The sequence below is a fragment of the Vigna umbellata genome, chromosome 8 (assembly GCF_029865625.1).
Source record: "Vigna umbellata cultivar VRB3 chromosome 8, Vumbellata_1.0, whole genome shotgun sequence".
In the NCBI taxonomy this organism is placed as follows: Eukaryota; Viridiplantae; Streptophyta; class Magnoliopsida; order Fabales; family Fabaceae; genus Vigna; species Vigna umbellata.
The window spans coordinates 39,293,709-39,437,887 of record NC_142172.1 but is presented as its reverse complement, the minus strand read 5'-3'; the positions used below and the strand labels follow the sequence as shown (position 1 = coordinate 39,437,887).

Sequence of the window (144,179 nt, the reverse complement as noted above, 5' to 3'; positions counted from 1 at the left end):
ATAAAGAAAAAGAAGCAAAGGCCGTGAAAGGTAAAAATTAGGAAAAAGCAAATATATGAAACAACAGTGCCATTTATAGATTATCAACGTGGACAATCAAATCACATCAAAACTCAGATATATGATTCAATATGGAAAGAAATTAGAAGAAATAGAAGAAGAAAATCTAAGGTTCATTCCAAAACGGATAAAAAAGGACAACCCAATTCAATGTTCATAATAAGCGGAAGCATGCTGCAGAGACATTACTACAAAATATTCTTTTCACTGTATCTCAAATAATTGATTCTTTTATGCTACCCAGTCCACTCATAAAGGCAATCAAAGGTGTAAATAATTAACTTTAGAAAAAAACAACAAAACTATTTTCGCAGCCTTTTTTTTCATCAACCCCACTTAACATCTTTTAATAAAAATATTAAATAAAAGAATTGATAAAAATTGTTGTGGGAAGAGAGTAAAAATTAGGAGGTGTCAAATCCAAACTTTTGAAATTGAAATCCTGGAAATCCACTCTATAGTATTAAAAAACAAGTACGACCACGTGGTACATTATCGAGTACTTATAAAATACAGCACTCCCACACTGCTCCATCTCCATGGTCTCTATATATACCTGCCATTGTTACTCTCTATACTCACTCAGGAAATTCCCACATTGTTTCTTACACACAGTTTCTGTATATCCGACCAGTGTTTTTGAAGATGGAATGTTCAAAGGATAATGGTTACAGCAACAGTGACCCACTTAACTGGGGCATGGCTGCGGATGCTTTGAGAGGTAGCCACCTTGAGGAGGTGAAGCGCATGGTGGAGGAATACCGTAACCCCGTGGTGACGGTAGGTGGGAAGGGCCTCACCGTGTCTCAGGTGGCGGCGGTTGCTATCGGCGACGTAAGGGTGGAGCTGGCGGAGGAAACCCGGCATGGTGTAAATGACAGCAGTGATTGGGTGACTAAAAGTTTGGTGAACGGCGTTGATACGTATGGGATCACCACAGGCTTCGGTGGAACCTCCTACAGGAGAACCAACCAAGGTGTTGCTCTCCAAAACGAACTTATCAGGTCATTCTTTCTTTATCTCTACATAACTTTATTTTAGTCAAACTTTCTGTACAAATTTAACTGACAAAAAATATACAAAATACTTGTTACTGTGACTATCATTATTTAAATACAAGAAATGCAAAAAAAGAGAGGACAAAATGGTCTCTATCAACTATTAATTAGTAGAAGATAAAAGTAATTATTATCATTTATTTATTTATGTAAAAAATTTTATAATTCATTTCAAACTTAGTCATGTGTGAAAAATAAAAAGAGAAAAAAATAAATAAACGGGGAACATGTTTGTGTGTCAATGGCATGTGAAGGTGGTAGCTCTGCATTTTTTAAAGGTATTATTATATAACCTAATGACAGAGTATAAATAACTTTTTATTGTCATATATGGTATAGTACAAAATAGGTCTTTTAAAGTAAGATATTTAGATTAATGATCTCTGTTAAAAGTTTGACGTAAAAGTGAAATACCGTGAATTTATGTTTCATTTAGTAAGGTTAATGCAAATTTTTTTTTAATTTAATTGGTTTTAAATTAAAATTAAAATTTAAGAAAATATCAATATTTATTCACAAATAATATAAATAAAACAATCATAGGAAAAAAATGTTAAAATAAAAAATTTTGAACATGGAAGTATATGAAATATCTAAGATGTAAGAGTTTGACAAATACATTATTTTCTATAAACAGCTTAGTTATATTTGGGGAAGCCTTGGCCCCCTAATATTTTTTACAAATATATAATTTAATACGTAAATAAAAATATTTTCTTTTAATTTTAATATATATTTTATATTTGGTACATTCAAAAGTTTAGTATACTTATTAAAAGATTTTGACACCCAAAAGTATTTTCAAAAGATCAATCACTAGATAAGAAAACATCTAAAAAAAGTTAGAAATTTCTTAAGTATAGGTATGTAAACTAAATGTCTAAAATATAGAAAAATGCATTAAAAGTGTTAAAAAAAAAAACTAAATAGACAAATTTTGGTCCTTTTGGAAATGGTCAACAGATTCCTCACCTTTTCTTGAACAATTTTCATGGGTATTGTATCTCAATCCGAGTCATGTAAAAAAAAGCTATGATTGTTTGATATTTGTCCCTATCAAAACGTGTATCATAAAATCTATGATTATTTTATAAAATGTAAGGACACTACTACAAAACTTGGGTAAAAAATTAATTTTTAACTATTTGTAATGTTTCTGACAAAATTAAATAAATAGTAAAAATACAAATAAAACAAATTCAAGATACGGAAAGTGAAAACAAAAAATAAAATACCAAATTGTAACATAAAACAAAACAACAACAATAATAACAAAAACTAAAAACACAAAAACAAAAACACAAATGGAATATAACAACAAAAATTAGAAACACAATATCAAAAACACAAATGGATCAAGAGTTAATTTTATAATGTGAGAGTAGATTAATAAAATTCTTTTTATACCAATAAAAAATTTCATTTCAGATATTCATGCATTATTACGATTGATATTTCTAAAACAACCATGGTTTCAATTTCGATAATACAATGGATACATAAATCACCAACTTCACTAATTCATTCAAACTAGAAAACCCCATTGTAATTATAATTGGAGAAAAATGTCCACCAAAACAAAACATATACACCAATCAATTCAAATTTGCAAAACAACCTTAAAAAACACTTATGAACCCTATATTTTGATAAAGTTAAGAAAGTAGAAATTTGTGCCTTGAAATCAAGAGGTAAAAGAAAGTTGTGATAAAACTTGATATTTACATTGGACTTACGCAATCCTATATAAATTTTGGGTTTTAAATCAAGTCTCAAACAATTTAATGTACTCATTTACAAAATTGTTACCATGCATTTTTTTCATCATTTTTCTTTTGGTCTAATGTAAACTATGTGAAGTGAAAGACCAATTTTGCACTGATAATTGTTTATACAACTTAGTCAACATATTTTTAGATATATATTCATTACTTATCATGATGGTTATTTTTTTTTTATAAATTTGGCGATGGTGTTTGATAAGTATTTTTTTTGCAATAGATTTTTAAATGCTGGAATTTTTGGCAATGATAAGGAATCTTGTCACACTTTACCTCAATCAACTACAAGAGCATCCATGTTGGTTAGGATCAACACCTTGCTTCAAGGATATTCAGGCATAAGATTTGAAATCATGGAGGCCATAGCCAAGTTTTTGAACCATAACATAACTCCCTGTCTCCCACTACGTGGCTCAATCACTGCATCAGGTGATATAATTCCTTTCTCATATGTTGTTAGTCTCTTGATTGGTAGGACAAACTCCAAGTCTATTGGACCTAATGGAGAAGTTCTTAATGCTAGAGAGGCCTTTCAATTAGCAGGAATTGATGGTGGTTTCTTTGAGTTGCAACCTAAAGAAGGATTAGCATTAGTAAATGGAACCACAGTTGGATCTGGCTTAGCTTCTATAGTTCTTTTTGAAGCAAACTTACTTGTCATCCTCTCAGAAGTCTTGGTTGCAATTTTTGTTGAAGTTATGCATGGAAAACCAGAATTCACAGATCACTTAATTCATAAATTGAAGCACCACCCTGGCCAAATCGAGGCTGCAGCCATAATGGAGCATATATTGGATGGAAGTTCATTTATTAAGGAAGCACAAAAGTTTAATGAAATTGACCCACTTCAAAAGCTTAAACAAGACAGGTATGCTCTCAGAACATCACCTCAATGGCTTGGACCACAAATTGAAGTAATCAGGCATGCAACAAAGATGATTGAAAGGGAGATAAACTCTGTAAATGATAACCCCTTGATTGACGCTTCAAGGAATAAGGCACTTCATTGTGGAAATTTCCAAGGTACCCCAATTGGTGTTTCAATGGATAACACTCGTTTGGCCATAGCATCAATTGGAAAACTGTTGTTTGCCCAATTCACTGAACTTGTGAATGACTTATACAATAATGGTTTACCTTCAAGTTTAGCTGCTAGTCCCAACCCAAGCTTGGATTATGGCCTCAAAGGATCAGAAATTGCAATGGCATCCTATTGTTCAGAACTTCAATACCTGGCAAATCCTGTCACAACTCATGTGCAGAGTACGGAGCAACATAACCAAGGGGTAAACTCGTTAGGCTTAATTTCTGCAAGAAAGACAGCGGAAGCATTAGACATCTTAAAGCTCATGGCTTCCACATTTTTAGTTGCATTATGTCAAGCAATTGATCTACGACATCTAGCGGAAAACTTGAAGAACACTGTGAAGAATATTGTGAGTGAAGTGGCAAAAAAAGTTCTCACAATTGACATTAATCATGAGGACTTGCTTAAAATTGTTGATGGTGAGCATGTGTTTGCTTATATTGATGATCCTTGTAGGACAACACATCCTCTGATGCAAAAGTTGAGGTTAGTCCTAATTGATCATGCATTACAAAATGGTGACAAAGTGACAAGTTCAAGTTCTTCAATCTTTCAAAAGATAAGTGCTTTTGAGGAAGAACTCAAAGTACTTTTGCCAAAGGAGGTGGAAAGTACTAGGATTGAAATTGAGAATGGAAATCCAGTTATTCCTAATCGAATTAGGAAATGTAGATCTTACTCAATGTATAAGTTTGTGAGAGACACTTTGGGCACAACTTTACTAACAGGCGAAAAAGTGACATCACCTGGTGAAGAATGCGATAAGGTATTTATTGCATTGTGTGAAGGAAAATTTATTGATCCTATGTTGAATTGTCTAAAAGAGTGGAATGGAACACCTTTACCAATATGATAAAATGGTGTTACCAAGGTATTTGTTGCATTGTCACTCTCTTTCTTTGTTTTTCTTCCACACACTCTCTTACTTGTTTTTCTTCTCTACTGCACCGTAAAAGAGAGAAACTGAGAGAAAGGTGGTGTATTGTGAGTTTGCATTGTAAGTTTGTGAGTGTACTTGTTTGTTGTGAGAATTTTATTTTCCTCTTGTAATTTAAGAGTGTTTGTTTATTTTTCAATAAAATTACTTTGATACCAACAAATTAACATTTGATCATGCTGTTTAATAAGAGCTTATGCATGTATTAGAAACAAAATTCTTGTACATAAAATTAATAGAAATATACAAACAAGTTTTTTTTTAATACAAATATCCAAACAAAGTTTAAAAATTAAAACAAATAATAAAGATAACTTCCTTGTTTTGTGGTTTATGAAATCATCACCAACGAAATCGATTAAATTATTCTATCGTTAATAAAATATTAAACGTGGTCGATCGAACTTATTCACATACAACATTATTAATGCTAATTTACACCACTTAAGCCTAATAAATAATTGGATAATACAAAAAATAATTATCATGTCATGTTTTTTTTTAATTTTAATGAAAAAGAAAAATAATTGGTCATACAATGTTTTTGACAGATTTTTTTTCTGAAAAATTATAGTTTTTTTACTGATATAATTTGTTGAAAAGTCGAATATTAGGCCAGTAAAAAATAATAGATAAAGAAACCAATACATAAATATTTGAAAAAACAATGTTAATTGTTTGCTTTTATGTATTTTTAGTATGACACAAGAGAAGATAATTGTAAACTTCTTACTTCTAATTCTATTTCTTTGTTAACACTAACAACAACAAAATTCAAAACATAAGATCTTAGATCAATTACTCTAACAAATATGTTCACTATACCAATTGTAATGATAAAATTTATAGCTTTGTTTTCAGATAATAAGCAACTAGAATTGTTTTGAATACAGAGGCTCAAAGAAAAGGATCAAGGGTTAGGTGGCATTTGCATTATATACGTTATGTAGTGGTTTAAAGTCTATTTGGTGCACTTTAAAATAATTTCTATTATAAAAGTTTGATTCTAATTAACCTACCTACACTTTTACTAACGTTTTTCAAAGTCCTAGTAAAAGATTTGGTCTAATCTGAATTTTATTTTATTTTTGATTTGGTTTATAGAGAAATATAGCCAATAAAATAGTACATAAAGGAAAAATAAATAATGTGATAGACATTTTACTCATTTCTAGTAAACATTAAAATCATCAACCTTTGCAACTTTATTAATTAAGACTTTTAGAACTTTTTGCTAGTTCATTATTTTAGGCAAAGAAGCCAATATAATGTGTAAAAGAAAGTAATAATGAAACCTAATTTTTATGATCCTTCTATGTACTGAAATATGATGCGTTTGCATTATATTATTTGAGATTGAAAATGTTATCTCTTTGGTTGCATGGTACAACACAAAGTTCATGGATCCAAAACGTCTGTACTTTGGGAACTGGAAAAAGTTTTTCCGGTCCGATAAACATAAAGAAAAAGTGAACGCAGGTGATTGGTTAAAGTTAGAGAGAAAATAATGAAGGCCGAATTTGGGGAAAAGGAATAGTTGAAACAACCATCTCATTAATCCCTCTGCTTGTCAAACCAATATGGATTACCACACAACAAATCTTAATTTTAACTTTTTATCAAATATATATATTCAAATACTTCACCGACTATCGATTTTATTAATTTATTCTTTCTTTTATTGTAAAATTAGCAAATTATGATTGTAACATAACTTTTTCTCTACAAAGAGGAAAGCCAAGCCTATCCTGGGAGGTGAAAAAATTATCCGAGGCGAACCATTAATTCGTGCACCTATTTTTCCGCATAAAGTTGGCACATCTATTTTCATGCTACACCACATGCATGGTTTTCGCATTCCAATTTTTTTTACTAAGTTTCACTTAATTACTTTTTCTCTTTATTTTCTCACATAATTACAATTTTTTTTTCTTTTCACCAATTTCATTATTCACAGTTTTTTAATTATATAATTATAACTAATCCTTTTGCTTAACATCTAATATTAATAATGTAATTATTCATTTCAATAAATATGAAGAATTTAAATCAAAACATTCAGTGTTTGTATTTTCTTTTATTGTAAGTGTTATACACAATCATTTGTAATATACATATATTCGTTGGTATATCGAATTCTTTTAAATTGATAATCAAAGTAGATTGATTAATGTCAATGAGGTTTAATAAAATTGAGTTGTGATTAAGACGATTCTAATAAAAAAAATATTTAAATACAAATCAAAAATATAAATATTGAAATTTTTATTAAATTTATTTATTATAATATTAATTATTAAACCAATTAAATATTAAATTAACTTAAATATTAAAATAGTTTTAGTCGATGACCCACTCAGTTAAAGTATTCGAAAAACTAAAAAGTGAAAGAAACTACAAGTAAATATTCGACTTCGTACATCCGATACATAATTAATATCTCTTTTACCATTTGCAAATCTGAATTTATAATTTTAAATTCATATTAATTTGATTGAGTGTCTACAATAAAATAAATCCATATATTATCTTAACTATTAATAAATAGTTTAATGAATGATTTATCCATAAACCTCTGGTTCTCTTTTTCCTCTTAATCTCACTTACCTCTCCATTTCCTCAACATTACCAAAATCACCACCAAAAATAACTTGGATCGGACCCACCATTCCAACAGCTATATTACCAAAGTACTCTCACTCACCTCAGCCTTCCACGTGCCACCATCCCAACCCTCCATTCGTCTCCCTCATCCAACGGCCACTCCCCTTTCTCAACTAACCCATCGGCTTACCCACCCACACTCAATGTCACCAACCCATCTATATATACAACCCTTTTTCCTCACTTTCTTCAGCAATCTTTTCTTTCCCATTCCCAAAAACAACAACTTTCCATTTACCATCATCGTGCAATTCCACATTTGTGCATTTTCTTCCTTTCCGATTTCCCATAACTTCCCATCTACCTACATCTTCATCCCACACTTTTAATATTCATACACAAGATCTTCACAAAAACAACAACCTTAATTTGATTCTTTCCACGTATATATCTCCTATCTTTCAGGATGGAATATTCCAATGGAAACCACACCAATGGCAATGCTTCATTCAACCTCTGCAATGGAGCCAGCGACCCACTCAACTGGGGCATGGCTGCAGAAGCTCTGAAAGGTAGCCACCTTGACGAGGTGAAGCGCATGGTGGAGGAGTACCGTAACCCCTTGGTGACGTTAGGTGGGAAGACCCTCGCCGTGTCTCAGGTGGCGGCGGTTGCCAGCTGCCATGACCGCGGCGTGACGGTGGAGCTGGCGGGGGAGAGCCGGCGGGGAGTGAATGCCAGCAGTGATTGGGTGATTGATAGCATGAGCAGAGGCACTGATAGCTACGGGGTAACAACGGGCTTCGGTGCAACCTCACACAGGAGAACCAAGCAAGGTGGTGCCCTCCAAAACGAACTCATCAGGTCATTCATTCGTTTTTTTTTTTTTATCAGCAAAAACAAATTTATTTCCAAAATAAAATTTATGATAAATTGTTTTAAAATTATACGTACAATTATTCTTAGTTCATTAATTAATTATTATTGTGGTGGATTTGGTGTTTTTTTCTACTATTGAATGTTTTGGGGTAGGTGGGTTATCAGTGATGTGCAAGATGCAATTAGGTGGAAGTCGTCATCCATTATTTTCTTTTTCTTTTTCGTGTGGTTTGTAGATTTGACACTGGTGCGTCATTTTTTTTAGGTTTAATTGCTTCCTTTGTTCCCAGTTTGGTTGAATTGTGTCAAATTCATCCTCATTTTTAAAAAAGTTTCATTGTCGTCCTCACGTGGTGTAAAAGTTTCATTGTCGTCCTCACGTGGTGTAAAAGTGTCAATTGAATCCAAACATAGAAAAAATTTGTGTCAAAGTAGTCATTTTTCCTATATCTATGTGTCTTCCTTTCATACAATCAAGTACAGATATTCATTTTACCTTATCCAATTTAAGGCTTTTCATAGCTCCAGAGAAGTGACATATGAAAGGAAGACACAGATATATAGGAAAAATGACTACTTTGACACAAATTTTTTCTATGTTTGGATTCAATTGACACTTTTATACCACGTGAGGACGACAATGAAACTTTTTTAAAAATGAGGATGAATTTGACACAATTCAACCAAACTGAGGACAAAGAAAGCAATTAAACCTTTTTTCCATTGTGTCTAGTTTCGTTTGAAAAAAAAACTCCTATGATGTTTTATTTGAGAAAACTCCTGTGATGTTACGAAATGAAAAATAGAGTAACACAAAAAGCTGTTGAAAACTTATGTGCAGGTTACAAAAAGTCAATAAATACCGGGCTTGGAATATTTTAAATTTATTGAGTAAATTTAGAAACAAGGTTATTTGTCGGTTCATAGTTGAAGCTAGTTTTTGTATCATTGATAAATGAGGTGTTTATTTTAAGCGGCCAACTATTAGAAAATTTTTAAGATGCTTAATATTAAAGATTGTACAGAATTTTATTAAGTTTAAATAGTTATAAAATTATTTTATATTATCAGTAAATGGCTTTATTTTAATAGACGACTTTTTAAATAACAAAAGATTTAAAATAGAAAAAACTACTTGGCAATTACAATTTTCTCTTCCAGCTATTTAATTAAAATATAAATTAAATTATTAAATAGAAAAACACCTTTTCTAGATGATAAAATATTTGAAACTTTAAATTGGATAAAGTTTTATTATTTTATTATAGAAATAATTGAATTAAAAATAACCTTATTATATTTTTAGTATAAAAACTATATACTTCCCTAGTATTAACCTTGCTGTTGAGGGTACGTTTATGTTTATTGACCAGACAATATCTAACAGAATTCAATCCTCTGTGAACCAATATGTCTTAAACTTGAAACATGTCTAATTTTAATTAATATGGTTGGTTTTTGAGTTTGATTTTTTTATTTTTAATTAAAATGATTTAATTTAAAATTAAAAAAACAGCCTATACTTTTATTTTTAGAATAAATGACCGTGGAAGAATATTTTTATAAATTTTTAAAATAAAATTATATTTTACATTACTCAAAAACATTAGTTGTGAAATAAAAGTATAAAAAATGCATGTTTTCTACGAATCATTGGTCACCTTTTTCCAAGTAACAATTTTCTGTTTCTTATTTTAGACGGTGACTCTAGCACAAGGTGAGTGGTCTCCGTTCCACGATGTGTTTGGATTACATGTTTGATTTTATAGATACAACAATTAGGAATCCATACAAAGGAAAAATTTGTCCCTTTAAACAAAAATTATAAATAAGTATAATTAAGAAAACCATGTTTACAGTAATATTTATCTCCAATGAACATGTTACTAAATGAGCAAATAAGTCATTATATAAGTGTTGAATATTGTTTACTATTATTATCGTTGTTTTATTAATGCAAGAAAATATAAAATAAGGCGAGTTTTGGAGACACTAGTCTATTAACTCTGGAAAATAAATCAAAAAGTCCTAGTCACAGATAACGAAGAGATGACTTGTCATTTCTTAATTTTTCTTCTGTCGTTTGTCTTTGAGCTGATATATAATCCAATTAAAAGTCAAATCATGGTCACGAAATTTGTAGATAAAGACTATTATACTGTACGAATAAATATTAAAGAAATAAACGAGAATTAGAAGAAGACAATATTAGACCGCATGTGAAGTTCTCTGAAAAGTTTGTGATCTTTGTAAATAAATAAATATAAATAAAACTATAAACTTTTTTAGGTATAAAGTGTTATCATGGGTGGCCAAAAAATTGGGTGCTGATATATATAGCTGGAATGTCAACATTAATTAGTAACCGATTTTACGGTTCTTCGTTAGAGCCATGTACGTGGAAAACACCATAACCATTCATCCCACAACCTTATTCTACATTTAATGTTCTATTTGCATTTTCTTTCCTTTACTGTTTTATAGTCATGTAAAAAGGAAAAGAAGAATAAAACTCTAATGCATGTTTCAACCAGTTGTTATATTAAATGACTATGTCGGAGTTATCTATGGATTCTTAGAGATTGAGTGGCTTTAAATGATTGGGATTGTTATTTTAATGAACTTGGACTTTTATGAACACAATTATTTGACTGGGTATGAAACATTTGGAAAAAGACCACTTTATTGTGTTAGCCGTTCACCGAACGTGTTTACTATTGGCTCATAGTATGTTAAGTATTTATGCAGTTTCTGTCATTTTGTTGTTATTTTAGTTTATAGTTCACACTCACATGATATATTAATATTGGTTTTGTTTAAGCAGATTTTTGAATGCCGGCATTTTTGGTAATGGTACAGAGGCTTCTCATACATTACCTTATTCATCTACAAGGGCAGCTATGTTGGTTAGGGTTAACACTTTGCTTCAAGGATATTCAGGCATTAGATTCGAAATTATGGAAGCTATAACCAAGTTTTTAAATCACAACATAACTCCATGTCTTCCACTACGTGGTACAATCACTGCATCAGGTGACTTGGTTCCTTTATCCTATGTTGCCGGTCTTTTAATTGGAAGATCAAACTCCAAGTCAATTGGACCCAATGGAGAAGTACTCAATGCTAAAGATGCCTTTAAATTAGCTGGAATTGATGGAGGTTTCTTTGAGTTGCAACCTAAAGAGGGTTTGGCACTTGTCAATGGTACAGCAGTGGGATCTGGCTTGGCTTCCATGGTTCTTTTTGAGGCAAACTTACTTGTTGTTCTTTCTGAAGTTATGTCTGCAATCTTTGCTGAAGTTATGCAAGGAAAACCAGAATTCACAGACCACTTGACTCATAAATTGAAGCACCACCCTGGTCAAATCGAGGCTGCTGCTATAATGGAACACATACTAGATGGAAGCTCGTACATTAAGGAAGCCCAAAAGTTACATGAGATTGATCCACTTCAAAAGCCAAAACAAGATAGGTATGCTCTCAGAACGTCTCCTCAATGGCTTGGACCACAAATTGAAGTAATCAGACATGCGACTAAGATGATTGAAAGGGAGATAAACTCTGTTAATGATAACCCCTTGATCGATGTTTCAAGGAACAAGGCACTTCATGGGGGCAATTTCCAAGGTACTCCAATTGGTGTTTCAATGGATAACACCCGTTTGGCCATTGCATCGATCGGGAAGCTCATGTTTGCCCAATTCTCTGAACTTGTGAATGACTTGTACAATAATGGTTTACCTTCAAATCTAACAGCCGGTCGCAATCCAAGCTTAGATTATGGATTCAAAGGTGCTGAAATAGCAATGGCATCGTACTGTTCAGAACTTCAGTATCTGGCCAACCCTGTGACTAATCATGTGCAGAGTGCTGAGCAACATAACCAAGATGTCAATTCCTTAGGCTTGGTTTCCTCAAGAAAGACTGCTGAAGCTGTAGAAATATTAAAGCTCATGTCTTCCACTTACTTAGTTGCATTGTGTCAAGCCATTGACTTGAGACATTTGGAAGAAAACATGAAGAACGCAGTTAAGAATGCTGTGAGTCAAGTGGCCAAAAGAGTTCTCACAACTGGGATCAATGGTGAGTTACATCCTTCTAGATTCTGTGAGAAGGACTTGCTTAAAGTTGTTGATCATGAATATGTCTTTGCTTACATTGATGACCCCTGTAGTATAACCTACCCTTTGATGCAAAAGTTGAGATCAGTTCTGGTTGATCATGCATTGCAAAACGGTGAGAAAGAGGGAAATTCAAGTAGCTCGATTTTCCATAAGATAAGAGGCTTTGAGGAAGAACTGATAGCCCTTTTGCCGAAGGAGGTAGAAAATGCAAGGATTGAAGCTGAGAATGGAAATTCAAGTATTCCTAACAGAATTAAAGAATGCAGATCTTACCCATTATATAAGTTTGTGAGAGAAAGCTTGGGTACAAGTTTGCTAACAGGGGAGAAGGTGAAGTCACCTGGTGAGGAATGTGACAAGGTTTTTACTGCATTATGTGAAGGAAAGTTTATTGATCCTATGCTCGATTGTCTAAAGAACTGGAATGGTTCTCCTCTACCAATATGCTAAGATTCCTCTACCCACTTATAAATATACAAACTTTCATTTTTCATTCACTGTAATCTATCTTATTGTAATCATAGTAAATGTAATATATTTCAAACTCTCATCACAAAAATTCTATCTGCACCTTCTTTCTCTATAAACAACTTCACTATTGTTTTTTTTAGTATATTTGTTCATAATTAATATATTTTAGATTTTAAAATATCCAAATTAAACATGCAAAACCAAATTGCTGAAATGATTGGTTTGCCGGATTGAAATGTGAATGATGGCTCAAATTGTTCCAGCAATATACTTTTGGAGTTCTGGATGAAATAGGACGGACAAGGATGAGCACTTCACTTAAATAATATTTTATAAATATAAAATATATAATTTTTGTAAGAGTTATATATTTCTTAATAATATATTTTATTTGGATTGTTTAATACATTAGTTCAAGAAAATATTAAATTATGTATATATTGTTTCTAACAAAGTAGTGCCCTTTATCTCTGTGATGGGGAAAACATAAGTATAGTGGCATATGTGTTTTTGCATTTTCGTTATACTATTTTATTTTAATAAGTTAAAATATATTATTTATATCAATTTTAATTTTAGATACATTAAATCAATATATATTATTTTTTTATGAAATGCATATATCTGTAACAATATATAATTTATATTAAAATATATTAAAGTGTTCTATGGTTTGTTAATTTAACTTGTAACAACGTATAATATGTCTAGTTGCAGCAGTAGAAGATAAATAAATTGATGTATACCATTATTTTCTAAAGATGATTATTCTCTCATCATTACCATTTACATCAATTTTGTGTTATGATTTTAAAATATCAAAAGTAAAATAGAAAAAAATTTGTGTACATCAATTTTTTTTTTATATTGACAGAAATGCAGATGTGATAGCACTTGTATGTATGTTGTATCACACTAGTTTATCTTAATGATTTAAAATATATATTGTTTTATTTTTTATTTTTTGTTAAAAATACTAATTGTTGATAGAACTAATATTGACGTCCTTAAATTAATTGTGGTTTTTTATATTCTTGTTTTTCAAACATATGTTTCATAAAACCTTATTTTTTGAATTTTGCCAACTTTGTTATTTATATATGACGTTACCTTTTTTATTATCTAAGTATAGTTGTATGAGTTTTTTTTTCCTTATTTTACGAAAGAAGAAAGGCATTTTCTTCTTACATCTCTAGATGTCTCTTCCTGTATTTACATATAAAAGGATTTTCATATTTGTCGAAAATTAAAAGAGAATTTCGAATTATATTATCTAAAAGTCATTTTTTAATAACTTTTAAATTATATAATTTAAAAGTCATTTGACTTCTAAACTTTAGAAGTCAACAAATAACTTTCTGTAATCTAAAAAAAGAAAAATGAGAAATTTTTTTATATCGAAATGCAGGAAGAAGTTTATGGAAGTGGAAGAAACTAATAATTACACAGATGAATAAGGGCTTTTCTTTTTGTACCCTCACAATTTCAACATGTATCCTCCTCATAAATTTAGAAATTCTAAATTTACCTTATAATTTATGATTTTCGATTTTGAATTGTATAATTCAGAGACATTTTAGATTATATAATTAAAAAATATATATCAATATTATTTTATTTTGGAATATACAATTCTAAGCACAAATTTATATTTTGAATTATACACTTTAAAATACAACATAAAAATATATATTTTACATGTATTTTTGTATCTTAAACAAAAATGAATATAAATTTATAGTACGGTTGTGCATTTAGAATATGTAACATCCTTATTACTTATTTTTTCTAGACAATAAATTATATTAATTTTCATTAGATTATAAGTACAATTTCCTAACAAAAATTAACTTAATGATTCAATTTATAAACAAATTTTCTGTAATATCCAACGTTAATTAGTCATTAAACATATTATATATTACTAGTAATTTTAAAATGTTATTATTATATTTCTATAAGAAAATTAATATAATCACAATACAATATACTGATGGGAGTGAAAGTGATAAGATAGTAAAGTTAATAATAATAAGGTTCTCAAAACTATTAGGGACGAGTCATCAGAAAATGTTAAGAGTGTCGATCTAACTCCCTTAAATAGGTAAAATAAATTTTATACAGATGTGACACCAAAATCAATATAAATAAAAAACAAATTAGAAAAAAAATAGATAATAAAGTAAAATAACTTGCATGCACATATGGTTAAAAAAAATTATAAATAAAATATAAATTAAAAATATCAAATAAAAAAAATAATTTTTAAACCAGTTGCCAACAAAATAAAATGGATAATAAGTTAAAATTGCTAGTATATTTTCTTATATTCTAATAGATTACTAATGTGAACACAGGTTTTACAGCGCACGTGTACGTGATTTTAAATATCTATAAATTATTTAAATTTTAAAAGTAGTAATTAAAATTGTAAAATTAAAAAAAAATGTTTATAATTATAGATATAGTTATTGATAAAATGAATTTTAGTTATTAAAATAAAAAATATTATAAGTGATATTGTGTAAATAGTTTTTTATTATAAATAATTATTTAAATTTGAAAAGTAGTAATTAAGATAATAAAATTAGAAATAAAAAAGAACACGTATAATATTGTGTAAATATTTTTTTTATTATGAATAATTATTTTAAAATTTAAAAAAGTAGTTACTAAAATGATAAAAACGTAAATAAGTTTTTTAAAACGAGTAATTATTTGAATTAAAAAAAATAGATACTAAAATATAAAACCGAAAATAGTTTTTTATTGTGAATAATTATTTAAATTTAAAAAATAATAATTAAGAGGGTAAAATTGAAAAAGTAAAAGAGCATACCAAAAAAGTATATCTTCTTTATATATAGTTATAGATATAGAGTATCACATTAATAATTTTATTTTTCTGTCATAATAAATAAATAAATCATATATTTATATAATTAAAGTTTAATATACAAATTTATTATTATAAATAAATTAGAAGTAAAATACAATTAATTTGTAAAACAACTTTATAAAGAAACAAATTAAAACTGGGGACAAATATGAGATTGGGATTTGAGGTCGCGATAGGTTAATAACCAGATATGGACTACAACCAATAAACTTTTATGTTTTATTAGATGTACTCAATGTATCCGTTAGTCTCTTCACGTGTCATGTTGTCAAAATCAAATAACAACATAATAACACGAAAGCTGCTTCACTTTATGTACACTGAACTAAACAAGAACAAAGACTACATTTTTTTCTGCTAGAAGAACAGAGACGAATCCCCCAAACATTGATTAAGGATTTGTAAGCTATATAGCTCTGAAATTCTCTGATATATATTCAGGCTCATGAAAGTAAATTATTGACCTTAAGCTGTTTGTATAAACGTTCTCTAAATATATTATAGAAGGCTATGCCAAATCTACCTAATACACTTGAATGATGATGATATTTTTCTTTTACAAACCGTTGATGGAGAAAAAGTGTTAATTATAAGAAAATGTACAAATTAAGTTTGCCAGGAAAATCATGAGAATATCTTCAGATAGCTATGGTGATTTGTGTATATGACTCTGAATGGAAAATAGATAGCATACTAGAAGCAACGGGAGAGCGTTTGATCCTGAGCAATACGAAGAACGTGAAGAAAAATGTTCTCGTTGCAAGGGATATGAAGTTTGGAAGCATTATTGAATCCAAAAACGTCCTCTGCATGGTCCAGCAAGACTTGGAACAGTGGATGGCTGAGTATGGCTACTTTGATCACAAATCTCTTGCAATCCTCACCAACGTAGACAACTAGGTGACCCTTCGGAACATCATTGGGAACGTACGAGTGTGACTTCGTACAACACGAAAGAAACATTCGCATGTGCTCCAGCGTTTCACATTTCGGAAAATTAACTCTCACCTTTCTGAATTTAGAAAATTCCCTTATGCAGCACATGAGATGTTTGTTCTTCATCTTCATCGTAGAGAGAACAGAGAGAGACCCTCACACACTGAAAACTAAAAGTGAGTGAGGTTATTTATACGTGTAGATGTTAGAGAAAGGTATATTAATATTTTAGTGTGGCAAAAGAATGATAATATGTATGGTTTGGATGGTGGGGGGAATATTTTAATTTAGTATAAGAATGGAGTTTTGCATGGATTAAAGGTACGAAACAGGACCTTTTGTTGTTTATGGTGTGGTTGATAAGAAGGTAATGAAGGGAAGTACCCCACGTACATAATGGGAGAATGGGAGTGACAGGAAAAAGGCACACACGAGAGATAAAATAAAAGTTTGCTGGTTGGAAGTTGCACAATTAATATCAAAGTACCAAGTTGTTATCCTCTCTTTCGGACACTTATGGCAAGGGAATCAAGTGTTACAGTTCCCTTCTCCCTTGACAAACTAATTATCGAATCTCTACCAATCAAAAACAATATTATATAACTCAAATAAGATTACTTTTTTAAATAAAATTAAACGTTTTTAGGATTATTCAAAAAATTTCAACATTTTTATATTTATTTAATACGAGATTTAGATTCATATTTTATTTTTAATAACTATATATAATAATAGAATTTATTTTTGTATACTTTAGAGTAACGATGAATTTGTTTGACGATGAGACATTATAGAGAGATGGTGGATGAAGTTGAATGCGTTGATCCTCTGTTGGACACAGAAATCCAAAAAAGACAGCCAACAGATTTATGTTTGGTAATTATGAGGAAGAAGAGACACAGTATTGTGAGAGCCAACAGATTTGTAAAATATATAGATAAGTTAGTGTGAATTATTTTTGGCAGCTAATTGGAGGTTGAGAAGTCCCGATCACATGGCGCATATATGGTAAGATATCTGGCACTTTTTGGAAGGAACTTCCACCAGGTAATGCCCTCATATTCTTTTGCATTAATATATATACTCAACATTTTCCTTCAATTAATTCATTGCAATTTCACCTTTTAATTTAGCAAGTTCTGATTTTCTTTATAAGATCATAAAATAGGTTGGATTGGGCTTATCCATGATTTTTTTAAGAGATATATACACTTCAAAGATTTATTATCTTATATGTATATATTCATATATGATAACTGACATCATTTTAAAAAAGAAAACTTCTTTCTTGATTTACTTTGGCTTCACGTCAATTCTATGAGTTAATGAGTACGAAGATGAGTTTATTTATTGAAATATCTTTTAAATATTTTATTTTTTTAATGACTTTCGAATTTTTATAACCTTTTTTTTTTCTTTTTAGGTTTTAAAATAATCAAAATATTATTTTTATTGTTGTTAATTCATTCTATGAAGTGTATTTTTTTAAAATTCTAATAATAAGAAAACTTGTTTTTAAATCATAGTTAAACCAACTTACCCATGGATTGGGAAGAAGTGCTCCAATAAACTGTTTCACTTATCTTTTTTTTAACTATTTCCATACATTATGTGTTCCCATTTTCTTACTTATCTATTAAGAAAAACTTCAATAGCAAGTGTAATTGAAGTAAATAATTCAATGTTAATTACTTTTTTATGCAAAGGACCAGTCTTCACAAGGAAAACTCTTTTACTAAATATATTGGATGATATAACTAGTTTTAGCTAGACGATAAAATTAATAAAAAAAATGAAAAATATGATATCTTATTTTATGTATTATTTAGTTTTGCCATAACTAAAGCTGTGCATCTACATATTAAGTATTATACACATAATTGATAACTTAATTTAAAGAACAACCATATATGCATGTATCAAAAGTGATTAAATCATATCAACATATAAATATTAACATTAGTAATCATAATTTAAATACATATATTTTGAAATCAACCATTATATCCTTAATTACGTTCAAAATCCAGCACCTTTAAATTTGAAGTAATCTTATGAAACGAACTACATTAATAACATAGATAACAATTTTAAAATGACATATTCTCATTATGTTGTTCAATTGAGTACACTAATACTTCTTTATAACAAAATTTACTTAAGTTAAAAATGTTTAATTTAAAAGATGATAGTTGCATTCAAAAGCAACATTGTACTATATACAAATGCCAGAGGTATTTAATTAAAAAAGAGCTTTTCATCATGTACCTTGGTCTACCCACTCCATATTTGACAAAACATTGAATAACATCATTAAACATTTCTACCTTACCACATGTTTTTTTTTCCAATAAATTTGGAGATAAATGAACTAATAAAAGATTTTGATTCAAGGATTTTTAAGTGTTCTTTTACCCTTGTAAAATAAATTGATATATTTGTGTTGAATAGTCACTATTCTACGAACAAATTATTTAATATAGCTTACACTTTCATTATTTATTGCAACATTCAAAATCATATTTTTTTAAGTAAAGGTTAAAACCTTACTATTCTTTCATATTGTAAAGTAATTACTTAAGATTTAACATATCTAATCCTTTCTAGTAACAAAAAAATCTTATCTGACATGTCCTCCTAAAAAAATTAGTTATCCATCATTAGCTTTTTGACATCTTATAATGTCTTTCATGTATGAATTCAATCTATTCGAAAATTTTAAAATTATTTTTTAATTAACTTAATTGTCAACTTTTACCTACAAAAATAAATTTGTTAAAAAATTTAAACTATCAACAAATTTTATATACGAATATTAAAATTTAAATTATCGATAAATTTTACCAATAGTTTTAACAATAGATAAATTTTTTTGTTAATAAATTTATTAATAATATATATTTTATTTATTAACATTTTTTTCCTTAATAAATTTATTGATAATACATATTTTATATATTTTATTTATTGACATTAAATTGTTTTGATAATTTAAAATATTTATTATCAAAAAGATAAATCTGTTTGTCCAGATAATTTAATTTGGTAAATGAATAAATAGTATAAATTAGAGTGTAAAAATATAATGTTTCATTCTTCAATCTCCTTTTACAAGCAAGGGCTTTCTTTTTGTTACAACCTACAAAAGGGATTTCTTACATCTCCTTTTTAATAATATTTTTATATAATAATAAATAATTGATATACTCGTCAACTTAATCGAAAGATTATGTTTAAAGATAAATTTTAAAAAAAATTATTTTAAGATTTTGAATTATTAATTAACTGTGTTACTTATTAATATACACATTGTGAATTAAATATTACAATTTTTTTTATTACATACCATATTGTTAAAAAATTGTCTTAAAACATAGTTCATGCATCCTGCGTTAATAAAGTGCAATTCATTCTAAACTCGAATTAATTAATTATATTTGATAGTAATCTAACACGATAATATTTTCAAATACAGAAAAGCATTACGTGACATGTCATTTCGTCACATGTATCTGAAACTAGAACTTATTAATTGTAAAAGTTGACGAGAATAATGATACGATCGAGTAGATATGTTCCAATACTGAACCACCGACAATGAGATAATTCTATTCCAAAATACTGTTTACGTTTGGCTTCCACTGAATTTAATATTATCCTCGAAAATGGAAATAAATTATACTTGTGTAAAAAACAACAACAACAATATTTAAAGTTTATCACAACTAATTAATGTTAACAGTAGTTCTAAGATGAATCATGTCATATAAAAAATTTATTGTCATGTGGGGTTCGTATTTAATATACGTATTTTTTACAAATTAAATATATACAAACTAAATCAAAAGATTATATATGTAAAGAGAGAAAGTATTGTATTTATGTCTTCGTGTTTTTTTTCTTTTGAAGAACTATCATTATTAAAATGCGATCAGATTAAAATTACGAAATACAAAAAGAAAACAAATATATATTAAATACTTAATTAACATGATATGTGAATAAACGCTCGGTAATATACTTGGTTTGGTATAATTTCTATCCAACAAATTCTTATAATATGGAATTTTTTAACATGTTTATTTAGATATTAGTAATTCTTCATTTATGATTTTTTTTATGTCAAAAAGTTTTTCTTTCTCTTATTTATACGACTAAATATGTCAGTAGAATTTGGAATTTTATTAAATATTCTAATTTAATATTCGAATAATATTGAAACAACTTAGTGGTACATTATCAATTACTATCTACCATTTACCTAATACATGTATTAATTATAATAATTAGTATATAATATTTTACTTACAAATATTCTTACATTTTTATCTTGTATCCAATGCAAACTTACTTTTAGACATATCATTAATCAACTAAGTGATTACTTCAAATCATCGAAATTGATTTAACGGAAGATCTTTATATATATATATATATATATATATATCATCAATATTAATGTTAGCAACATGCTGACATCAACTAAGATAGTCAACAACGTCTTGATATAAAATGGTGGTAATGATTATAGGGCTATTTAATTTCAACCCGAATTTCACCATAATATTGCTGTACTTGAATAATTTTGGGGATATTTAAAATTATAATAAGACTTAAAAACTTCAAACTTGAATATCTAGTCTTGAAACCTTTCATGATTATGAGAAAACCCTTGATAAATTATGATAATATTTTTGAGTGATTCTTTTTATTATCTTCTTCTTTCTAATGTTTTTCCATTTTCTTTTATAACTGGATTATTGTAATATAACATAATGCATTAAATATAAAACTAGTTCATTTGAATTTTGAGATTAGGGGAAAAACTATGTTTTCCTGTTGTAATTTTCACTTTTATTGAGATTTTATAATTTTTTATATTTAAACTTTTATATATATATATATATATATATATGTGTGTATATATATATATATATATATATATATATATATATATATTAATAATTGATGATTATTTTATAATCGAGTATCTGTCTAACAAGGAAACCAATCCAACCTAAACAAATGCTAAAATATTATTACATTTTTTATATTTGATCAAATTTGTTTTTTAATACAACAACACTTTAATCATTTTGTAAATTTAAATTAATTTTTTACTTATTTTATCATATTAATCTAATATTCAGTGCACTGTTGTTGGCGTACAAAAAAAACTGCACTTTTTAGTCTCTCTTTTTTTTATTTCATTTCAAATATTCATCATTAAGAAATAGAATTACACACACTCTCAATTGCACAGAAAAAAAAAACACTATCATGAAAATAATATTTACTACTTTTTGTTTTAAGATATTATCTTTTATTTTTCAAAGGTTTTGTATTATTAGAGTTCAATCAATTAGAAATGTATTTATTTCACTTAGTTGTTAGTAGAAATTTTTTTTTTATATGTACTATAGGATCACTCGTGACCGCCCTGTTACTAGGGATGGCAAAAAAATCCGCGCCCGCAGATATCCGCGGATAAAATCCGCGACGGATAGTTGATACCCGCGGATATTTACTACCCGCAACCCGCGGGTAGCGGATATTTTAATACCCGCTTATAATCGGGTCGGGTGCGGATATTATATTATCCGTACCCGCGGATACCCGCTACCCGCAAAAAATAAAAATAAAAATTTAATTTATATTTTATTAAGTTAAATTTAATTAAAATTAACATTAATTTATATTTTACAATATTAAATTTAATTAAAATTTATATTTAATTTAATTTATATTATATTTTATATATTTTTTATAATTTTATTTAAATTTTATTTTATTAATTTATTAAAATATATATTTTTTTAATATTTGCGGGTATCCGTGGATATCCGCGGGTTTTAAAATACCCGCGGATATTTTTTAAGCGGATATCCGTGCGGGTAGCGGGTCGGGTAGCGGGTGGATTTTTTTTTGTCGGGTCGGGTTGCGGGTAGGCACTATCCGTGCCCGACCCGACCCGTTGCCATCCCTACCTGTTACTCCTTCATTCGCTCTCTTTCTTCTATTTATCTAACTCGTGTGGGAAAATATCTATCAAAGAGTATCCAACACTTAAGTTAGTGACTTAGATAATAATCTCGTAATAAAAATTCATATCAGAATTAATTACTTGACATTTTTGTCAAACATATATTTATAAATATTAAAATTTTATTATTTATATTAATTTTTAACCAATGATTATTATTCTCATTAATTATAATTGTTATTGTTCATATTCATTATCAATTAATAATTATTCTAGGACCGATGGGTATTTTTTGTTGGATGATCGACCGTCCGTCCTTGATTGACTGAGTGATCCTATAATACAATATACATACATAAAATAGTTGGCAATTTAATTATTTGTATACATTTAGTATTGAATATTTTTATCTCAGTATTACAAACATTCATTATCTTTATTTCCTTTAATTTTTAAAATAAATACCTACCTCTTCTTCTTTAAATATTTTTCTTCTAAAATTTGACATACAAAATGAAGTACTAGAATTCTACATCACAACTTCATGGACAATATCTTTCTCGTTGTTTAAAATAAAGGTTTTATATTCAAAGGCATGAAAATGAAAGATACTTAATTTTCTTCATTTTGCAATGTTCATAAAGAGTTTTTTTTATAAGCTTTCAAACATAACCATCAACTAAGTTAAAGAAAAGTGTTTCATTAACAGCTCATACAATTGTTTTTTAATTATATGTACAGATTTAAAATGTGTTAAGATATTAATAATAATTAAACTAAGTTACTAATCACTAAATCATACTCATGCGAGTTCTTGTATAATGAATGCCATCAATTTAAATTTAAAAACAAGATTGATTTATTTTCTTTATTACAAAGTGATATTAATTTCAATTTAATATTATTCAGTGAACAAAATATTAGAAAAGAAGTTGGCAATATAAAAAATAATTTAACATTTCAATTAAAAATCGTTAAACAATTTTGAAGACTGAAAAAATAATTTAATTATAAATTTTCAATTTTAGCATAATATCAAGGATTCAAAACATCTGATCAATTGTTTAGAGAACCAAGTTTTGTCACTTAAATTAATCACGTCTTGGTCTCTCATACTTTCTTTCTATTTACTTTTATAAAAAAAATGTATATTGTTTTGAAAGATCAATCGATAATTATTCATTATATCTCTAAAATATAATTTATATATTTAAAATATTTGTTATATAAAATAAATGTTTAACTTATATATTTACAGGATATAATAATGAATTAGTATTTATTTAATATTAATAAATAATTAATAATTAGCAAAAATTAATGATTAGAAGTATAAGACATTTTGCCGATAAAGAAAAAGAGATTTTATGATTGGCGAGTTCCTGCGGTGCAAATTAGCCGAGTGAGCCCGGAGATGACTAACATAAGCGGATTGAAAATGTCACTCACCACATAATAAAAAACCAGCGTTCTCTTTCTGTCTCCAAAATTTATACGGTGGGTTTGAACTTTGAAGGCCAAATCATGCACAGTGCCTTGCAGTTACAGGTTCTGCAACTCACTTCTTCCTTCAGCTTTTACTTCGCATTTCGCTATTTCGCTCAACCCACGACCTTATAGTTTTCCCAATTGCTTCAAATTTATGAAACATTTCACCAAATCGCTTACCCTTCCTCTTTAGGGTTTTTGAGAATCTTAACGGAATCTAGTGCTGCACGTGATTGAATAGAATTAGCCCCCTGCTCCAACTTACATTGCTGTTACAAATCTTCAATTTCCCTTTTTGCTTTTTTATTTTTATTTTTATTTTTCATGTAATGGGTAGTGTTGAAATCCCCAATTGGCTGAAAGAGTTGCCACTGGCCCCGGAATTTCGCCCTACGGACACCGAATTTGCTGACCCAATTGCTTACATTTCAAAGATTGAGAAGCAAGCTGCCAACTTCGGGATTTGTAAGATTATCCCACCATTGCCCAAACCTTCAAAAAAATATGTTTTTTCTAATTTGAATAGGTCACTCTTGAAGTGCCCGGATTTGAGTCCAGATAACAGTTCATTAGGTGTTTGTAACTCATTGAAATTCGGTTCTGGGGATGGTAGTAGTGATGGGGTGTCTCGAGCTGTGTTTACTACTAGGCATCAAGAACTAGGCCAGACTCAGAGTGTGAAAAAAGCCAAAGGAACGGTTCAGAATCCACAGTCAGGTGTTCATAAGCAAGTATGGCAAAGCGGGGAGGTTTATACTCTGGAACAGTTTGAGTCTAAATCGAAGTCTTTTGCAAGAAGCTTGCTAGGGTCAGTGAAGGATGTTTCTCCGCTGGTTATAGAGTCTATGTTTTGGAAGGCAACTTTAGAAAAGCCAATATATGTGGAGTATGCGAATGACGTGCCTGGGTCTGCTTTTGAAGAGTCAAAGGGTCAATTTCATTATAGTCATAGAAGGCTAAGAAAAAGGACTTATTATAAGAGTAGGCTAGATAGCTCTGATTGTAAACAAACTGTAATGGGTTGCGGAAGAGATACCCAAATTGATGACACTAAGGGTGCTTCTGTCCAAAGTGACGCTGACAAATGTTTACGGATGACCAAATCAGTTGATACTGTGTCAACATTTTCATCGAATGATGATTCACAATCTTTTAAAGAAAAGAGTTCAGATACCGGCAATGATATGCAAGGGACTGCTGGTTGGAAGCTTTCAAACAGTCCTTGGAACCTGCAAGTTATTGCACGATCGTCTGGCTCATTGACACGTTTTATGCCGGATGATATTCCTGGTGTGACTTCACCTATGGTATACATTGGTATGCTGTTCAGTTGGTTTGCTTGGCACGTAGAGGATCATGAGCTTCACAGCATGAATTTTCTTCACACTGGCTCATCAAAGACATGGTATGCTGTTCCTGGAGATTATGCGTTTGCTTTTGAGGAAGTCATACGCACTGAGGGTTATGGTGGTAATATTGATCATTTAGGTATGTGAATGCTTTGACTATTATCTGTTTACAGAAGATTTGGCACCAGTGGTTGAAGTGACATTAATACTTTCATGCTTTTATTAACATGATTCTGTACCTTCTTTCATACGAATGGATGGAAAAACTTGATTATGGTTGATCTATGTCTTCGGCATGATATATTGATAAAAGTATTTAGTGATTTATAGCGACAGTTTTACTTACATGTGCTGGTCAGTGAAGAGCTGACAACATACTCTCTAAAACACCCTTTCTAACACACTCTTAATTTTTAAAATCTTTTTAAATTTACCAAATCATAATTAGGGTTCACTAAATAAGGAGCGGAACCCACACATTTTGTGATTTTCCAACAAATTTCACTCCATAAAATAGTGCTAGAAGGACTGTTGCTACCATGCCTTGCTAGTAAATGTGTGTCCTGTTTGCGTACGTGTCTGGTAACGCAAAGGTAGTATTTATCGGCCTAGTTACTATTTATCTTATAACAAGGATGATAAAGTGGCTAACACAAAGGTAGTTTTCTTATCTTGATATAGCCTGGTTTTTTTGGCATTTTTATTTTCCTCTATAAAAAGTGTGGTAATTTCTCTCAGTGGTTCATGTAATCAATTTTCTAAATGCTTTAACAAGGTTTTCTTTGTTTTCTCAGTTCTTTCAATTTTTAAAACTTGTGGGTGCGGAAGGCGCCTTAATACTCTAATTTATTTAATATGTTTTCCTTATTCTGACTTTTTGTTCTATTTTGATTTCATCTATACAAACACAAGTAATTTTCAAGGCATATGAAATTGCAGTGTACACAGGACACAACTTGACACGGTTGTGGTGATATAGAAAATCTTCAATAGAAGCTTATGTCTGAAAATTACATAAGCACGTACTTTGTAAGGTAAAATATGTACAGAAAATAGCTAAGAACTCTGTGGCTGTGCTTGCCTCTTAACAGTCTAACTTTACTGTGTAGAAGTGAAGTATAAACACTTGTGTCAAACATGGGCATGGGCAAAACCAATTTTCTTAATTGATATAGCACATTAGGTGTTGTTTGGTTTTTGTGAAAGTGTTTTCTGTTTTCACTTTGTTCGCTGTTTTCTCTAGTTTATATAAGAGAAGGTGAAAGAGATAAAAACAAAAAATTATAAGAAGTTATTTTAATGGTTTCATAGACAATCTTATGAAAGTAAGATTTGTTTTTGTTTGAATTTAAACCTGTTCATCTCATTTTTTTTCCCATTTAGTAGATGCATTTTATTCTTAAGGTAGTTGAATGCTATAACATCTACAGGGAATTTGTAACAAGTACATTTGCTTTTCTTGCCAGCCGCTTTGAAACTTTTGGGTGAAAAAACAACTCTTTTGTCACCTGAGGTAATTGTTGCATCTGGAATTCCTTGTTGCAGGTCAGTTGCTTAACTATTTGACATTCTTTTATTTTGAGAATATCTATGATGTTGAATTATGTACTTAAAAACTATTATCATTTCAAATATGTAGTTCTCTTTATTGAACTTCAAACTTACGTATGCACCGGCTTTTCCTTCTAGGTTGACACAGAACCCTGGTGAATTTGTTGTGACTTTTCCAAGAGCTTATCATGTAGGATTCAGCCATGGTAATTGCTTTGAAGTTTATGTACACCTGATTTTTACAGTAAACTAGTGTCGGAGGCTTTAGCTTATGACTAATGGATGGACTGTAGTGTTCTTTCTTCAATGTGTGCTATATAGAGCTGTTTGGTTAAGTTGCATATTGAAGACTACAGTTTAATTGGTTTCGGTTAGAATATCAATATATACTCAGTAATGTTTGATAAGAAAAATAATGTCCATTTTTGTTTTTTAAACGTGTGGGATATTATTTTGGCAATGTATTCTTAAAAGATATAGTTTTAACTAAGTGCTATTGTTGTGAGCCCAATGTTTTTTTGGTATTTGCAATATACCATTAGGGTGGGAGAGATTGTGAGCGGTGTTTAGGCACAACTTGTGATCATAAAGGGCCTAATAGAAAGTTCTACCCGACAGCTATGTAGGCTCTTAGAGATTCTGGATTGACTATATGGACAAATTATAATATATAAGTAGGTGTAAAGCTCACTTTACATATGTTTCTCTCCATTCTTTACTCTTCATAAGATGGGGTTTGTATAATCTTGTCATATATCTCTTGTTGATGTAGTATTTTCAACAAAAAAATATTTTTTTAGGAATTTAATATCATGAGATAAACTTAAGGAACTGATGTAAGATATATGGGGTGAGAGACATAAGGGGATAATGAAATAAGGTTTTGTGCTTGAAGTTGAGCATTCAGAGGGGTTGATGACTTATTCATTGTGTAAAGATAGTTTGCTTGTTCTGTTTCTCTAGTAGTTTGATTGGTCTGTTTCTCTCCATTCTTTACTCTTCATTATTTTCTGGTGGATTTGTTTTTCTTTATTCCTTTTCATCTTCTTTTCTTGACTTTGAACTTTTTACAAGGAATCATTGGAACCAAATTGTTGTTAGTTTTAAATTTTAATAATGGCATCTATAGTTAAAAAGAAACCTCTTATCTACCCACAGGACTGTAGAAGCACTATTTTTTATCCACCATAATTTTCATTCTCTCAAGTTGTCAATATAATTCTCATTTTGTATGATTTGGTGAAATCAAGGTTTTAACTGTGGGGAAGCTGCTAACTTTGGAACTCCACAATGGCTTAGTGTAGCCAAGGAGGCTGCAGTGCGCAGAGCTGCAATGAACTATCTTCCCATGCTTTCCCATCAGCAACTGCTTTACTTACTGACCATGTCTTTTATTTCAAGGTAAGTGCATCTTCTACCACTGCTTGTATACATAGATATTGCCCTTTGGAGATTATATTTTCATTTCAATAAATGTGTAGCTCTTATTTTGTTTACCAATAATGCCCGTGATAATTGTTGTTAATTATTTGTGATTGCTGTTAGTGATTTTTAAATAATATCCCAGTTGTTTGATGGCACAAAGGGATAGTAATATTACAAGTCCTTTGCCATTACCCTAATGTATTCAAGTTTCAAAATAGAGATGTTCAGGGCTTTACTACGTAAGGATTGTTTGTTACAGATTTTCTTGCAAAAAAGTCATTTTCTTTAAAACAATACTAACTTCTTTTAGTTTTTAGCGTTCTTGTTTAAACTTTTCAAAATAATCAGAAGTTGAAAATTTTCTAAAATCTAATTAAAGGAGATATTTTTAATAGCTTCTCATAAAATTAGCTGTTTTTTGAAGTGATTTTTATGATATAAACAAACATAAATTAGCTTATGTTTTTTTTCTTCTTAAAATCTCTAAAATATATTTAGTCTACTATTTTATATAAAAATCACTTACTTTTAGTCTGTACAACATAAAACCCGGCTGAGATATTTTAAATTTAAAATGTAAATATATTTGGTTCTATTTGATCTTGAAGTGGAATATTTCTGTTGGCTTCTAGATTGTATAGATATAGATGTTGGTATAGATCTGTCTGCTTTCTTGTTTTTCTATCATAAAGATTGTTTTAACATTCAGATGCATTATGCAAGATGTTTTTGGCTTATCTAGGTTTCAAACGAATTGCTTATTTTTTGTTCATCATATGTTTGATTTGATAGCGTTCCAAGGACACTATTACCTGGGGTGCGCAGTTCTCGATTGAGAGACCGTCAGAAAGAAGAGAGGGAGTTTTTAGTAAAACAGGCTTTCATAGAAGACATGCTACAGGAAAACAAACTGCTATCCATTCTTCTTGGAAAGGAAGCTGCTAAAAGAGCCGTTTTATGGAAAGCTGAGTTGCTGCCAGATTCCAGCAAAGGTTTTCAGTTGCCTGATTTAACTTCTACAACTGGAACCTCTGTGGCAAACATGCCAAATATTAGTTCTGCCAAAAAAAGTGGTCATTATCTGCTTGATGATGAGATGAGTTTGTATATGGATTCTTTGACTAATATAGATATTGGTGGCGATGATCTTCCCTATCACTTCGAAACTGATTCCGGAGCATTGGCTTGTGTGGGTTGTGGAATCCTTGGCTTTCCATTTATGGCTGTGATACAACCAACTGAGAAATTGACAATGGAACTTCCTGATAATCATCTAATTCAAGTTTCCTCTTCGGACTCTACTGCTGGTCTTCATAGTTCCATATCACGTAATACCTTCGTTCTTTGTCATACTGTATATATTTATTTTTATCACATTTTCATGTGTAGGTCTTTATGCCTTTTTTTGCAATATCATGGGGTAAAGTTGAACTTGTCAACCATTATGGATGTGGGCAAGGTGGAATGTTTTAACTTCTAGAGTTATTATGATACTGGTTTCTAAAAAATCTTCTAACTTCCTGGATCAGATAGAATACAAATATTATTAGGAAATCAGTTTTGTGGATCTCATCCTGCTAGACACCTTATTAATATCACTGCTGCACCTTTTTTAAGTGGCATTTGATACGTGTCTATAATGTTTATACATTGAATTGGTTCCTCTATGTAATAATGGACCAGAATATCAAATCACGTTAACCAAAATATTATTTTATCCTCTGCAGCATTTACTGGAAATTTGGCATACTCCTTATCTCATGATTATATCAACTAAGTATCATTCTGTGTGCATTTTCCTTTTTTATGATATTATGGAAGCTTACATGATGACCAAGACATATTTGACAGTTGAAGTTGAACCTTTTGAAGTATCCTTTACTTTTTCATTCAGATGACACTTAATACTGAAATGAGTTACTGTATGATCTGTTCTTCAGGGGATCTATCTTTTTCTGAACTTTCATCAGTAAAGGAGATGCCAGATCAATCATTAAATAAGTGCAGTAAGTGTTGGAACACCTCCAGTAAATTTTTTAGGCCTCGGATTTTCTGCCTGGGGCATGCTGTTCAAATAGTAGATATGTTGCAGAGCAAAGGTGGAGCCAATGTGCTTATAATTTGCCATTCAGGTTAGTTTGCAGATTGCCAATCTACCTGCATTATCATTCTGTAAAAGTTGGGTAAAATCAAATGTCAAATTGCAAGAGATGTGTGATTTTCTCTTTTCTTCAGATTTCAACTTCAATATAGTAAGGAAAGCTTGTGGCTCTTGTATATAACAATGTGATCAGTTTCAGCTAAATATGGTTTGTTGAAGTATCCTGGAATACCTTATATATTGGATGATATCTTAGCAGTGGCTTCCAGATTTCATGATTTGTTTTCTCATTTAATTAGGCTCTGATTATGGTTTTATAGCATAAAATAGAGCCTAATCTTTAGTTTGTTGTATCAATTAGTCAAATTAATATCAATTAGTTAGTCTCAATTTTCTTCTTTCTTTCTTTCCCTACCTAAACCCCAACCTTAACCCCTAAACTTTGGAACTCTTTTGTTTGGTGTATTCTGTTTTTCAATTTTCAGCTCTCAGTGTGCTGTTGACCATACAAAAGGTTTTGGTCACACTTTCCCTCTTTTATGTGTTTTACTTCTAATTGCTCCACCACTCTCAATGTTCCACAATAATGTTTTTGGGAATAATTTGCACAATATTGCCATACGCTATTGACTACTGTGAGAAATACATTGAACGAAGTTATTAAAAGGAAGATTTAGTCTTCAACGTAGAGAATAGGGTCCTTTGATCTATGTAGCTGACCTCAAATAGAGGGATTAAGGCTTCTGTTGTTTCCTTATTTTATTAGGATCAAAAGTCTAAATTACCTTTTTTAGTATAAATAAGATTCTATTATTTCTGATAAAAAAAAGTATAAATAAAATATAATGCTATTCTTTTTGCATAGCATGTTGTCATGTTGAATCAATTTCAGATTATTCATTTTCATGTTTCTCTTCTCCATTTCCGGTATAAACCATATGCATAACACAGGGCCTGATAGATATGAAATCTACATGCACAAGTCAGTTGTTAATGGATATATAATTTATGTTGCAATCCAGTGTACACCACTTTGTTATTAGTTAAAAAAATGAAGTTTTATCTTTTAACTGAAGAAGCATGACAAGCATAGATGAGTCTTTTAATTATTTTATGTATTTATCTTATACTTTTCTGCATTTTTGTAGACTATCAGAAAATAAAGGCACATGCCAGCGAAGTTGCGGTAGAGATACATAGTGCTTTTGATTATAATGAGGTTCCATTAGATACGGCATCCCCAGAAAATTTAACCTTGATAGATCTGGCTGTTGATGGTGAAGAGCTTGATGAATGTGAAGACTGGACATCAACACTTGGCATTAACCTACGGAATTGGGTCCATACAAGAAATAATGCTCCTTCTAAACAAGTTCCTTGGACACTTGGGACATTGTTCCATGATAAATGTCCTGCTTCAAATATTTTAGCTTTAAATTGGCAGTCTCGGAGATTCCGGTCGAAAAGGTCAAGCCATTTAGCTCAGACTAAATCCTCTCACAGCATTGAGAGAAAGAAGGATGATCGGTTGGGTGGAAGAATAAATGACTCCACTGCTGACAAGAAGCTAATTCAATATTCAAGAAGGAAGTTCAAGTCAAAGCACACGTGTTTCCCTGTAGCAAACATGGTCTGTGAACTCCAAGAGAAGTCCCAAAAGGTGTCTGCTACTTTAAGTGCGAATCATGATAGTTGTGTTTCTAAAACTCTTCAAGCTGAGGATTTAAGGACAGAGTGTGCATTGCCATGTACTTCTGCTTGTACTGAAATGTCTTCAATGCATCCTGAAATCCAGATTGCTGAAATGCCCATTAGCACGAAAATGATTGCTGATAAGTCACAACCTTCAAATTCCATTCCTGATCATGTTTTAATGATTGAAAAACTTGGAGCAGAGATTGAGAGTCAAACGATGCAGGAATCATATGTAGACAGAAATAATGATTTAACGCTCAGTCATTCTAAGATGCACCACAATACCAATGTCTCAGAAATATGTGGCAAGGAGAGCCAGGATTGTCAGTACAAGAAATGTTCTAGCACACTTTCAAATGCACCAGATGGAAATATTGAAATGATTAAAAAGACTGAAATTGCAGAAGCAGTTATCATTGATAGCCACTGTAATAGGTTAACATTGGATGATCAAGGGCATCAAGAATATCAGTCTAACTACAAAAGCAACAATGAGGAAGCTGCTGTATCAACTGCTTCAATGGTAAATCAATCTACACTTGCTTCTGTGGATGGAAACGTTGAAAGTCCAAATAATAATCATATCTCAGAAAGAATTAGTAGTCCTATTTTCCTAGAAAAGGCAAATGAGGAAGGAATTGATTCTATAAGCGAAATGGACAAGGAACCTCGAATTAATGAAAGCCCAATTAGCAAACATACTCCAAACGAAGTTTGTGAAGTTCGAAGAGAGCTTTATGCTTCTGTAGACTTGCAAAGTAACGGAATCTTGGATGATGAGCAACAAGTAACTCAGGGTGGAAAAAATAGCAAAAGGGAAATAACTCATGTTTCAACTGAACAATGTTGTCCTTCGTCTGGGCAGTGTCAGATTGAAAGTGTAAAAAAAATTAATGAGGACCCTGTTTGCAGTTATGCTGCAAAAGGTGAAAATAAAAGCGTAACTTCAATAGAGTTAGGATGTTCTGAAGTTTCAGTGGAAGCATGTCCTAGCAAAGATTCCTGTATGCAATTTATTCCAGATAAAGAAAAAGAAATGACAAACCAGTCAGTTAATAGAATTGATGAGGAACTTTTCTCTGGATCGGATACATCGACAAAAGACTCTTTCCTATCAGTGCAGGAATGCTCAAAAATTGAGAACGAGATTTATGTTACAGAAAACATAAATGAAATCAAAGCTGATTTGTCACAATATAAAAGGGGGCTGGAGAGTTGTGAGTTAGCTACAGAAGTTCCCAGATTAAATTCTGAGAATAAAAAAAAGAGGAAAGTGGAACGAACAGGGAACCGATCTAATTCTGACAACTTTATTAGAAGTCCATGTGAGGGGCTGAGGCCAAGAGCTGGGAAGTTTGCCGCTGGAAAAAGTGGAGTGGAAATCAACCAAGTTGACAAGGAAAATCAGGTGGCTAAACGGGCAAGGAGATCTTCTGAAGTTTTGGTTCTTCGCAAAAATAAAAAAGATGGTGTTAAAAAGTCCCACAAGTGCGACCTCGATGGTTGCCGAATGAGTTTCAAGACTAAGGCAGAGTTACTGTTGCATAAACGAAACCTTTGCCCACATGAAGGGTGTGGTAAGAAGTTCAGTTCCCACAAATATGCTTTGCTTCACCAGCGAGTTCATGATGATGAGAGGCCCCTTAAGTGTCCATGGAAAGGTTGTTCCATGTCGTTCAAGTGGGCTTGGGCAAGGACAGAGCACATACGCGTACATACTGGGGAGAAGCCTTATCACTGCAAGGTGGAGGGATGCGGCCTTTCATTCAGGTTTGTATCTGATTTTAGCAGACACAGACGGAAAACGGGACACCATGTGAAACCTCCTGCTTGATATATATTCATGTGAACTTTTTGTTGTCGCAAACGTGTGCATATTTGCAGTTAGATTGGTAAGAAATGAGGCATGGAGTCGTGTCTGACCATACATAAGCATTCTGGTTAGCTGTAAAGTTAGGATAGAATGGTTGTTCTGTAGGTGCTCAATATCCAATTCATTTGAAGGCAGTTAGAGTTGGTAACTCCAGAGAGTTTTGATCTTTTTCTATAACTAGAATTCAGGTCTAGCAGCAGCCTCTAAAGGAGGGAAAACCCTCCTTAAGGAAGCTGCATCATGTTGGTTGGTCATGCCTCTGATAGCTTACTTTTGTTGATTCCTGTACTTAAGGTTCTTTTGAAGGAGTTCATAGGTCCTTGATCTTTCTGGATATGTAGTTGTTCATTAGGGCTGTATATTACTTTGGATTAACATCATTTGTTATTAAGGGGACAAGAAAACTGAGAGTAAGAACCAAGATTTGTGCTCTCAAAGATTTTATGTACTTTCCTCCTGGCTAGTAAATTCAGTGGTAAAACATTAAGTTGACACTGCATATTCTTACTGGTTATCTACCATTTCCTGCTGTTTTTTCTAGGTAGTTTGATTTTTAATTTTTCTTTTAAATTTTATCCTTAATACTTATTCGTGTATAAACTCTCATAGGTATATGCTACGATGGCCGGCCCAAAAGAAAGAAAATTAAGTGGTTAAGGGATTTTATTGGATGTAGTTAAAATATTATAATATTGTTTAGTATTAATTTTAAATTTTTAAAATGAGATCATGACACTTGTAGTAAGCTTGATTATTTAGTTATTGCCATGCTTTAGATTATATGCATTCCTCTTTATTCATGATCATCAATGAAGAACATGGATGGTTATCTTTCAGCATTCTTTAGTTCTTTAATGGTAGCTTTGTATTAGTTATTTTTTCTCCAGTAGCATATATGTAAAATGCTTGGCTAGAAATCTTGAATTCTTTTTTGTCCTTTTATCACAATTTTTAAAAAAATAAGTTGGCATATTGGTTCTTGAGTAGATGAATTGCTTTTGCCATTTTATCATATTCAACCTTTAATTGATAAATGGAAAATTCCCAATTGATTTTTCTGGCTGTGTAGATGTAGCAATATGCAACTTTGGAATTGTGTGTTAAAGTGAAACACGTTTCAAATTCCTCAAAAGGACTTTTATTTAACAAAATAAACTTTAACTAGTACACCAAATTTACTTTTGCTACGTTACTCATAACAGATTATTTAATCCTAATTTGAATTGGTTTTCGCAATAATTTTTGTATTTAAATTATGAATATTAATGTGAATTCTTCTTACAATATTGACGGAGGATAATTATCTAATTAATATTGAATTTTGCAATAAAAACTTTTCTCTTCTTAAAGTAGCTTGGTTCCGGTGGAAATAGGTTTTTTAGACAACCAGTTTTTTAGTTTGGGATTTATTTTAAATGTATTAAAAAATTTATTTTAGGTTTTGGTTGGTTTTGTGCTGGTAGAGTGATTCCATGCGTACAAGATACAAGAATCAAAAAGCTTGTTCGTTAATTTTGAATGACTCGAAACTGAGCGAGAACCAGCCACTTTTTTCTTAAGACACATTTTTCATTGGCTCAAAACGGATAATGGTTTAGTTGAATCGTAGGAAACATATGAACCAGTTTAGGTTTATTATTTCAATGCTTGGTTTGGATCGTAATTTTGTTTTATTAAATTAGATTGCCAACAGTACGTTCGCGGAAACAAACACTACCCAAAATCTTATTACAGTAAAACGTATTATCACCACAAAACTTTATTTTGTTTCAAGGAAACCTAAACAAATATATTTTTTAATCAAGAATTAGTACAAAGTTTGTTTTCACTTAATAATCAATATCTAGGATGAATCTTTATTCATATTGAAAACAAATATTCAGAAAAGGCTTTAAGATTCATAATAATCTTATTATAACACTTTTTTGTAAAAATATATCATGTGTAATAAAAAAAAAACTCACTTGCTTACAGAAGAAATTATTATTTTTCTTCTCACATGACTCTGATTAAAGGTGTAAATGAAATAAATCGTACTAAAAGTTTGAATTTAGCTTTTTCAGAAAAATATTTAATTTTAATTTGATTTGTTTAATGCATTTATAACTTAATTAATTTTGTTTTCATGAAAAAAATATTTATTGCTTAATTTTATCAATACAATATTTACAATTATTTTAATACTACAAACAAAAATCATGCATAAATAAACAATTCGTATATTAAAATAGAAGTTAGTCTGTTAAAAATGTAATTCAATATTAGCTAATGGAACCTAAACTTTAAAATTGTAGTATAACATCTCAATAAAACATAAGTATAATATTTTTTATTGTAAACTTTTATATCTATATATGTATGTATAAACAAGCCATTAATTGGTTTTTAATGTTAAGTTTTTAAAGTTTGAGAAAAACTCATTTCATAATCGAACTTAAACAAAAGTTGAAATTTTATTTATTTAACTTAACAAAGGGATCAAATAAATAATTTACAAATCAAATCTAAATAGTTAACGAATTTAAGTATGAGTTAACAGGTTCCTTTAATGTGTTTAAAGTTTTATTAGAAACACATATTTTAATTGGGTTAAATAAATTGAGTTCGTAAAATATTTTTTTTGAAGATCAGTATTCAATTCGTTGTCTTAAATTTATTATCCACGATATCATATTTTGGAGTCCAATTTCGAGATCCAGATATATCATAATCGTTATACTTGTCTTAAAAAACTCAAATTCATTATCCCGAACACTCAAATTATAATAAGTTCAGTTTTCATTCTATTGCTAAATTTTATTAAACTAAAAATATCATGTTATTTGTATTTGTAACGAAATATTTCAAAATTCACAAATTTAAAATTTAAAATATTTGAAATTAAAAGTCAGAGTTTTTTAGCTAGAGTCACTTGCCTAATGATATTGGTAGATAAGTCTATTCATCCCTACAGATGTATTAATTCACTCCTTTAAATCCATAGTTCTAAATTTGGGAATGATAGGGCGAAGCTATAACACTAAGGTCAGAGTTTGACTCTCGTAATGTTTTTGGTTGCTGTGTTGAGATAAAATAAGACAAGATTATATTTTGTCGTTTAATAAATTTGTACAGTTATCTTATATTCATTGTTTTATTTTTCATATTTTTTACAAAATATAAAAGTTTATTTGTTAAATCATCGAGGGTTTTAGAAATGATATTCTAATACATCATTTTTATATTTTAAAAGAAAAAAGAGAATGAAAAAAAATAAGATAATAATATAAAATGAGTGGAAAAAATGGTTGTTGAGGTAAAAATATGATGGTGGAAATGAAGTTATGAACTGAAGGGGAAAATGGGAGTAGCAGCCACGTGTGAGGCATATTTGAACCGAATGTACACCTCACCAGAACATCAGCAAAATAAAGGCGCCGCCCAATCACGAACACAACATCCTACGAAACAGACAGAAGTGTTGGAATTGGAACAGAACACTAACCTTCTAAACTGCGTGTACGTCATTCTCACGCCCACGATCACAGAACCAAACAACAGAGCTAAGCCATGCAATGAGGTTGTTCTCCGGCGCACATTAGCCACCGGCACAATCTCCCTTCGATGTGCAAATCCAGAAAGAGCACCGCTGCGGCACAACCCGAAAGCAGACGAAGCACAAACTCAAATAGAAGCATGACCAATTCCCCTCGTCCTCACCGGACGCAAACCCTGACATCGTCATCGTCCAACTACGATACCTCCACGAGCGAAGTCCCCGTCACAGAATCAAGAAGCTACGTGTTCGAAAACAACAACACCAACACCAACGACTTATTAGAGTGGTCAAAAACCTCTTCTATCTCAAGCCGCGCCTCTCTCTCAAGCCTCAAAGACACGCTCCCTGAAAGCCCTAACATCTACCACTTTTCAGAGATTTCCGCTGCCACCGCCAACTTCTCCGCCCCACGCCTCTCTTCCTCCTCCTGGCGCTGCTTAATCCGCCACCGCGATGTTGTTGTCTCTCGCCGCAATTTCCGCCAACAAATCGACCTCCCGGAGCTCAGCCACCGCCTCGCCATCATCTGCCGGAGTCACCACAGCAGCCTCGTCAAGCTCCTCGGCGCCTCCGTCTCCGGCGGTGTCATCTTTCTCGTTTACGAATTTGTCCCCGGCGCCAGCCTCGCCGACTGCCTCCGTAACCGCCGAAACCCTAGCTACACCGATCTCGTCACGTGGACCTCTAGGATGCAGATCGCCTCCGACATCGCGCATGGCCTCGATTACATCCACAATTTCTCCGGTTCAGACTCCGGTTCGGGATCCGGTTCTGGTTTCATTCATAATCACATCAAGAGTTCCAGCATTGTTATCACGGAGGATAATTTGCGCGCGAAAATATGCCACTTCGGCTCGTCGCATCTGTGCGGCGAGGCGGTCGCCGGAACTGGTGAGGAATCCGGTGCGCGGAGGGTGAGGATCGAGGGGACAAGAGGGTACATGGCGCCGGAATTTCAGGTCAGCGGCGTAGCGACGAAGAAGAGCGACGTGTACGCGTTCGGCGTGGTGGTTTTGGAGCTGCTGAGCGGGGAAGAGGCGGTGAAATTCAAATTCAACGACGACGGCAGTTATCAGAGGACGAGCGTGGTGGATACGGCGAGAGTTGCGGCGGGGGAATACGGCGGTGTAAGGAAGTGGGTGGATAGGAGGCTGAGGGATTCTTTTCCGTTGAGTGTGGCGGAGAGGATGGTTCGGGTCGGATTAGACTGTGTCGGGAATGACCCGAATGAGAGACCGGACATGGGTCGGGTCTCGATTGAGGTGTCAAAGTTGTACCTGGAGTCGAAGGACTGGGATCAGAAAATGGGAACCGATATTGACTTGACGGTCTCGTTGGCCCCACGGTGACAGTTTTTTGGGTCTGTGGGATTTTTCTTTTCATTTTATTTCCATTATTTTTCACTCCACAAAATTTCATTGTAAATAAGAAAGAGATTGATGTATATAATTCACACTTGTATACGATCACGGATTGTGTAGAACGTTGGTGATATTTGAAGAAGGTACTTTTGATTGTTTGTTTGAATAACTCAACAAATTCTGGGTATGAATGGAAATATACTTTGTTTTGTGTTTTGTAGAATTTGGAAATGTTTGACCGCATTCTTTTTATGTGGTTCCCAATGTGATCTGAGGATACCGTCATCAAGTTCAGTGAATATCAGAGTTACCCGTTATTATTCGGATTTTGATATTTTTCAGTCATCATTATTCATAGCATTGGGTTGTTCTAGGATAATAAGTCATGTTGGTACCTTATCATTTTTTGTAGTGCTTGCTTGTAGTAATCATCTCATGATTCTCATATATATTTTACTCAGTAATTGGAAAAGGTAATAATAGGCAACTTAATAATCAATTGGTTGATTAAAAATATCCAACATTTCAAGATATGAATAGAGTAAAAGCAATTATTAATCAAAAGTTTCTCATAAAAAATTCAAGGTATTGACATTTGAACACCATAAGCACTTACGATTCTACTACTTTCCGAAAAATGGAAAAAGCATTTTTTAATATTGATTACTACAACTTTAATATTGATAAGGTTAAGGCTGTTGAAGGAGAAAAGGAAGATAAACGTGAATGAGGAACAAATGTGAAAACTAAAAAGAAAAAGGAGTTTTCACACGTGGAGTTTACGATAACGACAGTTTGAGAAAAAAGAAAGAAAATCAAAGCTAGTACAGGTAATTTGAAGCACAAAAGATGAGAGGGGGAGTGGATTCAACAAGTGGGGGAGTGTAACAGTAAAGGCCTATAAGAAAAGACAGAGCCCAAAATTCATAGAAAATAAGAAGATTTGGGCATTACCCATGGCCTTGGGAGCTATGGCGGCAAGGATGTTGCAGAGGCGATTCATCTCAATCTTCCCGAGACAAACCTATCACCCCATTATTCAAGGCATGTCCCCACCTTTATTTTCCGATTTCTCTCCACAGTTCTGTGTCTCTCTCTCTCTTTGCGTTCTTTTAGATCCTCTCAACTCAATACTAAGCATCTTCCACCCCTTTTTTCTTCTTCAATTTAACCCTTTTTTTCAATGTTAAGTCCTGGTTTTGAAGTTTTGATAACTAAATTTAATAGACTGAAAATTGTAACAGTTACTTGTTTCTGGTTTGCTGAATTGTCTTTAGGATGGACTTTCCAAACTTCTCAAATTTGAATTTTTTAGTTTATTCTATGTTTACTTTGTTAATTTCTTTTGGGAATTATTTTATCCGTAGAGCTTCTTATGACTGGTTCTGAAATTCGTTGCCAATTATGTTTTCAGGGATTTGTTTATTTATTTCTTTGTCGGAACTGAACATGGATACCTAGAGTTTATGACAATTCGCACACGTTATGCAACTAACTGAACCGACCAGACTCTTTAGTTGTTTTGAGGGATTCTTGACTGCTTTGGTTTGATACCTTGATGGTTCTGTCTTTCTTTGTCATAACTTAACACTTTTGGGTCATTGAAATATCTTTTTCATTTAGTTTTAGTTTTACACGAATCTTAATAAAAGTCTTTTAGCATTAATTAAGGAATTAGGAGGGTCAGGAAAATGTCTCATAAGCAATAAAAGACATTTACAGCATCACAAGTTTTTACTTAATCCTAAGATACATCGTTGGGCAATTCTTTTTAACAATAAGTGTTAATATGGAAATTGAAGCGCCAGATGTTGAATAACAAATAGATTAGTGTAATTACCTGTAAATATTCTTTTATATAGGTTATCTATTTATTTTTGAATTAATACACGATCCGAATTAGCTTTCCACTTCTTTGATGTAGTTCAAAGGAATTGAATACGCAATGAAGGTTTATGCTATATATAAATAGATTTTATCTCATGCATCTTCTATAATGCAAAACAGTGTTTTCTGAATAACAGGAAAAAGTGGATGTTGTTAATTTTGATTTGGACTTACTCTGATTAATCTTTATCTGGTGTCTCCCTCTCTGTGGCAGAATATCAGTATGTTTATGCTTAATATTTGTAGTTAAAGTCATTCTTTAATCATTCAGTTAATAGCATAAGTTTATGCTATATAAAAGATGAAGAGCTTCTTTCTATTTCTCTCTCACTTTCTCTTTGTGCATTCCCTTGTCTGTGAAAAGAAAGTTTTTGGTATTAATGTGAATGTTGTTTACTGGCAGAATCTTCTTGGTATTATCCTACTGGTGCAATATTAAACAGATTTGGATTCCATCAAAGGGGGGTCGCTACAACTACAAATCCAATCAAACCTGTTTGTGAAGATGTAGAAAATAGTGAAACTGACACCTTAAAACTAAGTCCAAACCCTGATAATGTTGCTACATCCATTAGTGTTAATGATGCCTCTGTACAGTTTTCTGCCAAGTCAAGTTTGAAGACATCTTCAAGGCATGATCTCGCCATGATTTTCACCTGCAAGGTGTGTGAAACGAGATCCATTAAGACAGTTTGTCGTGAGTCATACGAGAAAGGTGTAGTGGTGGCAAGATGTGGGGGGTGTAATAATCTTCACCTGATTGCAGATCACCTTGGGTGGTTTGGTGAACCAGGAAGCGTTGAAGACTTCTTGGCTTCTCGTGGAGAAGAAGTGAAAAGAGGTTCAGCTGACACACTGAATCTTACGTTGGAAGATTTAGCTGGAAAACAACCTTGAAAGCTACACTCTCACCTAGTATGTGTTCTGCAATAGGGTGTCACAGAATGTTTGGAAGTGCAAGTCAGTGTAACGATAGTTGATAAGAGCAATCTTAGTAAGACACTCTTTTGAGCAAAATATTTTTTATTCGTCAAAATTTCTTATTACTAAATTTTGGAGATCTCGTTTCGTATAGAACAGTTTCATGATTTTTTGTTCTTTCAGATAAAAATTGTGTTCTAAAGTTAAGCTTGGGGTGATGTTAAGGTGTCTTTGACTTTGGGGCATGTGGTACCGAGGAGTGTTCTTTAGCTTGACAATTCTTAATACTGGTTAATAACCATTATGACCCATAAATAATGAAAAAATAAGCTTATGAAATGTGTAAAATCTACTGTTTTGACACTTATTTGATTGATCTATATACAAGGAAAGACTAAAAAATAATCTAAGAAATGAAAATTAGTTCCCACAAATTTATAACTTAACATTGATTTATGTATCAGTTTAAATTTGAATATTTTATAGTTTTAATTAAAATTAACGTGTGAACAAATAGCAAATCTTTATTAGGTTTTATTAAATAAAAGTTAGTTCTATCAAATATCATTATATAAAAATTATAAACAAACATGTAACATAATAGTAATAATAATACTAATTTGTTGTTCATACATATTTTACCGCCTCAAACCACGTAGCATCCTTATATTTTAACTTAAAAAAATGGAAATATTAATATAAATTTTTAACCTCTTAAAATTTTAAAAAATAATATTAGTTTTTATTTTCAAAAATTTCATTCTATTTAAAAAAACAAAAGTAAATAAAATAAAAATATAGAAATTAAATTAACTATAAAACATTTACTTCACATCTTAATCACGAATTAACACACGTAATTATTTAAATTATATTAAAAAATAATAATAAGAAATTAAGATCAAAATGAAAAAAATATATTAGTATTAAATTGAATAAACTAAATGAAAATAGGTTGAAATTAGAATGAAAAAGTCGGGAGTTTAGTTAGGTTTAAAATTCATTTTTTAACATGGTATCTAGAGCCAAGTTCTTTTGAAGAAAAATTTCCTGGTGTCTCTGTCACTGTATCTGTCACTGGCGGCGGTGGGGCCATCTACTACTGCCATGGATGTCGTCGTCTACTGCTATTGTTTACCGCTACCACTATCGGAGTTCAAGTTTCGACCAATTATCACATGGTTTTGATCGTCTCAGTCAGGTAACCACCATGTCATTCAAGTCGCCTTCATTGGAGCTCATACGCGCTAGCTCTCAGAGCCTTTTGATGTTATGAATTTGCTTTCTTTTTCATCGTGCATGGTGGCATGTCTAGTAATGATTCAGAATGTCGACGTCGTTCTTTTCCTCTTTCAGGTTCATCGTGTGTTGTCACATGTCTCATCTTCTCCATACAGTTATTTAAAGTATCGAGGTGCTCTTTTTCCTTTTTTCAGGTGCTTGATTGGATAATCTTGGATCTTTTAAGATTACTATCTCATAATCATCCATGACTTCTTCCGATGTTGTCTCTTCTGACCTTTCTTTTTCTCACCATTGTGTTTGATCCATTCATATATGCTCTTTTCCCATGGAAAATATGATTTTTGTTAGTTTATTTATAGTCGTGGTTGCTCTCCAACAATTACATCTTTACCCATTAATGACATTCCTCAACGACGATTTGCAATAAGAGATCTACATGGAGCAACTTCCCATATTTGTTGCTCAGGAGAGTCTTTTGAGTTGATATTTCATCTTTTATGTCGTCTTGCAAATCATTAGCAATTTGGTGTCACTCGAGTGCAAAAACAAATATTTTCACTAAGTCTTTGTGGATGATATCAGTAACAAGTTTAGTACATACGATTTGCACTAGCTTCAGGGAGAGTGTTAGATATATCATCTTTATTTTATATTTATCTTTAGTTTGTTTGTTATTATTTTTTATTTGTATTTTGGGCTTAGCTCATATTTCTTCTATTATAGATAGGGTCTGTATATTCAACATAAGGAGAGATTAATCTCATACATATTTTTCACTATATTCACCAATAGTAATATAGAACTAAGATGAAAAGTATGAGTTTCACTTTTTTTTTCTATCAAAAACATTTGAAAACTAAATTAATTTCAGAAAATACCCTTGATAAATTTAATATATCAATTGATATAAAAGATAAAAACAAAGATAAAATAAAAAGTGATTGAATTATCCATTATACATCATACACTATGTAATACATCATACAAGGTATAAACATTAATAATCCTAATTTCATTAAAAACAAATATATAAAGAATTAAGTGAAAATAACATATAAGATCATGTTAAGCATATGAAAATGTTAAGTTTGATTTTAAAAATATTTATAATTAGGAATGACCGAAAAATGCGTATAAAATATATGTTTAATGATTAAAAAAAATAATTACACGGCAATAGGTAATATACAAAACCAAAGAAAATAATATATTTTTATAACACAAAAATTAAAAAATCAAATAGTGAAAGAAAAATAAATAATTTATATACCATTTATTTAAAATGTTTTTATAGTTCATAAAATTCTTAAACACGAATGCTGAAGATGTAATTCGGTTAATTTAATGATAAAACAAAGTGACTTCTCAATTGTTTTTGTCATTGTAATGGGTTTTCATTTTTTTTCAATTTCGAAATTTACCCGAAAAGGCTAAAGAAGTTATAATTGAAAAAATAGAAACTAAAAAATTATTTGCAACTTTATAAACTAAACAAATACTAATTAGTTTTTTTCTTTTTATATTTTATCTGTTTATTGGGAGAAAGAAAAAAGAATACCTTGCGGCGAGGGTGGAAGAGACACAGATAGAGTAAACCAAACCAAACCAGAACAACACGAAAGGCAAAGTGAGTCGGAGAAATGGCATGTCGTTCTGTTATTTCATCTTCCCTTCACATGACAAACTCCATGGCCGTTAAGGGTGTCCTCTCCTTCGCACCTAACGCTCCTCTGTTTCATCATCTCCCCAAAGCCGTCACATTTGTTTCCCTTTCTTCTTCCACTAAACCCCCCACGAAGTCATTTCAAGGTTTTCTCATTTTTTCTGTTTTATTTTTACTTTTTTGGGTTTTTGTAATTCAGTTAGCTGTTCTATTTCATGTGCTCATATATGTGGAATTGTCACTTGCTGCTGTTGGGGTATTACTTTGAATGAACTTAATTTTGTTTGGTGTGCCCATGAATTGATGTTATCATTTTCGTTAGTCTAGCTAAGGAGTGTGGATATTGTTATATTTGGGGGGATTGGAGAAGGTAACGAGTTATTAGAAATTTATAATTGCTGACAATGCAAATGGAGGAACGAGGAGAATGAATTTATTTTTGATGATTTTCAGATAATCTTTTTGAGTAGGATTCTCATTTATCTTTATTTTAAATAGATAGGTTCAGTGCCATTTTATGTGACTAGTTTAGAGTTCACCATAATTTGGGTTTAACCTTGTAGTGTATGATGATGATGCTTTTTAGCGGTACCATTATTATTTGCTAATACAAATTATAGTTTGCTTTAAACTTGAGATTGCATGATATGTTACTGCTTTCTCTAAGGTAAGATCCTCAAAAAATGATGCTTTTCTATGGCGAATTTTACTTTTGAGATACACATATGGAGTGTTTGATGACAACTTTTTTGGTTTTATTATTTTTTTTATTTTCAGTGAGATCGGTTGTTGGTACTACAGAAGCTGCATCAGGGTTTGATGAAATGGTTTCTGGGACTAAGAGGAAGTATTACATGCTAGGTGGGAAAGGAGGGGTTGGGAAGACAAGCTGCGCTGCTTCACTTGCTGTTAAATTTGCCAACAATGGACACCCAACCCTTGTGGTTTCCACTGATCCAGCACATTCTTTGAGTGATTCTTTTGCTCAGGTTTATTATATTTTTAACCGTGTAGTTATGATGATACTCATATGCTAGCTGCTTCAAGATCTGCTTGCCTTGCCTAATACAAGTTTTGCAAATTGTACACTAGGATTTGACAGGGGGGGCATTGGTGCCAGTGGAAGGACCTGACTATCCACTTTTTGCCCTTGAAGTAAGCTAACATTTTTGTAGAATGAATTAGCTAATATTTAGTATCCAGTTTACTTGATGGCATAATTGGTATTTTTGTGAGAATATGTGTATACCATTTAATAGATTACCACTCTCCACTTATTTAAGTTTGTAGGTCCTTACTTCCTTTACAGATAAACCCTGAGAAATCTAGGGAAGAGTTTCGAGATGCTGCTAAAAAAAATGGTGGAACTGGGGTCAAAGACTTCATGGATGGTATGGGTCTTGGAATGATTGCAGACCAGGTAAACATTTATTGATACGTTCTCAACATTTCTTACACTGAATTTTGGTATGTGTGTATTTTCAAAGTTACACTGAATTTTCACAGGGTGATGAATTTTCTTATAGCAATTTTTTTATCAGAAGTCTAAACTATAATTCCGTATACTATGAACCTGCCATGATATTAACACTAACGTGTGTCCTCTTAGAAAGTCCAATTAATCTTGAAGGAATGATTAAGTTAAATTTTAGGCACTAAAATATGAATGGAGAAAAGAACAATGTCATATACTGATAAAAGCCTTGATCAGGCTAGTAGGAATGAGTGGATTTTTTCGCTCAAACTTCAAAGAGCACAAGAATGGTTAAGGGAAAGAACCTTGCACCTGTGGAAGGTTTGGTTGGTTTCTTGGTGTGTTTGAATTAGGGTGGAGTCAGTCTTGGCTCTAAGAGGTGTACGAATGTGTTAAATTCAGTCAAGGTGTATGGAAGCTTGGCTCTTGATGGGTTCTTGGAAGAGTTTTAGAAGAAAGCTGTGGTTGTTGGTTGTAGAAGAGGAGATAGAGTTGACTTTGGTCTTGGTTGAAACTTGATGAAATTGGTCGAAACTAAAGAGGGTTAAGTCACAAATCTCTTATGGAAGCTGCTGGTATGAATGCGCAAATTATAAATGAGATTTGGGGTTCAAAACCAAAATGGCCATGAGCTACGTGGTTGGTTTTCTTGGCGGATTTGGCTTTGGTTTCTTGACTTGGTTGGAGGCATGTATAGTTTGGCCGAATAAGCTATGGGTTGGATGAAAGATTCTTAAGGGGTGTAGGTAGGGTTTTGGGCATAAAAAAGTGTTGCTCAATGGTGCTAAGCAACATTCTCAAGAAGAAAGAAGATAGATCAATAAATAATGCATAAAGAAGGGGCAAACTAGAAGAATAGGAATTACCTTTGGTTTCAAGAATTGCTTTAGAAAGTAAATATTAAGTCTAATTCAATTTTACAAAATTGACTTGTAAGTGAGGTTTGCACCCACTTATAAGTTATAATTTTGTCATATTCATAGTCGACATGAGATCTCCAACACACCCACTCACATCTAGGACAAAATATCTTGAGCATGGGACTAGATATTTGTGAGTTTTTCGATAACAATCCAGCCGTGGGTGACACGATAGGCTCAATAGACCGCACTAAAATAGAATCGAATAACATATTAAATGGATTTTAAGTCTAACTCAATCTCTCAAAATTGACTTGTAAGTTAAGGTTTCTACCTACTTATATACTATAATTTGATCATATCTCTAGACAATGTGGTATCTTCAACAAATTGTTCTTTGAGAAAAAGCCATGCCCTACTCCCTTTGGAGATAAGCAAGGCAATGAGGTTCACCACTTGGATATTCTCATCAAAGATAAGAGTTCTTTAAGAAAGAAGAATCGCACTCTTCAAAAAAATTCTCAAATGATCAAAGGTGTTTATAAGTGTACATGATTTCTTTTCTCATACGAAGAGATTGACATGCAAGGGTGTGGCCGAAAACATCTTTTGTCAAGCCTTGCACCCAAACATAGCTATGCGAGAAGAGTATATACACACTAATCAAACTAAACAAGCATAATTAACCCCAAGTAGCTCTAAAGTATGTAGGCAAAGAGGGGTTGCTCCTATCTAAACTAATTTTTTGAATCCTTAAGTTTTGTTGGTTTGATCAAGCTCCTCCTCAAGCTATTTAGCCTTGCTTCTAGTCAGGACACCCCTAGAAGATCTTGTTATGTCTTGGACTCTCTTCTCCCTTTTTTGGTTTTTAGTCATGCTTCTTGCTGTGATTCCTCCTTGTGTTGGTTCCTCTTAGTCCATGATCACATCACACACGGAGGGTTTATGATCTAATAGCATTTTGCATCTAAATCAATCTGAACACAAATGAAAGCTTCTGTTAGAATGAGTAGTTAACAAACACTACTGCTTGATCGAAATAATGCATCATGCTCATGGAGTTCCACATCACCCATGTTTGATTTCTACACAACAAAGTCAGTGGAAACTAACATGCAGTATTCTGTTAAAATAATTAAAAAATTATTTCCACTCAATTGCTTGCCTTTTGCTGTTTAATATTTATATATTTAGGTTAATGTAAGTTAACATTATTTATAACTATGTAATGCACAAAGATAATTAGTTCTACTTCAGAATAAGCTTGCTTCTCTAAGACAGGTTCTTATGTATTTTGGTTGCAATAGTTGGGAGAGCTAAAACTGGGAGAACTTCTGGATTCACCTCCTCCTGGACTGGATGAAGCTATTGCGATCTCCAAGGCATGCATTTTATGTGTTGTGTACATTTATTTCATTGCTAATTATTCATGTAATAATTCCTTTTTGGTTCTGCTAACGAGTAAAAACCTTTTGTCAGGTTATGCAATTTCTTGAATCACAGGAATATAGCATGTTTACTCGAATAGTATTTGACACTGCACCTACGGTAAGCAAAAAGCTGATAGTTATGTATTTCTGATCACCTTTCTGTTTTTTAGCCTTACATTGTAGGATTTACCACGTTCCTGATCAGGGCCATACATTACGATTGTTGTCCTTGCCCGATTTCTTGGATGCATCTATTGGCAAGATACTAAAGGTAAGACTACTGAATTTAATCCTATGAAACTCCTCCCGAATAGAATTGAGTTGTTCACTTGTTTTAGAAGCTAATATTTACAGTAATGAACTTCATAACCCTCCTGAGAACTTGTTCCAACTTTGAAATAAAATGATTATATTCTTTAGGTATAATTATTTGATGCAAATTGCACTGCCACTCAACCAGTCTTGAGTAGTTTATCTGGGAAGATGTCTGGAACCCTCTTTCCTATAATATTCTAAAATATTTAATTTTTGCATACTATACACACACACACACACATCTGTTTTATTATTTAAAGTAGAAAGGAGGGGTTTTATTTATTCACATTACCTTTTTCATTACCCTACCATATTACATTTATATAGCTGGTGAAAACATATTTGTTAAGGGGTTGGTATGAGTAGTGAGAGGAAGGAAAAAGGTAACTATTACATGTCCTTCAAAGATTACTAGTGCATCTAGATTTGTGGAGAAAGTGAAAAATGACACTTTTCTTACTTTCAACGCTGGAAGTAACAACTATGTTTGTATTCCATGTGGTGCTCGGAAATATTGTTGAAATGACTACAATGAACAAATTTGGATAGTTCGGCACGTTCATCTATTTGAATCTGTATTCCCATTTTATTTCGTTTAAGAGACAAGAAAAATTAAGTGAGAACAAATATGATATAAATATATTGAATAATAAAAATTTAAATCAATATATATGTAAGTATATCTCATTCACAATTTGTATTTATTTATTTATTTTTTCTTTGAGAAGCTTTGAATTATCATTGACAATATATATGTACGTATATCTCATTCACGCTTTTTATTTTTTTTTTCTTTGAGATAATTTGAATTATAATTGAAGTGACTAAACTGGATAAATGAGTTTTACCATGGTTAAAAAAATATACAAGATTGTTTCATCTTGCTTAATATTTACTCGTTTAAATCCCTACAGATAAACTTCCAACTAGATATTACTTCAAATTTTTATTTTATTATTATTATTATCATCATTATTTTCTAATTTTATTTTTGTTATTATATTTTTTTGAGTGTATTAAAAATCACCATCATATTAAATTATGATTATCCTAAAATTTTTAGTTAATGATTATAAAATAATTAAATACGATAGACTAGAAGCATCCCACTAATCAATGATAATTATAAAATAAACAAATAATTAAGTATAAGAATGATAAATGTTCTCTTCCTTTTACTTAGTATTTGGCGAATAATAAAAAAATTGATGCAGCCTTACTCAGTTTTATTGCTCACTATTATCGTATAAAGTTCTCTGCTGTTCTTGAAATTTCTCTTTTGCGTTTTTTTGCTTAATTGAAGGGAGGGACCAAGTCCATTTTACGCCAATTGCTCATGGTTGCTTTTGGTTAAAATTAAATTTTTATTTTTGACTTGGTTTTCATTCATACTTGATTTTTTTATCTTATTTGAAAGTCATAAGCTTTGAGAAGGATAAGTTCTGCAGTGCATGTTTGCTGGCTGATCTCTCTCTCTCTTTTCTTTTGTAACTTTATCTTTTGTTAATCAACTTTTATTATGATTCTTTTGTTCTTATATTTATTAAATAGTTTTTTTATGTTCTTTTACCTATATAATATATTTTAGGAATTTCAAAAATATCTATATTACCTAATAATGTGATGTGATTAAAACACTGTATAGGAAAAAGTGTGCTACAAGTTTGGAATGTTGTCAGGTTTAGCTTGGAAATTGTTCCAATTCTACATTTCTCCATCTTCCTCGGTTTTTCCCCTTTCTCGTTCCCAATTTATGTCTATGCAAATGCATCCCTGTATTTGAAGTGTAAATCTCTGTATTCTTTTCATGAAAGATATAGTAATTGATACGCAATTATTCTTCTGCAGCTAAGAGAAAAGATAGCTTCTGCTACATCAGCAATTAAATCTGTGTTTGGGCAAGAAAATACCCGACAGAATGCTGTAAGATTTATTTATACCTGGGATTACTGTTGTGTTCAGTTTCATCTTAATATGCTCACATTTGTTATACTTAATTGTGCAGGCTGACAAATTGGAGAAACTTAGGGAGAGAATGTTAAAAGTGCGCGAGCTTTTTCGTGACACAGATTCGACTGAATTTGTCATTGTTACAATCCCCACGGTATGATTTATAATTTTTTTTTCCACAATTGACCAACATGTGAATAACTGGTGTGTATAACGATATAATGATGAATTGACATATACTGTAGAGGGACCAAGCCTACCAAAAATGTTAAAGGACGACAGCTTTGAGCTATATTTACTATCTGGTGTGGTGGAGGGCTAGGAATGGGCTAGAAGTGTTTGGTAGCTAGTATTAAAAGGGAATGCTATATTTTTGGGAATGCCATATTTGTCAAATTAGAAGGAACGACCCTCTTCCTTCCAGATTATTGTCTTTCTGTGAAATTATTTCCTGTGCACATTGATTATTGCCTTCCCTTCCACCGTCTGTGTGTCCACTAACATTTTCCTATTTAAAGAATTGAAATTTTGAAGTGGAAGGAAGACTGGTGTGTTGGACAAAAGCTTTGGGGTTCATTCAAAAGAATAAGATCGAGGGGTATCAAAATTCTATTAGTAAAGGTCATAAATGTAATGATGATAAATTGTTGGGGTTTGGTTTACCTTTTGACTAGCAATAAAGAACAAGAAGAAAGATAAGTTGAAAAATGGAAGAATGAGTTGGGTATCTATACTGGATACCTTGATCTTCAATTTCCTGTGTGAAAAGGAAGTGGATCTATCTAATCTTATTGCAAGAACTACTTTCACTATAAGAATCAAATATTCAGTTATTAAATAGAAAATGAATCCACTATATCAGTTTGGCTTTTGTATTTTTTTTTCTCTTCTTTTATGGATGTTCATGTGGTGGAAAATGATTGTTGAAGTTTTAGAATGCCAATCTAGTTGGGATGCTAAAGCTTCATAGTGATGTCTAACATGATTTATTAAAAAATAATCAGTTTGCCTTTTGACAACAAAATATCGTTAATTAATTTGTGTAGCCACATTTACTTGGCAAAGGTTTTTGTGGATGTTGTAGTTTACTACCTGAATGTTAGATAGCTTTAATACACATTTCTTAATCGTTGATATTTGTGTCTTTACCCAAAGGTGATGGCAGTTAGCGAGTCATCTAGATTGAGTGCTTCCCTGAAGAAGGAAAATGTTCCTGTGAAGAGACTGGTTGTCAACCAAATTCTTCCACCATCTCCATCTGATTGCAAGTTTTGTGCTATGAAAAGAAAGGTACTTTTAGCCATTTTTTCTTTAGTTTTTGCATGGATTTCATCTGAGTGGTTAGCTACATTTTAATCTGTGTTACTTAAGGCGCTTGCTGTTATGTGGTGAGAGAAGTTAGACTAGATTCCTTAAAAACAGGGATCACCTGGGATAGTTCCATGGAAAAACGTGAGTATCATGGCTGAAACTTAAGGATCAAGGGAGAACATGTAGTAACCCTTGTAAGGATTCAGTTCCCTGTGAGGGAAGTGGGCAGAAAACAAAATGAGGTTATAATTACACGACATGCTGAAAGAACAAACTGCGAATACTAAATGCTCTAGGTTAGGTCCTATAAATCATCTTTTAGAGACTTCGACTAGAACATTTTCACATGCATTCTAGAGAAGGTAAAATTGTTCCTACACTATTAAAAGATTGTGAAGAGAGAAAACAAACAGAATGAGAAGATCTAGAAAGTGATGTTCCAGAAGGATAACGAGGGAAATTCTTTCATCCTGTAGCAAATAATAGAGATTATGAATGATTTGGGATAACAAAACTAAGAAGCTAAGTGGATGATGAAGCCTAACAAACTCAGGAAGAATAGTGGAGGTAGAATCAGGAATTGAAACAACGTACAGAAGACGCCCTGAAAGCACAAGAACTACTTAGACAGGAGAATTGGAAACTACAATAAGCACTGAAAGCACAAATCAGTACTCTTTGAAGGATGGAGATTGAACCCTTAGAAGAATAGCGAGACTTTCAACCCTTCTTGGTGGAAGTCATGAATGAAACAATACGTGCTGCCAAAAGTCGATCTATTCAGCAGTGCCCAAGATCCAAGTTGTCAATACCCAGGTGGGACAATGGGCAGAAAACAGAATAAAGTTATAAATACTCGATAGGCCAAGAGAACAAACAACGAATACTGAATTTTTTGACTGAGGTTCTACAAATCATCTTATTAGAGACTTTGGCTAGAACAAATTCATTGGACACAAATTTGCGACCATACTTGAGTATGAAACTAGACCTTAAAAGAGCAGGGGAGAAAAACTTGTGTCTTGAACTTGCTGTTTATTTTTATTTTGAGGGTGACAATTTTGTACCGTACCGTGAAAACTTTTCAGGATCAGATGCGTGCTCTTGATTTAATTCAGAATGATCCAGAACTTTCCAGCTTATTGATGATCCAAGCACCACTCGTTGATGTTGAGATAAGAGGTGTTCCGGCTCTCAAATTTCTCGGTGACATTATTTGGAAATGACTTACACACAGTACTAGGTTAAGTATGAATACTCTTTTTATTACTATTTAAGTTTTTAAGTCATTTTGCCTCAGCATTTTTAGAATCAAATCATATAATTTGTGATTATTCTTAACCGAAAATCATATGGTTTGTAATTATGCTGAAATTTGAATTTCTTCTTTACTTTAACATTGCTAGGCTAAATTTAGGAATTTGCTGAAGCTGGCCGTTGAACTATAGACACGTTACATGACATCAAGGCCATTTATGTAACGAAAGCTGCAAATCAGATGAGATTTTCTGGTCCTGGCACTTCTTATATAGGCTAGGCACTGGCTTCCAGTATTTACAAGCTACAGTTTCGAAACACGAAAGATTATTGGTTTTTCACGTTATAAATCTTGTATCTGGACTAATTCTTTTTAGCTTGCCCTCATTTGGGCCTTTTTGTTGGCAGCAATAATGATTTTTATGTTTTGAATTGTTGACAACGATATTCTTGATATACTCACGAAATTATATATAAGAAAAGTTCAAATGATCTCATTATTTTCAAATATGGGTGTGTTTATGATTCGGACTGTAAAATTCAACAATTAAAAGCAACGAAAATTAACATTACTATAATACAAAAAACACAGCCAGAAGAGGTGGACGTGCAACTATGACATGACTAATTGATCACATCTAACATGCATAGTTAGGCCAAAAACCAATATCATGCCTAAAAAAATTACCGGACATTATTGAAATCATGAGAATCCTAACGTAATCTCTGTTAACTCCAATTTGTACAACTCAGATTTGTCAGAGGTAAAATTCGATGGCCTGAAGTTTGGTTGACCTTACTTCTTTCGGAAGGTTACCATGCAGAAAAATGCTATAGCCCGGCCAATTACACCCATAAGAATGAGGATGGATATGCACAAACTCCAATCATGAAGATTGTAGCCACTTTTCAAAAGTGAACCACAACGAGTTATGAGCCACACCCCCTGATACCTGGAGAATGAAATTAACTGTATATTCAGTACGCGGATTCAAGTGCAAAAAATTTAGAGGATTCATCATTTGCATTAAGGATTGGACTGTGGACCAAATAAATATGCTACCAAATGGCCTCCTACGCTAAAAGCTATAGCTGTGAAGGACAAATAGTATTGAAATAGATGCTTCTGAATAACAAAATTATCAACGCTCCAAAAGAGTGAAAACCTTGTATCAAAGTCATCACTCGGGTGGGAAGAGGATCATGTATGAGTTTTAAACATGTACTAGGATAAGAAACTCAGATGGTTCAAGGTAGCTTAATTCTAATCAAGACCAACGCAGATCTCAAATAATCACGAAGCTAAAAGCCAGACTCCTAAATGCAGAAGGAACTTAAATAAATAGTCTGATAATCAGTGATTAAAAGGTTGTGCGCACTTGGAATCTAAAATGCATAACTTGCTATATGCATAACTTAGCACACATACCGTGTCCAAGTGCACACATATCTTGCTATATGCATTTACAAAACGATCTCCAATAAAGCCAAACATATCAAAGTAGTTTTTTCCTTCAAGAGGTTTAATAATTTAATATATCAATAAGTATCCTGGACTGTTTACCTTTCAGCATTTGAAACAACTAATGCTTGTAAAGCCCACTTAGAGTAGCATAAATTAGCTATATCCTTCAAAATTTTACTATCTTTTCGTTGTGTTGCAACGAGAGTCAAAACAACGGGAAGAAGTACTGACCACTGCAAAAGACAGAAATGTTTTAGAGAAATGGAAACATAATGACGAGTAATATTTAATTGGGATTAGTAAAAGTTTTATGGTCAGCTCTAATACTTACTAACTGGGCAGCACCAGGTTCAAAAAATATAGACAGTGCATATGCTATACCAGTAACACAGTACACAAGACAAAGCAGCACAATATAATTATCTGCAAAAGTTGATCTCGGATTGGTGAAGAAATAGAACATAGAAAGGTACACCACAGGTTTAATCACTGTGTTAAAATGATCTAGGGTGTCTTTAGAGAGAAAATAAGCCAAACTGCTCATGCCAGAATCACTCTCCCTCCAGTGGTGTAATTTTTCCGAGGAAAATGATCTCAAGGCCGCTATTTTGCACAGAAGAGCTGAAATTTACAACAATGGATAAGGATAAAGATGCTCACGTGAATGCTAGGGAGATTATTTGCAATGATATTTATATGACTTACATACAGCAATCACCGTATAGGTGTAACCAGCTGCACCAAACGTTTGCTCACTGCCTTTTGTAAGTGATCCTAAGCAGGCTCCAGCAAGTAACAAAATAAGATAATCTATGGCTTGCATCCTAGCTTCTCGTAAACGCTGCTTCCCAACCCTGAAATAACATTAGCATGGAGTAAGTACCATAAACAAACAAAAAAATGCGGATGAAAAATTATTAGAAGTTTATTAGCTGCAGTCAGTCCTGTAAAAAATAATAGCACCAAATGAAATAATTGTAGAGAAATAATTAAACAAATCAGTAAATATTAAGTGCGACGAATACCATAGATAAGTTCCACTTTGGTTTCCCTTTATTGTTATATAGTAGCATACAAGGATAGGAAGAAGTAGTAAGGGAATTGACCATCATATGATCATACAAAAAGGTTTTATTTCTATTTTTCCTTCTTCGTGCGTCCCTTATAAAACAGAATCTTGAACCATGATAAAGTCAGAAAGAAATGTAACCATTGAATCTCCAGCGTTGACAAAATCCAGTTCATGGCACACTTTCAAAACACTTACACTTAAACTAGTAATCCTCAAGGTAAAAATTATCTGATTTAAGCAAGCCATCAGGAAAAAATATGACTTCCAAGTTGGTAACACATTAAGTCATTAGATGACTTACCGTATAAGAAAATACTTATATTGCTTGAAAACGCCAGGAGTTTTCCGGTCAGATAAATCCTTGGATTTAAAAAAATTGTGTCTTATCTTCTCCCCCCTCAGTTCCACATTGTTTCTCATGTCTTGCCATAATTCTCCAGCAAAGGTTTTGTCTGCATGACCGGATCCATGGGGATCAATTTCATTAGCTGAATTTACACTGTGTGACATATCATATTGAACCGCATTCTGCCTCATGTCAAGAGGTATTGGATATCCGTTATGAAGCATCCATCTAACTGGCAGGTCCTTGTAACTAAGTCCTGAGCTTCCACCAGGTGTTGTCAGGCCCTCCAAAATGTCAATGAAGTAATCTGGAGGATTAATCCGCTCTGGAATGCTGATCCCCAGGCCCAAAAAGTATTCTTCAACTTTCTTTGCAGATCCGTGATAGACAGTAAGACCACCTTTTCCCAGAAGTATCAGGTCATCAAACATCTTGTACAAAGCATAGCTGAAACAGAAGGTTACAGCCGTTAAAAATGAAAGCGACACTAGTGTTATTCAAGTTATGATAATAAATCTGTCTCAATTCAAAGAAAAAATGTACATAAGACGTTACAATATAAAACATCCAAGCTTTTCTACAGAAGTAGTCATAAAATATGCACATCACAATAAATGAGATAAAATTCTTGTACAGTAAATGGTACTGGCAGCTGAAAAAGAAAGAGCACCGATGCAAGCAATATCCCAATGACGCAGATATAGGGTTAAAAATTTACCTGGGTTGGTGAACCACCATGCAAATGTTCACTCCCTCAAGAGCTTCGCGTCTTAGTGCTCTTAGAAGCAGCTGAGAAGATGCACTGTCTAAGCCAGATGTGGGTTCATCCAAGATCAATAGTGAAGGTTCCATAACCATTTCCAATCCAACGTTTACACGCTTCCTTTGGCCTCCAGAGATCCCTCGCTTTTCCACAGTTCCAACCAAGGAATTACGCACTGATTGAAGCCCCAAGAATTCAATAACTCTTTCGACAACCAGAACTTTTTCTGGTTTTGACAAGTCAACAGATAGCCTTTCACAAAAGTTCAATTAAATTAGGCATAAGTATAAGAAGACAAGCAAGGCTAAGACGAGAGAAATCTGATATCATTTTTAGAATATATAGCTATTATAATGTCAAACAATGTAATGTACCTGCACTGTGCACTGAACCAGAGATTCTCTTCCACTGTTAGGTTTCCATGAACTATATCATCTTGTGGCACAAAGCCAGTAATTTTCTTAAAGGAATGGATTGATTCATTCCTTCCATTTATAAGAATTGAACCAGTGACCGAGCATCCTAATGCCTTTCCAGCTAGAGCTGAAAGAAATGTTGTCTTGCCGGCCCCTGATGGACCCATGACAGCTGTGATGCGGCCAGGTTTAATTTTCCCGGTAACATATCTCAATATATGCTTGTTTTGAGCTTTCAATGTAAGAGTCAGATCCTTGAAAGAAATTTCAATTAAAGGCCTTTTCCTTCTTTCAGTGTTTGTAGCCATTTTAATTACCCCCGAGAAGGTAAGCTTCTTGTTTTCTTTTTGCTGAGCTTTCTCTTTTTCAAGCTGAGAATATGCATACTTAAAAATTTGGCTATGAGTATGTGGTTGTTTTCCCTTTGACACATTTGCTGTGACACTTTTACCTCTAGTTTCTATTTCTGTATCAGGATCATTTTCAATATCATCAATATCAGGATCATTTTCAATTTCGTGTATCATCTGCATCAGACCACTGGGTTCTTTTCCCTTTTTATTTGTTGCCACAGATGAACTTGCAACCATGCTTGAAGTTTTAGGTCGTGGATGTGATAACAATTCAACGTCTGCTTCAGAATTTGCTTGTTTCAGAATTTTAAATTTTTCCAGATTTGCTGCATCCTTCTTGAAGGTGCGAGATAGTTGAGCTTGCAGCCCCATTGCACCCTTCATTGTTGCATCTTTTGCAAATTGCCATCTTTGGCGCGCATTTGCAGTCTTTCTTGCACTTCTAGCTGCTGCTTCTCTAGATTTGGCCACTCTTCTTTCCCTAGTAGTGAGAACTTGGTCAGAACAATTGTAAATAATGAGTAGCAAAGTACTCAAAGCAGCCTGCATAAGTAGTTAAAGAGTGTTAACTTCCACGTGGTCTCTGTGTGTGCACATGTTTGTCTATTTAAGTTTCTCAACATGACATTGTTCTAAGAAATTGACCATGATTCATAAGTGAATATATATTATCCCAATACATACTTTAGTCACAAATGTTGGTACTTTTTTCACCTTTGATAATCAATTAAAAGGATAACCCAATGAACTAAATACGACTTCGGCTATTCAGTGATGTAGATCAAAGGAAAGGAAGAAATCTATGGAGAGAGAATGAACTAAATATGACTTCGGCTATTCAGTGATGTAGATCAAAGGAAAGGAAGAAATCTATGGAGAGAGACTGAAAGATGGATACAAAGAGAACAGGTAAAAAGTAGACTAATGACTGGGGAAATTGAAGTCAAGGAAAATTTTCAGTTCTCAATTCAAATGTTTAGTTCTCTACAAATCAAAGTACTAAGCCATCCTCCAGTTAAATTTGGAAAAAAAATTCTAAATTTCTTAAAGTGCTAATAACTCCCAATTTATTAAAGTACTCTAATATTAAAACTAAAATTACAAAATTCCCATAACAATTAAATTCCAACCAATTCAACTATATCTCATTGTTGTGTAGTTCTCCAAAAATCAAAGTACAAAACCATCCTCCGATTAAATGTGGAAAAACAAAATGCTAAGTTGCTTAAAGTGCTAATAACTCCAAACTTATTAAAGTACACTAATATTAAAACCAAAATTATTAAATTCCCATAACAATTAAATTCCAACCAATGCAACTACATATCATTGTTTTAATTCCATATGTTCAGAAATAACTTACAATGAGCATAATTCCATATGCACGCATATTTTGGGTTGCTGTGTTTGAATTACATGAACTCAACTTGAAGCATCCTACAAGATAATCAGTAAATGGTCATATGTACTCTGCATATATACAGTCAAAAATTGATCAGTAAAAATGAAACTTGAATAATGCTGCAAGAATTCACAATTCACAATATCTTACTTTTCTCGGATGTGGAACCCATCCTGCAGTAATGTCTGAAATTTCAAGGGAAAATGTTAACGAACTTCCCAACAACGAAACAGTCTAACAAGTATACTAAAAATTAACTAAATTGGTCATGTCTTGGCAAGATAAGCAAAAGCTTAATGTATTCCATTGCAACGGTGCGGGATCACTATTAAAAAGTTTTAACCACTTCATTTTACTTTTGGAATAGTTATAAATCCTCTTAATAATATTTCCAATTATCAAATGAAAACAGCATTGAATGTTTTCCTTGCTGAGATGTAACATGCATCTTTTTTCGTTTAATACATTATTTATTAAATATGAGAAGAATGTTTCAAGAGGATATGTAAAAACTGTTACTTCTAAAACCCAAATTTGATAGCGTATAGTAATAAAGTTTTGGAGCAAAATAATACCCACTACTGCAAGAAATTCTTTTTGTGGTGGTTGGACAATACGATCCAGCTGAGCAAAATATGTCACTACTGCTACTAACGTCAGCCCAAACATTTGCTCCACCACAGGTATGATTTGGCTGCATTGGAGGCAGCTGATAAAGATATCTGTAGAAATATATTTGTTAATTAATTTCATAACAGCGGGAAAGCAGCAAATCAAGGAAAAATATCAAATCTTTGATCCAGAATTAGAACTCACGGTTCACATACGCCAGTTGTTTTATTGAGTTTAGCAAGAGGGCAATATGAACCTAGAGGGCATGCTTCAAGAACAATGTTGTAAATGCCAAAAAAGACAGAATAGAAGCATCAGAGACAGATTTTAAGATATATACATCGACAATAGCTAGTTTTATTATAATTGATATCAATATGCTATAATAATATTGGCTTTTCATTGCAGAAATTACGAATGAATCACACTCACCAGTACAAGATACATTTCCAAAGATATGAATTACTCTGCACAAATGTAAATCTTGAATATCTATTTAAAATTCTTTGTTGAATCTTTAAAGTTAAAAAGTTCCAAACAGTGTGAAGAAGCTTGAAAGTTGAATTAAAAGTTGCTAAAGAAGCTATTTGCAGTCATCTTGGTAAAAATATAATTTAAAGATTTTAAGTCAGTGTACTTACGTATCATGCATGTGATACCATGAGGACAAAAGAAGCCTTCACAACATGGTTGACAGTTTGAAGTTCTTGCAGGTATCTCCTTGGAATTTTTAAGATCAACCTTCTGGCTTGAGAGATCACTACAGGCCCATCCTGGCTCACAACCAGAGACCCACGAGGTTAAATTGCAGTTCTTGTTAGGCTTTAAATAATTGGCACTTACAGATTTCCCCAATAAACTATCCAAGAAAAACTTCACTTCTGCCGCTGTACACAAACGTTTTGCAATATCTCCTGTTACATCATCAGAGTCCAAAACATAAGAGTGGTCTTATGAGACAAATAATGTTGTAATTAGAGGAAATATCTAATATCTATAGAATCTTCATAATTAGAGAAAACATGTGTATGATCTTCTAGATTATTTTGTTTCCTTATTTCCCTTTCTAGAAGATTAGATTGCTGCAAAGGTAAGAAGAATGTAATTACCATGAATGAAAATAATAAAATTATTCTCTTTTTCAATTAATAGATTTCTTGTATTGAAAGAAAATTAAAATGATGTTCCTTCCCTCATACAGTCACCTCAGTCGTAGCAAGAAACACTTTCTTTTTTTTTCCCAGTCCCCACTTTTACTTTTACAGGATGAAAGGAAAAACAGTGGGTCAATTTGTAGAATACAAACAACACACAATTATAAAAGATGGCTAGTAGAAAAAAAAAATGAGGGACCTTCTGTTAACAGTGAACAACATAGTCAAAGCATAATTCATGAACTCCATGTTTGTCTATAAAGAATTCAAAGAAGAGAAATTGTGACTGTAAAAGGTATTGTTATGTTGATGGTGATTATAGACTTACAACACTCAAGTATATATACAACCTGATAGCTTGACTCAGTTTTAACATACTATTTAATAAAGTGAATCTGATACCGAAAAATCTTAATTATACAATCAATCTTGTACTAACTATTTATCCCTCTCAAAATTACATCCATGAGTTATAACCCATATATATCTATAATTTTCATCCTCACAAACCAATAAACAGTTTTACAAATTTCTGTTTCCCTGGATTCATGAACTTGCTGAATCATGAACAAGTTGATTGGCTGGTGAGAAACAGAATAAGGTAACTGTAAGAATTGATAGAGAGAAAAAAAAAGGTATGTTTCTAACCTCTAGTCTTCTTAATGCAAGATGCCAAGAAGTCCAAATCAGTTGAAAAATTAAATGCTTGATTCCAATCAGCATCCCTGAAAATATAAAATCCCGTCTCACAATCAAATTTAAATGTACCGATTCAACTTCTTTTCTTTGAAATTTTACATGGAACTAAATCTGGGAGCTACAGCCCATAGACATTCATTATTGATGTCGCCAACTAAATTCCTCTCTCTCTCTTTACCTTTTCAGCCGGCTTTTTGAAAAAAAAAATGTAAGGAATTAAAGAGAATAACTTCTCATGATTAGCTTCAACATCTTCAACATCAACTGCATTTCTCACTAACATGCCCATCACATCAAATAAACACAATGAAACGATTGCTCTAGCAAACCAACTCATTCTATACAAAAAAAAAAAAACACTGATTCAAACCATCACAACAATGCCAGCAATCACTATGCAAACACAGACTGATCTATCCGTTCATCTGGTAATAAAACTGTGTATTGTCTATCCATCCCACGCCAGCACACCATGTTGCAAAAGTAATCACATAGATGGGAAAAAATGCTGTAGTATAATAAAAAATTATTAAAAGCGAGAAACTCACGGATCTTTGACACAGAAAGTGGACTCCCTGCTAATTTCCTGGCTGATGATTGATGTCAAATTGGAGATTTGACTGTACACAAGCTGAGTGACGAGGGGAAGAACGGCAGGGCTATCAATTTGGTCATAGTCATTCATTTGTTGGCACTGCAACTGCGTCATCCAGAGGAACAAGCTGAAAAGCACAATGGGCACCCACAAATGCTTTGAATTGGTGCTCCACCTACACATTTTGGAGTGACCACAAAGGTTGAAAATGAATAGAACAGATGCTTTTGGCACTCTACAGCAAAAGGGTTTTGAGCTTCTACTTCAAGGAATGCCATGCCATGATGGGAACATAGCAATCGAAAAGAGAGATTTAGAAAGAAGTGATATTGTAATGGTGGGTCCCGCCAAAGGGACAGTCGTGACACCACGTTCGAACGAGGACATGTATAAATCTGTTTAATACATTAAGAAGACAAGTATTATAGTGTACAAAAAAGAAAGATATTCCGCTAATTTTGCCTCCAATTTTGGTTAAAATGTCAGATTTTCAAACCAGAAGGAATCTACTCTTACGGGATCTCAATGTCTACTTATAAGGACCCAGTAAGACTAAACATGTTTAAAATCAAATAAGTTAATTATATAAAGAAAACCATAGGAAAGTCATATTTACAGAACTTATATTAAAATAATATTATTTTTATTAATGCACACTAAAGATATTCTCGTTTCACTTGATTGAAATTTAGCCACCTCATCATTCTTAAACAGCACATATCATAATTTTACAAACTTTCCTTCAAAAATAATTTATGATGAATGTCTCCCATTAGTACTAAATGAATTTTAACACATTTTATGGCTTTTCTTTATCCCCAGGAAAACTTTTGTTATCCCCAATAATTTACATTCTACAGCTATCATTTTATGCCATGGCGCTGGATTGATTTTAACATACATGATTATACTGCTTAGTTTTAGAAAACCTCATTATAAGGAGTTGTCTCTTTTATCTTCCTTGGACGAGGTGTATGGCTCATTGGGAGAGCTCAACTCCAGGAGTTTCTTACCAGGTGAGCACATAAGCTAGTTGAGTGAGCAAAATCTCTGGTTAAGTCAAACCATATATTTCAAGAACTTTAAAAATGTGTTTTATTTATATTTTTGAAGATATAAATATATTTGAATGAATGTTTGATAAAAAATCTTGTTATAAATACTTTTAAAGGCTAAATGACTATATCATCCACTTTTCACTATTTTGAATATATTTTATTGAAATATTATAATTGAATGTTATATTAATATAATGGAAAATAAATGATGAATTATTAACAATTAAATTGAAATTAAAAATATACCATTGATGTTATGTTATGAGTTTGGATTGAGATAAGATAAAATACGTGATAAGTAGGGCTCTCAAAATGAGTTGTAATTCGCGAGCCAACTCAGTTCACCATGGATTTGAAAAAAATGTAATCGCGGGCTAGTTTTTAACTCGGTTTACTTAGAATCCGGCTCATCAACCCACCTAATTTAATTAAATTATTTATTATTTTGTGTTTCAATATCATTAGTTAACATTTATTTATTATATTGTAAATAGTGATAAAGAAGAAAATGTTTCAAGAGAGAAAAATATTATAGATTTATCTATTCAAGAGTCTAATATTATAAATGGATAAGTGATATAAAAATTATCAATATTAAAAACTTATTTGTTCGCCTTTTGTACATGTTTTTGGATTATACTTAGATTGTATGATACTTTTTTTATTTTATTTTAAATTGTATTTGGAGTTTAACATCATTTTAGTGTGAAATTTATTTAAATTTGAATTAAAAAAATTGTAATTTTTTTATTTTAAGAAAAACTTATAATTAAATGAGTAAAGCCAACCCATTAGACCTACCAATCCGTGGTGGGTCGGGTCGGGTTTAAATTTTTTCAGCTTGTTAATAAGTGAGCTGGGTTGACTTACTAAGTGACCAATCCGTGGTGGACCGGACCGAGTTGAGCCGGGTTACCCATTTTGATAGGTGTGGATATTGTCAATATTTTTACTGATAAATCATCGTATGAAGTGACTAGTATATTGATGTGATTTTAAGTGGTATATTTAATTTATATTTTTTAGACTTATTTCCAATATATTATTTTTAAAATATTTTAATAATTTTTAAAAAGTTTTAAAAGTATTTAAATAATATTTTAATTTTATGATTCAATATTTTATTCAAAATTTAGAATATTAAATTTTGTTATATAGATAATTCCGTTTTAAATATCCTATAGTTTTTGTTAGAAGTGGACTTTAAGCCTAATTCAACCCCACAAAATCGGCACACCCCAACAGATATCGCTAGGATAGGCTCTAACCATGACTCTGATACCATGTTAGAAGTGGACTTTAAGCCTAACTCAACCCCACAAAACCGGCTTGTAAGGTGAGGTTTGGACCCACTTATAAACTATGAAATGACCTTATCTCTAGTCGAGACTTCCAACAATTTTATTATAAATAAATTATTATAACAAAATCATCTAATTTTAATTCATGCTATATTCAATAATTACTTCTACTTCTACCATTATTTGTTAATGTCAAACGAATAATTATTTTTAGTGAAATCCATACATGATGATCTTCGAATTGAATATAAAATTAGAATTTGTTTTTATATGAAACTTTAATATATTTTAGTTTTAAAACTTTAAAAATAATGAATATAATTATATTATTTTACGTTAATTTTTTTTTACGTATTAAGACTTTTTTCCATTCAAATAAAAAGATATAAAATAAATTTCATACATTAAACAAATTTAACATAATTAAATTAAAAAAAATTATACCTTTTATTTTTAAAATTTAGAAACCACAATATATTAAATTTTATTCATTTCAATTTTACCCTATTTATAACCATATCACATTAATTATAACTATAATGGTTAATGTGGTTTGTTACAATCAGTTTGTATGATGGTTTAATTTCCGGAATGTAAAATTAATAATTGTTCGAGCTTATCCTATAATAGGTATAAACTAACAAATCCTCACAGACCAATAAAAAATTGACGACTCATTTGTATAGTAAAACTAAATTTTAATTAAATTGGTTTGAAGATGATGAACTGATCAAAAGTTTAAAAAATATCAAAACTGATCTATACTAAGTCAATAAAAATATTTTTAAAATATTTGATGGTAAAAAAATCGAGTAAATTATTAATACAATTTTATTTGTTCTCTAAAAATAGAAAATTTACAGTATTTATATGTTTTTAAGAAACTAATGGTTAGATAATATTATCTGGTTGTTGAAGCTTAAACTTTATGATTATAAATTTTGTATATACTTTAATGTTTTAAACTTATAAATTTTATTTTTCTAATTACAATATTACTGAATTATATTTTTATGTTTCTTTAAAACTATTCAGTTATTATCATCACATGATAACGATTTAACCGTCATAATTTTTAAATCAGTTTGTTAACCTATTCAATGTACTCTTTCTAAGTAAAGATGATGAATAACCAAATAATCATTTTCTAAACAATTGGAAATATTTTTAATGTAGAAATCATATTCAACTCGTAAGTTTGAAGACCTAAATTTTAATGAAATTTTCATCAAACTAAGTTTACGTGGAATGAAAAATCTAAAATTTAAGATAATTTTAAATAAAACTCTGAATCTTGAAACTAAAAAATTGATCTTAAATTTTAACAAAATACAGTACATTAATTTATAAGTTATTGGAAGTATAAATGTAAACAAATGAAAAAAAAATACTTTCATAAATTCATAGTAAAATTGAATTATTTTTAAATAATAAATAAAACCTGCTTAAATTAATACAATTAGTCATGATAACACCTTTATACAAAGAGCTGCTAAATAATCCAAAAGTCAGTGTGAAAAAAGATAAGATATGATGTCACCAACAGTCACAAACAGCAAATGATGGAATTTCAAGAAAAGACAGCATGCTTATGAATAGCGGCGCCGGTTATTCCCATATTGGCCCAAGCTGTTATTAATTAATTCCCATATTGGCCCAATACTTATATATTATTATATTATCGATAGATTATAATAAAAATATCCATAACAATATTTCCTTTTTTTTATTATTTTTTTAATATATTTCTATTTTATGTATATTTCACTTTCTACCTATATTAACGTTTTTTTTATAATATAATCTCAAACAACCTATTTTAACCCACAATATATATTTTTTTTATTTTGTAAATTGAATTTTATGTTTTATTTTTTTATCACCAATAATAAATATCTTTATATTAGTTGAGATTTATGTGAAACATATTATATTTGATATATTTAAAATATTTTATTTATCCAAAATGATTTCTTGTGGTAAAATTTAATCTTATAATAAATTTTATCGTGCTTGTTTATTAATTTTGAAAGTAAAAACTACTGATATTATTTAAATTAAGTTAATATAATTATACTATAAATAGAAAACTACTTATGAGGTTGCAGGGTTAAGGTAACAAGTTTTTGTTGCTTGGTTACTCTGATATTCTGCATTTTATTGTCCTGTTTTCTTCAGCATTCAACAAACCTTTCACGCTCTCCATCTCCATTCCCATCCCCTTTTTTCAATACCTATTCCCTGTCAGTTCTTTGTTTTCTTTTTTGCAAGGTTTGTCTCTATTTTTTCTGTTCTCTCTTCCTCGCGATTTTATTTATAAGTGTTTTTCTCTTTTCCCCCTCTTTTTGGGTGATCGGGTATTTTTTTAATCTGGATAAGGTATTAGGGTTTTTCTTTAATGATTCTAGGTTTTCGCTTTGGAATTCTGATGCATTGGGAGTGCAAATCAAGGGTTCTCTTTTTCTTTTGCATGCTAAATTTTCATCTTTTAGCATCTTTCTTGACGTTAAACTAGCCTTCTAGTGGGCGTAATGGTGGATGATATCCCAATTTTCCTCTCTTGTGGCTTTTTGGATTAGATTGAGCATTTTCTGGAGTAGGTGGAAACTGGTTTGGTGTGATGCTTCTGATCTAAGTTTTTTTATGGCGGATTTGATGAATGATAATACATTTGTACTTTTCATTATGAATTGTGTTTTAATAGTCAGACAAAAAGAATATCATCTAATCATATTATTCTTTTTAGCCCTTGCGTAAAATTGGTTGTATTTATTTCACTATGATATGCATCACACGTATTAAAGCGGGGGGTCATCCTACACATTTTTACTATCAACCTTTATATATTTTCAGCAATTGAACTCTTCAGAGGCATACAGGTAAAGCAAGTTACTTTCTGGAGTAGTTAGAGTTACATGTGTTTTGTGGGCAGATGGCGACACATGACATGGATCCTGATGTTGTTCGCTGGGGTCTTCACCTTCTAGATGTTTGCACGCTTTCCCATCATGGTTCGCCTAGTATTCTTACCCAGTATGATCCTGATTTTAGTCGAGTTGAATATGTCAGAGAAGGATTCTGTCAGCATGAGTATGTGGAGAATGACGAGGCTGTTGCACGAGCTTATCAAGAAGAATTATCACAACTTGACTCCATGGGAGCTTCTGGGACACCCAGTTATCAGAATGAGGGAATGCAAGGATCTGTCTATACACAAGATTGGCCTCATTCTTCAAATGGAAACTATAATTACGGTAGAAAGTTGCTTTCTGAATTAGTTTTTTGTTTTTTTAGTTGTGTTTTGTTTTATTTTTTATGTAATACATTTTCTAAACCTGTCGAGATAAATTTGTCACTATTTAGGAAACGAGTCTTGTCAGAACTCTGTAGATGAGTCATCGTACAATATGAAAGATGTGGAGAATTATGGTCCAAGTGAAAGGGGAAATGATATGCATGACATTCATGTTTTTGGTTCCTCTGGGTCAGGAGAGGTAGCTGTTGCTAGAGATGATGTCTGGGATTCATTGGAAATATCAGACGAATCTTCTCTTGATGGCGAAGTTGGCAAAAGATTATACCAGATGGTTCCCATCCCCGTAAGTGTAGCTCTAGTCCATCCACTTAATTTTGTTTTATGGTCATGATGTATATCTTCTACTATTTGTTGATATAAATGTTGGAACAGATTGATACTAATTAATGCTCAGATCATGAGAAACAAAATTCAATGTATAACAATTATGTGTCACCCTTTACACTGTAATATTAAACGTGACGCTGAAGCTTCATAATTATAATTTAGACACACCAGAACAGAATAATCAATTATGAGCAATAAGGGTACAATTGTGGGGTGGCAGAAGTGGCACTCATCATGGAGTGCCTGGCTGTTGCTGCCCTCACGACACAATTCACAAAAAATCACTGCAATTTGTGGGCTATGCCACCGCACCTTTTTTTGCACTGTCCCTGGACAGTCTACGTGATCGGCTTCTGCTGAGCAACCTTTGTTCTGCATCTGTTGTACAACTTCTAGTGTGACAAAAATGGTTGGGGTGAAGTTGTGGGTTGATGGAAGAAAGAGGCTAAGTTCTTTTTCTTGCGTGAGGATGTGACAACTAATGGGAGAAAATAGAAAGAGGCTTTTTTTTTTGTTTATTGGGTGAGAAAGGGTGTTGGGTCTAATCCTCATATTGGCCCACTCTCCACCTCAAGCAGTCCGTCAATCTGAGACTGATTTTCTTGCTGTTTTATTTATTTATTATTAATCATATACTGTACTATTATAGTTTACAATACTCTAAGGTACTCTAAAATTTAAAAAGAACGTGAATACATAATTTTAATATGTATATTATGATAGAAACAAATATTTATACTGAGTTGAATATAATGAAAATTATATATGAGATTAATTCCTTTGTATTGAATGTACACGTAGGATCCTTTATTTATAATAAAAGAAATATGGGCTAAGCCTAATAGAAAAAAATATGTAGCATATATGTACATAGTCTATAAATGTAGAATTACTATAATCATAAGAGTTTCTATAGTTTATAAAAGTGGCTGCTATATCTGTGCTGTTATCTGCTTTTGACGGCTATGTACAAGACTAAAGTGTGATACGTTATCAATATTACTGTCTAGATATAGATTTCTGCTTTAAATAACACTTTATGCGCTTACTTCCCTTGCTCATGTTTGCAGCATATTCCTAAAACCAATGAAAAAATACCATCTGATGACGAAGAGACATCAGATCATCAAAGGCTTCTAGACAGGTCTTCATTTTATGTTTTTATATCTGTTGGCTTGAGTAGTTTTCCATATAGAAGTGTAATTCTGTACAATTATTAGAAGAGAACTCCCTAGCACCAACACACATGCATTACAAAAAACTGTCTTAGTCCGCCCTGTGTATCTTTAATGAGATGTGAGGATAATTGATCCCCAAGAGTTGAAAATAAAAAGTAACAGGGAAACAGAAAACTGGTATTACAGAAATGTTGACCAGTTGCTTTGTGTAATAGAGATGTTTCCTCTTTTAAAATATCAAGCATTCCGAGTGGAGGGACAAAAGTATTACTCATAAAAAAAGGTCCAAGTATACCTTATCAACTGTAGTTTTGATGCTTTCTCTAGAAAAGAGAAGAGGAATCAACCATTAAATCACCCCATGTGTTTTGTCATGAAGCTTCTGAATAATGTTGTGCTTTCATGATTTAGTTTCTACAGAAACAAAATTTTCTTGGCCTAAACATTTTCCCATTTCAAGAAGGTCTGAAATGTAAAACTCAACCAACATGATTTCTTATCAGATCTCCCACATGTGCCTGTGGGGAAGACCTCCGTAATATTCTTTATCCTTTAGTCCAAATCCATCGGAATAAGAAAGAGTTTGAGGGGAATATTGGACAAGTGAGGTCCAATTAGTCAAATAGAAGAAAAATTGTTCTATCTACCTCTTTCTCCTTTTTATTTCTCCTTCACTTTGCATTTAAATTTGAGCAAAACGTATGCCTTATCTTTGTCTTTTTGTTATTGAGCATTTATCTAAATTTAAGAATTTGGTCTTAGATTGCAGTTATATGATCTGATTGAGAATAAGGTTCAAGGAGATGGTAACTGCCAGGTTGGTTCTTTATCCTTATTATTGGTATGTAGTTCAATTGCTGCATTTGAAAATGTATCTCTTCCTGCTATAGAATTTGTAAGTTTATTATGAGAAAAGCGTATTTAGACTTTGGTGCTGTATCTTGTGAAAATAGGGTTTGGCACCTCCCAAACTATGCACCCTACTTATGCCTTTTCATTGCATGGTAGTTATGGAAAAGCCTGAACCTGCCTACTCCTATGATTCCTTCGAAAGCTTCTAACATCTATGTATACCAATAGCCTTATCACAATCTTTAAGAAGTAATAGGCAATCCAGAATTTGATGGAATCCAGTGAAAATGTGTCAAGATTTGGAGGGGTTGTTGGATAAAAACATTGATGGGAATCACACTTGATAATAATGGCAGCAACTCATTCTGGAAAAATATTGGCTAAACTTTTTTGTTATGTAAGTAGACATGGGAGTATTTCCAAATTCCACCACCTCTATTTAAAATTTAAGTAATAACCTAAGTTACCAGTGACAAAATTAACTTGATGTATAGTCTGTGGTGCATTTACTAGTGGCTTGAATTAAAAGTGTTTTAGTTTCTTTAGATTTTAAATTGGTCCATGATTATTTTAAAGTTCTGTACATTATTCATAAATAGGATTAGAAATAGACTAATTTCTATACTGGTGGATCGCATGGTTAGTTGATTGTGTAAAACTTTTTCCATACTGAAGTTAATCAGTATTAAATCCTTTTTCCATTGTTATTATGTAGGTTATCACTCATTTGTTTCATCATTTGTGTTGATTTTGTCTGTCACTGCCATTTAACAATTTTGTTATTTTGGTAGTGGAGTATTTGTTGGAATTTTTACAGTTATATAACCTAACATTTTGAATTTTCTAAATATAATTTTTATGAGCATTACTACATGTCAGTGAATCATTAAATTTCATTCTCATTAGTCATAACACTCTTTCAATGGAAAATGCACCTTATTGGAGTCATATTATTTCAGTTCCGTTCTTTGTCAGACCAGCTCTATCGATCTCCAGACCATCACCAATTTGTGCGGGAGCAGATTATTCAACAGGTTCATATGTGTATGTTGTATTGTCTCTTGAGTGCACTGCCGTATATTCATTGGTATTCATACATTACTTATTTGTGTCCTTTGTCAGCTCAAATCTTCCCCAGATCTGTATTCTGGTTATGTTCCCATGGGTTATAGTGATTATTTGAAGAAGATGAGCAAGTATGTTCTTATTTCTCATCATGCTATCTTATTTTTGTTGATGTGGCTTCATTAGATTATGTGTTTACTGATAGCTTTCTGTGTGGATGTACCAGGAGTGGTGAATGGGGTGATCATGTCACATTGCAGGCGGCTGCAGATTGGGTACGAGAAAATAAATGGTTTCCATTTTATTTTGCCTCCCATATAATACTTTTCTTCCTTTTTTTATTGTCTATGCTGTCTAATGCCTTTGCAAACGTAGTTGAAATTTCAAAGTGGAAAATCTTTCCGAATGTATTAGTTAAACAAAATAACACTGGTTTTTTGGGCATTTATTTTGTTAAAAAGTTCAGAGAGAAATAAGAGAAGAGTTTCTTTATCCTCAGGTACAATAAATTAGCCAACTTACAATAGGTGAAAGACAAGCTGTATATATTTATCTAACTCTAGGAGTTTAATAAACTATAACAGATTAACAGGTTATAACAGTACAGCTGTCACGAGGCCTAAACATAAAATAACTAGTACTGGAAATAGTTTACAAAGTAAAATACTACTGTTACTTTTAAAGTTCAAATGTTTCAAGCTATTATTTTATTTCATCACTGTTTTATCCAAGGTTTTAAATGATTTGAATTATAATCTTTATATTTAATGAAAAATGATTTGGGGGTTTAAAACTGCCATAAAGGTCGGGACCTAAGAGAGCTTTGTCCCCTTAACTGAGTCTGCCCATCTTGACTGAAATCAGTCAAAGTACAAGGTCGCTTCAGGATACCAAAGTTCTAGGACTAAATATGAAAGTGGTTATGAATGGTGATATTTACTTTCCAAATTTGTTGATGTAAAATTTTGTAGTTATATTATTGTTTTGGAGATCTATTGCTTGCATTCCGTAGGAGTTATGAACAAAATGAGTATCCTGGGTAGAATTTAAACAGTATATCATATGTTTGAAATGGTGTATAAAATCTGATAACCATTTTGTTGATTTATTCTCATTTATCTTTGTGACTGATATGGTAATTTCTGATATGTCCTTTCAGTATGGTGTCAAAATTCTTGTTATTACATCTTTTAAGGACACGTGTTACATAGAGATTCTTCCACAGATACAGAAGTCAGGAAGAGGTAAGATTGTATTAGCACTTGTTTAGTATATGTATATATGTCTGTGCATGTGAGTGGCAGAATAATTTGAAAACTAATTCTTAAAGAACTAATGTGGTGATGCACATAACTTTGGAAAACCAACTTGTTGGTTACTTACATTATCATGGAGAAGGGTTACGAAATAATTGTAATGAGAAGATATTGGTGTGGTACTGTTGGAGGAAATAAAAAATGATACCCAAGGTCTTTTAGATATATACAAAGAACATCACTTGAAGCACCCATGTGGAAAGTTGATTGCATGGTTTTAAGTCATGCGAAAATGGGGAGAGAGAAACTAAGAAGAAATTGGAAGAATTTGTTTAAGATGGATTGCATGGGGCATTATATCTCTAAGTATTTTGGTTCTTAACCGAGTAGAATGATGTTCTTTTTATTTATGTACCCGACCTTACCAAGGGATATAAGGTTTTTGTTGTATAATGGCCAACAGCCATTGGTTGAAAGTGTATATATATATATATATATATATATATATATATATGTATGTATATCTCTAAGTATTTTGGTTCTTAACCGAGTAGAATGATGTTCTTTTTATTTATGTACCCGACCTTACCAAGGGATATAAGGTTTTTGTTGTATAATGGCCAACAGCCATTGGTTGAAAGTGTATATGTATATGTATATATACAGATATGTATATGTATATATACATAGATATATGTATACATAGATATATGTATACATAGATATATGTATACATAGATATATGTATACATAGATATATGTATACATAGATATATGTATATATACATATGTATATATATATATTAAAAAAAAAGTAATAATTTATTAAAATTGTTTTATTTGGTAAATTAATTATTATAGATATTTCGATTTGTTACTGAATAGATCTTATAGTAGCAGTTTCACATGATACACTAACAATGAATCGTATAGTAGTAATAACTATGCAGATGTATAGAAAAGTTAGGGCCCATTTGTTTTCGAGAAAATGTTTTCTGTCTTCACTTTTATTTATAAAGTTATCACCTGATTTTCATTGTGTTTCTTGTTTATAATGAAAATAACCTCTTTTTTTTCGTATACTCTAATTCGTGGTCAATTCTTTGAAAGCAAGAAACAGATGAAAATAAAGTGACAGTTTTGTAATTAAAAAAACGGAAACAGAAGTAAACAAACCTTAATGTGTCTACTATGGTGCAAAATGCGTGACATGTACCGATAGTCTTTGGAGTTATGCTTCAGCAGCATGCTTATTTGTAACTAGTGCGATTTCTGCAGTGATATTTCTGAGCTTTTGGGCAGAGGTGCATTACAACTCAATCTATCCAGAAGGAGGTAACATCTTTAATTTCTATATAAATAGAATACAAGTTGAAGCTCTTAAAAAATTAGACGTTTATAATTAATGTATTTCCACATACATTTTTTATAATCTTGATAATTCTCTATTAAATCTTTATACCACCATGTCCTCTAACGCTTTGCCATGAATCCTGTTTTACCAAACAGTAGACATACAGCTAAAGATCTTTAGCCAACAATTGCAATACTGAATTTCACCCCTTGTGGGATAATACACTATTTGATTTTCGAAGTTGGAGCATGTGGTATTAGGACTTTATGAGTTGCAGTCACCTGTGATTATAGTTTTACTTTTACCCGGAGAAATATTTAGAGGCTTTTCCTCTTTTGTTCTCTAATCAGCACTGAAAATGAAAAAGAACATTGCTAATTTTTCCCTACTGATTGCTGAAAGTGACTTGGCACTAATGTTTAGCATGTCTTTTCATATTCAGAATTGCCCTCATTTCAGACCAGGAAAAAGAAGAAATGGTGGAATTTTGGTGCTTAGGTACAGTCAGTCACATTTTAATTTTATACACGAGTAGTGGCTTCAATCGGCATTGTAATTATTTGAGCTTTTAATGTTTTTAGAGCTGTTGCTAACGCTACCTCCATTATTTTGTATATATGAACATTTTCATTTTATGTATATGATTTATTCTTTTGTATATATTTATTTTAGGGTTAAATATGTTTTTAGTCCCTAAACTATTGACCGTTTTTTGTTTTCGTCCCTCTTCCAAAGTAAGGTACAATTTGGTCCTCAATCTTTAAAAAACGTTTGTTTTAGTCGAAAAAACGAACGTTTTAAGGACTAAAACAAGGACTAAAAACAAAATTTCGAGGACTAAAACGAACGTTTTTCTATAGAATGAGGACCAAATTGTACCTTACTTTGGAAGAGGGACGAAAACCAAAAACGGCCAATAGTTTAGGGACTAAAAACATATTTAACCCTTTATTTTATTTATGCTACTTTTTCTTGCGTAGTTTTGAAGAATGATTGAATAGGGACCTGTTTTAGAAGGAAGTTTTACAATTTTCAAGAAACTTAATATCCTGAATTTAAGTTGTTTTCATTTTAATTTATTTTATTTTTTAATGTTTTGTTTGGTAAAACAATTAAAAGTTATTAAATTTAACTTTGAGATTTTAAAACCGTTAATGTCAAGACCATTAAAACTCTCTGACTTGAGATTTTAAAGTTGGCACTCATCGCCACCATGACAACATAATTGTGAATTCATAGAATTTAACTTTGTCTCCTGGTCATCTTCCTCTTATCAACCCCACACTTCTATCTCTCTATGATCACTGAACACGTTTAACTGAACTTCTTAAAGATAACGTGTATCCAAACCACATTTCACACTTTTAGTGTGTTAAGAGCTTTCCATTGTCAAACATAGTCAACACTGAAATGCCAATCAACCTCTCATTTAACTTTCTGAAAACTCTCTTTATATTTTTTTGTTTACTTAAATGAATTATCCTTTCATGTCAATTGTGACAAAGAAATGACCACCCTTAAAAAACTTTGATAAAACTTGTTAAATGAATAATACAACTGAAACTTCTTACTTCAGTGATATCTTTAAAGTTTCCCTTTCTTCCCACTATTTCCACTGATGAGATCCACCAACCTTAATAGATACACTTTCCATAATCAAAACTCTTTCTTGGATAGCTTGACAAACAACCACTTTTTCAACATCACTAATTTGGCAATAGCATCCCAAAATAAACTCATGGTCCTATCCCTAACACCAAATCAATAGTTAATTCCACCTCCACTCTAGGTGGTAGTCCTAGCATCCGTTTCGAAAACATCTAAAAGCTCTTCCACAACTAAGATCCCTTGCATATACCCCCTTTAACCTCTTTTAAGCAACTCCAAAAACACAAAAAAAAACTTGACTCCACGCGTCCAATTGTCATACACATATTGTGAAACCACTGACTCAATCTCCGCTAACACCACTTCCTTGGCACCATAAACCACAAGAATGTGATTAGAAAACAACCAACCCACTTCTTGGATCATGTCAAATTTGCAAAGGAACAAAATTTAAATAGACTTTGAAATTGTATCCCTTGATCAAAACTACGTACCTTTAATTGATCGAAACTATAGTGAAAACTACCATCGTAAACTGTAAACTGACAACACTAACTTGCCTATTTCTTAAAGAACAATCCTTGGCAGTGTGCCTTTTCCTTATGACACCATTTCACCCCATTCAATACAAACCTTTCTCCGTGTAAACCTTTGCACCTTAATAGATAATATTTAATTATCACTTGTGGAAAAATATTGTTGTCGATTGGTGACAAATGGCAACCAAAGAAATAGATTAGGTTTAGAGCGATGAAAAAATAATTTCAACAATTTTAGAAAATAACTTCTATAAATGACGAAACTTTTTGCCTTATATTCATTACAATGTAATCTTATAACTGTGAATAAAAGAACTCTAAATGGCATCGACTGAATAAAAAAATTGCCCTTGTTAACCAAAAAAAGAACATTTAATGTTGGCCGAAAAATATAGTTTCAATAAAAGCAACCTAGGCCTTCATTGAAAAAGTTGTTTGAAATCTGTTTAAAATAATTCATGATAGTATACATCGGAAATTCTAACTAATAGAGGTTAAGGAATAATGCTAGTCTATATTGACTAAAAATAACCAGAATCAATTTAAGTCTAAAAAAAATTATTGTCAATGTTAGTTAAAAATTTAATGTCGAGTCAATCATATTTCAATTTTGATGTAATAGTCAACATCTTAGTTTCAACTAAGTGAGTGATCTTTCAACTATAATCAAATTAAGTAGAATTTCACGTTTTTAATTTTTAGGTAATACATGAAATTGTACCATTCTAAGTAGTACAACTGTTAGAACATTTTATCATCAAATCTTTCAAATATTTTTATAAAAATAAATTATTTCACAATTGAACATGTATAGTATGATATCTAGACCGAAAGGTTAACATCCAAGATTGATCGGTCTATTTATTGTAGCAGCGCTCGTCAACAAACCAGGTTAAATGATGTTGGCCACAACGCTAGTCAACCAGGTCAAACCAGGTTGAAAGGTGTTGGACCACAATTGGGCCAACATTTAAGTGATTAGGCTAATAATCCAGGATAAAATAATCAAAGATATCTGATTAAAGATATTCATAAAGCTGTTTATGAGCAACCAACCAGATTTTAAAGTAAATCTGTTTAAGGTAAGTCTGTTTATATTTTATTAGGCTTGTGATAACCTATAAATACAGGACCATGCTAAAAGTCAAGTAGGTTCAACTTACATTTTACGAGACTCAAATATTCAATTGTGATAAACAGTTCATTAAATCGCTCCTAACTTGAGCATCAGAGTGCTTTTTGCAGTTAAATCGAACGACATCCAGAATCCAACTGAGCGGCACACGCAACTCAAGCATTGGAAAGCAGCAAAGTCACGTCAGAAAGGTTAGTCTTTCGGTCTTACAAATCCCTGTCGAAACAAAATGTATTAAAAATATATTTATCCTTTTCTAAATCTTCCTAATGATATTTCACTATTTTTCTTACTTTTTTTTCGTAGAAAAAGTACTGGATGTTTCTTGTGAAAGAAGTGACTAACTCTTTTTTAAACTTTTAATGAGGATGGATAAAAGAATATTTAAAGATTCTACAAGAGTGAAAAAACTCGTAATCATAATGTTAAAAAATAGACTTTTAAGTTTAATTTAACTTTATAAAGTAAAATATATATACATATATATGTCAGGTGAAAAAACTCAATATTAAAAAATAAACTTTAATTTAATTCGATTTCATACTACCTACTTATAAAGTAAAATTTATATATATATATATATATATATATATATATATATATATATATATATATATATAAAGCATTTTTTAAAATATTAAGCATGTAAAGAGTCAAATGATAAGTTCCTCGCAGGAAACTTTTTATAAGTTTTATTGCAAAGTATATATTTAAATAAGTTATAAGTTGTGATAAAGATTATAATGATTTTTACTTATATAGTATAATAAGTAAAACTTATCTCTTAAAACATTCAATACTATTTTCAATATTTTGTCTTGAATGTTTACTCTTAGATACGAGGAGCTAAAAATTTACTAAGTCTTTGAGAACAACATAAACTTAAATGTTGATAGTCGAAAAAATAATATTTTTTTTATAATTAATGTTATTTTTTTTATGACAGATGAAAGTGATGACGTAGTTAACATGTTCGTGGAAAAAAAAAATAGCATACTTGGAGCCGAAAAAAATTATATAATTTCATTTTATTTATATTTATATTTTATGCTAATTTGTTTCTTAGTATACATCATAATATAAAAATATATTTAATTACAATAGATGAGGTGGAAATCAATTTTCCACAAAACTAGTAAATACTCTCTCCAATAACATTAACTATAACAAAATTAAATGAGGTTGTAAAAGAGAGGCCATAACTTTTAAAAAAAAATATGATTAATTATAATCTATTAGTTATACGTTTTAAAACGAATTGGGTGATCAATGGTGTAAATTTTTGTCAATTCCACCCTTAGAAATATTTCAATAAAAAGTGGAGTCGTGTAATAACATAATTATATTTCATGCCCACCACCTCTTATTTATTCTGAAATGTTAAAAAATATATTCCAAAAATATTTTATGTCCACCACAAATTTCTTCTATCATCTCTTATTTGTTTTGAAATATAAAGAATATATTTCAAAAAACTCATTCCAGAAAAAGGTGAAAAACCTTTTAAAAGAACATTAAAAAAACCGCCCAACTATAATTATGGTTACTACTGAACCACAACTTCAACTTACATTTTTGTACGTCAAATATAAAAATACTGAACATAGTATTTGTAAGGAGATAATATTATCAAAAGTTTGATTTAAACCTTTTACCATAATGATGAAACAACTCTAAGTGTGAAGAAACTGAATCCTAATATAAATGAAAGTGCAATTAGTAGGTTGTGTCATGGCAAGGAAAACAAGATCAACCCAGGAAATTTGCAGCATATTATTTACATAGATGAAATAGAAGTTCAGAGCCTGATCTAATAATGACTCTTGGATACTGCAATAAGTCATTTTACCATTATTTTCTTTACAGACAATGGACCTCATATACATACACAATAAATACACATTGCCGTCTATTCTTGACATCCTATGTTAACTCTCCTTGCGGAGATTTTTCTGTCAAGTTATAGTAACGAAATCAAGCAAAATAACAAACATAATTTATTCTAATGGCTCAGCTGACCGTGTTTATCTCCAATGCTTTATACGGTAAAGCTTGCAGGCGACACTTGGTGATATAAACATTCATGTTAGCTGTACAAAACAAAAGGTTGGGATAGCAGAAAGACTGCTCCCCAACACCATCTCTGGACGCCTCAGGATGAACTACATTAGGCCAACAATCCAATACGCCTTTCTGCAAATAAGGCACTTCATCAAAATTCACAAACACGCAATGAAAATTTAAATAAGAGCATTTGAAAAACACTACTTCTCAATTTTTCCTTTTGAGAAAACTTTTAAGAAACAATTTCACACTTCTAGACAATCAAATTCTATTCCCGGATCTATTAAATTTCAAAATTGTTTCTCCAAACAAGTGTTTTTTGGGTTTTCATCTTGCATCACTTTCCACAGGTTGTATGAGCAACCTTTAGTTGTTTTAAAAACTAAAAAAAGTTTCTGAACATAGAAATCAAACACAGCCTAAGTCTTTCCATTCCTCACCTCCAGTGGTTATGAGCTTCTCCACGCGAGAAACTATATGTTTCCCGTATGTATACCGTTTCAGGGCATTCAAGTGAACCTTGATGCGAGAAAGGATCAGCTCCAGACTTCGATCATCACAAGTCTCAAGAACCTTTTGCACCACATAATTTCCAAAAGGGTCTTTCATCATAGCCTGCAAATTATGTTATGTCATTATTTACTATGCACCTCGAGATTCATCAATATACAACACAACAACGTAATTCCTACTTGACCTTCTATCAGAAATAAATGGAATTCTTAAATAGTTCATTCTCCCTAAAAACTTCATTTTTAGCAGAACAAATAAAACAGTTAGGAAAGGGAAGTGAACACACAAATATGAACAGTTTTTTTGAATAATGATCGCACACAAATAAAAGTTACAAACTAACCTCCCTCAGCACCAAATTAAATGGCATGAAAGTGTTTGAGTAACACATAATTTCCAGCCTTGGAAAACATGAAATTCGAATTATAAGAGTGAACGGAACCAAACCTGTAAGGGCTCATTCTCGTCAGAAGTACCAAGCATTTCATTCACCAAAATCTGACGTTCTTCAGGACTACCAAAAGCCAAACACTTCTCTATAACATTAGAAGCAAACTTCTGCTGGCTCATCTTAACAATCTGCCCGGCAAGCTTGTTGATAATAGCAGTCCGTTCATGTGGTTTACCATGTTCCACGATGTGCTAGCAAAGAAAAGTATGGTATAGAAGTATCAAAGGAATTAGTACACAACAATAAACATAAAATAGATATTATTATACAGCAACCATAATCAAATTGGCATATTTAATGAGTAAATTTTTTTTTAAAAAGGAAAATTAAGGTTTATGTATCCACAAATGAAAACAAATAAAAGCCATCTTAATATTCAATACGTAAATTGGTGCTAAAACTTCAGAACAATAAGATGAAACTCAATACATCGAATTATCAACTGGATGAGATCATAATATTAGTTTTGTATCACTTGATAACGAAACCACCATATAATAATAACTCATACAGAAAATATAAAACTTGAACAACAGTTGCCAATGACAGAATAAATGAGCACAATAAATGCAGTTTATCAGTTTACTTTACTCAATAGTGTTTTTCATTTAATTTTGGAAAAAATGAGCATGCCCAAGGTATTGACCTTTTCATCATAAAATGTTATATCGTACAAGTAAGCCGCACTAACAGTATAGAAAATTGCATCAGATCTAAAATGCTATTTTCTGGTCAAATAATAAAGACCTAACACTTAGACCAAGACAGAAGTAGAAAATGCTGTTTGACAAAATTGAAACACCATACTTTTCTGAAATTGGAGACACAACCAATGTACCAAACTATAATGCATATTACAAGGGAAGGTATTACTCACCAAAGTGTCAAACCATAAAATCTGCATCCCCAATGTGCACGTGTGTTTTGTATACTATAAGAAAATGTTCATATATTGAAAGATACATACCTGAATAACATAATTTCCATACTGATCCTGTGCTAAAGTGCTGACAGATTGCATAATTTCATCCATTATAATTTGTTGGGTATTTAGATCATCACAGTGTTCGAGAACCCTCTGTTTGAATCCCATGTAAACTGTTAATAGTTAAATAAAATGCTAAAAGAAAAAAAGTGCATCACAGCCTCAATAGAATCTATGTCAAATAGTCTGACCTGAATAACTCTGCACCCATAGGGATGAGTAGAAAGTGCAACAACTTGGCCATAAAAGGATGAAACAATAAACTGGATTTTATCCTGAGGGACACACTCTATACACTTCTGAATAACATGGTTCCCATTTTGATCGCGTACACATTTCATTATTGCACCATTGAGCTCAGACACCATCTGACCCTGCTGATCCCCATCAACAACCTCCAAAGCCTGTCAATAAAGTTAGCTAATTTTGATATAGTGCATTCGTTTCAGCTTATCTAAAAGAAAATAATCAAGAGAATAAATAAATGGGAGGGGGATCAGTACCCTAAAAATTTTAACCTTGTAACAATAAATATTTATCATATCACAATAAACCAAATAAGAACTAAATTAACATTTTTTTTATTTCTAATATGGACCAAAGGACTATTAAACCTTATAAGTTTGAAGAGATATCACTGGAAAATATCAAATAAATAACAAACTAACAAATTTCAGTACTGAGGAAAGTAGAAAGTAATAAACAAGAGTATCTCATGTGTTTCATTATTTACTTGATATTAAAGCATACATTCATCAGTTTGAAAAGGAATTAAGCCAAAATTACTGATGTGAAAAACAGAGATCACTTGTGCCTATAAACAGCGGACTAAAGTTTGGGAAAGAAAAAGGTTAAGAAAAATTTGAGGAAATGGGATTCTAAGACTCAGGCATATGTTAATGTGCAAGAAAGGGAAATAACGGGAAAATACAAGGCTATGCACCTTTTGAATCACTCTGCAGCCATACATTTGCAGACTAAGAGGTAAAACATGACCAGAAAGTTGGCTGGCTAATTCCTTTCTTTGACTTTCTGTACCATGCTCAAAAAACTGCACCAATGCAAGTCAAGCGTGAAATTCTTAAATCAATAACCAAATAAAATATAGCATATTTAGGAGGGTACTCAGTATATTCAGTTGTAGAAGCAAATTATACTTTCTGTATAACATAATTGCCAAATACATCAGTCATCAAAGCACGAGCATGAGGAATGATCTCAGGAAATATCTTGGTCTTCTCTTCTGCTGATGCTGTTTCTAATTTCTGCTGAATAAAGCGGCTACCATACTGATCAGTGCTGCATTACGACACAGATAATTAATTCAGACTCCCAGAGCCACGCCCAAAAAAATAGTGCAGGTGCAAGATTGATACCTAAATTGAACAACGTGGTCAACAATATCTGAAAGTTCAAAAGGTCTGGTCTTCTTGTTCTTGAATTCATCTAGTAAGGATGAAGCAAATCTTGAATCCATATTATTGCCAATATCAGCATGCCATGAGCCACCAGAACCTCCCATTGAACTTCTCATCATAGAATTTATGCGTGATATGCGTTCATTCTCAAAGAGTGGATTTCCAGATCCAAGGGCAGGAAGTGTGGAATTTGTAATCTGCTTTCCAGAATATGGCATGCCAAGACCATATGGCTGATTCCCATAGAACCCATTATTAAGTCCAGATTTGCTCAGAAGTGGAAGTTCAAACTGTTGCTTTTGTTGAGTAAGAAGTGTCTCAAGATATGCTTTCCTAAGCCCCTCCAAATCTCCATGTGAAGAAGGATCAGGGAAATTCCTTATTTGAAGAGGATGACCAGAACTACTCATCCCTTGCATCGAATAATCAGAACTCTGCTGCAAGCATTGGATGAAGCGTGGGTCCAGACTTGTGGAATGAAGTTCAGGACCAACTTGGTTTACTTGTGCATCTAAATTTTGTCCATCCCTACGAAGCCTCATAGCTGGAATGGAAAAGCTGAATTGTTAAAGCAATCTAATCAAGCTAAACTCCACTAAACATAAATTAAATGATTTAATTCACAAAAACACACATCCAAAGGAGTCTAAGAGAGTGACCTGTCTCAAGATTATTATTATAAATTGAATTCAATTTCGAGTTTACAAGATGTGCACTGGGAATATGGCCAGTGAAGTCTGCAGTTGGCAAACTTGTGGCATTTCCACTAGAATGCATATTTGCTCGAAGATTAGCAGAAGATGCGGTTTTTTTCAGTAGATTGACTTGCTCATTTGAACTATAGGTGTTCAGGTTTGACATAATCTCATGTCGTCTAGGCAAATTGACATTACATTGGGAGCTTAAAAGAACATCAGCATGATTATCAACTTCCATTTGTAGCTTAGATTTCAAAAGACTATCTTGCTCTGCATGTCTAGAACCTGATAAATTCAACCCAGATAAAGATGACACCATATCACTAAGATCAGTCATATTGGAAGAGTGGCCATGCTGTGTGCCCAAGCCAATACCACTTTTCTCATTGAAAACTTTATTTGCCAATGGTGGAGCTACAGACCCAACAGGTCTCCCAATAACCTGGGGTTCTGGGGTTTTCACCCTTGACAGAGAAGTACCCACCGCAGATGCAAAACTAGGAGAAAGATTTACACCATGGTTCTGAAGTCCAACCAAACCAGGAGTAGAAGCTGAAGAACGCAAGCCCTCAAAGGATTCATGATCAACAATCCCAGTGGAACCCATAATATCACCAAAAGCACTGTGACTTGCTGGACGTGACATGGTACTGGACAATGAAGCAGGTTGTTCAAATCCTTCCTGCTAAAATGCTAACTTCAGTTAAAAGTATAACATAGGACCAAAGGTAGATCGGGAGAAAATTAGTAACTATCAGTTTATCAGCTTAAATTAGTAACTATCAGTTTATCAGCTTAAATTAGTAGAGATTGGAGAATAATGATAAAATTATGATCACAATAGATGTATTTAACAACACTAATTCAAACCCAAATCAATAAGACACTTTACAAATTCAAAATTCAAATAATTCAAGAATAAGGATATGTTAAAAGGAAATATGTACTTCACCTGGAAAACCCAGAATAATATTAATATAAATATTTACAGACACTCTACCATGGCAGACACAAAAATTAGAAATGCCCCTAAGTACTTCAAACTTTTTATCTAAAATTTGACCAATATTTAATCAGACTTTAGAAAAACTCATTTTGAGATACAAAGTATGTAAGTCATAACAATCAAATTTCTAGCTTGTCCAAAAAACAAAGAATTTTCTTGTGATTGCCACGTTTATGTTTTTATGGGTGAAGCATTTGAAAGTAATGGATGACATGTGCCCCATTGCATGTTAGGATAGAACACTCCATATCATAGTTTATGCAAGGCAATTTGTAGCTCAATGCAATTTGAAATAGTTCCTGTGCTATGTACCACTAGTTTTTATATAGTTTTGGCTATTAGTATCTAGTATACTGCATATATGAATATGATAAACGGACATGAACTAGTGATTCCAGATTAAGAAAAGAAGACATCTCCAGTATGTTACGGAATGTTGACAGCAGAATTTTAGCAAAACTTAGATAAAAGCACCTGTATTTAATAACTTACACCCAAAGCTTCTTTAACCATCACAACACGCCAACAAATAGCAATCACTAACCACTAGAATAGTTAGCCAATTTTTCCCGGGCAAAATAACAAACCAATTGTCCATGTTTGAAAATAAAACGCAAAAGGAAAAATAGTGAGAATGCTGCAAATTCTTATGTGTGGTATGGTTAATTCATCGACGACAGTTTAATTGATTATACAATTGCATAAAGCTGATAGTGAAATCAATTTTTACCATCTTAATCGATGTCAAAATGTTGTGACAAAAAAAATGAAACCTCTCAGGTGCCCACAGAAAAAGTTTTAATTAGAATTAAAAATCACTACACGTGAAACAACAACAACAATAGTTGGATTCAGTTAAAAATCATATTTTCAAAGACCAGCTTTTAAATAACTTTAAAATTAATTACCTGAATGATGTCAGTGAAACCCATTCTCCTCCCACCAAGACCAGCTCCTGACATTCTTGTCAAAACATCCATGTGTCTGTCCAGAATCTGATTTGAAGCCTGCCTAGAGACATTCCATCCACTGGTTTTTCTCAGTTCCATCAAATCATTTTCTGCCTGTTGCACAGAAAATCCTGGTTGCATTGAAAATAGCGATGAACTATCACCATTTGTGGCCAAATTCTTCCTCCAGTCCCCAAATCCCTCAATTGAAGACCCACCACTGTGAAACCTTTGTGCAACACGCCAGTCTTCCTTCGACAACAACGGTGGAGGCAACCTAGGATTTATACTCTCATGTGAGTAGTAATACGAAAGGTATGCAGGATGCGATCGGATCTCATCTTCAGTCAAAAGTCCACTGTTACTACTCCTCCTATCATTGATCAACCCAAAATCAGAATTCCTAAGGCTCCCAAAAGCGCTCAACGATCCCTCCACTGTTGGAGGCGCACTTCCACTCCTACAAATATTGAAATCCCTCTCTCGATTGATAAACTGCTGATTACGCTGCTCTTGCAGTATCTTTTCCAGCTCACTCTGCAAAGAGTCTTCAACAGTCCCATTCGGCAAAGGATGCAAATCGTCATCCAAGGTTTGCATATCTACCTTAATCCCACTGGTCATCTGCATTTTCCAAACTAGAAGTCACCAGCCAATGCCACCAAAAAATATTCCATCACAGTTGAACCAAACAAAAAAATTAACACAATGAAAAAAATAAAAAAATAAAAGACAACTTCATACCTTAATCCACTTTCTCGGTGCCAAGAAATCAGAGGAAACAAAAGCAAAATACAAAAATAAAATAACAATCACGGTGTCTTCTCTTTCACTATATCGTCCAAAAGGAAAATCCCCCGCCCCATCATTTCATCAAACACAACCCTCACTACATTCTCTCTCTTCCTTTTACACAGAAATTTGACATGCACAAATCAATGAAGAAATTTCAATAACAGGGGGAAACAATCATACCTAAGACTCCACAGCCCAAACGCAACCGTCACACATCAACCCAAACAAAGCCCGAAATCCGATCCTTTCTGAAACAAAAATCGAGAAACCCATTACGGAAAAAAGACAGACAACCACTTCCGACAATTCCTGTGCAATTCAACATGTAAATCTTGCACATTTCGACAAAAATCACGCAGAGAAATCAATCAATATTCCCTCTAAGGAAAAACTAGTTGCAGAGATTAATGAAAGGGGAATCAGAGTTACCGTTCAGAATGGAGTTGTGAGGATGAGGAAGCTGAAAATGAAATTGCTTTGTTTTCTGTTCCAAATCTTCAAAACAAGAATTCTGAAAAAAAGGGATTATTTGCAGAGAGATGATGATGATGATGCGGTGGGCCTTGGGCCGATTTGATCACATTGCCTTTTTCTTTCATTTCTGTTATTACATATATAATTGTTAGTGATCATCAAATTTTTGCTTTTTTTATTATTTTTGCCTTTTAAATATCATAAGATAATAATAATAAAAGGATAATTTAGTCTTTTTGGATTTTTTTTAATTAAAGGCACGGTCTAATTCCTATGAATTTTTGGTAGGAATTGATAACATTTATGTGATAACTCGTTGGGATATTAATAAGCAATTTTGGAGGTAACTCGTTGGGATATTAATAAGCAATTTTGGAGGTAACTCATTGACATGTCTGAGTCAAATTCTAATGTACTACTTATCACCATTTGTTTAATGTAATATTATAATATATCTGCATCATGATAACTGAGAATTTAAGATTCTTAGTTGGATTAAAATTGAATAAAACATGACAAAGAATAAAGTCAGTGTATGTTATACTTTTATTTGGGCGAAAATATGAAGAAGAAAAAATCAAAGAAGTAGAATCAATTAGTTTTCAAAAGTTTATTTCAAACACCATCTTTTTAATCCTTTCAAATCAATATTATTTTCTTATTTTCTTGAATGAAAGTATGTATGTTTATGCTCATAATTTATCATAAAAAATATTATATAAATTTACTATACTTATTTACATTACACTGCACTTTAATTAAAAAAAACTATAATCTAGCCATTACATCCAATTAACATTAACAGTATTCAATTTAAAACATTTCAAATACTCATTTATCAAACCAAATTTAGCAGCATTTATGCTGTGTTCATTTCTAGCGATTCACTTTTGGAGTAGATGGAAAAATGAATGTTTTTTTTGTGTTTGTTTCTAACAATTTGCAGTGGTATGTGAGAAAGGATTTTGCAGGAGAGGGATATGAGAGATCTTCCTATATGTGAAGAGATTTGAGAGGATTTACTATTCATTATTCTTGTCTTACCAAATTTCTTTTATTTCTTTTAAAAAAAATTAAAGTTTCATGAGACGTATGATAATTCATTTGTTATGTATTGGTGTTGAGAATCCATTCCCTTGACTAGGGAGGGGAATGAATTGATCCTCTTTCACTATTTAACAATAAAAAAATTACTTAATATTATCATTAATTTTTTATAATTTAATATTATTCAAAATATCATTTTATATACTTTTACCACTAAGGAAATTTTAATAATTTTTAATTTTTATCAATTAAATATTTTTTTATTTATCACATTGGTTAAATCCGATATTAATTTTTACAAATTTTATTTTCAAATTCACTCCTACTCACCTCTAAATCTTTTCAGAAGAAAAACCGTCAACTTACTCTCAAATTCCTTTACATTTATTCACTGTCTTCCTTAAATTCATCCTTTCAATATAAACACACCCTTAAGTTAAATTCATCCTTTAATGTGAACACACTTTTAAGTTTGACCATTCAAACATATTTTTAATCAATTACAATCACTTTACAAAATTCAAGATAGTGTAATCACAAAACATTCACATCTACATAATCTATTATAAGGTTTTATCAACAACACAAATAGCTTCCTTTATGTTTTTCGAGTAAAAAATTCCAAATTTTATTACATGATACAAAAAAAAAAGTAAGAGAATCACTTTTTACAGTGGATTCCACTAGTATTAATGACGAACTTGCAAAAATAAAATAAAATAATAAATAATCTATAAAGTAAATAAAAATTTACTCTATTTAAAAATCTGATCAAATAAACATATTTTATAACTCCTTAATTATTATTGTTAGGCTGTGATTAAAAACAACAGAAAAGTAGTTAGTAGTTTTATCTCAATACAAGTTCGTTGCTCACAATCAAGGTTATCAAACTCAAGAGTTTACATAAACTCATAAAAATCCAGTAAACTCGACTCGTAAACTCAACTTGTAAACTCATAAGAGTTTACTTCAGATGAAAAAATATTATATAAATAATATCTTAATTCAAATAAGTCTACAAAATTATATAACTTTAAATAAATAAAATTTATAGATATATTATTCATAAAAATAAATATTGTAAAACATAAATACTTGGATTATTGTCATTAATTTTGACACATTCATTAAGGGGGTTAGGCGATAGAGAGGCACGAGAGATAGTGACAATCAGGACATGAAACCCTAAACCTCAAACGACCTCGTTTTTTTTTATTTTTCCCCCTTTCAAGCTCGCAGAATCGCTCAAAAGTCGCGATTCTATACGATCCTACCAATTTCACAATCGATTTTATCGAGTTTACGCAGAAAAAAGTTTACTTTCGAGTTAACTCAGAAACCACTGGGAACGTAAACTCGTACGAGTTTACGAGTCTCGAGAGTTTGATAACCATGCTCACAGTACAAGAGCATAATTCAATAAGTCTTTGTCCAGTGATGATCAAGTTCTACAGGCTCACACATAAAATAAGAGTAGGTACAATAATGTGCATGGAAACTTTCAAGGAAGAGGGTGTGGAAGAAATTCCAATGGAGGATACAATAGAGGCAGTCATACGCAATATCATGAAAAGGGAAATGGAGAACACTAAACAAAAACATCACCCAATACTTGGCGAGGCGGAAAGAAGAAGACAAATAGGAAAATAATCAAATGCTTTAATTGCAACCGTATCAAACAATATTCTACAGAGTGTAAAGTTGCACCAAGTAATCAAGATTCAAGTGAAGATCACCAGGCTCGTATGAAGGAAGAAATTAGCGAAGCTCTGAGGAACCATTGATTTTGATGATGGTCACCCAACCAGATCGGAAGAATGATGAAATTTGGTATATAGACCCAAGATATTTGAATAATATGACTGGTCACTGAGAGTGGCTTGTCGATCTTGAAAAAGGAAAGAAAAGCATAGTGACATTTGCAGATATAGGGCCATTGAAGCTGAAGGTGAAGGAAATGTCTTGGTTATTACCCAAAAATGGGCTAGGAGCAATGATCTTAGATGTTCTGTATGTGCTTAGAATGAAGAGTAACTTGATCAGTATTGGTCAATTACTAGAAAAAGGGTATTTGATGAACTTGGTTGAAAATCTTCTTGAAATTTGTGATACTATGAAAAAAATTGTGATTAGAGCTCTATTAGTCAGGAATAGAGCCTTCAAGGTAAATTTGAGTAGCCTTTAAACCTAGTGTCTTTTTGTTATAGTGCTATTTGATGAATCCTAGCTATGGCATCTACGAATTGATCATTTAAACTTTAGAGATTTAAGTCGACTAAGTTCAAAAAATTTAGTAAGTAGTCTTCCAGTTATTAAAGTTTCTGTCAAAGTTTGTGAAAACCGCTAGATTAGCAAACAATTTAGAAATTCATTTGTTACATACATTGCAGGTTGTGTATAGTGATGTTTGTGGACCGTGTGAGCTTCCTTGACAAGTATTTTGTGCACATGTAATCAACGTTAAAAGTAATTTTTAGGTTTAGAAAGTTAATATGTCTATAAAAATATAAATAGTAAGTTTTGTAAAAATATAAAGGATAAAACATGTGCAAAAATAGAATAGATTCTCTAAACTTATAAAAGATATATAGAAATATGTAGAGTTGACTCGTTAAAAATATCAAATAGTATATCAATACACTGGTGTAATGTGAATTGCTAGACTTGTCCATTCAATGCATTCACAAACTCGTTCAATATCTTTTAATAGTCTCGTCTAATCAATATATAGACACATTCGTCTAATGTATATTGTAAAATCGTCTAATGTGTAATGTATATTGCAAGACTTTTGTATCATAGAATGGATAGTTGTCTAATGTGATTAATAAATTCATCTAATATGTGCATGAAGAGACTAGTCTAACGCATATTGTTATGATGGTGTAATCACTGTATGAATAAACTCATCTAACATATGTTATAAGAATTGTCTAATCAGGTTATGAAATACTCATCTAATATGTTTTTTAGTCATCTAATATTTTTTGATATACTCATCTAATTAGTATATGTAGAGACTTGTATAACAATATAACTCAAACTTTATACATGACATTTTAGTAATTGATATAAAAATTTCAAATTTGAAAAAAATAGTATTTCTATTTAAGAACTAAAATAATAATTTATTAAATATTAAATGATAGAGTTAAAATATTTTTTTAAACATATCAAATTATATATATATATATATATATAATTTTTAAAAATAAAAAAATATATATATGTTTCTAAATTTATTTTTATTAATGATCAAATAATTATAAATCATAAAAAGATAAAATTAAAAAAATAGTATAAAAAATTTATACTTTAAATATAAATTATTTTTTAGTAATTCATTTAATGACCAATAAATTAAAAGTTATGAAAGGATAATATTAAGAATACAAAAATAAGGGTTAAATATGTTTTTTGTCCTTCAACTATCAAGCGTTTTTTAGTTTAGTCCCTCTTTCAAAGTTTGCTTCATTTTCATCCTTCTCTTTAATAAAACTGTAATTTTTAGTCCTTCATGACCAACGACGTTGATTTTTTTTGATGTGGCTAGCGGTTCTAATTTTGTTTCTGACTATAATTAAAATTAAAAGAAAAAATATTAAATTGTAGGGTCAAAACTGGAATCTCATTTCTTCTTTGTTCATGGGATTCATCTTCTGAGACACTCTTTTGTTCTCCATCTTCAACCAGCCATAGCCAACACCTTCTAACAATGATTCACACACTTCTTCTTAGTTACATTAAGTGCTCTTAAGAAGATAACAATGTTCTGGGACTTCTTAGGATCCAACATCCTATGGTCTTGATTTTGCGGGGCAAGAACCGAGCAAGGAGTTGTGTCCTTAGGTTTTGGGTTTGGCGTATTCACTACAAACAAAGTTTCGATCATTTCCTCGTTCAACTAATCCCACACCATTTCACGATTAGAGCTTGCCCTCCCTTTGTCCCAATGCAAAGGCTTCAACTTAGGTTTAGATGACTACAGAGCTCTCCTCGAAATTCTAGGAACTAATAGGTGGCAACTCCACCGGAGAAACCATTGTATTTGGGGTTTGCAACACAAAAGGCCTGGAAGGAGGCGTTAGTGCAAGCGGCCTCGAAACCTGTTGACCCACTAGTGTCACGAGAGAAGGCACTGCCATCTCCCACTGCTTACGTTGTCGCGAAACTGGCGGAGGTGGTGACGACAACGGTGGTGGAGACTACTACTCGATGGAGCAATTGGTCGGAGACTCATATGAAACATCGAATATGGTCGGAGACTGATCCAACGCATGATCCAAGTTCATCCCTTTATCTGGAAACGATAGAGAAAACGCCGAGGACTTCCCAGTGGAAGAAGCATTGGACAATCTCGGCGACCCAATGTCGCTTTTGGACTTGGACGAGCCAAAAGATTGCGTCTTTTCAAGTAAAACATCCTGGGGATGATTCACCATCTGGATTTGGGTTTGGGTTTTTCCTCGGCAACAGAGAAAGCGGAGACAATGATGGCGACTGACACTCCCTTCGCTCCAACGTCGACGAAATTGAAGACGACGACGACATGTGATGCCCGAAACCTAGCAAAGGCGACGACCGTGTGGACAAGGACGACGATCTTCTAATCACCGCTGGAGGTGGCGGTGGAGAATGGTGTGCTACGATTTTTTCAGACAACTTGGTTGTGATCTTCTCGAGCTTATGCTCACAAGAGGAGAGAGACTAATGGAATGAGAGCGATTTGGGGAAGCAGAAGAGGAAGAAGAGAAAGATGAACTGGTAGACTCACTACTGCTACGACCAACTAAATTTTCTTCGGCAATGGTAAAGAAAACTCGTCGAGAACTCGATCTGGCTCCGGTGGCCATGGCTGGTTGAAGGTGGAAAAGAAAAGAGTGTCACTGAACCCATGAACAAAGAAGAAAAAATATTCCAGTTTTGACCCACAATTTAATGTTTTTTCTTTTAATTTTAACTATAAGCAAAAACAAATTTAGAATCGTTAGTCACGTCAGAAAAAATTAACGTCATTAGTTATAAAGGACTAAAAATTATAGTTTCATTAAGAGAAAGGATGAAAATGAGACAAACTTTGAAAGAGAGACTAAACCCAAAAACGCTTGATAGTTGAAGGACTAAAAACATAGTTAATCCCACAAATAATATAAACAATTAATTTAAAAGTAAAATAAATGGATAAAAAGATAAAATAAATGGATAAAAAGGTAAAATAAATTTTATGTACATATGATAAGAAAATAAGTATAAATAAATAAAATAACTTTTATGCATAATAAAATAAATAGAAATAAAAAATTAAAAATATCAAATGAGTATTAAATTAACTTTCAAATAAAAATAAAATAGAAAAGAAAATATTTGTGTTAGTACATTCTTTTCTTCTTACATTATAATATATATTTGAAAACTTATTATTACTTGTTACAAATATGTAAACAAAACTACATAATAAATAAGTAAAAAAAAACTTTTGAAAACACTTTTTTTTCACGCTAGTGGTTAATTTTCCATTATTTCAAAAATAACAATAAATAAAAAACTGTTGTGTATATAAGTTATCCATCATGTATAATTTATATATTTAGAAATTTTAAATAGAAAATAATACAAAACATACAATAATCATATAAACCAAAGTACAATGTTAAAATAATCAATGTACCAAATTAAAAAAAAAATTGTACACAAAAATATAATTTTTAATAATCATGTTGGTACAAATTTTCATAACCATTCAAACTTTCCAATTATTAAAAAAAAGAAAAAAATATCTTTTAAACAATCACAATTATAAGATCTCTGCACAAAATCCCTTAAATGCATTAGTTTAAATCCTAAATCGAGCCATAAACACATTTATTCATGAATTTTAGCAAAATATACAAGTTAATTAAAATTAAATATATTTTTTGTTTTTAAATCATTTTCAAAAATTGTCTCGCTCATAAATTAATTATGCATGTATTTTCTCTTACACTTTATAAAAGTCATGAAAACATTATTCCTAACAAATAATACGTAACAATTATATTATAATCAATGATAAAACTTGTTTCATCACATGCTAACCACTTCACATTTGTTAAAAAGATATATTTTATATGATTTTCATAAAAAATGACAATGAAATAAACATATATTTAAATTAAAAAATAAAATAATAATTTTTTAAATAATTTTAAGACAAAAAAAATACATTTAACACTTAATTAAAAAAAAAGAGAGTAATATATTAAATATGGTAAACTTGCCTTTGACTAAAATGTACTATCATATACATCTTTCCTCTTTTCTCCTCTCTATTATATTCTATATTTTAGAATACAAGTAATGATTTACGAATCTCAGTGGCAGAGTCATGAAAAAATACCTTAAGCTTTTGATGGTTGTTGAAGTTGATTACGGTTCTTCAAAGAGTAATGAAGGAAGAAGAGTTGAAAAATTATGATGAAATGGTTAGTGAAGTTAATGTGTTATATAAGCTTCACCAGTGCAACCACAACTTCATGGATGAGAATCTAGTTTATTCAACCATGTCTTTATGATCCATAAATATGCAGAAAGAACAAGGAAACAAAGTAAGGTTACAAGTATGAGCTAACAAACCTTGCTGTCTTGAATGAAAAGTTGAAAACACTGTACTCATGTGCCATTTATTCATTGTGCTATAATTTATTTAGGAGCCCTTTTGGTTACTCAACATTTCTGCATTCAATGGTTATAGAGATCCTTTATAGTCACCAAAACATTGCACTCAACACTTTCAATATAGAACAAAAAGTTCTCTTTAACAAAGCTCACTTAATCTGTCCTCACAATCTCTGATTACCAATACCTCAATAAAAATGAGTGAAATTTTCATGACAAGGTAACTGAAAATTCAGAAAAACCACAAAAAACAGAAATGAAAAGTGTGTCAAGTGAAAATGTGACTCAAAATTGTGGATGTGCAATCCAAACATATAGAATAACTGGACAGACTACATGTTCATCCCCTCAAACTCTTAATAATCTCGGAGAGGGCAGAGTATGTTCCAAAAGCAGAACAGACAACTCCTACTGTGATGATTGTAACGCAAACTGCTGCCTGTAGACATAGGAAATAAAAGGTAAAGTTGCGTTAGAGTTTACTATAACGCAAACTTAATTAGTTTTGCCATAGATTCTTGAGTGTCTTGTTTAAGTGTATTAGTGTCAAAATGATACCCTTCTGCTTCAAAAATTGCTTTTCATTTGTATGCTTTATGCTATGTTAATATCAAAATATTTGTTTTTGAAATTTTTATTGAAAATCTTTCATCGACAAGATATAAAACAAATTCAGAATATATAAATGAGTTCAAACATCACCTTATAAATTAATTTTATAAATTTAAGTTAGACTTAAAAGTAGTTGCCTTAATTTTAAGGGGAAACTATTCATCTGCCACCATGTTCAATACTCTGAAGAGTCCTAAAGAGTTTGTTTTTTTTCATCAATGCTGTACTTTTTATTGATTCACCTTTTACAGAAAACTGTTTCTTTTTATTGTCCATTTAGAAATTTAAGTCAACCCGTTTTCTCTCTTTTCAAGAATAACCTTTTCTCCACGTAATTCTCAAAGATTTACACATTTATCATAAATGAGAGATAAATAGTAAGGTCATATTAAGAAGTTAAAATTATAAGGAAAAATATAGATACGAAATTTATGTTCTATTGAGCAGAGTATTATTGAGAGTGAAATCCTCATCATACCTGCAATCGTGTCACTTTGCCTCGCAAGATTTTCAGGAAACAAACGCAGGGTAGTATCAAAGACTGTGATCAAGGATGGTTTTAATTAATAAAAGGTCGAGATCAGTAAGCAAGAACAGATAAACTGAATGAGACTTACAACAAGCATTGTGAATAATGATCCAATCAACGACATAACCAGACCTGCAAAAAAGAAAAATTACATATGCTGTTCATATTACATGGTACAACTATGTCATGGTACGATGATTTTCTGAAATGAGAAAGTTGGTCCATCCATAAATAAATAATTTCCAGATTTAGTAAAGAAGTTATATTGACTCACCAAAAAAGGGAACTGAGAGACCAATAACGAGGGTGGAAAGTACCAACCCTGTTCTGATGAAGAAGCAATATAGAAAAGATTTGGCATGGTTTGATGGTAACAACTCCTCTAGACTCATTGCCACCGGAGATATAGTCAATGCAAATGTGATTCTAATTAAGTTAAAAACAACTTCCTTTGCTCACAGTGTGAGAGTTCTTTAAAAGGGGATGCAAGAGAAATGTCATGTCATAGAACACATTTTCAAACATACATCGATATAACACATTCTTTCCTGTCAAATACTTTCACCTTCAATCAACACTTATCAGGTTTTATAATTTTTTTCCCCAAGTAAAGCAAGATGGTAATTAGAAATGTTTTCAGTTGTGCAGCATTTTGCAAAAGATACTTTTTTCCTATTTCTCTCAAATATCACTTTAGAACAAGAAGGAATTTTAAATTTTTAAATGCAGGATGGAAACAAAACCATTTCTTATTCATATGACTCTCGTGAATTTAACTACTTATGCAAGGACCCTATGAAAAGGATATTTGGTTAATGGATTAACCACCTGCAAAATAAAAGAAAAAGATAAAATGTTGGTTATTTATGTAGTTTATTGAACATTGATAGTTTGCTGATACAGAATTAACTAAGTATAGTATGAGAATAATAAATGAGACAGAAATATAGAAGCTCTTTAATGCATAAGTTAATTTGTAGAAGCCCTATCATATAACAGTTTAACATTTTTATTTTTAACTAGTGCATAAGCTAATTTTAACTTATGCAGATATCCCTTTTTTTCTTCTTATTTTTCTCTCCCAAAAGTGCATATAAAAAAAACTCATACAAACAGGTCCAAAGAGAGTATGTATACCGTGGTCCAAACAGCAATCTTGGTTGCTACCAATTCTTGGGGCAGGTTGAGAGTGAATTGAGAGAGTATAGCTTCACCAAACATTGTGTATCCCATAACAGCAGCTCCAGCATACAATAAGCTACAAATACCAAAACTGAGGAAAGGAAAAATCACACTTGTGTACATTAGATTCAGAAAAGGAAATTCCAGTGAACAAAATAAAAATCCTATGCAAATATATTCCACATCTTGAGGCATTGTGATTTACCTTGCTTACACTTCTCTACTAGTTTACCTAAAAGAGATCATCATGTCTTCTATATATACTTGTAAGTTGCCTTTTTACAAGACTTAGATCTAATATACAGTGGAAGGACTAGTGTCAACCCAGTAATGGATTATGGCCAAAAGTTATTTACCATGCTAAGAGCACTCCAGGGAATTGGTTTTTATTTGCCATGGATGAATAAATGTTCGGGAAAACAGCATGTCCAGAGTAGCAGTAACCATAGAGACCCACAGCAACAGGAAAAGTTGCAAGATTGAGTGTTGTCCCTTTGCTATGAAATCCTACATTGTCTACTCCAACCCATAACAAGCAGAGAACCACCAAAATGGATGCAATAACTCCACCAGCTATATGAAAAAAAAAACATAGTACAAGTTTATAATAAGCTTTTTCAAATAATGATGACTGCATCATATATGACTGCTGACTGCCAAAACATAAGACAGATTCATGAGCAGTTATAGTAACCAAGCATGAATGATAACAACTAGAGGAATAAAATTCGAGAAGATGCACATGAACTTCATTTCACAGCAACAACAAAGCCTATTCCAATACAGAAAAGAACAACATGAAGTATGATAAAACCTTGTTTGAGAAATGACTTAGAGCCAAATGTAGATGAGACGAAGCTTTAACTTTTAATCACCAAAAAACAAGCACTTACCAGATATGTAACTGAGAATTCTTAGATCACGGAGCCAAACAGTAGGAAGAACAGTCAAGGCAGTTAGCACCGCAAAAAGTGTATGTGAATCCATTTCAATTGCACCCAAATTCAAGCGTGCATTTGGAAACAAGGAAGACAAGTTGTCGCCCTCCAAAATTATATATTCAATGCAACAAGCCTGCATGAAGGAATATTCAATAGGGAAAGTAGTTGCTATAAATTTATAAAAATTATAATAGGTATCTAACAAGATGCTTCCAAACAGGTAGCCACATAGAATTTCATCATTTTCAATTTGCTGTAACAAATTACATTGGATGAGACATCTAATGGAATAGTGAAGGCAGTTGTACTTACATATAATTCCACGTACAACACTATCTGCATTCAAAGAAAAAACAGGAGAAAGAATTAAAGGGTGATTAGAAACATAGTTATTTTTAACTAACATGGAATTTGTCCAACTAGAAATGTATGATAAAGACATGGGAATATAAAAAATCTTAAGATTTCAAGACCTGACAGAACTATAACACAACCTATAAAATGAACATAAAACATAAATCTTAAATCAAAACAGAGAATCAGTGTTTGAAAAATGAGAATGAGTGATTACAGAAATACACGTAAGAAAGAGAAGCATGAAGGGAAGACTTACTGAAATTGCAATACGTCCAGTAGTACCAAAAGCAGCTTGGCCAATATCAGGGTATGTTTCAAGCTCAGGATCACTGTCCAAACAGGAACGCAAGAGCAGCCCAGTATAAAATGAAATAATTGCAAAAAGAAACAAGACTGAGATCCCAAACCATCCACCTTCTTTGGCAGCATAAGGGGTAGAAAGGATTCCAACACCACAAAGAATGTTTATGCCTACAAAATCCAAACTACGATGGATAAGGAAAAAGCACCAACTGCACTGCAGGGGTCATCAAGTTTCAAACCAGATGGTCTAAAATATTTTATCTTACGTTTCATTTTACAATTTAAGGTATAAAAACTTATCTTTAACGATTCAGGTTCATGCAGTTCAAAATTTACAATATTCTAATGAATATAAAGATGCATGTGATTAGCTTTAGCTTTAGTACAGATTAAATCTAGATATAAGATCATGGTCAACTAAGAAATGAGAAAATTTGTAGTTTTTGAACAAGTGATGCTGACAAAGTGGTTGAATCATCACTTGTCTAACTTGGGTAGGGCTGATAAGCCAGCAAAAGTTACATCATTGCCTAATATGGTCCCCCAGTCAGAGGATTCATTGAGTATGTCTGTGGGACTTCTTAATTGCAGTTTTGCAGGAAAAAATAATATATGTTCTAAATGACTTTCATTGCCACCAATAAATGAATACCCAAACCTTATCTTCTAATAAAATATTGTTTAAGTAATTTTAAATTAAATAATTCACAGAGTGAAGTAAGGAATTAACTAATTATTTTAACTGTTAAGCTTAACTCTATTATTTACTTCATTATAATTTAAATATACCGCGCCCAGTTTTGGGCTTAAATGACTTTCAAGGTAAATATTTGTTTAAGGTTTTCATACAAAGAAAAACTTCTTTAAAAAACTCATCTTTTGAATCATAAAAAACAAAAAATAATCAGAAGATGTAAATATGATTATAACCTACTTAAAACATGTTCTCCGAAAATCAATTATTATTTAGAAGCTGGTTTTTCTCGTTATAAAGAACAAAAACGATAGTTTCACAAAATGATAATATATATTAGTATTTTAAATTAAAAATTAAAATGTTAATATATTGTTTATCAAGTGATTATCTTTTTTAGGAGTGTTAACTTGCCTTTTTTTTTTCTAGAAAATAATCACTATATTATTTTACACTCTATTCCATGTACAATATGTTACACAAGAATCATTGTCACTTTAAAATGGTTTCTGTGAGTTCTCATAACTCAAATCTACTCCCACCTCCCAATTTAAAATGTTGGTCAAATCCGATCCATATTCCAATCCAAATCCATTAAGTGGGGCAGAGTGTATACCCACCATGTTTTTTTCTTGTCATGTAACTCATAAGGACGCTGTTTTTTTAGAGTGTTATCTGCTTGTTAGCTTCTTTTTGATGCAAGTCGTGCATTATATCAATTTTCAAAGCTCTATAAACCCAGAATCATGATCATGTCCGAATGAAAAAGAAAAAAAATAATGCACACCACTCTTTTCTCACCAAATTTTGTTTGCACGTAGAAAATTTCTCCTATTATATAATGATGTTCAAATTTTCTGATATAAAAGTGGAAACATAATATATCATAATGACAAGAAACAAACATATACAGTACATTATATCATTATTCATTCAATTTGCCTTAATAATGATTTGATATTTTTTCTTCCTTCTATTTTCCTTTTTATTTATTCAGAAGATAAGGTTGAACAGTGTGTTTTCTCATGATAGAACATAATTCTGGCACAGATCAAACCAATAACATAACAAACAGAGAAACAACAATTTACCATTGAACACAGCTTGTCCAAAAGAGCAGTGATGAGAGGGAACTTCATGAGAAACCTTGGAGTCCTTCTTAATCAAAGAAGATCTTCTAGAAGGAAGAGGAGGAAGCAAGGTGTGAGAGCTACGTCTCTGATGCTGCTCATCTTCTGGTTCTTGTAAAAGAGGCTTTGTCACTGAAGGAAGTGCTTCAGGAGTGTGCCTCCTTGTTAGTGATGTAGAAAGGAAAGAACTGCTTAGTCTTGACAATGAGGAGGTGCCCAAAAATCCAATGTTTGGTGATGGCACACTACTGTATAGATCAATAGATTGCCTGAAACACACCATCAACAACAATATATGAATATTCAGTTCTGCACTTCACATGGGAAACACCAAAATGAAGTTGTTAGATTTCTTTTTCAACTTCTGGACATAGTTTGTTGACTATGTCAAGAACAAGTGGCATGTTCTGGTTTCTTCTAAAACCCAAAACTAACCAGAAAAAGGTTCCAAACAATTTTTACATTCACCATGAAAAAGGCAAAATCACTTTTCAAAAACGTAATGAAAAAGGAGGAAAAGAAAAGACAATTAACCATATTTGTAGAGAAATTAGAGGTGCCCTTTTGACACTTTAGAAACATAAAAGAAAAAAAGACAAGAGAAAACACAATCATGAGAAATTCACAAATCCAGTGTTGTTAAAACAAAAAAAATAGAAGACCTGTAACTCTGTGGCCACGAGATGTTGTAAGAACTGGGCTTTCTCTGTGGAGGGTTTTCAGTTGAGTAACTAGAAGAATCAGAATCGTTACCATCACCTCCACCTTTGTTCAAATCCTTCTCCATATCCTCTTCATCACTCTCGATGATAAAACTGTTCTCTGAAACAGAATTATCCATCTTCCTTCAAGTTCTCTCTCCGTTCAAAAATCCTCAATCCCTTCAACAATTAACCTTCACATAATAACCACACTCATAAAACACATCATACGAGCAGAAAGCAAGAGAATCTTTAAAATCTTTATAAGAAATTCAAGGCAATTTTACAACATAAAATCTGCGCCGGGATCAACCCTACCCTATTCTTTAACCTTTTTTCTAATATCAAAATAAAAAAACTACACGTGGGCTGAGATTAAAAAAGCTTCCTTTTAAGTATTCTTACTGAGAAGCTTGTACTCAAGAATCCAGCTAGATTTTAGCTATGCATGCATTTTCATAAGTTTGATTAAGTGAAGCCAGAAAACAAACACAAGGCAGGAAAGGAAAAAAGGGGTGGTAAGGTAAGAGCTTTAAAGTGTTTCCTCTTATGGTTTTCGTTTTGTACGTTTCCTTAAATTTTTTGAAAAGAAAGAAAGTGAAAGAAATGAAAAACAAGAACACAGATAAAAGAAACAGGTGGGTACTTACTTACCTTTGCTATCAGGTGTTTTGAATGACACTGCACTCTCAATGTTGGGAAGTCTTATAGCGGTTTAGGTGGTGTTTGTGTGAACTGAAAAACTTGAAAATAACTGTGGGATGACAGAGCAGAAGAATGATGGAAGGTGTAGCAGTTTATTGTTATGCACATCTGTACTCTGTCTTCGACAGTGCAGGGACATAAGAAATCGTAGCCGTACATTAATGGGAGATAATAGATAGCCAATTGCCATGTTGTCATGCTGGCATGGGTCCCCATTTTCTTTTGTTTCTTGTAAGAGCTCATGAATCATATTCATATCATACCATGCTGCAAGTAACCACTTTATCTAATGCTATAATAAATCTTACAGTTACAAATTTATGATAATAATAATAATAATAATTTCACATTCATTTTATTTTCATGTCTTGGAGGGATTCAAATCCTCCCTATAATAGGTAATACTGTTTTCTTTCCATTTGAAGCTAACATTTTGATAGTTAAAACGCATTATTTCTTCACATTAAATAATTTTTTTAATTTTTCCCTTATTTTTATCCATCTTTTTAAATTTAATTACTTATTTTACGTTAATAATTAAGTTGCATCTTTTTTTAACTGACTTAATTTATAAATTACGCTTTCAAATATTTATTTAAAATTTTTAAACTGATATAGAGTATTATACATTTTTTAAGAAAATAAAATAAACAATAAATAATGTGATTAAATTAAGAGAAATAGTTTCTCCAACTCTTTGGATGAATAACAAAAATATTCATTGCTATTAATATCTTTAACTTTTAAACCAACAAAATCATCACCATCCCCGTTTATATTATGCATTTCGAATAATCAAAATAGTAACTTATTATTTGTTACTTTTCTTGTTTATTTTGGTTATATTGTCATCTTTTAATGAGATTATATTATTGTACTATATATTTATTTATTGTTTTTTTCCTTTTATTTATCTTTTGCTTAATATATCTACCTCATAGGCAGGGGGTGTGTTTAGCATTTTTCAAGATGTGATGGGAAAACTGCTTTTACGAGCTGTGAAATGTAAAATAAGATATGAAACTATAAAAAAATTATAACATGAGAAGAAGTTTATTCTAATTTCAATATCAATAAGTGTTCATTTTTTCTTTCAAAACCTATTATTATTATTATTATTATTGTTTTATTATTTATACTTATTATTAACTTGAAAAGATATACAAGAAAGAACAAGATAGAGTGATTAAATGTGATAAAAAGTGATAGGAGAGGAAGAATATCAATTCAATTCATAACAGTAGATCAGTTATACATAAAAGTTTTTATTCCTAAATATATGAATACGGAACAATGATAATGACATAATTTGAATTCAACTACCACCTATAAATTACGTCACAAATTTTCGCTATCCCATTAATAATTACAAGTAACAAAAATATTAAAACACAATATACTTTTTTATTCTGAAGATTATCCACTATTATATTATCTTAATCTTTATTTTTATGTTGTTTTCTGTTTTTTTTATATATAAATTTGGTATATCTGGTATAGTTATTGTTATAAGAAAAACTTATATCTAATTTGCTTAATAGTTTTGTTAGTTATCGAAATAATAGAAAAATAAATTTTCCTTTTCTCTTCTACCTTATCAAATTGGTGCTCTCATATACTTTCTCTTTTTAGTGATGTGAGTATATTCTCAAACTAAAATTAGTTTAAATGGTTATCTGTTTAGAATGAAAAAAAAATGTGAGAAAATATAAGAAATGACTATTAATTATATCTTTAATAGTGTGTGCTTTTTTTTTTCTTAAATGAGAAAAAGAGTTGTATTTGAGATTTATATCCAATAGTAATGTGAGATTTTAATAAAAAGATATTATGCATTATGCATAATTGATCATGAAGACGTCCAATTTAGGAGGATAATAGGTGGTTGAGTAGTGCTAAAATAAACCAATCACAATGCTTGTAATGCTAGTCTTTGATATTTTTTCTATACCCATAGATCTTTTTATATATATTTTTAGTTTGAAATAAGATTATTTAAAAATAAATCTTTAAAATATAAACTTACATAAAAATAAATAAATTTCGAAATCCAATTCAAATCACTTTACTAAAATAAATAAATTTAGTCTTCTTAAAAACAAATGTAAAGGTTACACCAAAATATAAATTTAAAAAGAAATTAATTGTTTAAAAATAACTTTCATGAATCTAAACAAAAAGAAATATAATAAAGTTAAATTTTAACCTTAATTTTTTTTATTAATAATTTTATTTTAATTACTTGATTTTAAAACAAAAATACTTAAATAAAATTTAAAAATATCTAAGGATAAAATACCCATAATTTACCTCATCCTCCTCATGTAGATAATTAAATATACATACTCATTAGAGTCTCCATTGGATTTAGTGTAATAAATTTTATTAGAAAGTACTTTTTAAGCCTAACTCAATCCCATAAAATTACTATATAATATGTATCAGAGCCATGGTATCAAAGTCATGGGTGGAGCATATCCTAGTGAGATCTATGTGGACATTCTGTTACATTCGTTGTCTCTTGACATGGTATCAAAGTCATAGTTGGAGCCTATCCTAGCGAGATCTATGTGGACATTCTGTTCCACCCACTATCGGACCACCCATTAATTTTACTCTCATGCTCGATATATCTATACTTCAGCATGAAGGGGGTGTGTTGGAAGTACCACATCAACTAGAGATAAGGCCAAATTATAATATATAAGTGGGTACAAACCTCACCATCAAAGTCGGTTCTTTGGGGTTGAGTTAGACTTAAAGTCCATCATACAAAATATTTTTCCATCATCACACCAACTCATCATAATGGAATTTTTATATATTATATACAAAATTTCTAGTTAAAATGATTATATATGCATGTCTCCATTATTTATTAACTCACCTTGCCTATAGAACTTTTTGCTCAAATCTCTTCCTTTTTATTTTCTCCTCCTCCTCTCATTTTCAAACAAATACAACTTAATCAATTATAAAGTTATGACAAATATTTTCTTTTAGAAAATTCACAAATTAAAACCAATTTAAATATGAAAACATTTTTTTAAATATGTAATTTATTTTTACAAGCGATTCACATTGCTTTTTAATTTAATTTTTACTTGCTCCAAAACATTATTATCAAGTCGGAAAAACCAAAGAATATTCACCTTTTAAAAATAGTTATTTTAAAACTCATATTCAACATGAACTAACTAAAATCCAAAAGAAGCATACGGTACTCATTGCACACAAATTATCATTTTGTTGAAAGAGATGCTTTAGAATATTCCGAGAGTCTATGAGGGCAACTTGACAGTATTTTGTTAACGGATAAAATGAGACATCATATAAAAGCATCAACTATACCTTTTAATATTAGTTTCTAAATTCCACAAGTTATTATTATATACACATCATACATCTAAATCAAACATATAACAAATTTCACTCGTAAATTATTAAAAGATGAGCCGAAGCATGTGATGGAGTGCTGTTGTTTGATCCCAAGAAAAAACACAGCAGGATAAAACATCCAACATGTGGTCTTACTGTGAACAACGTTTCCAAAATCTCAGCCAGTACGTAACATATAACCTTGTCCACCAAAACTACATCTTCACGTTCATCACCAAACCAACGTTCAGTCAGCATCACAATATTGAAAGTTTAGGAATTTATTTTACAAATTTAAGCATCAATTCAATGTGCCAGTAAAAATGAAAATGTATTGGAAGAATAAACTGTTCCAGTTATGGACAACGTAGATTCAAATTAACAAATGTTTTTTTTTCCAAAAGATTATCTTTTTGTTTTCCAATTTATGTATAATGAAAGTGTTTCGGTTACAAAATCGAGTCACCAAACACATCCACAATTTGTTCTCTTTCATTGCTTGGTCTCGTTTTCTGTTCCGTTTTCACGTCCGTCCGGAGGTGTATATATTAAGGTGTTTTGATGTCAAAGTCAGTAGGTGAACCGTTTGATAATTCAATGTAACAGTAATAAATACACAGTAAATATTACCATTTATCTCTCCTCTTTGACCTATATTTATAGTTTTTGGCGTGCGTCTAATATTAGTGATGTGTTAATATTGGCCCAATCCCGATTCATTATCCTTAATTATGATTTACCTTAATCTTCATGAAATTGGTTTATTTATTTGTCACAAACAATACGTATTAGGCGTTATTTTTTTTTGTCGTGCAGTCATTCAGTACAGATAAAAATGTCAAACAAGTTTTATTTAAATTTTGATATATTAGAAGTTTCGTATTAATTAAAGATAAAATTAATTTATAATATATTAATTCAACTTGTAATATATAAAATATTTTCATGTTTACGATATTCCGAGAATGCATTGTAGCAGCCAATTTGATTAATTAGTTTGATGGAAACTTACGCTTTCGATTTTCCGCTTTCGTCTGAAACAGACGTTAAGGTTTATGGTATCGTACGTGTTGTCTCTGAAATAATTAATGTGAATGAACGTGCTTGGAGACATTCACATTCGCTACTTCAGATCCTTGAGAAAACAGATCCGACAATGATGTATTATAACCTGATAAATTTATATAATTATTTTATATTCATTATTTTTTTCACAATTACAAATACTTTTAACAATTACAAAAAGGCTATCAAAATATCATTTTTCAAATGGATACTATTTTTTCTCTCTAAAAGTGAAATGTCTGTCTTGTCATTATCTTCATTTATTTCCTGGAAAACGGTACGTTACTTTTACATTTAATTTACTTTTTACACGTCATTGTCAATTTTAAAAAAATATTAACCAATGATATCATTGTTGCATACAATAGTTCCAATCATAACATTTTTTTATTACAGTGATATATGCCTTTCTCGTATTTAATTTATGATTTTTCGATAAAGAATATTTGTCGTGTTTAGAAAGCTCAAAACTTGAAATTTTTTAAAATGATTATATATATATATATATATATATATATATATATATATATATATATATATATATATATATATATATATATATATATACTTTCTTTATTAGAAAAACATCTTACTGTATTGATAAGATATTTGCCATATGCTTCTGAATCTATATGTCGATTCCTTATGTATTTATGGATTTCTTCAAAGAAAATAGGTCATGTAGAGGAAAAATAATTTTGTATTTCTGCAAATCATAAATTATTACCGTAAAAAACTATTAATTTTTTACAATGGTTGTTTTAAAATTCATAATAATAATGTTGTTTAATTACTTAATCATTATTTTAAAATCAAATATAAATAATAATTTTAATTGACCGTGTAACCTTCTTACACTAATATTATATACATAGATAAGATAACAAGATGATGAGTTAGATAAATCTTACTTTGGATTATGGATTATGATGGATAAGGTAAAAAAATTCAATAATTCATTTTACTTTATTGAAAATTTAAATTAATCTTATTCAATTTAATGAAAATTCAATTAAGCTCATCCCTTAATTTTTATTGGATATCAATCCATTTAAAAGAAATTAATTATGAAAATGTAATCAAATTATTTTTCATCCGTTTCATATATTAATAAAGGGATTCATTTAATTTAAAATATAATAGATAAATCCTTGGCATCAATTATTAATCAGATTTTTGTTTAATTGTTTGCCAAACATTGGTTGGTGGAACAGATGTTACGTTGAACTTGGACACCATACATACGCGCCACGTTCAAAGAAATTGCTTCTATTTTGGAAAGAGTCAATACTTTTATATAATTTCTAGCAAATTCTTTATCTAGACAAACAACGTGATCGTTACTTACCAAGTCTATTATTACACGTCACTTTAGATATTTAGTTTATCTCAAAATATTTATCATATTTTAAAATAATATAAAATGTCAAATTTAAATAATAGCATTAATACTAAGAAAACAAAAAAATTCGTGTTCCTGAATATCTACAGATATAACCTATAGATATTTACTACCTGTGAATTGGGGATAGGCGTATTTTAATATCCTTATAAACGGGTCGGATCCAGGTATTATAAATATAATTATTCACAAAAAATAAAAATAAAAATTTAATTTATATTTTATTAAGTTAAATTTAATTAAAATTAAATTTTAATTTATATTTAATTTAATTTATATTATATTTTATATATTTTTTGTAATTTTATTTAATAATTTATAAAAATATATATTTTTAAATATTTTACGAATATCCGTGGATATCTACAGGATATAGGTTTTAAAATACCCGTGGATATTTTTAAGTGAGTATCATGCAGCAGCAGATTGAATAACGGGTGAAATTTTTTTGTCGGGTTAGGTTACGGGTAGATACTATCCGTATCCGACCCGACCCGTTGTTACCTTAATTAGTATTATGGTTAAAAAACACTATAACAATTGAGTGATTAATAGTTTTCAAAATGCTCTTTCAGATCAACATTTATTTCATAATCTATAATTTATTCTCTAATAGTTTCATTTGTAATGTCGGTATGTAGTCCCTCATTTTATAAAGAAATGTCATAATGATAACATGAATTTGGTTATCATGGTAGAAAAGAAGATATCTTTAAATTAACTTAACCTTTCTATAAAATTGATTGAAAAATAAAAAATTTATATCTCCTCATATATTATATAAATTGTCTTTATCTTTGTCTTTTGTTAATCATAATTTTCAACTCATATTTTTCGTATTGAGACATACAGATCTCGTACTTGAAACTAGATATTGAAACTAGATACTTATAGATGATTTAATAATATTCTACAACAAGTGATACAATAAATAATAAATTGTATTAAAAAAACTCTAAATAATTTTAATATTATATTAATTTAACTTTATAAAATTAGGTTTTAAAATAAAATGTATACTGATTTGCATAATGAAATAACTAACTAGAGTTATGTATTTTTTAATTAAAATATAACTTTTGTGAAGCGAATCACAATAGTTTATAAAGTCTAGAGCATTTTAATTTTAATGATAGAATTAAAATGTATTAAAAACGACAAATATTATATTTGGATTGTGCAAATAATTGGAGGACATGACTATAATTATTAATTGATCATGTTTTTATTTTGACTCATCTCATTAGAAACGTACAAAATAATTGGGTTTTAATATTTTTCTTTTGTAGATCTAGACTAATGCATCAGGACGGTGAAGACAAAAGTTAAAAGGTAGCCAATGTAGCAACAATGGCATGAACTATGAATGATATAGATCTACTCAGTATACAAACTACAATAATTACCCTAAAATATCAATATCTCAACAAACCAAAAATCAATAAAATCCAAAACTAACTTCTTTTTTCATTAATTTGATTAGGTTACAGATCTTGCATTGAGAACTATAATCCATTTTAAATTGAACCAAAAGAACGTTTATAAAATTAATCATTTGTAATTTATTTATTTTTTCTTCGTTAGAGATCATGATATTTTAAGCTTACAAATTTGAATACATAATTTGCATTGCTGTATGAGTTTATATGATATGCACCGACTCATGTACTACGACAGCTTTAAAACTGATGAGTAATAATTTTAACATATATTAACATATATAACTATTGTTATTTGAAATGTGAAAGAAAAAAAAAGATGATAAACACATGATCTGAAATGGGAATCATACTGAATAAAAGTATTGCAAATAGTTGTATTTATGACAAGGAAAACATTGTATACAAAAGCAAAATATTGCTTGACATGAGGAAAAAACATTACAAGACATGTGAACGTTATCATTAAAACATACTGTATTAGTTTTGAAAGTTGACAAGCTTTCATCTTTATAAATTATCTTCATTATTTTTGTGCATACAACAATTATTTTTTTATTATTGTCTCTTTATTTTGGTTGATATAATGCAAGTTATTTTCATCACATTGTTTGATTTAGACTTGCGTTTTAGCTATAAAAACATTGCCAAGAAGGTTTGTTTCTTTTGGATTGTCATTATTTAAATACATTTCTGCACTTGGTATATGATATGACTCATGAGACGTTGATTTTTTATTTATTTATTGTTTCAGTGATCTTGAACTAGTTGAAAGTTCCTGGTGTTCCAATTTAAAACAAAAACATAATGAATGAATGATATACATGTGGCCAGGCTTGATTTAAAAATGAAAATAATAATAATAATAAATGATGAAAATGGTCTTTCGCTCAGAAGATTTGTCTTTGGCCTTAAAAACAAAACAAAAAATGGCAGAACCTTGATAAGATATTGTGTCTAACTCGACCAAGATGCAATCACATTATTATATTAATTTTGTAGAATTCGGACATACTTATCCACATGTCAGAATCCTCAATAATCAATCACTACTTGGCATCACCAACTATGCATGCAAGAGATTATTCCTCAGTGTATTAGCATCGTCATATTTCACAATCACAAATAAAAACACATATATATATATATATATATATATATATATATATATATGTTTATATCATGAATTATAAGTTTTAAGGTTAAGAGTATTTTAATAATTTTTATTCTTAAAACTAAAAAAAGAAACTCATAAACCCTTACTCACCTCTTTCATTTCTCTCAACCATTTCTCTTTCGTGTATATATATATATATATATAGATATATATATATATATATATATATATATATATATATATATATATATATATATATATATATCGGTGACAGATAAAAGGTTAGAGTGAAAGAGATCAAAGAGAAATGGTTGAGAGGAATGAAAGAGGTGAGTAAGGGTTTGTGAGTTTCATTTTTTAGTTTTGAGAATGAAAATTATTAAAATACTCTTAACCTTAAAACTTATAATTCATGATATATAAGGGTATTTTTGTCTATTAAAACCCACACATTACTAAAATGTATTAACTGAAAAATAGGCGTACGCGCGTTAGCAAACTCCATATATATATATATATATATATATATATATATATATATATAAAATAAAAATTAGTATTGTCAAAATGGGGGGTAACCCGCAAGCCAATCCAGTCTACCACGGGTTTTCAACCCAGCTCACTTAAAACCCGACTCATCCTGGTTGACCCAGTGGAAGCATGAGCCGGGTTGGCTCACCAACCCACCTAATTTAATTAAATTATTTATTGTGAATGGCGCTCATCGCCCTAGAAGAGGGCGCACAGGCGTGGTTGCGTGGCCCTTGGCCCTCAACTCCCTTAAAGAGGGCGCCCAGGCGTTCCTGCGGCTTCTTCAACCTTCTAGTTTGGTGTTTTTATTGTTATTCTTGGGTTCCAATTCCTTGATAATTTGATCCTCTTCCAAACATACCAATAACATACAAAATTGAGGGAATTAGTGATCAAAATCATTAAGTATAACCTCAACTGACTTATTCACAAGATTCAGATAAAAGCGAAAATTTAAGCAAGCTTTAGGCTCAAAGGAAGTTGATTTGGTATCAAAATTAGACCATAGATAATGGTAAAATTTACTGTTCTCAGGTGATAAGGAAGATGTTTCAAGAGAGAAAAATATTACAAATTTATCTATTCAAGACTCTAATATTATAAATGGACAAGTGATACAAAAACTATCAATATTAAAAACTTTTTTGTTCACCTTTGTTACATATTTTTTTGAATTGTTTTTGGAGTTTAACATCATTTAGTGTGAAATTTATTTAAATTTTGGAATTAAAAAATTGTAATTTTTTTATTTTAAGAAAAACTTATAATTAAATGAGCCGTGAGCCAATCCGTTTAACCCACCAATCTAGAGGGTTACTCCCTCCACCACCACATGTTGCTCCATGCACCTCTCCATTCCCATTTTGTCCTGTAGTTAAAAGTTTTTTCTCATGAGGATTGACGTAAATCAAGATTAGTTGAACAACGCATCTCCCACTCCCTCATTTTTTAAAACTCTAATTTTGCAGTCCTCACCCCCTCATTTTTTTTCTTTCAACAATTTGTTTTATTTTTTGACAATTTTTTATACATAAAAAATATTACAAAAATCATTAAATTATGTAAAATCTACACAAATAAACATTTACAGTGTTCAGAAATTAAAATCTACAAAAAAAAATTAATAAACTAAAAACAATTTTTTTTAAAAGAGTTGAAACGCAAAGGCTTGAACGGATGTAGGAAATCCGTTCAGTCTTCAACGGATCTCGACATTCATGGATGGATCTCAAGATCCATTGAAGACTGAACGAATTTCCTACATTTGTTCAAGCCTTCGTGTTTCTCTTTTTCTTCTTACACAGCACACCACATACATCCATTTATGGAGCACATATAAAAAGAGAACAAAAAGAAGGAAGCTTTAACCACAAAAATGTGCAAGGGAAGAATAAACGAAGAGAAAGAGGGAGGAGTGAGGGCTCTGTGTGTGCGAAGAAGAGAGAAAGAGAGAAAGTGAAGGGGTGAGGACTCTTTGTGTGTGAAGAAGAGAGGAAGAGAGAAAGTGAGGAGGTGAGGTTTATGTGTAATTAGAGAAAAAAAGAAAAGTGAGGAGGTGGAGACTGCAAAATTAGGGTTTTAAAAAAGGTAAATAAAGTTAAATGGTAAAAGTTAAATTTAACCTAGGATATTTTCGGAATAAGAAAAAATCTGGGAAGCTATAAGGAGCAATTGGGATGGTGGAGGAAGTAACTCTCACCAACCTATGATAGGTCGGGCCAGATTCGATTTTTTTCAGCTTGTTAATAGATGAGTCGGGTTGAGTTGACTCACTAAGTGACCAACCCATGGTGGATCAAGCCGGGTTACCCGTTTTGACAGCTTTAAAATTACTCATATATGATTTTTAATCTTATACAAGCCTTTAATTTTATATTATTATTACTATGATTTTTAAAATATTTTTTATATAAATTACTATACATATATGAAAAAAAAATCGCAGTTAATGCATAGTTTATTTTCTTCTCAATAGTTATACAATTTAAGTACACTAAAACATGTTTATATCTCTTATAATAACGAGACCTTTTAAAATAGTAAACTTATTGTACCATTTACGTGATGAGATTAATCGATCAGAACTGCATTAACACATTTATAATTGGATTGGTCTGAATCAAGAAGTTTTTGAGAGAATGAATGATGACGTGTGATATTATATTCAGCCCAAACTGTTTTGTTATTCTAAAGTCTCAATCACTTTATACATCGCACGCATGATTGCGCATAAAGGACAGATAATTCAACCTTTTTTACCTTATAGTATTAAATCTTCTCCCAAGTGACATTTTTATAAACAACTTTTCCAATTGTCAAACAAATAGGTAATACTTTTTTATATTTTAAAAGCATTACATATTTATTTGCCGATAGTGATAAGAAGATTATTAAAAAATCATTATAAGAAAACATATAATTACTTTTGTGAACACAAATTCAGAATAAAATTACTTTTTTGTTCTTCTTCATACTTGGAATGAGTAAGAGGAGGTTTCTGGAGGGTTTTAGGAGAGTGTGGAAAGTGGATATCCCAATCCTTTTATGATTTAATTAGTTGGAAGTGGCCATTCATGAACTACACTGATTCAATAATCTTATCCCTTCATTCAAATAAATATAAAATTTATGACAAAATCTCCCTTTTTATTTAATAGACTATAATGACCATTTAGACTTTTACATTCCAATCATGAACTTCGACTCCAAACACTTTCTCCATTTTCTTTTCTGTTCCCTTAGGAGGGGCCCTAGCTTTATGCGCATTATGTATTCATTTGAATATTCTGGCGTAATACTGTTTTTCTTTTATATTTGTAATTAGAATTAAAATTAGGCCCTTTTAGATGCTTTATTTATTTAGGAATGACAGTTTCTTCCTGCACTTCCACAACTTTCTTTCGCACCTCCACAATTATTTTCTATTTTGTCTTTGAAAAATTCAAAATTACATTGTAACTTCCAAAACTTTTCAAATTATAATATCTAAAAAAAACATTTTATAAAAAATAACTACCAAATTATATAATCTGAAAGACAAAAATAATTTCTGAATTATATAATCTAAAAGTTAAAAATAATTTTTAGATTATACAATCCAAAAGTCAAGTATTTTTTAATTTCAAATTGTCAAATCCGAAATCTGTTTTTAAGAAAATAAAACGACTTCCGCATTCTATAATCCAGAAAAAAATAAAATGGAAAAAAGAATCATGGGGTGCTGGAAGAGAATTATGGAGGTGCAGAAAGAAACTGTCTTTAGTTATATATTCCGTATCCATGATGACTGTCTAGTATCAATGAAAATAATCAGAGAACAGACACTATCCTGCTCTTTTCAAATATCTAATATCATACAGCAAGATGAAAAGAAAATACGTAGAAGTCATACAAACTGAAGGTCATTTCTCAATAACATGAACAGAAAAGATACCTCAACTATGGCTAAACCTACAAATCAAAAAAATCTTGAAATTCTCCATCAACATTATCAGAAAACCTTTATGATTATGACATGCCTGCAACTATTCTAAATATGCCAAGACTCAACTCTGTCGTAAGGAATAAAGTCAAAGAAAAATTGTGCTACCTGATTTACAACCTCTAATGAAGTTTCCATTTTCAACAATCGATGATGGAGCTAGCTGGTGAAAGAGTGACATTGGAAAACAATTTTGGTAAAGATATCTATCAGGAGGACATTGCATAACCTTAATTTTTCAAACCTTGCCAAAAGGACTAATTTCCTTTTCTATTTTAAACTCCATGTCCTGAGTATCTAATTCAGATCAATGAGCTCTTAATTCAGGACTAATTCCTCACTTCAAGATCCATAGGTATCACCTGCTATTAATTCAGGACTTGACCTCACCAGAAAGGCCTAAGAATTATCGCGTAATGTTGGGAAGCTAACCCCTTCCTTTAGATGGCTTACCGCCGTCGGACACAACCATTTCAGCATGTTTGGACCTAAAATCTGGTGGAGAAACAGATGCACATATTGTTAGACAAGAAACACTATCAGTACATACATGCAAATTAGTGGTAGTAGAGACCACAGTTTAGGGAGAGACCGAAGTAATGTTTCTGTATGCACCAATGTTGAATGGATGCCGGTAGCTCTGCCCAGACTTCATAGCCAGCCATTTTGCACGATTTCCTTCATGATACTGGGAAAAGGGCACAAAATGACATCGACGACATAAAGACAGTATTTTAGTGGAGTACATTCAACTGAAAACCAACCTCTATGGTTGTCATATTATGAAGAACAAGGTAGACATGCCATCCAAAAAGAGTCAAAAGGGTTATGGTCAGGCCCACCACCATCGTTCCATAGAAGACCTGAGCACCATTTTATAAGTCTTATTGTTATATCATGATTTAAGAAAATTACAGATTAATAAAAGAACAAGTTATTCATGTTTTCAGAATGTTTTCTCACCAGAAACCATGTAAAGCACCCATCATTTTCTAATACCAAGTTGCTAATTATAAGTTTATAATTATCAGAAAAGAGGGAAAATAAAACCAGGTTGCTTCATAATTTACTTGTGAAGGAAATAAGTGTGGATAGAGAAAGTAGTCTATCATTATTTAATGTTAAAGTATTTCACTCTCTATGGTAGTAGAGACTGATAATGCTAATTCTTATCATTATCTAAGCATTATTTTAGTAGCAAAATCAATTATTTTCTAGCTTGTAACTTGCTTAATCCTCTCTTTTATCTTAGTTTTATGAATAATTGTGTTTTGGGCTACTTTGATGTAATTTCATCTATAATCCCTTTATTTTGTAGCTAATAATGTGCTTGGAAGAATCTCCAACAATATAAAGAACTGAACCAGCTACAAAAGCAAGCAGATCTGCACAAAAATGGGAAAAAGAAGCAGTGCAGCATAACCGCGCCCGGGCCCCCTTTTTCCATGGGCGCTTAAGCGCCAGTGCACCACGACTGATGTGCGCCCAGGCGCCCACTCTTTAGGGGCGCTTGAGCGCCATTTTTGCTGACATGGCAAATTTGTTTTATTTAACTCAGAAAAGCGAAGAGTTTTAGGTCTTTGGTTTTTTTGGATGCGTGATTTCACTCAAAGGAGCTCATGGAGACCGTGAGGAGCTTGTGGGAACATCTCCTCTTCCTTTGGGTCTCCTTCTTCCATCCATGTTTGTAAGCTCTAGAGTTCTCCATAGAAGTGGAGAACCAGATTCATCTTGTTAGGGTTAGATGTAGGCTCTGAATTCTTGTGTAATGGATGATTAATTTGAATATATATATGCCTTTTCTATCAACTGCTAGTATTCTTGTTTCCGATCTTAAAGCTTGCATGTAATAGGAATGTTCATGACTTGATTTTTGGGTTTCATGGATTATGGGGACGTAAGATGGAACCTAGAACTGAAACAAGAGTCCTTGTGGTCATTGATTCTAGGGATGGAAGATGATTCACTTGTTGTCTTAAGATCCTAGCTCATTAATGCGGGTTTGCTTGTTAGATTTTCCAAGGAATTGGAATTTAATAGGGAAAACCTAGGCTCTTTCACCTAAGGGATTGGGGCTAGAGTGCTTTTGTGGATTGACTTTAGTAAATTGATGGAGATGAGATGAAATTGGCTAAGCACAAGAGTGAAATACGTGAAAACTAACCTTAACAATGTCATTTCACACCATTTCTAGTCTAGTCCATATCAAAGTGTCTTCAAACACCAAAGTCCAACCTTGTATATTTGTGAATTTATCTTGTTGCACATATTTGTAAATGATGTGATGTTCTATTGAGTCTAGATGAGTTGTTAATCGCACAATTCTTTAGTATTACGAGTCTTTTGGAAAAAAGATACTTGGTCTTACCATTTTATATTACTTGAAACAATTCGGTACACTTGCCGATTGTATTGTATCGTTCCAACAGAGACCATATATGCAACAAATTATATTAAGAAGTGAGTTTAAGCAGTAACATAGACATTTCTTGGGACTAGACATTTGTGGATGATTTGATACCGGTTTGATAGTAGATAACACAATAGGCCCAACAAATCTAGTTTAAAAAGAACTTTGATATTAAATTAAGAAGTGAGTTTAAGCCTAACTTATCTACATAAAACCAACTTATAATATGAGATATACTCTTATTTATATAGTGTAAATTGATCTTATTTCTAATCTGATGTAAAATCTTCAACAAATTAGAACTATTAGAAAGAAGTATATGCAATGTCTCTTTTGTCCTACAAATGCTTGTTATTTGCATCCATGGGAATGTATTCAAACAAGTATAATTCGTCTAGGATATTGCAACAATAGTGGCAAACTGAGTCATCACAATACCTAGAAAATTCACAAGGTGAGCCAAATCCTTAGTCTTAAAGTGTTCAAAGATGTTTCAATTGATAGATTCCTGCCTCATCACAGCACATGACCAAAGTGACACCATCTCAAACAATCAAATAAATAACCTAACCTTGGCATAAGTGTCAATAGAGTATGAAAGGGCTTGTCTCACTACAAACACCAGAGTGACACAAGCAGCAAATCAATTTAGACTTCCCCTGGGCAACAAATCAAGTGGTTTCTCCCTATAAGCTTATGCATAATCCCCACGGAGAAAGGCAATCTATCTTTCCAGTCCCACACCCACGTCAGGATTTCTGTCGCACAGCTCTGTACCAGAATCATCAATGTCTCCAGGGTCTTTAGATTTTCCCTGTCACATCCAATTATCAATGCGGTTCCTCTACCCACTGTCACAAATCCTCTAGATGGGTTTGAAGATCCCTATTGGTCAAATTTATTGAGTCTTGTGGTCTCTCACAACCCTTTTCTTAATTGAATCTTGTGTCACTCTCGAGATCTAAGAACTCTAATGCCAACTGGGACTGAAAAATTAACAAGAGACATGGATTTAACTTTATTAAAGAACTGAATTCCAGACTAGACTCACTTTAAAGTAGGTCTAAAAGTAATGTACCCCTCTACCAAAGACTCCTCGCTATACAATGGTACAGGGGAGGATCACTATGCAACATTATGCTTGCATATGCAAAGTATGTAAACTGTCTGCATTGCAAACGAAATTCATACAGAAATTCAAGAGACTCTAGACTCTCCTATCACATAAACAATCAACAGTCTCTCAGATAAAAGCCCCTTTGACAACTATTGGGTCAGTTTGGGACCCATCAGCCACTACCCATCCCGTTTTCTTCCAACATAGATATGCCCAATCATTCTATGGCTGTCAAACTCAGAATCCAACTTGTAAACCTTACGAGGGTACGAGCTCACCTTCAATTGATCCAACTCACGCTAAGGAAAATTCTCATTCAACTCACAATTCTATATCAATTGTGCATGTTCAGTGATCCATAACACGTCAGAACAAAACTGACAGAAAATCAAGAGTTTTGAGGTGTGACTAAAACAGAGTCAATGATCTCTTTTCTCTCTCACAATTAGTGCATGACTTTCTCATTTCTCTCTCACAATTAGTGCATGAAAACTGTTAATTTCCAGAGTACGATAAACTATATATTTAATAAGGATATATTTAAGCAATAGTGAACTGGAAAAGGAATGAAAGGGAAAATGCACAAAACAAGCCAAGAACAACATTACAAGAAATTATTAAAAGGGATGACACGCTGAATAATATCCCATAGAATTTGGCTTTTAACCAAGTCAATGACCCCATGTAATCCATGTAACCTACCTCACTGAGAGAGATAAGACTTAAAGGAGCTTGCAATTTCAATTGGTTCCGTTTTCTGGGGAAAAAAACTACCTTATCCAATCATTGGGCTTTTTGATCAATTTTTTTCTTTTTCAAATCTGATCCAATCTAATTTAAATCAGTTACTGAATCAATTTTCAGTTTTTCAAATTAAGAGAATAAATAAATTATAACAATACACAATCATTACATTGAAACATAATAAATTTTTGTGACAAGATACACAATCCAATACCAATAAAGGAAATTACTAAAACCGTGAAATGGTGAATAATATCCAATAGAATTGGGTTTCTAACCACGTCCAAAGATACTGTGTAATCCATGTAACCTATCTCCTAAGAGAGATAAGACTTAAAGAAGCTCACAATTTGGACTGGATTAGTTTGGAGGGAAAATATCTATTCCAATAACTGTGGTTTTGCCTTTCATCATTTGATCAATTTTGCTTTTTTTTTTAACCAAATCTGATTCAATCCAATTTAAATAAGATGGGATTGGATTGATTTTCAGTTTTTTAAATAAATAAAAAGATGAAGTACACACGTAATATAAAAGTCCAATAATCATATCCAAAACATAATAAACTGTGTCTACACGATCCAATACCCATAATGGAAACTATGTCACAACAAACATAAAATCCAATCTGTGACTTTACATGCTAAATAGTCCAAATTCTAATATAGAAATTATGCTAAGCCAATCTTAAACATCATTACTAGTAGAAGGCAACACTAGAAAGCAGTAACAAAATTGGTAAATTAATCGGACACAGCACCAAAGTAAAATATAGGTGCAGTTCGATCTGGACTGGATCAGTTTTCAGTGGAAAAACTGAGTAGTAATCCCATCCAGATGAAATTCAATTTACGTGCAATCATTGATTCTTCCGGTTTATGATAATTTGGATCAATTGCTAACTTTCTGCAGTAGGTATTGCATTGGGACACCCTGTTAAGACTAGTGTGGTTGTTGTCAGAGTTACATCATAACCCCATTACGGTCCATGCAATATATATATATATATATATATATATCAGGCATGAAGTAAAAATGTGATTGAAGCAAATGAATGAAGGAAAGGTACAAGAGTTCTCCAACTTAAGAGAATGCCTTGGCTTATAACTGGAACAAAAATGAAATAAGAGTTATTTGCAATTAAATAAACTAGGAGACATGCAATAACATGAATAGATTACGAGTAACTGTGATAAATTCCATCATCTGAAATTAACTTAATTATTGAAAAGGTAAAAAACTTGTTGAAAGATTTTGAAGTATGAACAGACTCCAGCCTTTAGAAAGGATAAATATGTATAGCCTACAAGTTTTTTATATATTTGTAAGGAGTACAAATTAATTGCACATATGTTAGAACATCTTTAAATAATAATAGCATTTAACTTACATAAAAGATCTTAAGAGAACTCCCTTTAATGGGGTCCCAGTCCTTCTGAAATACACAGCTTATAAATATGACCTGCACATTGTAAAAGCTTGTCAAATAAAAATACTATCCACTAAAGAAGCAGCAGATGCCAGATTGAAAACTTACCGTAGCATAAATACTTGACATGGTGGCATATAATACAAAAACAAAGAAAGCCTTATAATTCCAATAACCAACACAATTATTTATCCACAAGCAGTGATGATCCTACATCAAATTTAGCAACCAACAAAAAGATCAAAATTAATCCTTGTTTTGTGAACCGAAGTGCTAAATCGAACTCAAAGTAACTTACAACTGACCTACCATTTTCAGAATACATCTTCTGCAAACTCGACAATGATGTGTCCTCGGAGGCTTGTACACAAAGCATTTGTCACATTTCTTCGGTGCTTCATTCTAACAGATCAAATAAAGTAGATCATCAATATGTAAGAAAAAAAAATAACAATATCAACATCTTAATCTTTCATAAACACATCAACAACTTTACACAATGTAAAAGCAACACCTAAATCCTTGGCCATAAGAAATCAGAGTGAGTGAGAAGGCAATGCTAGAGAATCTAATCTGATCTAATCTAAGCTAATCCAATCTAATCATAAAAATTATAAAATTCCAATTTGGACCTAACTCTTGCCCAAAAGTGCACTCATAAGATATACATTATTTTGGTCATATTACTACTCAACTGGGATCTCCAACAAGATATACACAAGATAAAAAAGACATAAGTTATACACCATAAACTCTTCAATAATCATCATAACAACTAATTTGAAGCACCTGCAGCATTGATCATTGACAATTTACAAATAAACCAAGATTCAGAGCATTTCCCTTCAATTTCCTACTCAATTTACGCAAGGGACATAAAGAAGCTACACATTTAAAGACACATATCGTACTCCCAAGCAGCAAATGTAAACGCAAAGCATTCCCAGGATTCATTCAACAGAGACCCATTGCATAGATGTGAGAAAAGCTTACATCTTTGGAGAATTCAACATCTGGGGCATATGAAGAAGGCACGTGACCGGGGTCAGTGAGAACGCAGGAAAAGAAGGAGAAGAGGGAGAGAAAGGCAAATAGAGAGAAGAGATAGGCATTCAAAGTGCCCGGGGAACTCTGCAAATTGAGCCAGTCATGGAGGAAGACGAAGATTGAACTGTAATACACAAAACACATTAACGAAAACACTGCCAACACAGGCACTGATAGAAACCTTTTGCCCTTTGTCGACATGGAGAAGAAGACAACCCCTTCTTCCGTTTGATCTTCCCACTCTTGCCACTCGATTTCTTAGTTACTAATCTTTAGGAGTTATTTATTTTTATTTTTTTGCTTTTTATTAATAGTTTAACAATGTAAAAAAAAATGATGGAAATTTGGCTAGTTTCTTTAAAATAATAATACTTTAGATTTAGTCAATAAGTTTTACTAAATAAAATCTCTGTTTTTGAGAATATTATTTTATAAATTAATCGAAAATAATTAAAATCATATCTAGAAACAAAAAATTCATAAAATTATAAAAATATTAAATACTTTTTTTAAATAGTAAAAAAATAAATAAATCAAATAAAAACCAAGAATTGATATATACCTAAAATACGAGATAATTTTGTTAACATATATTTTTTTTATTGAATAGTGGAGCTCTTTTTTTTTTTGTTGGGTTTTTAACAGCGTTGCTGAAATATTATGAGAAAGACTTAAAAGTTAAAAAAAAAGGTTAGCTGTAAATTTGTCATATAATTTCTATATCCTTGAGACATAAATACTTTTCCATTGCTTTTTAAATTATAAAAAATTAAAACGATTTAAACTAAAAGTTCATTTCTATTTTACTCTACCTAGTTAGTTAATTTTATAGGTTATGTGTTTCTACGTTTATCGTTCCACTATAACAACATTATAAATATATATAATATTATTATCCATCGAAAAGCTTTGGAAATGCAAGTTACATACCTATGAAATTCATAAGAATTAATTGTATCAAGAAGATATATTTTAAAGTTTCTTGAAAGGTTTAAAAATACATTTAGCAACACTTTAGTTAACTTTATCTTTTTTTATAAATTTTAACTTTCTAAAATTTTAAACTTCCTTTATATTTTAATATTAATTATTATTTTTCTTATTTAATAATTTAGTTCCCATATTTCGATTTTTTATTTGTTTTGTTCATACAATTTTTTTACTCAATTGATTTTTTTAAAAAAAAATACTCACCTTTTCTCCCTTCCATCTCCTTCTCCCATCTTCCACCTCCTATCAAACAAAGTGAAAAGGTTGTAAAATGCTCTTTCCTTTTCTTTCAAGTGAACCTGTAAGCTTCTTTTCTTTCAATTTCTCTTGTTAAGCCCTAATTTGCGTTAAGTTCTTCAATCTCCTATAATTTGATTATATTTCTCTCTTTTTTAAGTATGTGAGAGATTTTATACTTTTTTTTCTACACTAATCTAACTGGAGAAACAAATTATGATGATGTGAACAAATAATTTCGGAAAATTATCTATTTGATTTGGAAGTTTTAGTACTTGATTTTTTTTCTTCTTTTGCATATAACATACTACCTCTAGGTAGGTAACCATATATAATTAATTACATTTATTAAATTAGTTTGACTCAGATGTGTTAGGATTTCGTATTAATCCTTCTGACATTATTAGTATTTGTAATATCTTAAAACTTTATTATATATAATACAAGATATAATAGTTTAAAAATAGTCTCGTCCTTGTCTTATGTTATATATATATATATATATATATATATATATATATATATATATATATATATATATATATATATATATATATATATATATATATATATATATATATATTATATTAAGAAATACATTTTTTTATTTGATTATTCAATATACTGCTTTGGATAGATAATGTGATAAAAAAAACGCACTTTGTTCAAAGAATTCAATATATGTATTTTTCTTAATCTTTGCGTTAGAGATATTTGCTTCTTCCGATTTTTATTAATAAGTTTCAAAGAGATATAAACACTTTTAATGGATTGAGTTTTTTTTAATCAGAAAACTCAAATTCTTGTAAGAAAACTCAAATATTCTTGGTAGAAATAAGAAACGAAATTAAAATTTAAATATAAATTTATCTTAAAATTACGTTGAGTAATTTATACTACACTGACTATAATATAGTATGACAAGCAAAAAAACAAAAAGAATATTAAAAGTTAAAATAGATTAATGAAAAAATCAATAAAAAAATACCAAAAAAATGTAAATTTACATGCTAATTGTACAAAACATCTACTTTTTCCTGTGCAAATCAAATTAGATAGTTTTGAGAAGTAAAAAAAATAGTTTTTGTTTTGATAAAAAAAAAATTGATTCCCAAAATATAATGTATAAATATTTTTAAAAAAGAGAAAAATGTACATATAGCAGACTAGTTATTTTGGAATACCGTCATACAAATATTCTGCCAGTTATAAAGCAATTGGAATGGGCTGGACCGTTTACAAAAACGTAGAAGGAAAAACGAAAAAAAAAAGAGATTACCAAAATAATAATAGCTTTATCTTTGCATTGTTAAATAAATAATAATTTTTTTAATGAATAATCATCATTATAATAATAGAGCCAATGAATGGTTTCCTTGGTTGCATGTCTGACATGATTACTTATTTCTGTTTAAGGAAGCATTTCTAAACAGAGCGTTATACAAGGTAAAATTCATGGTTAATTTATTAAAAAATTCTATAGAAGCCTAATCATCATTGATTTGTTTAGAAGTACAGTACAGTAAAATAAGAAGAAGAAAAAAATGTAAAAAAGCTAACTTTATCTATGTTTAGAAGTACTGTAAACTAGGAAGAAAAAAACACTGTAAAACAACCAACTTTATCTGAGTATTTTAGACCCATTTATATATAAGTACTTCTAAGAAAAAAAACTAAAAATAAGGTCAAATTTTCATAGGCTGATGAAATTTGGTTGTATTTATCATAGTGCAGTTGTAATTATGGACATAATATATAGCTGATTGTATATGAGAAAGTTAAAGGCGCATGTAAGCAGCTTTTTCCTTTGAACCATATGAGAATAATCCTCAAGGGAAGTGAGTTTTATTAGTTTAACAGCAATGAAAAAGCAGTTATGGAGTAGTGAGTACTTTTGGTTGGTAAGTAGGAGAAGCATTAGACCTTATAGCTATATCTCATATATGGATATTCACCAGTTACAATCCCATATGCACTTTTAGCTCATTTCTAAACACCGTGAATCTGTCATATTCTCTACATCGTCAACTGATAGATTCGTCTCTCTAGTCTTTTCTGTTTTTCTGTTTACACATAAAAAGGATAATAAGAAACTGTTCAAGCCATAGCTTTGTAGGGTTGGCAAAAGCACCATCCTAGGATATCAATTTCTTTTTTAAAATTTTAAATCTATTAAAAATAAAACGAGTTTATAATATATAAAACTAGATGTAAATTTATATAACTATATAAGTTTTATCTTTCAAAGTTGATTTTATTAAAAGTTGAAGCTTAATTAAATTCATGAACGAAATTAAACATTAATGGATGGTTTAATAGGATATTTTAACCTGGTTCTGATACATGTTAAAAAATAAATTTTAAGCCTAATTCAATCTTACAAAATTGTTTGTAAGGTGAGGTTTGGATTCACTTATGTACTCTTAATTGGTTTTATTTCTAATCGACATGGGATTTTCAAGAATATATAACATTAAACATTTAACTGAAAATGTTTAGTTGAGATCTTTGAAGAAACAAGTTCTGCTTTGTAGCTTAATTCTATCCGCTTGTTGCTCTCTCATGAAACTCAAGGTACGGACGACAAGTAGGTTTGAAATTACTAAACTCTTCACCACTGTCCAAGCACAGGATAAAGACGTGAGTCAATCAGCAGCTTTAGGTTTTTTAAGCCTAAACATTGAGAATTTGTAGAGGGGTTTGTCTTTCAACACTTCAGCATCATATCCGGTTTATTCCTTTTTATTTTTCTAATAATGGTATTTCTATGATATTGACAAGACAATTTTGTTTAAACTTATTATTTCAATGGTGATTTAAGGGTTGAGAACACCACGAAAGAATCATGCGTACGTTTTTGTTTATCATGTTACATCCAAAGCTGTCTTTTTAACAATGTCCTTTGTGGCGCCAAGTGACTTGTACAAGATATTCAGATCCACACAGCAATGTTCAATTTTGATATCATGGAGTTTCCTTTAACCCAATACATTGAGGACACGCACACAGATGGGGATCATTCTGCAATGTAGTGATAGCAATTCTTCTCTTTGTGGACCTATATAGTACATGCATATTTGGCTGTTGTTGATAATTCAGTGAAAAGAGTTAGCTGTAGGACACAATAAGAATTGGTACAGAATCTGAGCACTGCCAACTGGTAAAAGGAGTGGTGAAGTTGGCTTGCCAAAGAATGCAAAGTGAAGGAGGTACAATAGCAGTTGGCATAAGTCAATGAAAATCTAGGGACCAGAATCACGTCCTATTTATGGGGACCATATATGACATGAACTTTCATTTTCCGTTAATTTTGGCAAATAAAAGATAACCAAATGAAAAACCTTACTGCAAAAGTGGTATCCATTAAGGTAAGATGTATCACAATCAAATGAGACATACAAATATCACGCCATCATGAAAAGTTTCCTCAGTAAGAAGGAGACGATTACTGTTTCTACATAAGGCTGTATTATTTTATATCAGAGACAACCTCATTCGAAACATGATCAGATACTAGCTACAAACGTTAAGCTGTTCTTTACATTGATAATGAGAAATTTATCATGTATTATTTATTAAACACTGATTCCATCTTATATGTAACTAAATTCCTTTGACATGAGAATGCATCAAGAGTAGAACACAACGTATGTACGGAACATAGTAAATTTTGATATCAAGAGTAGAACACAACGTATGTACGGAACATAGTAAATTTTGATATCAAGAGTAGAACACAACGTGTGTACGGAACATAGTAAATCAAGGGTTTAGATATTTGAAGTGTTATGTTATGTTTGGCACTGTTGTCAACGTCAGAATATTTAAATAACGAGACTTGAACGAGATGCGTTGAATGTTTATGTTTCCAAAGTATCAAACAACTGTGTTGGTCATTCTTTGTATGATAAATACTATGGTTAAAGAAAATACTGAGCTTATGTTAGAACAGCAGCAATCCAAAATGTTTCTGCGAGTGTGAAATAATAAAGGTTATTAGTTTCTGGGATTATCATTGAATTGGCATTTTAAATGGTGTTTTGATAACCATTTCAGTGATGGAAAAGAAGAACATAATTACTATCATGAACATTTCAAAGACAAGGAAAACCATCTCTCTTGTTTTTATGTTTTAAGAAAAAAAATATATAAATAGAAAACAAATAGGCTTAAATGTGTTTTTGTTTTATTATTATTATAAATACTTTATAAAAAAATACAAAAATAATTTTTTTATCAATAAAAGTGAGAAAAATGATGTGAAATGTAAGAAAAAACGTGTAATATAAAATCTTTAAAATGTCAAAATTTTAAGTATAACTAATTGACTTAAAAGTACTTTTCTATATTTAATAAAACTTTCTTATATTTAGTTTATATTAGATCTTCAACCATTCTTTACGTCAAAACATTTATATATTAAGCATGAAACTATATATTATTAGATAATTTGATAATGAAACAAATAATAAATCTAACAAATAATAAATTTATTTGAGAGAAACTTTAGATATTTTTTATATTATTTTAAATCTCAATCAATCTTATAATAAGGTTATATTTACACTCATATAAATTTATCTTATCTATTAATAGTTTTAAAACTAAATAAGATATATTAATAGTTTTAAACCAATGTGGAAAAGCTATTCCTATCAAACTTTTCTCTCTTTTCAAAACAAGAAACAAATTAGTGTTCTTTGCTTTTAATTTGGTCTTGGTTAATATAGCATTCAGCATCTAACCCAGATCCATTTTTTTTTAAACTAACAGTTTTCATAAATTTATTTTTTTATCAACAGAAATATATAATATAAACTAAACATTCGAATGCTCCAAATACAAAATCTAAAAGGAAATCTACATAAGCTTTTCATTCAAATTATTACAAGCACTATATATACACATAAGCCGTTATTTAATATTACATATTACCAAAAAAACTAAGATTATTTGAAGAAATACAAACACAAATTTGTAAAGAAATGTCAAATATAATATCATAGTCTCTGTAAAAGAAGGATAATAGTGAAATAAAGCCCCAAACTTCAAGAAGTGGTTCTTTAATCAGAATAAGAGCTTTTTGTGGACCTTCGAAAGTGAGAATGATTCGTATACCTTAATTTTTTAGTTGTCAATATCACAAAACAGCTTTGTTACTAATTACACATGACATGGCTTATGATATGCACTCATTATTGGGGATAATCTTTACAGACACACTTACTTAACACACACCATTAATGGCTCTTCCCCATCGTCAGGGTCACTACATTTTCTGCACATGCATACACAACTGGAAAACCATCCAAGTATAAATAATGAACAAAAGAGACAAATTAAACTAATAAAACATCATTTCTAGAAAAATTAATACAAGTAACAAAAATATACTTTTAAAATAACCCTAATTTATTTTAGTGATTCTAAATAAAACAATTCCTGTACCAAATTTAATCACCGACTGTTGATTTTTTTTAGTATAGCGATTAAAAATTTGATGGGCCATGTGTTTGAATATTATAGCTAGGGTTGAAGAGATATACATTATGAAATATGAACCACAACCATAGTACCGTAATATATTAATATCACGTCCTTGAATGATTGCTCAAACAAAGGAAAACGTTTTATAAGAAAAAAACATTGTTTTGAAAGTAACATTTTAAGACAGTTTGTTGCAACTTGATTTCAACCTTGTTTACCAAGGGCATTGAAAGACATTAATTTATTCACTAAAGAAAGTTAATTAGATTCATGTTAAGTGGAGAAGGGTGTTGTAAAGATAGGTTTATAATTATAATCCAAATTCCTTAATTAGTGATGCAAGTGAGTGGAGATGAAAGTAAAAATGAATATATATATATATATATATATATATATATATTATTATATATATATTGCTTTTTTCAATGTGATGAGTACGTGTTGTAAGATCTGTTAAGTGGTGTTTATATAAAGAAAGGGGTAGAGAAAATGATAGATAGGTTGAGAGATAGAAATAAGTGGTGTTGATGCCATAACATCGACCTAAAGGTATAAATATGTGGCTTCTTTTACAGGTCATGGGAATATATTTAAAAAAAAATAAAACATGTGTAGGTATTTGAGTGGTGGTTGATTCAAACTAGGTTCCACTCTTTGTTGAATTTTCTCTCTTGGTGGTGTCAACGACAAATACTTTATAGAATATCTATCTTCAAAGAATAATCCATTATGCGTTTGTTCTTTACACATGGATGCATTGTAAAAGGTGGTGAGGATTCCTTTTACAACATGATTGTAAAATTATATCAGTTTGAGAGTTGCTTTGTTTCAATTCAGCTAATGAAGCACTCGTAGAAGGTTTTTGATGTGTTGTTAAAAAGAAATATATATCATAAAATCTTTTTTACTTTGTAATTATGCATAATTTAAATATTTGTTATATTAATATAGATATGTGATAAGGTTTAAGTTCAGTTTTTTCTACTAATACACCAACACTTCAAAGTTATAAGATTAATTTTGCCGGTTAAAAAAAAAGATTGTGGATTCAACTCATCTATTATTAGTAACTAACATTTCGTTATTGAAAAAAATTAATTTATGTTTATAGATAAGGTAAAGGAAATTATCTATATGCTACGAATGTTATATATTATTAACCTTGGAAGAAAAAAAATATAAAAGAATATTATTTATGTTTTGAGTTTCTTAAAGCTATATATAATGGTTTTCTTACTAAACTTATAAGAGTTAAATCATTATATTATCTAGTATTTGTGTCACAGTATAAAAATACAACATAGACATCAGTTATTTTTTGATGTAAAAATATAGACACTTCTTGGGTCTATGTACTTTATTTTTGTTGTTGTTAGTATATATAAAGAAATTACTTGACATAGTCATCATACTATGATTAAATCTTAGTTAAATTATATTTGAATTGAAATAATTAGTTTTATATCGATAATCTGTAAGAAACTTCGAAAAAATATAACATCATTTTGTATAAATTAAAATTAATTTTTACATAAATTTATTTATAAAAGATCTTTTACATTAATTTTCTAAACTTTTATTTTTAATTTACATATAATTAATTTTAACATGTGAATAAATTGCTATATTTTTCATTTTAGAAACATTTCTAGAGAAGTGGTCCTACACCTCACAATTTTTTGTGAAGCGTTTTCTTTTCTCTAAATCCAAGCGTAAAGAGCAAAAAAAAGTACCGTTGTACAACAAACCAGTAATGATTCCAACTTACTATCATCGAAAGTTATCGGTAGTGACAAGGTGATGTATAGAGGTTATTGCATTTAAAAAACGATTTTTTCTAAATTAAACATCATAACAAAAAAACCTATCTCCACTAATTTCAAGATTTATTTTCAAAGTGTACAATAAAATTGATTATTTTAATGGATGAGAACAAAAAACTAGCAGTTGTTTGGAAACTTTAGTTGCACCCTTGGTTTTACATTACGGGACATGAAGTGGCACAACACAATGGCTGCTACATAGCATGTCTCATCAACCAGACATCAATCTTAATCGTTTATGTCATTGCACTGCTTCTACCTTTCTTCTCATTATATCATAAATAAGCATACCATTTTACAAGTTAAACTCATAGTTCCCTTTTCATAACTTGCGTTTTACAATAACAACCAAAAGAAGAAAAGAATTGCAGTACAGTACTACTCCACAAAGCAGGTCTATGCAAAAGTGTGAGTTGGTTTCTGCATCTTCCATTAAGGAGACACCAATCCCTACAACCTCAATTCTCAGTAGATTACATGTCACAGCCATAATTATATATAAGATTGATGTTAGTATAACTAGTTTTTGTACTTTCAGTGAAACAAGATTAAAGTGAGTCTTCACCACCAGCACCAGCACTGAATGTAAAAGCTTTAACTAGTTTACATAATATTCCCTGCAAAATATATGTGGCAATTCAGTGTGCAATGTATCATCCAGCTGGCAATTAGTACTGAAATCCAGCATAGGTAGAACAAGGAACAACAATTGACACAGAAATCATCTTCTAGATTTTCAGAACTAAGCTCCCTATACTGGTGTACATGTAATGAAACACCTTTTTTGTTATGTATGAATGTGTTACAACAAACACACATTTTGATACTATCTATCAAACACAAGGTTAACAAGCTGGAGCGCTTAAATTAATGCATTTAGATGTACAGTTAAGGAGCCTACTAAATTATATATACATCTCGAGAAAAACATTGGAATTTGATAGCTGGTGTTTTAAAATTAGACAATAATTTTTTGTAGTACATATCTAAATTTTGATACTCAACTAATTCTCAAACTGTACATGAAGCAATGTTAGTTTTATTTAATGTAGAAGTTGTAAATTAATGGATGACTGAACCGTTATTTTTTCTTTTAAGAAGAGACGTGGAAGGGGTTGCACATGTATCTGTGTCAGAGAGAGGTAGTTTACCTGATGATGAACTTGAATAATGTAAAAGAAACCTAAATGCATAACAGATACTCACCGAAATTATTTGAATCTTATATACAGTATAATGAACAAATCTGCAGCAACATGAAATGAAATTAACTTTTGCTTCTATATCCTTAAAACCCTAAGAAATTGAACCAAGCAAAACCATCAGATCAGTGAAATTTTTAAGAAAACATCAGTTCAAACTTTCACCCACACATACACACAGTTGTTTTCTAACTTCAATTTCCTGTGGGAAACACAGACTAATAAATTTCAACAAAAAATAATCAATATTATGAACACAAACACCAGTATCAACGGTGCTAATTAGAATCTTACCCCGCAGACATGGAAGTCTATGAAGAGCTAGCCCATGTTGGAGAAATAGAAATAGAACTGTCTTAGTTGATGAAGACCACGAATCGTCTATTGCTGATGCAGCATCATCAAGATTCTCAACACCAAAACATTCCCCCATAGAGGTAGAACTTGTGTGTGAATCTTGATGCTGCTGCACCTGCAAACAACGACTATATACAAATCCTTGTAGTTTCAACTTCCTTTCTCAGCTTGAGCGGATTTTGGATCCAATTGATTCAGTGGGAGAACAAGATTATCATGCACCCTCAACCATGGTACTTTGCTATATATATATACGACAGATATATACATAGTAGAATATAAGTGAGCAATCTAGGGAACCCTAACAGAATATACAGTTTCCACAGGCTGCAGATTCAACACAGACACACCCATATATAGAGAGAAAGATAGATACTAAACGATTGTGAACAGTAGCAAAGCATATGAAAGAGAGGGAAGCAATTAAAATAGACAAACTTGTTAAAGTAAAGCTGAAAAGACTTTAATTGGTGGATGATTCATGGGATTTGTGTCTTTCCATCATTGGTGGTGATTTTGGTGTGTATATATAATGCTAATGACACAATCCAATAGGTGCTTTTGATTTTATACAGGGAATTACTCATCAGAATGCCCATTAGATGGTGGTGATGGATTGGAACAAAATGGATGGCTATATGTTTTTATGTTTTTGAGGGCACCCTTGTGCTCCATTTAACTGAACCATATAGCATAAAAAGGAAAAAGAAGATTGAAAACAGGAAAAGAAGAACGAAGAAGAAGAAGAAAGAGAGGTGAAGAAATGATAAAAAGTGTGGGAATATTAAAAAGAAGAGTTGCAGCTGGTAGGTCAAGATCCAGTTGCAAATGAATATACTGTATATATAACTGTTGAGTGAGAGAGGGAGAGAAAGAGAAAAAGTAGAGAAGGGTTTAGTTTGAGGTTGTCACCCACACAAACATACACAGAGGTTAAATGCTGTGTTACCAACAACTTCACTGTCTGCCAAGAGAACAAAGATGACATAGCTTTCTTATTATTTTTTTAATTATATTAATTTTTTATAACTTTTTTACCAATTAACTAACTGTACTGATTGATCTGTTGTAACACGTAATCTATTCTAAAAAAGTTACTAAAAAAATTATTAACTTATATTAATTCTTTGTGTGAAACTTCATGATTATATTCTCGTTTTTTATATAATATTTTTTACAGTCTAACTTTTTATTCGATTAACAAAAACTTACCTTAAAGTTGAAATTTCATAGAGATAAATGATTTTAATTATCATTGGGATAAAAGAAATTTATAAAACTCGATATCTTCTCATATATATAAGCATTTATGAATAAATATTTTTTAGTGAGTAACTAAACGACAAATATAAAATTATACCAATATAATAAGTAATCACATGGGGCGAATTAATTCTACTATTACTATCGTCTCTAACTTCTAAAACAACTGAAACAAACCATAAAGTTTAATGCGAAGTATTTAATTACAAACAAACAAAAATATTATAAGTGTTTTAAATATATTTTTTTTGTGAGGGCCCAAGTCTGTATGGTATTAGTACAAACTTATGAATAATATGTTTCAGAATAAATTGGGTCATATTCCAAAGTGTTTCAGATGACTTATGTTTCTGAAATATAATTTTACATGTAAAATATATTAAATAAATTGTTGTGATTATATTATTTGGATTAGACCCACAAATTTATTCTTTTTATTCCTGCTAGATTTTTAGTCAAGGAGCTCCTTAGTCATCTGGTTATTGATGAAGAAACGAGAATCATTATTTTATTTATCACTAAAAGACATGAACTTGACATGATGGATACCCATTTGGTATCCAAAATTTTAGGTGAAGGAGATGGTTCCAACCTATGGTATAAGGGGCAGCTTTTGGGTTTAATAAGGCTGTTTTTTTTTCTTGTTAAATTTATATTTATACTTGATCTAAATTCAATTTTGTAATTCACGAGAGTTCACATTTTTTTCTAGATATTTTGGATTGTGATTTTTATATTTTGATATATATGAAAAAAATTAATATATCAATATTTGTGTATTATAAAGGCATAACATAAAAAAAATCTAACAGAAAATTAAAAATTTCACCAATATACGAATTTTTAGCTTGTTCTTCTCAAGAATGACTTTTAGGTTATCAATTGGTACAAGTTTTTTAATATTCCTTTAAATAAGAAGGTATAAAACAAATGAGAGATTTGTGTTATTTTATATACCTAATATAGATTAAATTACAATCTTTTAATAATAGCAAGTTTATAATAAAATTGGTATTATAAATAAAATTGTATACAAAGTATTCACAGAGAGGATAATTTCATGCGCTTAGTTTTAAAAATATCCTAGTAACTAATTAAAAATTGAAAAAAATATGACTTTCAATTTCAAGTTAAATATTTAATATTTTTTTGTCAATAAATTAAAATTAGTTCATGTATAAGCTATAAAAATTATATTAATATAAAATTGCTTTTATAAATTGACTTATACAAAGTTGATTATCATTTTTTTTTGTATTTTAATTATTTTTAAAAAAAATCGAAACAAACTTTAATTTATTATATATAGTTTATATTTAAAGTTTGAATAATATGTCCGAGTAGATAACTTTAGTAACTCATGGTGTAGAAAAATACAAATGATTAATTTACTTTGTTTATGAAAAAATCTATTTACCCTTATATAAATAATCTATACTTTAATATATAAGGGAAATTATGGTTTGACACTAACAAAAAAAATATATAATAATATATATTGGTATTTTAAGTTAGAAAAATGTAATTAAAACATTGATTTTTTAAGATTTGAAATAAATATTATTTACTTATGGGTGTCAAATACATAAAGGTGATATTAATTTTTTTAGTATATAATTTTTTTCTTACGATTTTAGTGTTACTCTTATCAACCTTTGCTTTCTAACTAGATTATCATTGTTTTTTTATTATTTATTTTGTGAGTAGTAAAACTAAAATATATTTTATTATTTAATAAAAGTAATTATCATAAAGAAAATAAGAATTACTAAAAATGGTTATCAAAATTAAATTAAAAATATGAAACAGAGTGTAAGACGTTAAAGAATAAAGTTGTCAAAACATGTAATCCGACTCGACCCGGCCCGGCTCATCACGGGTTGGTCACTTAGTGAACCAACCCAACCCGACTCAGCGAGTTGAAAGAATTTGAATCCAGCCCGACCCACCACGGGTTGGTGGATTAAACAGGTTGGCTCATTTAATTATAAATTTGTTTAAACTCCAAAGACAATTCAAAACAATAAAAAAAGTATCATACAATCCCAGCCAGCCGAATCTAAAAACATGTAAACAGGAGAATAAATAAGTTTTTAATATTGATCATTTTTGTATCATTTGTCCATTTATAATATTAGAGTATTGAATAGACTAATCTATAATATTTTTCTCTCTTGAAACATCTTATTCTTTATCACCATTTATAATATAATAATAAAATACTAACTAATAACATTAAAACATAAAATAATAAATAATTAAATCAAGTAATCCGATTCACGGATTCAATCTGATAAACCAAATTCTAAATAAATCAAACTAAAAACTAGTCCACATAAAAAAATTATATCTTTTTCAAACTCAACCGATTCAAAATCAACATTAATTCATCTTAATTTGTAGATAATAAGCCATTTTGACAAGGTTGCTAAATATAGATAGACGCGACACTGACGAACAATTAAAACGTAGTGTTTTACAAGTTTTAATTTTAGGATGAAAAATCTTATTCCTCTTCTTTTCAAAATCTGACCCACGTGACAAGGTACGGAAAATAATTATTTTTTAAAAAAATGGGTCAGACAACTAACGGAAAATAAAAGGAGCCAAATGTGACACAACACAAATTAAAAATAAAAGTAAAAGTACCCATGTGAAATATGGGTTTTATATATCACTACATTGTTTTCAAAGTCTCAGTCAAACTTTTTTAGATTTTCTATCCAATAATATGTTACATAATTTAACATCCTTTTTTTATCTTATCTAATAACAGGTTACCAATTATTAGCACAATGCCGATGGAAAAAAAACTATTAACACAATATTAGAATTCTTAAATAGCATGATAACTTAATAATTGTTTAATTAATATTTAGTTGTTCTTGCGTACTTTTTAGTTTTTGTATATGAAATTGTGTGCTAGTTTTTGTACCTATTTATTTAGTTCATACGATAGATAGAGAAAAAAAAAGAGAAAGAGAGAATTAAATGTCAATGGAAATAAATTTTAGGCTTAATACCTTATTTTGTCCCCAGTTTCGTTCGAAAATGTCAAATTAGTCCATCCTTTAAAAAATGCGTCAATTACATCCTCACTTAATAAAATTTGCATCAATGAAATCCCTTCCGTTAAATCCGTACAAACGGCGTTAATTATTTTTCTCTTTCTTCTACTTCCTCAATTAACGCCGTTTGTACGGATTTAACGGAAGGGATTTCATTGATGCAAATTTTATTAAGTGAGGATGTAATTGACGCATTTTTTAAAGGATGGACTAATTTGACATTTTCGAGCGAAACTTGGGATAAAATAAGATATTAAGCCTAAATTTTATGCAGGCTATGCATCATATTTAAATTATATTTTAATACAATCTTAATATTTGTTGTAATGTATCAAATATACTGATAGAAGTTAATGGTCATTCATAAATCAGGTATTAATAGGTCAGATTACCTTACGCTTTACAAATATACAGTATTAACAAATTCTATAAATAGTAGAACTGATGTCAGGTACAATTATCTTCTTCTATTCTAATAAAATATAGACCTTTTTATGAAAATATCTGACTTGAGCGTCGGAGTGTCTTCTGCAAGTCAACCACCAATTGGGAAGATTACTTGAAGAGTTGGTCGATCAGAGCATTGGAAAGATTACTTGAAGAGTTGGTCGATTAGAGTATAGCAACGAAAGACAACCGACCCCAGACAAATGTAACCGAAACATTTGTAAAAAAAAAGTATTAATAAGTCTATTGTTATTTTTAACAGTATAGTAATTTTATTTTAAATCTATTTTCAGTTTAAATAATTCTACGCTATTAATAACACATACATTAACATGAGTTTTAAGATAAAGTGAGGTGAGCATATTGGATAAAAGGAAAAACAACTGATCTTGATAACCATAAACTAAAATAAATTATTAAGATTTGTTTTCTTTAAAAAATAATAAATATTCATGCAATTATATGTCTAAGATTAACTTCTCAGACTTTATGTAAAAATAAAAAACTTCTCACGCTTTCAAGTGATATGTTGTTCATAAAACTTAACATGACATACAAATAAACATTTTTATATAATAAACCGGAATCGGAGGAAATTTATGCTTATGATGTATTAAAACCAAACCCAAAATTTCTAAGTCTCATAGAAAATCATAAGAATAAACAACTATTACTTCCACGCCATATTATTTTATTTTGATGTTTAGTTATAACAATAATGCCAATTCTTAAATACCATGATAAGCATCATTGAAATTTTAATTCTAACATGATAGAATGGAATCATTTATTAAAAAACACGATGAATTAATATGGGGAAAAGAAAAAAAAATGTGAAAGGATTTTATGTTATTCTGAACTTGACTTTCACAAATGGAGTGGAATCTGAACGGAAAGCATACTTTATAAAGAAAAATTAGTGTGATGATTAGAAGACCATAATTTGTTATTTATGAATACAAATGCTCAAGCATCAAGAACATTATACTATAATTTTTAAGGAAGTTTTATTTATTTATTTTTCCTTTGTCTTTGTCTCAGGTATTAATTGGACCAAGAATCAACCACCACTGTTTATAAATTAGTCGGCACTTGTATAATTATATAAATGCTTCTCTTCCATCAAACTGTTGTTGGGAAAGTTAATATTCACATAGGAAGATAACAAATTTCATAATGGCAACAATTATAGATGAATAAGATTATATATTAATTAGCTATAATTAGGTTGGAGAATTTATTTTGGCAATGAGAAGTGACTCAAAAGTTGACTCATAAATCTGAAATTTGATTTTTGTTGGTTGTCCTTGTTGTTCGTAATTTATAATATGGTAAACTTTTGTTAAGACTTTATTATAACATGATCAAACATTAAAACAAGGCAATATTCTCCTTGCTTAAACTTTAATTCCACCAACAACAAATTAGCAAAAGAGATATTCACTATGTATGAATTTTAACTTATTATCACTGTGATAATCATTATAAATTGTAATAATACTGCACCGTTTTGTCATTTGTATTGATATTTTTCTGTATGAATAGGTTCTAAATCATGTTTCCTCAGCATTGCAACTTATACGCAATAACACATGGCCACATGCTAACGTTGTTGTGGTGCCTCACATGTCCCACATGCTCATTACATCAACATATGACCATGCCACTAATATAACTACAATGCCTTGCTTTTAGAAGGAACAATATTTCCAAACAGAAAAAAAAAAATCTCAAAAGTAAAAGTCTGTATATTTTGACTATGTTTTCTGTACAAACATGTCTTCATTTCTTTTATACTTTATTAATATATATACATGGCTTTAATTATTCTTAGGGAAATTTATATGTGCTGATATAGGTGTTATGAGTTTACGATAACTAATTTCATATATAAATAATAGCCAGTTGTACAATGATATATTTCAATTTCTTATATTGACATAATTATATAATGTTTCTGATATAAAAAATGATGTTTGTCACTTATTTGTTTTTAAAAGAATTCCTACGGAGATTTAACACCAACTAAACTTAGTGTAATTTATATATGACATCATTTTCAACGTAAACTTTCAAAGCAATAGGTTTATTGATGTTTATTACTGTACATGTTTAACTTTTTTATTTTTTCTTAATGTGAAATTTAGACTTAAGATTTTCAACCGTCTTTTATACTTATTATATTCGTAAAAATATATTAATGTTTTATTGTACATATGATTATACAAGGGTTCTTACAAGATCGAAAATACTTTGCAAAAAACTTCATAAAAAACCTCTCACAACACTTTTCATCTTTTAAGTCAAAATGTTCTAAGATTCAAATATACTTCAAACCGTTGTGAACAGTATTATTTATATCATGTTTATAAACTTTTACCTAATTGGACCTGGTTTACATAAATAATTATCTTGATTAATTTGTTTAACGACATTACAATATATTTTGATTGTTAACTTTAATTAATCTCAATTAACCTCTACTTTTTCAATGTCTTAATTAACATAGTATGGTACCCACTGTGAGAAGAAATAATTATAGGAACTAATTACATTACATGGCAATAGTTCAAGGTTTGAGTAATTTTTTGTAAAATATATATGTTATTGTTAAAAGGCAACTAATTTTGGTGGTGGTTTGTAGGAAGTGTAGTAAATTGGATTCCAAGTGTCTTGGTAACTAAGAATCTGTTGTAGATGTATGAGTTCAGAAAATAATGATTAAATACGAGTCTCGTGCAGCCAACTCACTTTAGTATCAAATTCTAAACTAATATGCCAAAGTAAAAGAAACGGGAATATGCCTCACTCATGGCCAACAACCTAGTACTACTTTATTTAATCCTTAGGTGGCTCTCATATTCAGATCTAACTTTAAGTACTGTAACTTATAACAAAATACTATCCAATTCTCGTCATTCATTTGAAAGCTACTTTTCTTTATTTTCTATAATATCATTATTAACAACAAAACACGGTGTTTTAAGATTTTTTTTTAAAATAAAAATTAAGTTTGGACATGAAGTAATTTGAATAAAAAAAACCATAAACGAATTGTTGAACGTAATGAATTGGTTTTAGTTTTAAATATATATATATATAACTTAAGATATGAAAACTACAGTGACATAGCAATGAAAGATGTATATGAACATATAATCCACAAACATTTTAGGATTAGGTGGTCGGCTAAACTAATTATGTATGATTGAGACAGAAAGAGAGAAAAAATATTTGTTAATTCAAAATTTGTCTGCAAGTGCAAGGATTTCATCATTAAGTCATTAGCTGCTGTTCTTTAATTTATATAGGGAGTTGTTAAGTTTATTTTGTTCCTTATGAATTTTTAAATCAGACCTCCAACGAAATATTTATATGTTATAACTAACACTATGAAGGAAACAGAGAAAATATTAAGGTTTGTATTAAACATCAGCTAGCAATTATAAAGATAGAGCTACTCGGATCCTACATGTGAATTAAGGATTGCATTCATAGAATATTATAATAAACATCTACGACTTATTCTTCAACGTTTCACACTCGTTGAATTACGTATATATTTACATTAATTAGAAATAATGGTACTTTAGATTATATAAGTAAAGTAAATATTATTTTATAGTTAGATTTATACTTAAATTATAATATAATATTAAAGTTTACCCTTATGAAGTTTATTCAATTTATCATACTATTTATTATAAAATCGGTATTAAATCATCCATAAATATTTAATATCAAAATAATATATTCATAAATGTGTTGGAGAAATCAATATTTAATATATCAAAACAAAATATTACTAAAGTATGATAATATATTTACTGGAAATGTACTTATTCGTAGGAGATTGACGATGATGGCTTTCACTTTCACACCTAATTATGATATATGAAGGCACATATTACTGAGAAATATATATAAAGTAAGAAAACCGCACAAAAAGGTTGACAGTGTTGAAACAAAAAGCAAGAGGTGAATCCAATGTAGATTAGGTTCAATCTTGGAGTTCACATGGCATGCACAACGATGACTTTAATAGTTAATTAAGTTAAAACTGTACCATAATGCGTTATTAATTTAATTCAGTAGTATGAAATGATGTTATTATGGATCTTTATTCAACTCGATGAGCAAGCATCGGTTACCGAGCGAATCCTAAATGATGATCTCAGACTAATTAAGTAATTAAGGAAATAGGAAAGAATGCATATTTCAACCTTGTTTGGATCAAACAGTCTATGATGATTTATTAATCCAACACTTTAGGAGGACACGATGGTTTCTCCGTGGTTTTGGTTTTCTGTTTTGAAACAGTGGGCGGTTTCTGCCATTAAAAATTCTGCTTAATTTCTTTGACTTGTTAATGTATTCACATCACACACAGCATTCGTATAAATAATAATCATCGCAAGATGCTCAAATATTCTCATTTGATGCGTCTCTAATGATGGTTTAGAATTAATTCACCATCTTTTAAATTCAGTTTTGTCCTTTCTCACCAGAGTCAACACAATCTTAATCAATTCTCATCAAACAAATTTAGAAAATGGCTAACTCATCACAGACTTCTTTTTTTTCTTTTAAAGTAATTACCGAATCCTACCATTCAGTGATATAGGTTTAATCGCAATTTTTATTCTTCTCTAATTTATTGTATGGATAATTTTTATATTTTTTAGTTTTAATGATTTTACTTTTATTTTCATATTTTAAACATTGGATACTTTTAGTGTTTAGTAATTAAATTGTTTGAATTTTATCAAGAAACATGATAAAGTGATATTATTAATCAATTGATTAATTTGTATAAATGAAATAATTTAACAAAATATTGGTTAACTTATGAAATACAATTTTTTCAACTTGAAACAAATAAGCCAATTGGATTACAAATCATAAAAAATTATCCAACCTTTGGCGGTAAGTTAACATCGGGATTGAAAAAACAGTAAATAATTTTTTTGTAGACCAAAATTCTTATGTTTTTACTTTTTTTATCTTATTTTAAACGTTTAGTATTTAAAATTTTTAATATTCAAAGGAAGTAGATTGATTTTTTATGTTATATAACAAGTTTGATAGTTTCATATTTAATTAAATTAAGGTTAATTGTCACGTCTCAATTAATTGGACTGTTGAGTTACCAGGATGCTTCCATTAATGCACCCACGTTACACATGCAGTGTCATTAATGTGCACTTATCCCCTCTGACTCGCGTCTGCCATATGTCCATTCAGAAGGTTCGAAAAAAAGTGAGTGGAAACCAGGTGTCAATTGGAGAGGGGGACGTTTGTTTTCAACCGTGGAGCAAAACTGAGTTTTTCAGAAAAACCCTTCATTCTCCTCTGCATGCACCTTTTTTCCAAAAACTTGATTTTTCATCTTCCTCTGTCTTCTCTCTAAACACCATTCTCCTTCTCTCTTCTGAAACTTACCATTCTCTTCTCCGATCACGTTTCAGAGCCGTAGGAACGTTCCCTGCATTGTGAGCTCCATTTTGGACCGAACAACTCCCGATTCTATAACCGGTAAGTTCCCAACCTAGAAGCTCGTTTCTGGATTACCTGCGAACCCAGATTCAGCTGCATGCAAGGGTGTAGACTAAATCCTTGCGTTTTCTTTTGGTTAGATTTAGCTGAAGAACGTAAGAAAATTGTTGAGAGTAGAGAACCATAGTTGGACGAGTCAAAATCACACTCTTAGACGTTCACTACTGAACCAGGTAAGGGAAGCTTATTAGATTTAATTCTTATGTTATACTGTGATGTATGAATGTTCTGTGAATTAGATGCGTTGTACTGTATGAACGTTCTGTAAACTTGTATGCAGTATGATTTTGATATTGGATGTTTGGTATATGATTATGATTCGATGCATGAGATTTATGGGATATACTATGATATGGTTTATTAAATGTATGAAAGTTTATACTGGAAAATGAGTTACTGTAAGTGAGAAATTGAATAAGAGATGTGTATGATAATGAACGTTCGTTATCGAAACGGTCTTTGACCGTTCAGTATTCTCAGTAAATTCTTTAAAATAGCTAAAACCTTTCATTTGGAAAGGATTCTATTTGAGGACGAACGTCCTCTTATATTAGTTTTACGTTTGAGCGTTCGGCCAAACGTAGACATCATGAGTGCTGTGTGAGAATTTGAAAAGCCTGAAAATATACCTTTGAACTCTTAGTCAAATTATTAAAACATAAACTTTAAGTATCTCATCTTATATAAATCCCAAATTTCTATGATTTTGAATCAGCGAATAGCCTCGACCTAAAAGCGTACGTCCTAAGTGGCGCTCGGTCTTAGACCGAACGCTCGTCCTAAAAATTGTAAGGGATAAGTAGCGCTCGGTCCTATACCGAACGCTCGTTCTTTCAGTAATTATCAACAAGCTGTAACAGCGTTTGTCCTGAATTTTAAATAGCGTTCGTCCAATAGATCTAGTAACGTTCGTCCAAGACTTCAGTGACGTTCGTCCAAAAATTCATTAAATGTCTATTTTCGCGCTCGGTCATCGACTGACGGTTTGTCTCCTGAATTAAATCGTGCTCGGTTTATTTATCTGAACAATTTGTGATGTATATATATCCATTGGATTCGCTCTAGCGTTATTGAACTTAAATTATTCTAAGTATTTTCCAGATCGTACTAGAGTCAGTTCATCTAACTGATTCAAGTTGTAATGAAGTCCGTCTAATAACCTGTGTTGGTTTTATTCTATTCGTGAACGAGTCTTTCTTGATATTGTCTTAACGTTCGTCCTCTATTACAAAGAGGGCTGGACGTTCGTCTTTTTATGAAAGTGGAACTAAGAATGAAAATGTGAATAAGAGGAAAGATTAAAATGTGCGAACGGTATAAGAGATGAAATTATGATTGTGGAATTTGAACGAGCGTTCCAGGGAGGAACGACTCTTGGTTGGAAATTGAAATTTGTAAAGTATGAATGTGGTAAGCTTAGCTAGCGGTTCATCCTGATATTCCGTGAGTGCTCGTTCTCAAGTAGAGAGGAGTATGTCATGTGTGGGAATGGCAGGAGGTCTTAGTCCATAACTGTAACTTGGACAGAACGGACTAACCTCAGGTGGCAGCTGACGAGTATTCCAGTTATCTCACCTGGGTGCATGGACGTCGTAGCTACACAGAATTCATACAGTCCGGACGGTCGGTCTAGTATCAGGAATTTGATTGAATTAATGAATGAATTGAAGTATGTATTGTGACTTATTTGACGTGTATTTGATATGTTATGAAATGTATGTTACTTGAATTAAATGCAATAAGCTTACCCTTGCGTTTTCATTGTGTTGTCTGTATATGTGTATCCGTCTTGTCTTTGCAATGATCATCCATGTGGATGTGAGCAGAGGGAGATACTTCTCTGGAGGAAACGCTTGAAGAGGAAGTCATTGCTGAAGATAATTTGGTAGATGTTGAAGTGAAGGCCGAACAGTAGTACGTTCGGTTATTTGCTAGTTTAGTTAGAATAGCGGGCCATTCTAGAGCGTGCGTATTTCACTTTAAATCAATATTTGGACGTTCGATATTTCTATTTTGTAAACCGTTCGTTCTTAAATTTTAGTGAACGCTCGCATGTTTATTGGTATTTATGTAAGGCCGTTCGGCCACTTGGGAGAATTATCTCCTTATCTGTAAGACTGTTTTATTATATTAATACATGTAAATATTCTATTATATAGTTGCTGACTGTATAATTTTGGGATGTTACATTAATCAACTGGGTTGTCCTAATTTAATTACATGTGTTATTATAGAAGAAGTTCGGATAAATATGTTGGTAGTTTTATATTTTCTTTTAGAAGTGTGAATTTTTATTTATGTTGAATTTCTGTGAGTATAACATTACAAGTAAAAGTTCTTTTTGTCAGTGAATGATTTTTTTGAAGTTATAGAGATATAATGATGGTATTTACATTTTTTAAGTATATATAATTTAAAGTTTCTTTTTCATTTATACCGGCAAGTTGACTAATTTGACATAAAAAACAATATAAATATTTTAATGTTTTCTTTCACATATTTATTTCTTAATATGTATAATTTATCTATGTTTAACTTTTTATTATGGTTTGACATGTTGTCTTATATTTAATATTATTTTAATAAAATTTTATATCATGAGCTTTAAAATATCACAATGTGAATATTCACAATAATGTCTAACATTAATTTATTTAAAAAATTTATTACTTTTAATGTATATGTCATGACGGAACATTTAAAGCTCCGAGAACTAAAATTGATTGAATCTTTCAAATCAGCTACATATTTTATCTAAAAGCAATAGCCGAAGGAATTATGAAAACAACTATATACATTTACACATTGTAATCTAATATTAATAATATGCATCAATATTATATATCTAATATATTTATAATTTGGTAAAACTTATCAAAAGCATCTTGGATGTTTAAATTTATTTTAATTTTTCTAATATAAAAAGTAACCCAACGTAGAAAATGTAGACTAGATAAATAAAGTTCTAAAAATTGTTAAACAGACTGCATTAACATTT

At 31.0% G+C, this 144,179-nt stretch overlaps 11 protein-coding genes and 2 pseudogenes across 17 annotated transcripts; 7 read left to right on the top strand and 6 right to left on the bottom strand.

The window, feature by feature from the left end:
* Positions 1-669: 669 nt before the first annotated feature.
* Positions 670-5,077, top strand: LOC124835451 (phenylalanine ammonia-lyase 2-like). The gene is made up of 2 exons (XM_088095814.1): positions 670-1,064; positions 3,120-5,077. The coding sequence occupies exons 1-2, from the start codon at positions 706-708 to the stop codon at positions 4,837-4,839; spliced, it is 2,079 nt and encodes a 692-aa protein (XP_087951940.1). The 5' UTR covers positions 670-705; the 3' UTR covers positions 4,840-5,077.
* Positions 5,078-7,771: 2,694 nt separating this feature from the next.
* Positions 7,772-13,076, top strand: LOC124847223 (phenylalanine ammonia-lyase 2). The gene is made up of 2 exons (XM_088097390.1): positions 7,772-8,391; positions 11,231-13,076. The coding sequence occupies exons 1-2, from the start codon at positions 7,994-7,996 to the stop codon at positions 12,978-12,980; spliced, it is 2,148 nt and encodes a 715-aa protein (XP_087953516.1). The 5' UTR covers positions 7,772-7,993; the 3' UTR covers positions 12,981-13,076.
* Positions 13,077-24,294: 11,218 nt separating this feature from the next.
* ELF6 (Zinc finger (C2H2 type) family protein / transcription factor jumonji (jmj) family protein) lies at positions 24,295-34,800 on the top strand. The gene is made up of 7 exons (XM_047324667.2): positions 24,295-25,795; positions 27,123-27,201; positions 27,346-27,413; positions 28,458-28,608; positions 29,425-29,960; positions 30,573-30,764; positions 31,882-34,800. The coding sequence occupies exons 1-7, from the start codon at positions 24,637-24,639 to the stop codon at positions 34,260-34,262; spliced, it is 4,566 nt and encodes a 1,521-aa protein (XP_047180623.2). The 5' UTR covers positions 24,295-24,636; the 3' UTR covers positions 34,263-34,800.
* Positions 34,801-37,559: 2,759 nt separating this feature from the next.
* On the top strand, positions 37,560-39,423 carry LOC124847224 (protein LYK5-like). Its single transcript, XM_047324666.2, has one exon. The coding sequence runs from the start codon at positions 37,905-37,907 to the stop codon at positions 39,186-39,188; it is 1,284 nt and encodes a 427-aa protein (XP_047180622.2). The 5' UTR covers positions 37,560-37,904; the 3' UTR covers positions 39,189-39,423.
* Positions 39,424-40,091: 668 nt separating this feature from the next.
* ZR3 (Zim17-type zinc finger protein) lies at positions 40,092-42,145 on the top strand. Its single transcript, XM_047324668.2, has 2 exons — positions 40,092-40,244; positions 41,491-42,145. Exons 1-2 carry the CDS (start codon positions 40,157-40,159, stop codon positions 41,982-41,984), a joined length of 582 nt encoding a protein of 193 aa, XP_047180624.2. The 5' UTR covers positions 40,092-40,156; the 3' UTR covers positions 41,985-42,145.
* A 2,652-nt stretch (positions 42,146-44,797) lies between these two features.
* Positions 44,798-54,005, top strand: LOC124847221 (P-loop containing nucleoside triphosphate hydrolases superfamily protein). The gene is made up of 12 exons (XM_047324662.2): positions 44,798-45,062; positions 45,694-45,905; positions 46,009-46,071; positions 46,226-46,336; positions 48,558-48,632; positions 48,730-48,798; positions 48,886-48,951; positions 50,844-50,918; positions 51,001-51,099; positions 52,101-52,235; positions 53,345-53,504; positions 53,663-54,005. Exons 1-11 carry the CDS (start codon positions 44,894-44,896, stop codon positions 53,480-53,482), a joined length of 1,212 nt encoding a protein of 403 aa, XP_047180618.2. The 5' UTR covers positions 44,798-44,893; the 3' UTR covers positions 53,483-53,504; positions 53,663-54,005.
* A 110-nt stretch (positions 54,006-54,115) lies between these two features.
* LOC124847230 (ABC transporter G family member 28-like) lies at positions 54,116-62,763 on the bottom strand. Of its 3 annotated transcripts, none has more exons than XM_088096778.1 (14): positions 62,344-62,757; positions 61,745-61,821; positions 60,584-60,856; positions 60,147-60,210; positions 59,906-60,052; positions 59,481-59,515; positions 59,292-59,365; positions 57,534-58,471; positions 57,115-57,411; positions 56,352-56,843; positions 55,684-55,832; positions 55,310-55,599; positions 55,078-55,211; positions 54,116-54,466 (listed from the first exon to the last, which is right to left on the bottom strand). In XM_088096778.1, exons 1-14 carry the CDS (start codon positions 62,571-62,573, stop codon positions 54,310-54,312), a joined length of 3,357 nt encoding a protein of 1,118 aa, XP_087952904.1. In that variant the 5' UTR covers positions 62,574-62,757; the 3' UTR covers positions 54,116-54,309. The 3 variants fall into 3 exon arrangements, with proteins under 3 accessions (XP_087952904.1, XP_087952906.1, XP_087952905.1); XM_088096780.1 differs by lacking the exon at positions 61,745-61,821 and having other exon boundaries at positions 60,584-60,715; positions 60,786-60,856; positions 62,344-62,468; XM_088096779.1 differs by lacking the exons at positions 54,116-54,466; positions 55,078-55,211 and having other exon boundaries at positions 55,398-55,599; positions 55,688-55,832; positions 62,344-62,763.
* A 4,104-nt stretch (positions 62,764-66,867) lies between these two features.
* On the top strand, positions 66,868-74,755 carry LOC124847229 (Cysteine proteinases superfamily protein). Its single transcript, XM_088096781.1, has 11 exons — positions 66,868-67,020; positions 67,603-68,003; positions 68,113-68,348; positions 69,463-69,536; positions 70,333-70,387; positions 71,382-71,456; positions 71,545-71,618; positions 71,714-71,762; positions 72,647-72,731; positions 74,022-74,078; positions 74,540-74,755. The coding sequence occupies exons 2-11, from the start codon at positions 67,682-67,684 to the stop codon at positions 74,593-74,595; spliced, it is 1,083 nt and encodes a 360-aa protein (XP_087952907.1). The 5' UTR covers positions 66,868-67,020; positions 67,603-67,681; the 3' UTR covers positions 74,596-74,755.
* A 4,375-nt stretch (positions 74,756-79,130) lies between these two features.
* On the bottom strand, positions 79,131-86,848 carry PUM4 (pumilio 4). 3 transcript variants are annotated; one of them, XM_088096328.1, is made up of 12 exons: positions 86,689-86,848; positions 86,440-86,507; positions 85,423-86,088; positions 83,470-84,193; positions 82,769-83,354; positions 82,550-82,691; positions 82,336-82,443; positions 81,584-81,796; positions 81,375-81,485; positions 80,404-80,598; positions 79,884-80,058; positions 79,131-79,572 (listed from the first exon to the last, which is right to left on the bottom strand). In XM_088096328.1, the coding sequence occupies exons 3-12, from the start codon at positions 86,086-86,088 to the stop codon at positions 79,547-79,549; spliced, it is 2,946 nt and encodes a 981-aa protein (XP_087952454.1). In that variant the 5' UTR covers positions 86,440-86,507; positions 86,689-86,848; the 3' UTR covers positions 79,131-79,546. The 3 variants fall into 3 exon arrangements, with proteins under 3 accessions (XP_087952454.1, XP_047172069.2, XP_087952453.1); XM_047316113.2 differs by lacking the exons at positions 86,440-86,507; positions 86,689-86,848 and having other exon boundaries at positions 85,423-86,094; XM_088096327.1 differs by lacking the exons at positions 86,440-86,507; positions 86,689-86,848 and having other exon boundaries at positions 83,470-84,190; positions 85,423-86,094.
* A 4,549-nt stretch (positions 86,849-91,397) lies between these two features.
* LOC148194660 (formin-like protein 1) lies at positions 91,398-91,988 on the bottom strand (annotated as a pseudogene).
* LOC148194659 (uncharacterized) lies at positions 91,446-92,835 on the bottom strand (annotated as a pseudogene).
* A 1,723-nt stretch (positions 92,836-94,558) lies between these two features.
* On the bottom strand, positions 94,559-101,707 carry LOC124840116 (amino acid transporter AVT1C-like). Of its 3 annotated transcripts, none has more exons than XM_047316116.2 (13): positions 101,537-101,707; positions 100,848-101,080; positions 100,147-100,454; positions 98,315-98,529; positions 98,014-98,037; positions 97,654-97,834; positions 97,117-97,333; positions 96,716-96,851; positions 96,387-96,406; positions 95,853-95,998; positions 95,667-95,710; positions 95,528-95,590; positions 94,559-94,876 (listed from the first exon to the last, which is right to left on the bottom strand). In XM_047316116.2, exons 2-13 carry the CDS (start codon positions 101,024-101,026, stop codon positions 94,778-94,780), a joined length of 1,632 nt encoding a protein of 543 aa, XP_047172072.2. In that variant the 5' UTR covers positions 101,027-101,080; positions 101,537-101,707; the 3' UTR covers positions 94,559-94,777. The 3 variants fall into 3 exon arrangements, with proteins under 3 accessions (XP_047172072.2, XP_047172070.2, XP_047172071.2); XM_047316114.2 differs by having other exon boundaries at positions 101,541-101,706; XM_047316115.2 differs by lacking the exon at positions 101,537-101,707 and adding an exon at positions 101,292-101,460.
* Positions 101,708-113,852: 12,145 nt separating this feature from the next.
* Positions 113,853-121,014, bottom strand: LOC124840117 (DHHC-type zinc finger family protein). The gene is made up of 7 exons (XM_047316117.2): positions 120,698-121,014; positions 120,014-120,106; positions 119,813-119,914; positions 119,666-119,737; positions 114,769-114,867; positions 114,597-114,692; positions 113,853-114,499 (listed from the first exon to the last, which is right to left on the bottom strand). The coding sequence occupies exons 1-7, from the start codon at positions 120,950-120,952 to the stop codon at positions 114,404-114,406; spliced, it is 813 nt and encodes a 270-aa protein (XP_047172073.1). The 5' UTR covers positions 120,953-121,014; the 3' UTR covers positions 113,853-114,403.
* Between the last annotated feature and the right edge of the window lie 23,165 nt (positions 121,015-144,179).

What these genes read in the sequence shown, in the direction of transcription:
- LOC124840117 (XM_047316117.2), bottom strand. Translation starts at nt 120,952, where the DNA reads ATGTCGACAAAGGGCAAAAGGTTTCTATCAGTGCCTGTGTTGGCAGTG. An exon ending in GTTCTCTTAAGATCTTTTAT is followed by an intron (nt 114,868 to 119,665) that starts GTAAGTTAAATG and finishes AATGGTGCTCAG; the next exon opens with GTCTTCTATGGAACGATGGT. An exon ending in CATACAGAAACATTACTTCG is followed by an intron (nt 114,500 to 114,596) that starts GTCTCTCCCTAA and finishes TTTCTCCACCAG; the next exon opens with ATTTTAGGTCCAAACATGCT.
- LOC124847224 (XM_047324666.2), top strand. Translation starts at nt 37,905, where the DNA reads ATGTGCAAATCCAGAAAGAGCACCGCTGCGGCACAACCCGAAAGCAGA.
- ZR3 (XM_047324668.2), top strand. Translation starts at nt 40,157, where the DNA reads ATGGCCTTGGGAGCTATGGCGGCAAGGATGTTGCAGAGGCGATTCATC. An exon ending in CTATCACCCCATTATTCAAG is followed by an intron (nt 40,245 to 41,490) that starts GCATGTCCCCAC and finishes GTTTACTGGCAG; the next exon opens with AATCTTCTTGGTATTATCCT.
- LOC124840116 (XM_047316116.2), bottom strand. Translation starts at nt 101,026, where the DNA reads ATGGATAATTCTGTTTCAGAGAACAGTTTTATCATCGAGAGTGATGAA. An exon ending in TGTTGTACGTGGAATTATAT is followed by an intron (nt 97,835 to 98,013) that starts GTAAGTACAACT and finishes TCCTTCATGCAG; the next exon opens with GCTTGTTGCATTGAATATAT. An exon ending in TCTCTCAGTTCCCTTTTTTG is followed by an intron (nt 95,711 to 95,852) that starts GTGAGTCAATAT and finishes TCTTTTTTGCAG; the next exon opens with GTCTGGTTATGTCGTTGATT.
- LOC124835451 (XM_088095814.1), top strand. Translation starts at nt 706, where the DNA reads ATGGAATGTTCAAAGGATAATGGTTACAGCAACAGTGACCCACTTAAC. An exon ending in CTCCAAAACGAACTTATCAG is followed by an intron (nt 1,065 to 3,119) that starts GTCATTCTTTCT and finishes TTTTTGCAATAG; the next exon opens with ATTTTTAAATGCTGGAATTT.
- PUM4 (XM_047316113.2), bottom strand. Translation starts at nt 86,094, where the DNA reads ATGCAGATGACCAGTGGGATTAAGGTAGATATGCAAACCTTGGATGAC. An exon ending in GCTGCAGAGTGATTCAAAAG is followed by an intron (nt 81,797 to 82,335) that starts GTGCATAGCCTT and finishes CTTTATTGACAG; the next exon opens with GCTTTGGAGGTTGTTGATGG. An exon ending in ATGGAAATTATGTTATTCAG is followed by an intron (nt 80,599 to 81,374) that starts GTATGTATCTTT and finishes TTTCTTTGCTAG; the next exon opens with CACATCGTGGAACATGGTAA.
- LOC124847223 (XM_088097390.1), top strand. Translation starts at nt 7,994, where the DNA reads ATGGAATATTCCAATGGAAACCACACCAATGGCAATGCTTCATTCAAC. An exon ending in CTCCAAAACGAACTCATCAG is followed by an intron (nt 8,392 to 11,230) that starts GTCATTCATTCG and finishes TTGTTTAAGCAG; the next exon opens with ATTTTTGAATGCCGGCATTT.
- LOC124847221 (XM_047324662.2), top strand. Translation starts at nt 44,894, where the DNA reads ATGGCATGTCGTTCTGTTATTTCATCTTCCCTTCACATGACAAACTCC. An exon ending in TGAGTGATTCTTTTGCTCAG is followed by an intron (nt 45,906 to 46,008) that starts GTTTATTATATT and finishes ATTGTACACTAG; the next exon opens with GATTTGACAGGGGGGGCATT. An exon ending in AAGCTATTGCGATCTCCAAG is followed by an intron (nt 48,633 to 48,729) that starts GCATGCATTTTA and finishes ACCTTTTGTCAG; the next exon opens with GTTATGCAATTTCTTGAATC.
- LOC124847229 (XM_088096781.1), top strand. Translation starts at nt 67,682, where the DNA reads ATGGCGACACATGACATGGATCCTGATGTTGTTCGCTGGGGTCTTCAC. An exon ending in AAATGGAAACTATAATTACG is followed by an intron (nt 68,004 to 68,112) that starts GTAGAAAGTTGC and finishes GTCACTATTTAG; the next exon opens with GAAACGAGTCTTGTCAGAAC. An exon ending in CATCAAAGGCTTCTAGACAG is followed by an intron (nt 69,537 to 70,332) that starts GTCTTCATTTTA and finishes ATTTGGTCTTAG; the next exon opens with ATTGCAGTTATATGATCTGA.
- LOC124847230 (XM_088096778.1), bottom strand. Translation starts at nt 62,573, where the DNA reads ATGTGTAGGTGGAGCACCAATTCAAAGCATTTGTGGGTGCCCATTGTG. An exon ending in GGGTTCCACATCCGAGAAAA is followed by an intron (nt 59,366 to 59,480) that starts GTAAGATATTGT and finishes ATTATCTTGTAG; the next exon opens with GATGCTTCAAGTTGAGTTCA. An exon ending in CTATACGGTGATTGCTGTAT is followed by an intron (nt 55,600 to 55,683) that starts GTAAGTCATATA and finishes TGTAAATTTCAG; the next exon opens with CTCTTCTGTGCAAAATAGCG.
- ELF6 (XM_047324667.2), top strand. Translation starts at nt 24,637, where the DNA reads ATGGGTAGTGTTGAAATCCCCAATTGGCTGAAAGAGTTGCCACTGGCC. An exon ending in TCTGGAATTCCTTGTTGCAG is followed by an intron (nt 27,202 to 27,345) that starts GTCAGTTGCTTA and finishes TTTTCCTTCTAG; the next exon opens with GTTGACACAGAACCCTGGTG. An exon ending in TCATGTAGGATTCAGCCATG is followed by an intron (nt 27,414 to 28,457) that starts GTAATTGCTTTG and finishes GGTGAAATCAAG; the next exon opens with GTTTTAACTGTGGGGAAGCT.